The 144,179-nt window shown below is 36.4% G+C and overlaps 1 protein-coding gene and 1 long non-coding RNA gene across 2 annotated transcripts in view; one reads left to right on the top strand and one right to left on the bottom strand.

The window, feature by feature from the left end:
- The first annotated feature begins 36,762 nt into the window (after nt 1-36,762).
- Nucleotides 36,763-118,642, top strand: LOC119260277 (uncharacterized). The gene is made up of 4 exons (XR_008549381.1): nt 36,763-37,288; nt 107,179-107,239; nt 116,816-116,903; nt 118,209-118,642. It is a non-coding gene; the product is annotated as an uncharacterized LOC119260277 (long non-coding RNA).
- Nucleotides 118,643-130,722: 12,080 nt separating this feature from the next.
- LOC119261178 (solute carrier organic anion transporter family member 6A1-like) overlaps nt 130,723-144,179 on the bottom strand; it is a 232,384-nt gene continuing 218,927 nt past the window's right edge. The window contains exons 9-12 of the mRNA XM_037530398.2: nt 140,911-141,098; nt 137,503-137,567; nt 135,306-135,443; nt 130,723-130,891 (exon numbers count right to left, since the gene is read on the bottom strand). Of these exons, the coding sequence (XP_037386295.2) occupies nt 130,872-130,891; nt 135,306-135,443; nt 137,503-137,567; nt 140,911-141,098 (411 nt within the window). The 3' untranslated portion in view covers nt 130,723-130,871. The remainder of the gene's footprint in view (nt 130,892-135,305; nt 135,444-137,502; nt 137,568-140,910; nt 141,099-144,179) is intronic.

The raw sequence follows: 144,179 nt of genomic DNA, 5'->3' as shown, positions 1-144,179 counted from the left end.
ATCTTATTTTGATCATCTGCAAAGACTCTTTGTAAATAAGGTCACATTCACAGGTACTAAAAGTTAAACTTGACCATCTTTTGGAGGACACAGTTCAACCCCTATCAACATGATTTATAATAATAAACACATTGATATTCACAACCATCTCTGGCCTGAGATCAAACTTGTGCTGCAGAGGCTGCAGATAACTTCATAGTGCTGTGCTTAACCCCTTGTGCCACCAGGGAGGCCCTGTTTTTCCATTTTTAATGCTTAAATCAAAAACTTCTTGGAGGTAGACATTTAAATTTTTTTAAGCTATTTTGGAAAAAATCTTTACCTAAAATAGTTGCTAGTTTAATGTAGTATTTTAAGTATATTACCTACATATATATTATATACTTAAATATATTAAGCATGGTAAGGTGGTTTTGAGTCACACAATTATCAGTGATATCACATTCTCATTTAAAGTATTCTAAAGAGGGCCTCCCCGGTGGCGTGGCGGTTGAGCGCTGGGTTGCGAAGCTGCCCGCAGCCTCTGCAGCGCCAGTTCGATCCCCGGCTGCTCCCCGGACACCGGAGGAGGGTCCCACATGACGCACAGACCTCTCCTGCCGCCTGCTGCTCCCCTCAGCAGTGTACTTCGGTCCCTCTGCCTGTTCTGCTCCCGGCTCTGGTGAATTCTCTCACCTTCCCATTCTTCTGACTGTACCCAGTGCTTGTATAAATAAATAAATAAATAAATCTTTAAAAAAAAAATAAAGTATTCTAAAGAATTTTGATAACATTAAATGTGTTAAATAATTATAGCAACACTTATCCTAGTTTTAGATACAAAATTATAAAAATTAATTTGTAAACTGAGTAGATTAGAGTTAGGGTAAATTAACATTTAGAATAAAAACATTAGCATTCAGCAATGTATGAAATATGTTAATGTATTGTTTTATATTTGACTGAAAATTTCTGGTTTAACAAATTAAATGCATATTTATTTTTCTTAAAAGATTTTATTGAATGTATTTATATACCCACTGATCTCTTCATTGGGGGAATTTTAAATCAAATTCATTTCTTTGTACTTTTGAGTTTATAATATACTTGAAGTGGTTTATTTATTCTTGATCAGTTACCGCTGAAGGCTATAACTTTCTATTTTTGAAATCTAATTTAAATGATCACATAAACATGAATTACTGTTACTGGCTAATTCTGCTAGATTCCAGATCAGCATAATGCAGCACTGATTATGATGATTGGGCCTCATTTCAGTGCAGGCCAGAAAGGGCCCCAGGCTGGACGGAGATGTGATCTGGCAGGTGGGAACCTGCTTTCCTGGAATAAATGGACAGATGTAGATTCTTTCTGATTTAGTGCATTTTCAACTAAGTAAAGGAAGGAATTATTAAATATAGGGTTGAAAAAAAATACTTAGAGCATTTTGTAAGAAGTGATTATATGCGGGAGATTTTTCTTTCCTACTTTAATACCAGAGATTACTATTATTAATTTAGTGAATTCTTTCTAATCAATAATACTATTTCTAAAAGATTTATTTTATTTATTTATGCATATGAGAACTGGGGTGGAGACCAGAGATGCGGGAGGTGAGAGGATTCACCAGGGACAGAGTGGGGAGCAGAACAGGAGGAGCTACTGAAAAACACTGAGGGGAGAAGACAGGAGAGGTCTGCTGCGCTATGTGGGTCGGCTCCCTGGCCAAGGATCGAACTTGTGCTGCAGTGGCTGGTGATAGCTTTATAGTGCTAAGACTTTATCCCCTGCCCTACTGGGAAGTCCTAATTAGTATTATTTTTGATGTAGATTTTTATAAAAGTTTAAATTTTTCTTCGCCTTCAGGAAACTCAAAATATATTGGTTAAAGAAGAAATTTGGTGACATCTATAATTATTGCTGGTTATGTTATTTCCCATCAAAAATTATTGGTGTACACATTAAATAAAGAGTATCAGCTTTAGGGCCTCCCCTGGTGGCGCAGGCGGTTGAGCATCTCGCTGTGAAGCTGTCCTCAGCTTCTGCAGCGCTGGTTTGATCCCGGCTGGCTGGTGAGGGTCCCACACGGCAAAGCAGACCTCTCCTGTCTCACCCGCTGCTCCCCTCAGCAGTGTATTTCATCAGTCTGCCTGTTCTGTTCCCCGCTCTGTCTTTGGTGAATCCTCTCACCCTCCCGTGTATCTGGCCTGTACCCCGATTCTTGTATAAATAAATAAATAAATCTATAAAAAAAGAGTATCAGCTTTAAAAACTACATCTCTATGTGACATAATCTGGAGCCATCTTTATGAGATTCACAAGTTCTATTTCTTTTGTGTTATTTACTTAGGTTTTCTCAAAATTAAACAAGTGCTACCTGGTTCCTCTAATAAACGGTGACAGAAAAAAAGAAGTCAGAGGAACATAACTGCAAAGGGAGAAGAACTACTCTGACACTTTTTTGTTTTCCTCTTCTTGCTGCTATCTTCCTTTGTATAGTCTTAGATAAAACTCATAAGTAATTATTGAGATTTTCGTGGGAACCAAGTGAAACAAGAAGAAAAGTTGTAAACTGCTGTTTTATCCTTAATACTAGTGATGTTCAATTTCTGAGTTCCACTAACAGTTTAAAATTGCTTATCAGAGCAACTATTTACTGCCTTAAGTGTGTGTACAGATTGCTGTTCATGTTGTTACCATCAGACTTGCTAGCTGATTTCCTTTTTTATTAGCTAAGTGATTTTCTTAATGGTTACCCTTTTGACAAATGAAGAAAGCTTAGCTACTGAGAGAGAAAACTGAATTGTAAAAATCACAGTGAAAGGATAAGGAACATCTGTATTCATGCTGATGCTGTGTGGTTGGTGTGAGAGAAAATCTGGTGACTGACCTTGATTCTTGACTGAATATGCACACAAAAATATGCACACTTTGGCCTTTATTCATGTAATAAATAGCATCAGTATCCAATTAAAACAGGGTTTCAACTTCCTTTGTTTTGGGTGTGGAAAAGAGAATCTTTTCTAACTTTATTATTAGAGGATTTAGTGAATTTTTCCAGAAGTATCTTAGAATCTCCATTTTGACAGAGGCATTTTGTTTGAATTCACATTTTATAAGCCAAAAGTTATTTTGTGTTATTTACACCTAAATATTTAGAACTTGAAATATTTTGTTTAAAGGATAAATGCCTTTTTACTAAATAATAAAGCAAAATCCAAACACTGAAAGGCATCAACAAAAACTGTAATCTGACGATAGACTTTGGATGAAGGTACATGGAAGGGACACAGGGCATTTACATTGGGCAAATAGTTTTAGATTTCTTTTTTTTTTTTTTTAAGATTTATTTTATTTTTGTATCCAAGAACTAGGGCCAGAAGTGCAGGAGGTGAGAGGATTCACCAGAGACAGAGTGGGGAGCAGAACAGGCAGATCTGTTGAAATACACTGCTGCGGGGAGCAGCGGGTGAGACAAGAGAGTCTGCTGTGGCATGTGGGTTAGCTCCCTGGCCGGGGATCGAACTTGTGCTGCAGTGGCTGCGGATAGCTTCATTGTGCTAAGACAATCCTTTACGCCAACAGGGAGGCCCAATTTTAGATTTATTACAAACAAGTGCAATGAGGGCTGCACTAGCAGAGTTAGAACCCTCTCCAGCCAACAATCTGTGAACCCCAATGAATCTTCATGAAGTTAGTCTTCAAGAATTGCCCTTGATTGATATTAGGAACCAGGTTTATTGGTGAACAGTCTAGGACTCTTAAAGACCCTCCTTTGAAAATATTGTATGATCCTCTCCGACCCCACAGAAAAAAAGGGGATAAGAGGCATGAGGAGTACAAATTACTCACAAATGGTACAGATAATAATTTGCGTTATCTATGTGCATGTATGTGTGTGTGTGTAGCATGAGAGTGAAAACATCTCAAACTGTTAAAAACGGTGAAACTGAATAAAAGGTATGCAGGGGTAAAAAAAAAGAAAGACCCTCTGCTGAATCTGAATCTGACATGGTATCAAAATGTGTATTTGTCTACCACATGTCATTTTCAGAACTTGGACAGTGAGATTGGTTTTTCAGTTCCTTACAGCTTTCATCTTTGAAGCAAGGCAAAAAAATGCTATCTAATTTCATATGTGGAATCAAACCATAAAACACCTAAATCATAGAGATTAGACTTGTGATAACCAAAGGGAATGCAGGGGACAATTGGAGAAAGGCGGACAGTAATAAGAGCAATGAATACTAGGAATCTAATGTAAGTGTGACGACTCTAGTGAACACTTCTTTGTGATACAGGGAAGTATCAGAGAGTTAATCCTTAATATTATCACAAGGAGAACATTTTTTCCTTTTATTTTCATTATATCTATCTGAAAAGATGAGAATTAATTTGAACTTATGGTAATTTCACAATGTACGTAAATCAAACCATCATGCTATGCCTTAAGTGTATACAATGGTGGACATCAATTATTTCTCAGTAAAACTGAAAAAAATATTCTGGAAACTTACCAGATTTGACATCATTTAAAGTTTGGTTAAAGTTTGGTTCTTCCATACAATGGAACTCTTTTAAATACTGTAGTTATGTGTATGTGCACAGATGATGTGTATTGAGTAAAGTAGTGTAAACTGTTAAAAACTATGCCTAATAAAAATCCTCTCCAGTAAAGATAAATACCAATCTTATAAAAATCCATTGAATTAAAAAAGATTAATGAACCAAAATAAATCAACCCTAGTTCAAAGTTGATATCTATGGCAAAGCACTGCTTTTTAAGGGGTGTTTGTGTTTATATATAATTTTTTGTGTGTTTATGAGTATAGCAATTTATCATTCATAAATTAATTTTTAAAATCTAACAAAGTGTTGAGTTTAGTACCAGGTTGTACAAAATACCATGTGACTAGTTATCTAATAATTGTTAATAAAATCTATTAATAGAATAATGATAGAGAACCAGGCACTTCACTGCCAAGGTTTAGAATTCTTTATGTGCAATAGCACAGGAGCTGCTGTTTTGCTGCTTCTGTATGAATAGACTTGTAGAAATATCTTAAAGATACAGCAGACTATTGGTTCAGTCCCTCGCAGACTATTGAATGGTAAGAAAAAAAATGTGCTAAGTATTCCAGGAATCATATAGAATATGCTACTTTTATTGGAGTTAAAAGCCATACAGTGTTGAGCTGATTGGTTTTCTTATGTGATCATTTCTCTCATAATAGATATGCTGCTTGCTTTATCCAACTTGAATGTTCTGAATTATGTGGCTATTACTAAGTCTCACTTTTCAATTAATTTCTGGCATGGTGAATGTATTTCTCTTTGAGGTATTACATTTTAAAACATTTAGAATATAACCTCACTCATTTTACATTGAGAAAAGTATATGCAAAATAATTTTGAAGGACATTTTATTTTTTACTATGTTTTTTCTGCAGGTGGCTAATGGCTTTTGACCTGCTGTAGCAGCGTATAGAATTGAATGTCAGACAGATTTTTTTTAAAAAAACTGCATTTTCATCTTGCATTATGAAGCACAGTGACTTCTTGAAATTGCCTTACATATTTTTCCAAGTTGTAATTGATAGAGATTTAGGAGAGAGAAAATTGTAATGTCACAGCATTTAATATTATTTAAATAAATCAGACATGTAAAATAAGTATTTCAATAAATAGTATCAGTTTTAATGTTTATATATTTACAACAATCATTTAAAATACAGTTATCAGCCTTCTACCTTTCCCATATTTGGGGGCCTTTTTAGTGAAAAGTCACATATTTTAATCCATTCACTTTGTTTAGTAATTTCCATTTTCTCTTGAAATTTATACAATATACCTAATGGTCTATTTTGTACAAACTTTAAGAATTATACATACTAAGTAATAATTTATTATGAGATTTTTGTATGAGAATAAACAATTTTCATATGAGAATAAACTATGACATATACTACATAAATGCTTAGGAGCTCTAAGATTAGCAATTGTAGGTCACTGTTAATGTTAGTTTCAAATTAAGTACTGGCATAAGTTTTTATGCACCTGGAGTCTTTGCAATTATGTGCCACATAGTTCATACATTAAATAGCATTCTTATTTAAATTTAGTTGAATTTTTACAGATGTGTGGGTAACTTGATCAATGCCCACACTACCTTATGGAGTAGGTGATTGGAAGAAAATTATAATATAAGAAATTCTATTTCCAGTATTGAACATATCAGAGTTGGCATTTGCCACTAAATTGTATGGTAATTGTATGGTTGTGTATTTTGTATTTAAGACTTAATTCCTGAGGCTGAGTTCTAATTTTGTTTGTTTCCTTAGGTAATACCTGGTTTTAAAGATGCAAAATAAATTTATTATTGGATTTCTTTAGTGGTTGAACTTACATTGTAGATGTCTTTTCTTTAAATGTAGGTCCTAAACATTCTTCCACATCAAAGTAGCCTGTGATTCTCATTTGTGGCTTCAGAGTTAATCATCTTTCAATAATGCTTTGAAGTTAGCTTTTTTTCTTAACCCAGCATGGGATCATGAATAAAGCGAAGCACTTTCATAGGAATTATTGCTCTTGCCTATGGCTCTCGCTAATAAAACTCAAATTCTGATTAGTGTGCTAGAATCACATCAGTGTAGTATATAGCATACTTTCTTCCTGTTAAGAAGCCTTCTCACAAAAAATAAGTGGATAAGAAAGCATTGGGGTGAAAGGAAAAAGACGTGGTATTACAGGGTTAAATATATTTTACGTTTCGTGTCTATGTTATGGTTACTCTGAGTCTATACAAGAGTTTTTGTATTTCTAACTGCCCTGGAATGAATATTCCTATTCCTTAGGATTAAATCCTAAAAATTCCTCTTCTTTAGTCAAAGTATGTTAGTCTGCTATTGTGTGGATGAGGCAAAAATAACAGCCATGGCAGTTACTTAATTTGATAAAGAGTATGTGTATTTTTAAACTTCTTTTTTTAAAGATTTTTTTTTAATTTTAGTTTTATACAAGAGCTGGGGTACAGGCCAGAGGCACGGGAGGCAGAGAGGATTCATCAGAAACAGAGTGGGGAACAGAACAGGGAGACTGACGGAAATACACTGCTCAGGGGAGCAGCGGGCGAGACAGGAAAGGTCTGCTGCGTCATGTGGGTCTCTCCCTGGCTGGCCGGATCGAACAGGTGCTGCAGAGGCTGCTGACAGCTTCACAGCACAGTGCTCAACTCGCTGCACCACCGGGGAGGCCCGTATGTGTATTTTTAAATGCCACGAAGTGATAAGTTATCAACCGAATAATAGGGTAGATGGCAAATAGGTAGGTAATTGCTAAAATAACTTGGAATTCTGACAGTTGCTAAAATTAAGTCGACTTGCTCACAAGGTTGCCTAATCACTAAATCAAATAGGATTTGGCATTTTAACAAGTAGGATGTTTTCTACTAACATCAACATGGAAAAGAATTCTGCCTGAATGCTTTCTTCAGAATGTGACGTGTGAATTTGGAAACCAGAGAACATGCCAGAACTACAGTAATGATTGCATGAAACATTCCATACTGGAGCCAGATGTGCTATGCTCAGCTGAAAGACCCTTGAAGTGAAGTTAGGGAAATACAAATAAGGAGCTTATTTAGCAAATTTACATGTGTATATCAAAGTGCTTGGGAACATGGTCTCAGGAATAATAGACACTCAGATTTGATTCTCAGTTTTAACTACTTGAAGACTGGTCACTTTGAGCAAGTACATTATTCTTTCTGAGCCTCAAATTTCTTATCGACAAAATGTGGGTAGTAATGGTATCTGTTTTATAGAATGATTAAGAGAAATAAGTATCAAAATTAATGAAAAATAACACTATTAGTGACTAAAACCTGCCAATTCCAGAGCCTTGGAAATCATTATGATTTATATATTTTGCATGTAATTAAACACATAATTTCAGGTTCATATTTCACGTCAGAATCCTACTTAACACAGAATTCCAGAAAGCTCCTGCTGTTTTGTTCTTCCTGAGCTCATCCAACCCCACTCCTCTTCTTCTGTTTTACTCCAGAATACAACTATCAATTAAGTTACTTGGAGAAGTGGGAATGAGAGACTGGTTATCCATGGTCATAATGAGCAGGCATTATATGCTGACTGTTTTACAGAGATTTTTGTTAAGTAGGTGTCTCCCAAATTTCTATTTCCAACTGTGTCCTCCACCCCAAGCATCATTATGCTTTCATTTCTACTTGATTTCTTCAAGTTATTATCTCATAGGTGTCTAAACCTACTGCTCACTGCTCATTGTTCTCTTGCCATCCCAGCCTTCGTGTTCCTTGAACATCCTAAACTTTCCTTTTGTTTTACACACCTTGTTTTATCTTTATTCAATTGTCTTTACTTCTCAGTTTGGGATTTTTCTCTGACAACAGTATTAAGTTATCGTATCATCCGGCAATACATTTCTTCAGGTCCCTTTTCCATATATATCAAGTTATGTTGTATATTTGTTTTGTATGTTATATTCCAACCTAGAATGCAAGCTTTTTGAGGGCAGTGGACTTATGTGTCTTTTTCAACACAACATATATGTCAAATGTATATATATGTATATATCAACGTATATCCCCAATACTTGAAACAGTGCCTGACTCAGATCTGTATTCAACCATTTTTTACCGATGTGAGGATTCTTTCCTTAATTTTATCTGTTATAAAATTGAGGACAGAGAGAACTTTAGTAACTTGCCTGAAACCACAGATTGAAGTAACTGAGCTGGAATTTATACCCAAAGCTGTGCTCTAAAGCACTCTGCAACAATGTTTCCCTTTCCACAACTAAAGGTCAGGGGCATTAGTGAGAGGGAGGGGTGTGTGTTGAGTACTGGAACTTCCTTTGCGTCCTGGGCCTGCAGTTCTAGTTGCTATAGCATCGTCAGACATGAGCCTATCCTGCTCATTTTATAGGCTCATGTCCTTGGCTTATCTTCTCTTCCCCTTTCCTTTCAACTCAGTGCCCCAAGACACGCATGATTAATATTTTACAAGAAAGTATTCAATCCCTTACTGCTTGAGAAAAACAACAAAACACCGGATTTTCAAGAAGCTCCCAAAGGGCTGGAATCCCTGGTTTTGAACCCAGATGGAATTTTCCATCTGGTGTGGGTCCTTTTATATCCATGCCGTTTTACCCAGCATTTATTATTTGACAATGATTACAGCTATAGCTTTCCTTTTGTGAGTTTGTGTTAATAACACAGATGATGCATTGGTTGTACTTGACCCCGGACTAGAATAGTTCCACCTCCGTGTCTTTTTTCCCTTTTCCCCACACCCCCATGCAAAATGTGCTGTTGAAGCTGGGCTATTTATATTGTTTTAACCAGATACACTGTGGAATAAAGCAGGAAGTTTGTAATGTATATCATTAAACTATGGAAATGTGTTTCAGCTTCTGGGGAAGAGAGAAAGAAGAAAAAAAACGAATTGATTAAAATGGGATACTCTACTGCACAATAAGTCACACCTAGTAGTTTATTGAGGGAGTTATTGGTTCTGTTCAGTCTGGGGCATTTGGTGTATGTTGTTGCATTTGACCTTTCAGAAGCCATTGGCATCATTGGGTAACTGTTGGTAAACCTGCCTTAATCAGCTAAACAAAAGAATCATGGCATTGTGGAACTGACTGAGTGGCTAATTTAAATCAAAACACACACATGCAGAGTCCTGTCTGGATGCCCTTTGCGAGACCCTTGCACAAAAAGGATTTCACTCAGAAGCTTTATAACCGACATCCTGCTGTCATACCTTTTCAACTTTTCTTGGTCTTCTTAGGCTGCAGGCATCACCTTTAACTGCTCTTCCTTTTATTTCATGAAAACAATATTTGTGCTTAGATTCAGACAGATGCTCTACATTTCCCTTGAATTTCTTTATTGTATCCTAGGGGAAAGATATTTTTAAAGTTCTAATAATTGAGAGCCTAAAATGGAAATATCTTAAACTGACTTCTTCAGAAAAAGTATATTGGAACTTAATCCAGCTCCTCCTCTAGGAATTGTAGCCAAAATTACAATCATGAAATATTACAATACATTTTTGGTATTAGAGTAAGCTGTCATCTATAATTCTTTTGACTTGTAGGGTAAAAATATTAAAGACATGATAATTCATGTTTAGTTTTGTGAAAACATATTAATTGACTCTCTGATCAGTTTAGAAGCAGTATGGGGATCTAGTCTTGGATCTTTTGGTGAAGACAAAATTTAAAGTCTTCATTGATAGAATTTAGAATAATTTCAGTCTGTCACATGGATTGAGGAAAGCATGCCAGCTATGCTGCTGGGCTTAGTTGCAGAAGAGGACAGAAATTTGTGTGGGAGAAATGAAAGAATTACTATTATAGAACCCTTTCATAACATGTAGGATATTCAAGTGAAAAAGACCATCACCTTTATTGTAAACTAAAAAAAAAAAAAAAAAAAAAACAAACCCAAAAAACCTAACTCCCCCCACTTAATTATTCAAGCTCTTTAGAGGCCCTTATTTAGTAAATTTCTACTTCCTCATCACCTGGTTATAACACTATTCTGGAATACACATGAAACTTTTGAAAGAAGATGATATAATCCAATTAGCTCTGGTTTTGCTCTTTATTATCAATTACAATAGCTACTATTTATTGAGTGCTTATGCTATACCAACACTTTATGCATTATCTTTGACTGTATAGAGGTAGTACTATTGTTTTTCTCTTTTTTGAAAATGGCAAACTGATGTTTAGAAAAGTCAGGGACTTTCCCAGAGTTTGTGAACCAGTTGCTCTGAGGAGGTAGATGGAGCAGAGGAAACAGCCTTTTTCAGATAGTGGGAAGATACTGGAAAGAGAAATAGGGAACAAGAGATGTTTCTCTCAAGCCTCATGAGTTGAGAATATTAATGTTGAGTGACTACACCATGACTCATTGGCACAGAAGAAAAATTAAAGCCATTTTGGCCTTAATTATTCAGAAGCAGTGTGAATATACTGTGAGGAAATCTGAGCACACCTCCTTTCTGGCTGCTACTAGGAGTTTGGATGTCAAGGTGGTTAGTATATTGGAGAATCGGGGAACCTATGTGACAAAAGAATTCAGAGTATTGTTTTCAGCCTCTTTCTTTTCTTTTCTTTTTTTTTTTAAATAATAAATTTTATTTTTATATTCCCCATACAATTGCAACCCCCCCATTCTGACCCCAATCCCTCCCCTCCCGCCCCCCACCCCACAAAAAGTGTCTCTGGTTCATAGTTTTTGTCGATTTTGATTTTCACTTTCTTATAGTTATTCATTTTCCTGGTCCCTTATTTAAGTTTTCTAGATTCCTGCTATGAGTGAGACCATCCGGTATTTTTCTTTTTCTTTCTGGCTTATTTCGCTGAGCATGATCCCTTCCAGCGCCATCCATGTTGCTGCAAATTGCATGTGTTTATCTTTTTTGAATGCTGAGTAATATTCCATGGTATATATGTACCACATCTTCTTGATCCAGTCATCTATTTTTGGGCATTTGGGCTGTTTCCAAAGCTTAGCTGTTGTAAACAGTGCTGCTATAAACATAGGGGTGCAGGTGTTCTTTGGAATTGATGTTTCTGTGTCCTTTGGGTAAATACCTAGGAGTGGAATTGCTGGATCATATGGAAGCTCTATGTTTAGTAGATCCAGAAATCTCCACACAGCTCATAGTGGTTGGACCAGTTTGCACTCCCACCAAGAGTGCAGAAGAGTTCCTTTTTCTCCACAACCTCGCCAACATTTGTTGTTGCTAGTTTTTTTAATATGTGCCAATCTCACTGGTGTGAGATGGTATCTCATGGTAGTTTTGATTTGCATTTCCCTGATTACAAGTGATGTTGAACATTTTTTCATATGCCTGTTGGCCATTTGCATTTCCTCTTCAGAGAAGTTTCTTTTTAGCTCTTCTGCCCATTTTTGGACTGGATTATTTTCTTTGTTGTTATTGAGTCTCATCAGCTCTTTGCAGATTTTTGTGATCAGTCCTTTATCATTAGTGTTGTGTGCAAAAATATTCTCCCAGTTGGTGGGGTTTCTCTTTGTTTTTGTTATTGTCTCTTTTGCTGTGCAGAAGCTCTTTAATTTGATGTAGTCCCAGCTGTTTATCTTTGCCTTCACTATCACTGCTTTGGGTGATGTGTCTGTAAAGATGTCTTTGATGTGAATATCACGTAGTGTTTCGCCTATATTTCTTTCTATGTATTTTATGGTTTCAGGTCTTATGTCTAGTTCTTTAATCCATTTTGAGTTGATTTTTGTGTATGGTGTGAGGTAGTGGTCAAGCTTCATTCTTTTGCATGTAGCGACCCAGTTTTCCCAGCACCGTTTATTGAACAAACTTTCTTTTCAGCCTCTTTATTTTCATTTATAAAAGTGGAATTACAGTTTCTACATTCCCTGGTTTCCCTTTGAAACACTTAGTTGTTTCAAAGATTAGGAAATTTAATGTTAAATACTTTGGAAAATGGAAAAAAAAATAGGACATTATACATTTTTGTTCATTTATTTAATAAGCATTTATTAAGTGAATGCCAAACACAAAGGCATGGTGCATATAATAAATAAAAGGTTAATACAGACTTTGTCTTTAACTTTCAGAACTTTAAAGGGAATGAGATATGTGAAAATAACTAGACAATAGAATGCTTTACGTGCAGTTACTGAGACAGAGAACACTGAAAGTTTGAAGAGGAAATAATCCCTGATGGAAAGGATGGATTTTGAAGACTGATAGGGTTTGGACTGGCAGGGAGATGAAAAAGGAGGGGGTGGGGGGCAGGGGGGGAGGGAGGTGTGGAATTCCAGGAGCATATAAGATCAAAGACATTGAGGAAGGAAAATACAGAATATATCAATAATACTGTATCAGATTGTTGAATTGCTGTCTTGCAAGATGCCCAGAGGTAAGGCTGGCTATAATGGGCTACATTACAGCTATGAACTCTGAACTTGATTCAGTGGCCCACGGGGGAACCGTTAAGGATTTGGGAGTTTTGTGTAACCTGGTTAAGGCAATGTTTTGTGAAGACTCATGAAGGTCAAAGTGATGCATAGAATGATTTAAGTGACAAGATAGTGAAATCTGGGAGACCAGGGCATTATGTGATAGAGAAGATCTAAGTCCAAAGGGTAGTTTTGTGGGACTGAAACGGAGAGGAGATTGATGGGTGAAATTTGGCTGCTCACTGTATTTAAAGTTGATGAGGAGTTAGTTAGAACCCTTTTGCCATTAGAAGTCCTTGTGATATTTCTTCATTAGATATCAATATGAACTTGTTTTAATTAACAAGCTTGAACCCAAATGCTAATAATAAAATTCCTTCTACCATTGTCATTTCTCAGGACTTATAATATGCTTAATTGGAATTGGGAGAACTGTATCAAGACCAGGCAAGCTAATAAAACTACTCATCTGGGCAAGAAGGAAGTTCAACACAAATTATAAGACAAAACTTTAGGACTAAGGATGTTTTGCTTTATAAACATCTTTATAAATACCTAAAAAAGTGATTTGGGATTGGATGCAAGCTGAACACTAGCTGACTGTTGAAGGCTTTAGAAATTCTTGCCAAATATTTTGTCAGAAGAGGCTTTTAACCATCATTTGTTTTTGAATTGACACTTGCCAATGTGAATTTACTTTAAGTTAAACTCAGTGCTTTGTTGAAACCTAAATTTCAATGTAAGGATTAAGGTTGATGCCTGGGAACTAGATAAGAGGTAAATTTTTAAATATGCGTCTTTTTTGGTAACCTTGTGAAAGGGTATTTCACCTTCTAACTTATGTTTTCTTTCAGTTTGAGAAATTATAACATTATGTGAAGCCGTGGGATGTGCTGGGAAATCCAAAGTGAATTTTTTGAAGATTGGGACAGATAGCAGAAGGGAGGTAGACAGCGATGTAGCAAGAAAATGCCAGAGCTTGGCCTGGAGCTGGTCCTGTTATTGGGTAGATTCTGTTCCTGTCCCAGCTCTGTTGTTAGTGGCCTCATGTGGATGTATACTCCACTGCCCACTCTGTGCTATCCTTGGGAATCAAAGGAATGGAGTGATATTTCTATGAAGGTATTAATTTAAGAAGACAGTGAGGTGATAGTGGTCAAAAATGTGGTAGCCTGACAAAGTAAAAAGAATATTAATGAGAATATGACACATGAGTTGTTTGTAAATTAAGAGGAGAATAAAAACTGAATGAGACCTGGAGTTAGGGAACACAGGTTGGGGAATTTAGACTCTTGTCTTTAAAATACGCATCTTTATTTAGCAGGGCACATGGTCTGGCTTCCTGAGACCATTGTCTCACTGACACGGTTTCTGTTTCTGCTGGTGGTCTTTTAAATTCCCTTCAGCCTTTTATCGAATCAGAGACCTCTTGTTTTGTCTTATTTTTGGATGTGTTCTTTTCAAAACTGTATTTTAAAACATTTTTCTTTAATCTATTAAACTATCTTTACTATTCCATTATGGCTGTCACATCTCTGGGAAAGTCGATATTCCTCCAACCTCCTCTCTGTGTGTGTTGTCCAGATAACTTTTATTTGGTTTTCCATCCTAATTCTATTTAGACACGGGGATCATTTCCCTTAGAGAGCTTTTTGAAACAACCTTGAAATAATCTGGCTAGTTTGTTACGGTCTAGTCTGTTGAAGTTGTCATAGGCCTTCTCTGAGAGCATGTAAAACAGGATCCTAAATTCAGAGCACATTTAGATTAACTTTTGTTTTCGGAATTATAATACTAACTCATGTCCATGGTTGAAAAATATTTTTCTAAGTTTAAAAACATATAATTTAAAAATTGGAATACTCTATAACTCTGTAATTTAAACTTCCAGAAGTAACCACTCAAGCAATTGATTATGTAACTTATAGACCTTTTCCAGTGTATATTCAGGTAAACAGATTTATTTTAACATTTGTCCCATACACACTTATTTTCTACTTTTTATCATGGTAAACTGAATATTTTTGGTTCTCAAACTCAGAATCTTAGGAAGAACAAGTGAAAGGACAGGAGTGATTCCATTTTATTGGAAAGCTTTTTAATTTACCTAAGTTAAGGAAAACTTAACTTATTTATTTATTTATTTATTTATTTATTTATTTATTTATTTGGTAAGGGTTGACTTAATTATTCCTCTTTCAGAATTCCCCTAACATTGGCAGTAGTGAAAAGCCCAACTTGTTAATTAGTTTAAGATTCTCTACATTCCTCTAGATTGTAAATTTGTTTTGTTGTCTTCCATTTTACTATTTTTGTAGACAGCATCATTGATGTACATTTATACGCTATTTACACACAAGGGAGACATTAAAAGGCAGCCTTAACTTCATCTAAATTGAAATAGAGATAATAACAGTATCTTTGAAATAGCATAGCTATGAGTATACAATACAGAATGACAACCTTCAGTTTTTATTGTTGTGAATATCTTAAAGGGGATCTGCCAAGTTACTTGTTCATCTTTACAAATTACAGTATTTGCACTGGAAAAATTAGACCATGGTATTGTTTAAAAACATGTCAATCCAATATTCACAGAGAAGTAAACAATACTTTTCGTAGTACAGAAGATAAATTGTATCCTTATTAAAGTGTTGCATCTGATCAAATAAGCATGATATATCATTATAGACTCAGTTTGATATTGAAACGTTGTTATTTTAAGCAATTACTTTTAAGCTGGTATTTTTAAAAGGGGTTGCATTTCTGTGAACAGGAGTGACAGATACAGAGAAGGACAAATAGTTCAAAGGGAAAATTTAAATTATGTGTTATTTTGGGGTTGTTGGAGGAATTCTACCTGCGATAGAAGAGACTTAATCATGAAGACAGTGTGGCAGAACCCGACTGGCAGATTTCTTCTGATTTTATCTGAGTGTCATAATTAGGCATTTCGCTAGAGGTGTTTTTTTGGATAAGTGATGTATTGGAAAGGTTTTTCTGGAGCTCTGAGATAAATGGAATGGGCAGCTGCTGCCTCATGGAAAAGTAAATATGAGAATCAGTTTTCGTTGTTATCAGTAAGCTGACCTCCAAGGCACAGCTGTGAGCTTTCTTTTGAAAGGGAATCAAGTATTCACCTCCAGGAAAAGGATGTTTGTAATGCAATAATATTAATGCTTGTTAAATGAGAAAACCATCTATGAATACTTATACTATTGCTACCTGGGAGCATTATTTATTGACCTGTGACTTCAGAGCTTCAGCTATGAGGGAAATATTGCTAATGTAATCATGTAATGACATTTGTCATTAAAAAGTCACATCACGATGAACAGATTCAGAATTCATTGAGTCCCCTTGCTCTATGTCACACTCACCGCTTCTGTGACAACCTTCATTTCCTACTTAGCAAATCCAAGCCTGGTAGCTCAAGCCCCAGGAAGTTGTTAAAGCAATTAAAGGCTTCTGTCTCCCAGCACATTGCTTGGTTACCATAGTATCCTCTGCCTCCAAGTCTCTTCTGATGATGTCAGTATGCATACAGGGGTTGTTCAGAGCATCTACGTGGGGATGATTCACCCCACAATAAAGCCCCTCTCCCGTTGCTGGGTTTCCAGTGTGATTTCAGATGGCCCTGGCAATGGAAGGTAAGTGCCCTGTTTTGCATATCAGAGAATTACTAAATGCATCTATTATTCTGCTTCAGGTGAATGAATGGTCTGGGTTTTTTTTTTTTTTTTTTTTGCTTTCTAGATATACTACACACATACTGTTGACTGAAATCACAGTGTAGGATGCATTTCAGACAATTACCTGTAAAGGATTTACGGTTTGTACTTGAGCTATGTGTTTGTGTGTGCATGTGTTTGTGCGAGCGAGTGCATGCACACTTATAAAAATAACTGAATGCACAGTGCAATGCCTGCTACTCTCCCTGGGAAGCAGCAGTAGCAACCACAGTAGAGGTTTTATTTCAAATTATTTCAAATATATAGAGGTCTTAAAATATTTTGACAAGTGTCACATGGCAGATAGGTTATTTTTAAGTGTGTGAATTATGTATTTTATTGATACTTTATATATTATCCAGTTTAAACAATATTAACACTTGAAATGCTTAAGATGATATGAGGAAGACATATCAGAAAGCCGGGCCAAGTTAGGTTGAGAATTTACATGCTAAAGAAATTAAAACTTACATTTTAGGACAACGATTTAGTTACAGGGAGACATAAGAAGTTTCAAGTACCTTAGTGACCCTTTGTTTCATGCCTTCAATGATTTTTAAAGTATCTCACAATTTGGTAGTAAAAATAACACTCTTAATATTGTGACCGGTGTAATTAGTGCTTCATAAAAGTTTTCCTTTGCTCTATCTCGTACTTCTTAGAATAAGCCAGCTCTGTTCAGCCTTATGAAAATAACATTTTAGAACCATTTTCAACGTTCAAACAGAGGAGCCTTGAATGAATATTTCCCTTGAAAAGATACTTTTCTATTTCACTTCTCTTACAGTATGCCTCGTCAGTAAATAGTAAAGGCAAGCCTTCTCACCAGCCTCCTTCTGAATCTCTGTATTCTGAGAATTTTGTCCATATGACAGTGTTAGACACACATTTATTTCCTCTTCTTGATTCCCAAGGGATGATTTCGGAATAGTTTGTGAAGAATGTAGTATTATATTTAAATGGAGGTGGCAGGTAAAGGTAGTTTCTAATTAATTAATGGACACCTTTGTAAGAGAGAAAAGAACAGGAATGAGTGGATGTGGTGGGGAACTCTCCCATTTCTTTACATAGCTGGATCTTTTTTTCTGTGCAGGAGATCGGCAGATGGTCTACCTTTAACATGTCACTAAATGGCTTACATTGTCCATTTTTAGAAAGAGGTCGATTAAAACTGGCATTTTGTTTCTTGTGTTTTGTAGGTAAATTCTTCTGGAATTTACCTGCTGTCTATCATTGCTTTGCATTGGAATGATATTATGTTATTTGGATGGATAATATTCTTCAGTCAACAATCTATAAAGAATCAGTGAGAAATTGAGTTGTGAGAGTATATAAAAAAGTTAAAAATTTACTATTTAGTTACTTGCATGTGGAGGATATCTGTTATATCTTAAATATCACAAGTGCTTATTTATTCATTCCTTTCTACCTTGAAAATAAGCTAAAGTGCTTTAACTTTTAATTTATTTATTTTGAATTCTTATCCTGTTTATGTGTTTGAACATTTGCTGGTTAATTAATATCAATAAAAGGCTCCTGAATGGTAGAAAGAAATTTTGATATTATTTAATTTTTATTATGGTAGGTTTAATATGGTAGGTTGAATACTGGTTTCATACAGTTTGAAACACTCTTGTTGAAACATTTTATTGAAACATTTTCATAATGCTTTGTGGAAAGAAGACTATTTATATCCTAGGCTATATTATTTCAGGGTTTTGCTCTTTGTTGTGTTAATGTTTTGGGTGACATAATTTAATCTGTTGAGTAACTCTTTGTAATAAAAAATACATCTGCATTTTTGAACCCTTAAAAATATCCACGAAAAAATTCACCTGCCGACTTTAACAAGAAGCAGTTTAGGGAGAGTGTACTATAAAGATTATAGATTTTTCATGCTTGAGTCAGGAAGTGGTTCCATGCAAACGGCAGGGTGATTTTAAAAATTGGTTTAAGAGAGTTTTCATTTTATTTTTATGTCGTAATAAAAATGTTTCAAGTTTTACAGATACTTAAACTTGTTCTTACTGAAATATGGAAATACCAGGTCTATAGACTTCACAGTATAAAATGATCAAATATGGTAGAAAAAGGATCTCTTTGATTCTCTAGAAAGTCAAATTAAATCAAGCCACTATCCGAGAGTTAGAAGAAGATGTATGAAGATTATGCACTTGGAAATAAACTCTTTGCCTAGTGACAGGAGACAAACTCGAGTTGTAAGGGATGGTAAGAACTTTGCCAGTTTTTTTTACATTCATTTATGGAAGACCTAGAGCTGGAAACTGGATATCCGCACAGGCTGGTTTTATTTTCATGGCACCACACTCTCTAGATGAAGTGGAATGTTTTTTCCTGTCAACCTTTAAACATTCTCCCTCATAAAGGGTGATTGTAACAATATAATAATTAGGAAGATGTATTAGTTTTCTTCTGTTGCTATAACTGTCTACTGCAAATTTGGTGACTTAAAGGATACCAATTTATTATCTTATGGCTCTGCTGATCAGAAGTTTGACACAGTTCTCCATGGACTAAAACAACAAGATGGCTGCAGGGCTACATTCCTTTCTGGAGACTCCAGGGGAGAATTCACTTCCTTGTCTCTTCTAACTTCTAGGGGCTGTATGCATTTTTGGCTCACGGCCACCCTACATTTTCACAGCTAGCAAGTACAGACTTAATCCTACACAGATACCTCTCTGGTTTCCAAAGCTAGGAATGTTTTTCCACTTTAAATGACTCATGTGATTACTTTATGTCCACCTTGACAATCCAGGATAATCTTCCGACTTTCATGTCCTTAACCTTAACCATATCTGCAGAGTCCTTTCTGTATGTAACGTATTCACAGGTTCTGGTGATTAGGACACCAGCATCTTGAGGTGCAATTATTTTGACCCAAAGACATATATATTTATGTGAAAATAATAAATATAAAGTGTATGGCTAATTTTATCAATATTAAATTCATAAATCAGGTATTTTTACTGACAACTGTAAGTGAAATTGGTGATTGCCAACAGAGACTATGAGATTTTGACCTAATTTAGTAGATGCAGTCATCCCTAAGGATATTCAAATGACTCAGGATAATTAATGAGGGAAAAATCAGATTAGAAAGAAATGTTTTGCCAACTCAATCATTCAAAACTCAGAGGTACAGATGTGAGCCTTATAAAGTGACACTATTCTCACTTTAATATTTTTAGTGAGAGGCTCACGTCAGATGAAGTTAATTAAACAAAGCTGACTTGGGACTGGGAAAAATTCCATTAGTTTACTCCTATGTGAATGAGCCTGGGTTTCTTTCGAAGCTGAAGGGTAATGGTTGGGGCACTGGAGACCCAGATGTGAAATCTTTTAACCCTGACTTTTGATAACACTGTCATTCATTGATCTGGCATTTAGCCATCTGAATGCCAACCAGATGAGTGTGGTAGCTATGCCCTACACAGTTTCCTAGCAAAGACACAGGTATACAATGATCAGTTGTAGATTTGAGCATTGCAAAAGTTTTTATGGCTGCAAAATTTTCTTTCATTGTTCACATCCTGTGTTTATCATGAATTTGAGCCAATTCATGGCGTATGAGTCTGTCCCTACTAAATATAATGTATCTCCTTGTAATCATAGTATTAGTAGTTTTAAACTTCTTTTTAAACACAAGTGGTGAAAGAAGCAGAGGAGAAACTAGCATGTTAATTTTGGATAGAGGCCTTAAAATTAAATTTTGCTGTGGTTCTCTCAAGTAGGGGAGGTGGAAAAAAAAACAACATTTTTTTCCTGAACATCTTCCTTTTAATTTTTGGAATCATTTTCTGGAGGACAACTGAATAGTACCTTAGGACTTAGATAAGAAGGGCTTGTGGAAGGTACATTTTTTTGTAAGAAGTAATTATTTTGACATTGATTCTTTTTGGTACTAGAGGACTACAACAATCTTTGCATCCTATATAAAAGCAAGATCTGATTTTATGCTCATGGGATTTATTTGTCAAGCAATATCATCATTAAAGGAGTGATACTATTTGACAATGAAGTTGAAAATTAAAATCAACCAGTTACATAATATTATAAGGAAAAAAACTAGTTGAGTATATAAAATATCTATAAATAAAAATATTTAGTTGAGTTTCCTTATGCACATATTAAACTCACTTCAATGTTTATGTATCATTGGTATGTACTATTTCAATTACAGATAGAAAAAAAAACCCAAACACCTTTAAATATTTTTAAAAAATGTGTACTATAGAATATTCACTTAAATACTGAATTTCCCCAACTGTGGTACATTAGAGTGAGTAGAGATTAAATCTATTTCCTTAAAAAAAAAATGCTTCTTTGAGCAGTTGCCTTTTCTGTGTTATAAGAGGCTAGTTAATCTTTAAATCATTTTGAACTGGCTCAGTTCCTTTACTGATCCTTTAACTTTGTTAAAAATTATCTTAGAAGTTTATCTTTGAAAGAAATCAGAGATAAAGGAACAAATGGAGATGAGAGTTTTTTGAGGTTCTGAGTCCTATTCTGTCAGTGAGTGGTGAATAAGATGGAAGGAGACTTAAAACCAAAAAACTTCAAAGATTGTTGTGATTTCTCATTGATGGACTGTTTTTGCAAAGTCGCTCAGAGTTTTATGTCTAGGGAGATTTTCCCAGGCATAGCAGGCAATCAGCTAGTAGTTGATGGAATTAGGAAGCTATCCTGTCTTTCTTGCGCCAAAGACTTTGAAGATCAGAGAACCATCACAAACTCTACTCATTTTCCTCACTAATCATGTGTTCGGGTGTTTTTTTTTTTCAATTTATCGTGGCTTTTGATTTAACGTCCATCTTTAAAATGGGTAAAACTTGTCGAAAGTAAAGCAGTTATTGAAATAATTTATGGAAAAATCTAGTTATTTAAATTTGTGTTGTGTCCTGTTACTGCTGTGGAAGTGAGGTTCTATAATTGGAACTTTTTTTTCCTTCATCAGCCCCATGATTGTTAGCTTTGGGGTGAGGATTAGTGGAAATAAATGTTACTCTTTCAGCAAGCAAAATCTGTGAACTGCTCAAAGAAGAAAGATCAAATAGCAGTACCTTAAAGGGCACGATAGCATGGGAACAAGTGCTTGCCATCTTTTGCAGGAGACTTACTGTGACCACTGCAGTGTCGGACTAGTCAGAGGTGGGAAAGCTTAGAGAGAACTGTGCCCCAAACCTGCTGCTTACGTCTGTCACAAATGACCACAACAGGGTGGCCTGTGTTGGTTACAAGAGGTGGGTTCCTGGTTTTAGCCAGAGACTTGCTGGAAAGTGAGCTGTTCCCACCTCCACTTCTCCATGCCAAGGTGCAGGGAGGGTGTCCAGGGCTGTGGCAGGCTATTGCGTAGCTTGAAATGCATATAGTTAACAGGCAGCCAGTAAAAGATGCACATGAGACACTAGGGCCAATCAGAGAAAGCCACACAGTCCAAGCATGCGGAACAGGCAAAGCGCAGGCGCAGCATAAGGTACTTAAAGGTAGGCAGAGAGGAAATAAAGTTCCTTTTTTGCAGCTTCTCATCAAGTATGTCAGCCTCTCATCTCATCCCCAGCCCCTCTTCCATGCCTATTGAATCCCGCGGGTCGGGAGAGGAGGGGAGGTGATTGGGGACTTACCAACAAGCCTTCAGTATTTATTGGTAAGCTAATGAGCTCACCAACCCAAATATTTTCTAAATTCAAACTTTCCAATAACAAATTCATACCATACTCTCAGCTTTAAAGTTGTCCAGAGTCTCAGGAAAGAAAAGTGATGGAGGAATCGACTTCCCAGTTGGGACATAAGAGTTCATCAAGAGTCAAGCAGCATTGCTTTCCATATTGACAAAGGTCAGTCCTGTCCTCTTCAATCAAAATGTAATTGCAGTCATTATTTTTGAATACCTTCATGTGCATGAAAATGCACAGAGAACAATGCAAAATCAAAGGACATGACCTTGGATTTCAAGGAGTTTAGTGTAGGGCTATGTATGAAGAATAAGTTACCATTTAATAGCTATAATTGTTTTATTTTCATGGTGATTTTTGTAAAGTGCAAATGTCAGTTGGGATTCGATAAACTTGTATTATTTGCATAGACTAAAGAGTAAAATTTTCCTAAAATTCTCAGTGAATTGATGTATTTATTTGATGGCAGATCTACTGCAACCATTTGTCTAACTTTAAAATGCTTGTATTTATTCTACCTTGGAATATCTTTTCTCTCATATGCAGTGTGCACACACTCACATACAGTCACTTTACAATGTATGGTTGCTACCCTAGCCTTTCTTTCTTTCTTTCTTTTTTTTTTTTTTTGTTTCCATCTTCATTTAGGCTCCCTGTAAGATTTATTTTAAGCAATCCAGCTCCCATTCATGGAACCCATTCTGACTGTAGATCATCATTCTACTCATTTTCTTCCACTACAGACCCTTGATTGAATAGTAATCTGTATTTCCTTCTGATGGGTAGAAGGCAGGTAAAATAAAGGAAATAGTGAGCAGAGAGAAGAGATATGGTTGGTTATAGAGAAAAGAAATTGAAGTCAGAATTTGTAAACTAGGAAAAAGGGAAGTGAAATGGAGCACCTAGATTGTCTTGGGTAATTGAATGTTGTTAATAAGATGAAGTAAAGAAGTAGCACAGCGGAATTATTTTGAGTGTTTTATCAGGCATTTTATGATGCACAAAATAGATTGCCATATTTGCACTTCACAATGTCTATATAGGTAACTTACCAGTTTATCTTTTTCAACTAGCTATACTCCTAGTTAAAAACTCCCAAACCTTACATTTCCTTGACATAACTGCAACTATTCTGCCTGCTCATTCTCTGGCCATCATCTCTCAGTATCAACTGCTAAACTTCTAAAATGATGCCCCTTTATTCAGAAACAACTTATATTTTCTAAGTGGAACTTAAAGGGGGAAGACTTTTTATGCCAAGTGTCAACATATCTTAGACTTGATAGTTATCTTGAAATAGCTCCTAACATGTTAACTCTATGAGGCTTTTCCAATTAGGTTGAACCATTGTTAAAAGATTGATTATGCAGAGACAATAGCTTGAAATTTCTCCAGACTTTGTAAAATGCTGAAGTTTGAAGAATAATTGATTTTTTTGTCATTCTGTTCTTCATTGTGACAATCTCCTTTATTGATTTGTTTTACAATTCACGGTCTTTCATGTCACAGCATCAGATATCTCACTGGTTATCTGCCTGAAGTATCAATATCTGTGATTTTTTTATTTTTGCGGTTATGCCAGAAATGTTTAGTGGTTTGTTAAACTTGGGGTTTGGCAAAAAGAAAAGGATCATTCTTGTTGAGGAGCTTCACTGAGTTATCCAGAAATTGATAAGTAGAATTCTGTAATTTGTCAGATTGCAGTTAGTTTTCAAGGTATATACTGAGTGGAGGTTTGCACCTTTTGATAATTGAAGTCATGAATTAACTCTCATTTTAATCCAGTTGTTGGTCTGCCACCCTGTGTAAAATTATTATAGTACTACTAGACACACGTTTAAAATTTTTTACCAAGAAAGCAATATTGGGCTTAAAGAATTTAAATATTCTCTGCCTCAAGGAAATGACATTATCATAGGAGAAATAATAAGGAGAATACAAGGGATATGAGGTCCTGAAATGACACTGATACAGTAGTCTCTATTTCTTGTTCCCCTTTTGTTAGCAAAACTGCTCAGATATGGTCTATGCATGTTTTCTGCAGTTCATTTCTTTTTGTATCTCTTGACCCACTTCTTTCAGAACCTGCTCTTTCAGAACCCACCTCTCCATTGAAACTGCTCCTGTCAGGATCATGAATGACTTTCAGGTCAATAACGTGCTTATTTCTCAGTCCTCCAGCTTGATTGCAGTAACATTCAAAACACGCAGTCATCTCTGTTCACAAGCACCACATTCCTCTGGTTTCCATTAACTTGCAGAACTTCCCAGGCTTGTGTGCTGGTTCTTCATCATCTTCCTGATTTTAAAAATTGGACTGTCTTAGGATGTAGCCATTGATCGTGAGTCTTTCTCTATTTGACACTTACTCTTAGTGTCTCATGCAGTCTCTTAACTTTAAATTTTATTTGTGTGCTGACAGTGTCTAAATTTGTACTGATCTGAACCTCTCTTGATTTTTTTTTTAAGATTTTTTTATTTATTTATACAAGCACTGGGTACAGTCAGAAGCGTGGAAGGGCGAGAGAATTCACCAGAGTCAGAGTGGAGAGTAGAGCAGGCAGAAGGACCGAAGTACACTGCTGAGGGGAGCAGTGGGTGGCAGGAGAGGTCTACGTGCCATGTGGGACCCTCACCTGGTGGCCAGGGATCGAACCGGTGCTGCAGCGGCTGCAGGCAGCTTCGCAACCCAGCACTCAACCACTGCGCCCCTAGGGAGGCCCCTCTCTTGATCTTTAGACAACATGTTTTGCTTAGTGTGTCTCATCTGCATCCTGAGCATGATAATTTCCCAAACTCCTAATTATCCCCATAGTGCCAAACCTACCCTTCCTATAGTCTACTTTCTGAGTTATTCCAGAAGTAATTACAGTTAACATTTTGGTATATATCTCTCCAGGTTCGTGTAGATAGGTTTGTTTATTTCTCATTTCCACTCATTAGAGCATTTTGTATATACTGTTATCGTTCTCTAATCACCGCCCCCCCTCCGCCACACACACACACACACACACACACACACACACACACACACACACAACCTCCCACTTCCAAATCACTATGAACTTGCATTGTATACTCCTAATTTGAAGACCTAGCTTTTATTGCTTGGTTGTAACATAGTTTGTTAACTATCTTTATTGGTGAATGTTGAATTGCCTCCCATGACTTGCTATTATACTTTTAATTTGACAAAAAGAAAGAAGCTGAAACAGTTCCTCATCCTAGTTCTTTACTATCCTACCACCCTAGCCATTAAGTATATTAGCTGTTGAACAGCTAAATACAGCTGGACCACATTAGATGTGCCGTATATATAAAATACACCCCAGGTTTCAAAAAGTTTGTTAAAAATATTAAATATTTTATTAAATTTTTTTGTATTAATTACTTGTTGAAACCATATTTTGGTTTTGGGCTTAAATAAGTTATATTTTATCTTTCATTTTTTAAAATGTGACTATCTGAAAATTAAAAATTATAGGTATGGTGGACAGCACTGTTTCGTTTGCTCAGGTCAAAAATCTTGGAGTCATCTTTTCTTCTTCTTTTCCTCTCATATTTCATATCATGTTAGTACTGCTTTCAAAGGGTAGCCAGAATTTGACTACTTTTCACCATGTTACCACTGTCACTCAGGTCCAAGCCATCTGTGTTCTTGCTTAGGTTTTTTTTTTTTTTTTAGATACTACTCTTTTTTTTTTTTTTAAGATTTATTTATTTATTTATACAAGCAGGGTACAGGCCAGATGCGCAGGAGGGTGAGAGGATTCACCAGAGACAGAGCAGGGAACAGAACAGGCAGACTGATGAAATACACTGCTGAGGGGAGCAGCGTGCGTGACAGGAGAGGTCTGCTGCGCCATGTGGGACCCTCACTGGCCGGCTGGGATTGAATCGGCACTGCAAAGGCTTTGGACAGCTTTAAAGTGCTGCGCTCAAACGCCTGCACCAACAGGGGAGGCCCTCTTGCTTAGTTTCTTGAAATAGCCCTTTGATTGTCTGGTGTATCTCAATTTAGTAGCCTTAGTGGTTCTTTAAAAACAAATGTCAGGGCTCCCTGGTGGTGCAGCGGTTGAGCGCTGGGTAGCGAAGCTGTCCACAGCCTCTGCAGTGCCAGTTCGATCCCCAGATGCTCCCCGGCCACCGGAGGAGGGTCCCACATGGTGCGCAGACCTCTCCTGCCGCCCGCTGCTCCCCTCAGCAGTGTACTTCGGTCCTTCTGCCTGCTCTGCTCCCCGCTCTGGCTCTGGTGAATTCTCTCACCCTCCTGCGCTTCTGACTGTACCCAGTGTGTGTATAAATAAATAAATAAATAAATAAATAAATCTTTAAAAACAAACAAATAAAACATATGTCATACCATGCCTTTCCTCAAAACCCACCAATGGCTTCTCATCTCATGTAGAGTAAAAGTCAAGTACTGGTTCCTTTTATCCCATGGGCCTTATTTGTGCATGATCCCTATCACATGTCTGACATGTTTCCCACTATGGGTCTTTACATTTGTTTTTGCCTCACCTGGAATGCTTTTTCTCACAGATATCTGTTGGGCCCAGACCTTCTTCTACAATTTAAATTATGAACTCACCTTGCCCAACTGCACTCTTACTCCCTTTCTCTTTTTTTCCCTTCTTAGGTCTATCAATATGAAGCATGACATATATTTTTCATATTGGCCTTTCCCTGTCTTTCCCTCCCAGAACATAAACTCCCAGAGGGCAGGAATCTTTGTCTTATTCACTGCTATGTATCAGCTATAGAAAAATGTTTAGCACATATTAGGTGATAGCTGTTTGTTCAGTGGACAAGTGAATAAGTTTACTAGTACCACAGCTGTTCTAGGGATTTGAAGAGAAAGACTTCAGATCTTTTGGGAAATAAGAGGGCTGCTGCCTCCACTGCTGAAATTAACTAGAATGAGATAAAACTGGGTGGCCGTGGTGGGGCATATTTAGAGAGAGGCCTAAAACCTAGGCTGAGGAATCTATATGTAATTCAGTGGAAAAATTGGAGCTATTGAAATTCTTTAAGCAGAAACACAACCAGTGGAGGTTTACTTTAGTCATGTAACTGAGAGAATAGCTAGATAGACAGATAATTGATAATAGTGCATCAATGAATAATTGATGTAGTCATGGAGCAACTGAGACTAGAAGACTAGCTGAATACCTAATGCAGTCATGCAGTTGAGATTAAGGACTTGCTAACTGTGAAAGTGAAAGAAAATGTTGCTTGAAACCATCCATTACTAGAACCTATAGAATTTGGCAACTGATTGCAAATTGGTCAAGTACAGATGATTTTACATCAATGACTTTGCTTTATTCCTCAAACGACATTTGTTGGGAGATAAGAAGAAATGAGGAAGCTTTGAGGGAACTTGATGATTTCAGTCTTGGCAAATCTTTAGCTTGAAGAGAGATATCCCCTAAATTCCTGAAGTGTTTTCATGTACTTTTTAAGTCTCTTCAGTATTGCACATTTCACCAAATTTGGGAGCTTGCTGCCTCTGATGGTTTGTCCTAGAAAAAAATAATAGAAGGGGAAAACACTGCTTTTTGCTAGTATTTTCCAGTGAAATCCAATGAACTCCACTTCATATTTGCATGCTACAGAAACATGAATTATCCACAAGTATGGACCTAACAATAACTTGGAGCATTGGTGTAAGATATAAGGTGTAATACAGAGTATTTGCTTCTAAATAGAAATGTTGGGACTGGCATGTCAGTGGCACTTAAACGTAATTATTTTAGTCATTTTTACGAAGAAACTTAGATGATGCATTACAAATAATTTTGGTTGTGAAATTTTATTTTTTGAATTAATATAGTCTTTAAAAACTGTGTGTTCTGAAGTGTTTGAGTAACAGCAAGGAGGTGCTGTTTTGGGGCTTGGATGAATGAAGACAAGAATAGCCGGAGATGTGGTCAGACAGATGCAGGGGGCCAGGTTTTGCAGGGCTCACTAGGTCCTGGTAAGAGCAGATACCACTGGGAGGCTTGAGCAGGTGTGTGTGTGTGTGTATGTATGTATGTATGTATGTGTGTCTGTGTGTGTGTACAGTAACACGGTCTGATTTGTCTTATCTAAGTCTCAGTCTGACTTCTCATTAGTGACTCGATTACAAGGAACCAAGAATGGAAATGGGGATATCTGGTTGGGAGGAACTTTGATAATCTTGGAGAAAGTAATAGACAACAGCAGAGCAGTGGAGATAAGAGATTTGATTCTGAACATACTTCTAAGTTAGATTGGAGAAGATTTGCTGAAATGATTGGGATATGTAACAAAGAGAGGACAAAGAACACCTGGCAGGACAGACTATCTGTACAATAGATTAAACAACCTTGTGTGCTGTTCCTGATTGTTTTCAATGAATATTGGGTAGGTTTTAGTTAATAACAGTTACAAATGTCAAAGAATTTATTTTGACTCACTTGTCATTCCCTAAAATTCTTCTTTTTTTACTCTTGATTTTAAAATGTCCCTCTCCATCTCTATAAAAAAATCTATTATTTCTTGAAACATTTCTCCTTTGCTGTAGTGGATTACAGCTGCCTCCTCACGATTTTATTTAACTGTTCTATTGGTTGGAATTGTAACTCTCTCCAGCCATGTGCTCTTACTGGGGGGAAGCAGGGAACCCTATAAACTGGTGATATAACAAAGAGTATATTTTGTTCTATTCCAAATTTAGTAATTTGTTCTAATAAATAGCTTGTCATGTGAAAAACACATTCTCATTAAAAATAATCATAATTTGTCAGAGCAAGGGAAAGACTTTGGTTGATTCTAGTTTGGTAAAACCTTCAAAAAAGCAGAAGGATTAATACTAGGGATTGAGAAGTATCATTGTCAGTAATAGGTCAGTTACCTAGTTGTACTTTGCAGTTTTATGTGATAATGTTGAATTGAGGATCAAAGTTCTAATAATTATAAATTAGTAGTGACTTTAGTGTTTGGTGACCTATTTCTAAAGCTTTGTGTTTTCAAAACATTTTACAAGTATTTCTCTTAGGCACATGATTCAGAAATACCAATGCTTATTGGAGTTTGGTATTAAATTGACATCTAAATGCGATAGTAAATCTGAAAGTCGATGCGAGGCAATGAGTCAGTCTAGGTAAAAGAAATTGTGAGCTGGTGGGATGGGTTCCCCCAAGTCCTATTGAACAGGTGGACTAAATCATTGACTAGAAAGCCCTGTCCAAACAATTTGACCCACCACACTGACCAAAAGACCCCATGCTAGACCAGAAAGGTCCTGACTAATGGTTATCTTACAGTTTCCTTGAGAGGGAAGGTTGAAAGCGCCTATGTGCACAGCTGGAACCCTTCTGTGCATATCCACATATACCCCAACCCAGAATAAGCTAGGAAGCAATGCTGCTCCCTGCCTTGTGGACCTACTCTTTATTTATTTTTTATTTTTTGATTTATTTTATTTTATATATTTTACATCATTTTTCGTTTTTGCACAATGTATGCATTTTCATCTTGGGTATATTCCCCTACAATTCCCACTCCCCTTATTTTGACTCTAATCCCTCCTTCCCTCCCCCGCCCCCCCCAGTATGTGTCTGGTTTATAGTTGCTTGTTGATTTTGATTTTTACTTTATTATAATTAGTCTTTTTTCTGGTCCCTTATTTAGGTCTTCTAAATTCCTGCTATGAGTGAGACCATTCGGTATTTTTCTTTTTCTTTCTGACTTATTTCGCTGAGCATGATCCCTTCCAGTTCCATCCATGTTGCTGCAAATGGCATGAGTTTATCTTTTTTGATTGCTGAGTAATATTCCATGGTGTATATGTACCACATCTTCTTGATCCAGTCATCTATTTTTGGGCATTTGGGTTGTTTCCATAGCTTAGTTATTATAAATAGTGCTGTTATAAACATAGGGGTGCAGGTGCCCTTTTGAATTAATGTTTCTATGTCCTTTGGGTAAATACCTAGGAGTGGAATTGCTGGATCATATGGAAGCTCCATTTTCAGCAGGTTGAGGAATCTCCACACAGCTTTCCACAGTGGTTGGACCAGTTTGCACTCCCACCAGCAGTGCAGGAGAGTTCCTTTTTCTCCACATCCTCGCCAACATTTGTTGTAGCTAGTTTTTTTAATATGTGCCATTCTCACTGGTGTAAGATGGTATCTCATTGTAGAACTAGACAGAAGACCTGAAACCATAAAATATATAGAAGGAAATATAGCGAAACACTACGTGACATACACCTCAGCAACATCTTTAAAGACTCATCACCCAAAGCAGTGATAGCGAAGTCAAAGATAAACAGCTAGGACTATACCAAATTAAAGAGCTTCTGTACAGCAAAAGAGACAGTGACCAAAACAAAGAGACACCCCACCGACTGGGAGAAAATATTTGCACACAACAAAAAATCTATAAAGAGCTGATGAGACTCAACAAAAACAAAGTAAATAATCCAGTCAAAAAATGGCAGAAGGGTCTCTTCCGTGGTGCAGCGGTTGAACACCGCGCTGCGAAGCTGTCCACAGCCTCTGCATTGCTGGTTCGATTCCCTGCCAACCAGGGAGAACCCCACATGGAGCGGCAGACATCTCCTGCCTCGCCCGCTGCTCCCCTCAGCAGTGTCTTTGGTCCGTCTGCCTGTTCTGCTCCCTGCTGTGGCTCTGGTGTATTCTCTCACCCTTCCACGCTTCTGACCTGTACCCCAGTTCTTGTATAAAATGAATAAATAAATCTTTTAAAAAATGAGCAGAAGAGCTAAAAAGGAACTTCTCCAAAGAGGAAATGCAAATGGTCAACAGGCATATGAAAAAATACTCAGCATCACTTGTAATCAGGGAAATGGACCTACTCTTTAAATATCTCCTCCTAACTCCTTTGAGGAAGCCAGGCTAATTCTTTCTGGTGCCAGTTGGCTCATGCATGAGTCTCTATTGAAGCCTATCATCCTCCAACTACACCTACTGCTCTTTGGTGAATTCTTTCTTTCTTTCTATCTCTTTTTAAAGATTTATTCATTTTTATACAAGAGCTGGGGTGCAGGCCAGGGGTGCGGGAGGGTGAGAGAATTCACCAGAGACAGAGCGGGGAGCAGAACAGGCAGATGAGTGAAATAAACTGCTGAGGATTGTAGCGGGCGAGACAGGAGAGGTCTGCTACACAATGTGGTAATCTCCCTGGCCGGCCAGGAATTGAACCTGTGCTGTAGAGGCTGAGGACACCTTCACAGCACTGCTCTTAACCCGCTGTGCCATGGGGGAGGGCCTGGTGAATTCTTTCTTTAGGAGACAAAGGACCAACTCTTTTGCATCAGAGTCTAGAACAGCAAGCTCCAGTCTTTATCAGTGCTGTGAAAAGGCAGTGAACAGTAACTGTCTTGGGCCTCCCTGGTGATGAAAGGGGTTAAGCACCACACTGTGAAGCAATCCACAGCCTCTGCAGCACAAGTTCCATCCCTGGCCGACCAGGGAGCAACCCACATGGCACAGCAGACCTCTCCTGACTGGCCTACTGCTCCCGTCTGCAGTGTATTTCAGTCTGCCTGTTCTGTTCCCCACTCTGTCTCTGGTGAGTGAATCTTCTCACTGCCCCCCATCCCACATCTCTGGCCTGTACCCCAGCTCTAGTACACATAAATAAATGAATCTTTAAAAAAAAAACCCCAGTAACTGTCTTGACACTTAGGAGAATGAGAAATAATATGAAAACGTAGGTATCATTAAGGTTGGGGAATAATTTGAATAAGTAAAAATGAACTGGATTATTTCAGAAGAAAGTATTTTCCATATAATTGTATAAAATTGTCTGATTATTTGATATAAAAATAAACACAATACTTTAATAATTAAAATAGTTTAATGAATAATTTTGAAGAGCATAATTCTTCAGTTAATTATAAAAATGAATCATATTTCCGCAGTGTCAGTAGGAGCAGCCATTTCCATTACATTTCAGCCTGTTTAAATCTTAAGCCTTCTTTCCACCTCTTTGAAATACTCACCCATCTCTCCTTCTTTCTTTCCTTCTTATGTATGTTTCACCGCTTGAAACATACATAAAACTGTTCTGTGAAATGTCATCAGCAGCTCTCACATGAGTAAATGTGGTATGTTCATTTCAGACCTAGTCCTGAACAACCTTTGGCCACATTTGATCTTGTAGGCCACCATCCTCAAAAAAGAATTAAATAGAAGGAAGCAGCATACTGCTGTCTTTCTGGTATGTTATTCCCCTTGGAAGTTTCCTCAATCCTCACAAGAGTACTTCTTCCTCTCTGTCTTGCACCAGCAATGCACTTTGTTGCAACATCTTATTATATGTAAGACCTTGTTTTGCTTTCAGTTATTAATGGGGTTGACCACTTAGTAGAGTCAGATGTATTAGGAAAGGAATCTTCTTTATACTGCAACTTTCAACATATAAGAAGCCCTAGCTGAAAGGTTATGTTGTAACGATGTTTATTTTGTTATGATGTATGGAGTTTAGAAATCTTTTCATTAGATATTTGTGCATGTTTTCACCTCTTCTTAAACTTCAAATCATAGCTGAAACTGAGATCTGTGTGAATTTCTAAATTTATTCTCTAATCCTTGCTGTTCAATTACTGGTGTTAGTGAGAGGGTGAAGGAAAAGACTCAGTTGGGACAATAGAATACAAAGTGAAAAGACAAAGGGAACGTTTTTACTTTAATCTTTCCCTGTATTCAGGGAAAGCACCTGAAATACTCTAGGGTAGAGGTGCCAACTTTAAGTAGATGTGTACTCACATTTTCTGTCCACAAAGTGATGAAACAAGGTGAGTGCCAGATAAATTTCATGTCACTTGCTAGAAAAGTTTTGAAAGTCCTATTTCTTTTAATGAAATCAATAGTTATATTAATGATAATTATTAGCAAATTATATGCAATGTGTAATTCAAAAAATGTGATATAGTAAGATAAATTTGTGTATTGACACACTTGTAAGGTTTTCTCTCATTTTAGTGAGTATTCATTGGATTACTCTTAGGTGTCCAAAATATTTGGGATAATATTTTACTTTTCAAATCTCACTTCTACTGTTTTACACATAGACTTCTTTTATGTATGGTGGGATTTCCTTAAATAAGGAATGCAACAGTGCTGCACTAAAATAGAAGTATTTTTGAGAGGCTATTCATACTGTCAGTGGATTTTGTTCTTAATTGGCAGTGCTCTTTTTTTGGCCAGCACTGTATAAGACAGTTTCGACTTTCATTTATGAAAGAAAGTACGTGCTTCGTCTCCTGTGCTCTGTGAAAATGTGCAGTTCTGGCAGTTACACTGGATGGCTTCGCTGTAGTAATTAAAACACAGATGGATCTCATTTCTTTCCCAAGTGTTTGACTGGCAGATACTCCGTGATCAACACTTCTTTCAGTTGAACACCTCGGCACCATCTGCCTGCAGTCATCTAGGAGAAGGTGGTCACAGTGGAATTTTCTGATCATCACATGAACCAATGTAAATAAGTAAATTCCTCTTGTGGACGCCATCACCTGATTTAGAGAAAATTACGTAGGACATATATGAGTTTTTATGACAATTGGTTTGGAATGTAATGAAATATTCATTAATAAGTATGTTTTTGTAATCTGCCACTCCCTTTTTATGATTAAAACATTTAGACCATAACATGAAATCACCGCATCTTAAAAAGTTTAAGTTTCTCAGCAAATTGAGCTGATGGAGCATTTTTGTTTTTAATGAGGTTGTTAGAGATGATTTCAAATCTGAGTCCTGTGTTTTGAACCATTAGTGCAAACATTAGTTACAAATAAAATTCTTGAGTTAAGCTGTTTCCTAAACTCCACACTAAAATATTTCCAAATAATATGCTAATTTAAAAAAATGTGCATACAAGGATGGTTTAACATCCGAAAATCAATCAACGTTATCCAACACATCAACAAAAAGAAATATAAAAACCATATGATAATATCAATAGATGCTGAGAAAGCTTTCGACAAAGTGCAACACCCATTCATGATAAAAGCCCTTGAAATTCTTGGGATACAAGGAACATACCTCAACATCATAAAGGCCATCTATGAGAAGCCAACAGCCAGTATCATTCTCAATGGTGAAAAGCTGAAAGCAATTCCATTAAGATCTGGAACAAGACAAGGATGTCCACTCTCACCACTGCTTTTCAATATAATACTGGAAGTCCTAGCCAGAGCAATAAGACAAGAGAAAGACATCCAAGGAATCCAAATAGGAAAAGAAGAAGTCAAACTATCACTATTTGCAGATGATATGATAATATACATAGAGAACCCCAAAATCTCCACAGAAAAACTAATTCAACTCATCAATCAATTCAGTAAAGTGGCAGGATACAAAATCAACACGCAAAAGTCAGTAGCCTTCCTATACACAAACAATAAATCTGAAGAAGAAGAAATCAAAAAAACCACCCCTTTTATTATCGAAACAAAAAAAATCAAATATTTGGGAATAAATCTAACAAAAGAGGTAAAGGACCTATACAAAGAAAACTATAAAACACTGTTAAAAGAAATAGAAGAAGACACAAAGAAATGGAAAGACATCCCCTGCTCATGGATTGGAAGAATAAACATTATTAAAATGGCCATCCTACCAAAAGCAATATACAGATTCAATGCTATTCCAATCAAAATCTCAATGGCATTCTTCAAAGAAATAGAACAATTATTGATGAAATTCATATGGAATCACCAAAAACCCCGAATAGCCAAAGCTCTAGTGAAAAAAAAAGAAGGAAATGGAGGCATCACACTCCCAGACTTCAAACTATACTACAAAGCCATAATCATCAAAACTGCATGGTATTGGAACAAGAACAGACATACAGACCAATGGAATCGAATAGAAAATCCAGAAATAAACCCACAGATTTATGGTCAACTAATCTTTGACAAAGGAGCAAAGAATATGCATTGGAGCAAAGAAAGTTTGTTCAATAAATGGTGCTGGGAAAACTGGGTCGCTACATGCAAAAGAATGAAGCTTGACCACTACCTCACACCATACACAAAAATCAACTCAAAATGGATTAAAGAACTAGACATAAGACCTGAAACCATAAAATACATAGAAGGAAATATAGGCGAAACACTACGGGATTTGCACATCAAAGACATCTTTACAGACACATCACCCAAAGCAGTGATAGTGAAGGCAAAGATAAACAGCTGGGACTACATCAAATTAAAGAGCTTCTGCACAGCAAAAGAGACAATAACAAAAACAAAGAGAAACCCCACCAACTGGGAGAACATTTTTGCACCCAACACTAATGATAAAGGACTGATCACAAAAATCTGCAAAGAGCTGATGAGACTCAGCAACAACAAAGAAAATAATCCAGTCAAAAAATGGGCAGAAGAGCTAAAAAGAAACTTCTCTGAAGAGGAAATGCAAATGGCCAACAGACATATGAAAAAATGTTCAACATCACTTGTAATCAGGGAAATGCAAATCAAAACTACCATGAGATACCGTCTCACACCAGTGAGAATGGCACATATTAAAAAAACTAGCAACAACAAATGTTGGCGAGGATGTGGAGAAAAAGGAACTCTTGTGCACTGTTGGTGGGAGTGCAAACTGGTCCAACCACTATGGAGAGCTGTGTGGAGATTTCTGGACCTACTAAACATAGAGCTTCCATATGATCCAGCAATTCCACTCCTAGGTATTTACCCAAAGGACACAGAAACATCAATTCCAAAGAGCACCTGCACTCCTATGTTTATAGCAGCACTGTTTACAATAGCTAAGCTTTGGAAACAACCCAAATGCCCAAAAATAGATGACTGGATCAAGAAGATGTGGTACATATATACCATGGAATATTACTCAGCATTCAAAAAAGATAAACACATGCAATTTGCAGCAACATGGAATGGCACTGGAAGGGATCATGCTCAGCGAAATAAGCCAAAAAGAAAAAGAAAAATACCGGATGGTCTCACTCATAGCAGGAATCTAGAAAACTTAAATAAGGGACCAGGAAAATGAATATAAGAAAGTGAAAATCAAAATCAACAAAAAACTATGAACCAGAGACACTTTTTGGGGGGTGGGGGGCGGGAGGGGAAGGATTGGGGTCAGAATGGGGCGTTTGCAATTGTATGGGGGAATATAAAAATAACATTTAATATTAAAAAAAAAAAAACAAACAAAATAAAATAAAATAAAATTAAAAAAAAATAAAAAAAAATAAAAAAATGTGCATATTTATAACTATTAGGAGATTATGATAAATAGTACTTTCAATTTTGATGCAGGTGATATTTTTAATAAGAAGAAAAAGACAATTATTTCATTGTCCTGGAAATATATTTAGAAATGTATGACTTTTACAAATGGATAGTCTAGATGTTCATAACATAAATTTTATGTGTAATTAAATATTGGAAAATTGGCTTGAGCTTCCCCTTCCCTGTTCGAATGGATAAATAATTATGATTGACAAGATAAAAAATAAATGCTTTGTAATACTTATGGGGGAAACTGAATGAATTAGGCTGTTACTTACAGAATGTTAGAACAATGAATAAAGGAATTTGATTGAATAACATTCTGAAGAATCTTGGAATACACTCATTACTTATGGTTCCTGTGGAAACTCATTTATGGTTAAAAGGCAATCTTTGGAACTTTGGCAAGAATTGTGAGATTAGTTTCTTAAGGTTAGTTACTGCCAAGTTGTAGGGAAAAATATGACAAGTTTTGGAAGTGAAGCAATAGAAAAGACAGAAAATAATTATGAGTGTATAGAAATGCTTCATCTTCTATTACCAGAAATCTTTAAAGATAAACTTTGAATTAGCCTCTTATTTTGTCTGAATATATAACCACCTCTATTCAAGCTTGGAATTTTTCAAGGTAAGGAGTAGGGTGGGAAGGAAGAAAAAAGATTTTTAACTTTAGTCATTTAAAATGCATTTTAGTTTATGTAGCAGACATGTTTCCTGAGGAGCCTACATTCTCCTAAGTGTCAGGATGTAAATATTTTCTCTTTTTATTTTTTACATCATTGTTCATTTTTAAGCAATACTTGCTTCCCCCCACTCCCTCAGGTCTAGTCCCCATAGAGTTTCCTTCACCAATGCACCTGTGCACCATCACCTCAGTCCCCTGTGCTCCTCCCTCCCTCCCTCCCTCTGATCCCTCTCCCTCCTCCTCCCCTGCAGGATGTCTCTGATTTATAATTGTCCATTTTTGCTTTGTTGTGTTTTGTACTGTTATTATTTTTTTACACTGATGTCTTATTTGGTTCCCTTATATTCCTGCTATACAACCGGCTAAGATAAGTACCATAAACAAAGTGCTATGGAGGTTCAAAGAAGGGAGTCTCTAACCTAAGAAGAGCCCAGGACACCTGGACACACACTCATTCACTTTAATTTTACTCTCACTTCAACTATCTCTTTCCCAACCTGTTTCTCCTTTGTCAGTCAACAATTTCTGAGTCAACAATTTCTATATAGTTTAGGTTGTAAACAGCCATTGTACTGTGATTATATATCAATATATAATGTGAATATTCAGGGAACCTTCTTCTTTTATTTTCACAACAACCCTACAAGGAAACTACTTTTATTATAACTTTATATTGAGAATGAGGAAATGACCTCAACTATCCACTAGAGGGGGTGGAATGACTCCTGGCTACTGGCTGCAGATGACTGTAGCCTAGTGCCATTGACACCTACACAGCTTCTAGAACTGTTCTAAGATTAAACCTAAGGAAAGGGCAGCAGAGGAGACTGAGAAGGCCTCATGACGATAAGTAAATCTTTCAAAAAGAGGGAAAGTTGTCGAGAAGGGCAACTACAGTCAGGAGAGACTGGGTGCAGGGCAGATTGCTGAGGACACACTCCCTAGCAGGCAGTCACCTTTGCCAGCATGTGGGTTCCCTGTCTCGCCTGCCCACCAGGCTTCTCCACCACTATGTCTCTCCACCACTGTCCAGTTGAACGGGATTTCTGAACCCTTGGACTAGGTATTGGATAGGGTGTGGAAAAGTGCATCTTTTACCTTTAAACATGAGAAGAAATGTGCAGGCCTGAGGGGGTAGGCGTTCCCTGACTTAGTCCCAGGCATTCCACTGGCTTTCTTTGGTTTTTCATTTCTTTGTGGGTTGAAAGTTCTGTAGTCCCTACCAGCTCTGAAAAAAATTTGTGATGATAAGGCTTTAAAGTCTAGCTGAAAAGACATGAGAAATGGATATTAAAATGTTTATCATGTGGAAATTTATATATGGTGAAAGAAGTAAGAATGGAGGTTAACCAGTGTGGTGTGTGGGGGTTGATTGCAGTGGAACTTGACTATATGTTGGTTTACAGGAGTGTGATTTATGAGAATTCATTGAATTGTGTATTTAAGATGTGCATGTCACACACACAACAAAAAAAGAAAGAAATTAAGTAATGTATTTAAATATGTCAAGTCAGTAAGGACTGAAGATTCTAGATTGTGCTGCATTAGGAAGCTGGAGGGTGAAAGTGCTATAAAGAGGTCTCAGGTAGCCCAATGACACACCCTGTTTTTTGTATATGATGAACTATTCTTTTATTTCCCTTATTTTTTTCTTGAAATATTTTTTGAGGCTATTTGAATTTTTTCCTTTTCTTTTTAAATATTCTATCACATTTTTCTTTATCCTTTAAATACTGTCTGTGCTATATCTTCAAATTATCCTCCTTTGTTTCTTTTTTAAATCTGGCGGTTACTGTGTGAGACTCCACATCTATCTAGTGCCTGGTACTTAGTTAACACTACATAAATACCAGCTACACAGAACTGCTGGGTTCATATCATTATGTGTTTGTGCCTCAGCAGGCTGTGTGGTTTCTGTTTAAACAATTAAACAGTCACCTACTTTTTCACCTTTGTTCTATAATGATATGATGTATTAGCACACTTTGTATAGTTCCATTAAATATTTCTTTTGTTCTTTCTTGTTTAAAATTCTTAGTTGTGGTTAACTTTTAAACGCTTATTTTATTGCCTCCTTTCACCTTGGTGGTCAATAACTTATTTATTTCCAAATAGCAAATGAAGAGTAACATTAAAATGGATTCTTTTGTTCTGTTTAGTGTAATAGTTAAAAAAAAGTTTGGCAGTGCATGATCTGCTGTGTTAGATGACAACGGTATTAGAAGATAACAGAACTAAAAATGCATAAAATTAAAATAACGTGCATGGAACAAGACAGAGATTGAAGGAGAGAGTGTTGGTAAAAGAAGTTGGAAAAATGCTTAGTTTAAATGATAAAGTACTAATGTGCAACGTAGCGTAGGATGGGAGGACAGCAGTGTGTGGCCTGCTTGTGGTCCTTACATAATGAACTAGCCCAGTGCCTTTGGTAAACTTAGTCTGCCTGGGTTTCTGCTGCTTTGAATTCATTCTAGGCAGTGCCAACTTAGTGCTGGTCATTTTTGGTCCTTTATTGTTTTAAAAAGCTCAGCCACTAAGCTTTTAAAGTCCATGCTCAAAGTTACTAGATTCCAAAATCCAAAAGCTAACAAAGAGAGGGTATGTCTAGAAAGAATAAGGATGGCATAAGCATCAGTGATTAGGGTGTGACAAAAAAAAAGTGAATTGGTCAAGAGACACAGAGTCCAAGAATGTGACTAAGGTCTAGTCCAGTAAGGCTGCCCCTAATTTCCCATCCCCAGCACGTGAGGGGATGCTGGACACAGGCAGGCAGTTGGGGAAGCGGGAGCATTGGGGCTTAGTAAACTACATGTTTAATGCCCTGGCTTCCAGGAGAATGTAATGCCAAACTATCCAAGAAGTTTAATTTGAACTAGTTTTCATATCAAAAAATGGCAATTTAAGTGGTTTGGATAGAGTGGGAATAGACTATGGACAGTGACTCTGTCTAAAGTCATGGGGATCAAAAGGCTGGGCTTAGAAAACTTTGTGAAGAAAATTAACATGTTTCTAAGGTGCTTCATAAAAATCTCAAATTATCAGTTGTTTTGACATGCCAGATTAATTCAATGCACCAAGATCAATGTATCCCCATTAGGGTGCTCACACCAAGGTCTCTCTGAAATGAGAAGCCCCAGCATCACTTCCATTTTTTTAAGGCTCCTGGATTATCAAAAACTCAATGCCAAAATCCTATTTAAAAATTGCAGCATATCACAAATGTTTACATTTAATTTATTAAATTCCTCTTAACACAGTCACACTATAGGCTCCTGGATTATCAAAAACTCAATGCCAAAATCTGATTTAAAAATTGCAACATATTACAAATGTTTACATTAAATTTATTAAATTCCTTTTTTTTAATATTTATTTATTTATTTATTTATTTATTTATTTATTTATTTATTTATTTATTTATTTATACAAGCACTGGGTACAGTCAGAAGTGCGGGAGGGTGAGAGAATTCACCAGAGACAGAGCGGGGAGCAGAGCAGGCAGAAGGACCGAAGAACACTGCTGAGGGGAGCAGCGGGCAGCAGGAGAGGTCTTGTGTGCCATGTGGGACCCACCTCCAGTGGCCGGGGAGCAGCCACTGCAGAGGCTGGGCGCAGTTTCTCAAGCCAGCGCTCAACAGCTGCGCCACCGGGGAGGCCCTAAATTCCTTTTAACACAGTGACAGTATACCATGGCTGGATGTCTAATCTCATTCGAGGATGACATTAGAAGTCCAAATGTAAAGTTCTTCCGCTAGCCAAATTGCCCTATTTTCTCACTATCATTCATCCATCAAATTTTTGAGCAATGAGTTTGACTTTGTGATAATCTAGTTACAGAAAGGGAACTAACAGCATCTCACACTCCAGCTTTGAAAAGAATAGCACTTCTGCCCCATATTTATTTAGAAGAAAAATGCTTAAACTTCATTAATCTTTTCTTTATGTGTTTCTAGTTTACTAAGCATTAATTTAACTTAACACATTTATTTTATTGTGGTTAGGAGCACTGGGAATGGAAACATTTAGGGTGACATTTGGTTTATTGAAAACCCACAAAACTAGCAGATGGTTTAGGGAAACAGCATAAAGGATGCTACTTGATCCTTAATTCAAGACCATACTTGAAGCTGCATCTGGAAGAGCTATGCCAAGAAAAACATTGAGGTAAAGACTGCTATTCATAAAAACCTAGGAAAATAGGAGATGAATGTTCATGAGCATAGTATATGAAACCAAAAAGACATGCCATAGGTGAAAGGCTCTGCAGGCATTTCTTAATTTGTGGTATTTATTCATAAAACATTTAAATATATAAAAGAGAATTTCATAGTAAGTCCAGCAAAACTTTGTAGCTACATTACTTGATTTTACTTATTCTCTATACAAATGGAAAGTGTCATTTTTAATAGTCACTAGGATAAATAGCCATTGTGTATTTTCATTCCCTCACTACAAATACAGCACCTCCAACTTTTTGTCCTTAAATATTTTCCCAACACCTGCAATATATTTAATGGTGATTAAAAAGCTGAGTATAATTAATTGTTACTATGTATAACTGTGATAACAGGCATCCAGTTATTTTTTGTTATTAAGTTTATTGTTTTGCCATATCTACTCTATTTGTGAAAATTTTTATACTTCCCATGTAATAAATAAGTACTAAATGGCTTTTTTTACCTAATAAAGAAACAAATCAAAGTTATGTTAAATGCAGGTGGCAGCATGTCCTAATTAGTTTTATGGGAGGAGAAGTAAATAACTCAAAATATTCAGACTCTTTGACCATATTTTATAAAGAAATGTAAACTGCGATAGTCCATGCAGTTAGTGTATTATTGCTACATCTCAAAATCCATGTCTAGATGCCAAATTAGACTTCAGGAGACCCTGCAAGATGATAACCTGGTCTGACTACTGAAATTGCCCATTACTGATAAAAGTCCTGATTTGAATATAGATTTATGTGACCTCCTGAGATCCAACAGACCCACCAGCTGAGAGGAAGAGCCTCTACTGTCTGAGCACTGGTGTTGTATGGTAGCCCTGTAGGCATTGACCTGTAACATACATGGCATCCCCTGGTGTAAGTTAACAAAAAGAGAAAGAATTGAAGCTATCATTAAATATATGAATTAAATAGGTAGTAGTTTCATTGTTAAAATCAACCATTTTCTTATAGTGCTTAACAAAAAACTGGATTATGGATCTCCCTAGATACAAGTGATTTGAGATTTTATAGTACTGTTATCTGTCCTTCAACATTGCAAGTTTTAAGCTTTGGGTGGGAAACTAAATATTACCAAAGTCAATATCTTAATTCAGAACAGACTCACGAGATAGTCTGTTAATTTTACCTGTTGTTGAGAGAGTCTGACCATTTACTGTTTGCCTGTGTATGAGATCAAATATCTATTGTCAGATTTTCAAGTTAATACACTGTGATGGAGAGATCATTTAATGTGGAATCTTAAGACACTAGCTTACAGTTCAGGCTTTGGGAGTACAGGTTATGCAAGCTTGGTCAAATCATGGAACCCCTTTGAGTCTTGATTTCACCATAGCTAATATGAATATTTATGAGAATAATAATACTTTCTTTAGTTAGAGTATCATGAAAAAGCAATGAAAGGTGACTTGTGCATGGTAAAGCCTGGATTTGAATTCTAACTCTGCTGCTTTCTGAGGTTATAATTTTGGATAAATTACATAACTCAATAAAATCTTGTTTTCCATAACTTAAAAATGACAATAAAACTATAGGGCTTACCAATTAATTGTTTTAGAGTAAGAGCTCAAAAAATATTTACTGTTACTACTTATTTTTTAACTAAATTTCTATAAATATACTTAGTTTACATTGTATATGTGTAATATAATCACACAATTAGTGTAATCTGCAAATTTTAAATAATATAGCAAGCTTTTATTTTGTTTAATGTTATTTAAAATCTATTCTAATAGGTTTTTTTTTTTTTGAAAACTTGTTACTCCACACACTTTCTTTTAAATTAAGAATAACTCTTGGTATTTATGTAGAAGGATATGTTTTCTTCCTAAACATATAATTTTCACTCTATATGTAGTTTGAGAGCTCTCTGTAAAGGGATTTGAGGGAAGAAGGGATACTCAGAATTCTTTCATTGTTAGGTCTCTATGACTAATAAAGTGTTGGTGTATTTGGTATAAAGTAAGAGGAGCTTGTATGGCTTGTATGATTGTATAGATTGAGGGTTGTTTTTTTTAATTTTGAGAGAGAAAAAAAAAACATTTGAAGGCACTATGAGCTGTTGTCCTCTCCCTAGAACATATTTCAAATGTACCAGCTATTTCCTGCCTCTAAAGTCCATTCAGAAAGTCAACCTTTCCTCAGGTAATGGGATTGGCATCCTGTTGGGACTGCAATCCTTAAGGATAAAAATTTGCTTCAAAAACTTTCTAACTAGCAATCTTGTACTAGCTAGTAATCTTATGCTCCTTGACAGATTTTTACAATGTAACTGAAACTCTTAGAATGGAAAACACAGACCTCAGATCTCTTTCTGTCTGCTGGACTAGGAAATTCAAAGACTTTAACAGGAATATTCTGTTTTAAGAAAATTAAAATTAGTTGCTTTGTTCTTCAATGATGTGTCATTGAAGGAATGTGATAAATAACCTGATTTTCAATTACGGTGATATGTAGATGTAGTCTGTTAGCCATACGTGAAAAATTTTCCTTTTATGTCCTTAATTTTTACTACTTTGAAAATAAAGTATGATAAGAAATATTTTTAGTTTAAGCATATCATTTGATAATTAAAAACATTCTAAGTAAGTTAGCCTGATTGGAAGGCAATATGAAATAAATAAAATGAAAGAATTGTTTGGTTTTTCTCTCAGTTCTCTTTCCTGTCCTCTTTCAACAAGCTATCTGTTACTTCCTGTAAGGACAGTATATATATTTGAGACATTGTGACCCTTGAATTATAAAACAGTATAAAATTTTGGTAGACTTGGTTTATGACACATTCCTGATCATATTCTCATTTTTTATTCCCTTTTATATCCTAACATGAATGAATGTACATTATGAGTAAACTTTAGTACTTTTAGAAAATGTCTATATAGGGCCTCCCTGGTAGCACAAGGGGTTAAGACACAGCACTATGAAGCTATGCTCAGCCACTGCAACACCAGTTTGATCCCTGGCCAGGGAGGTGACCCACATGGTGCAGCAGACCTCTCCTGTCTCGCCTGCTGCTCCCCTCAGCAGTGTATTTCAGTCAATCCACCTGTTCTGTTCCCCATTCTGTGTCCAGTGAATCCTCTCACCCCTCACACCTCTGGCCTGTACCCCAGTTCTTATATGCATAAATAAATAAATCTTAAAAAAAAAAAAGAAAATGTCTCTATATTAGAAATATCCCAAGCCTGATTCATGAATTATATTTTTTTATACCTAAGTTCCAATAGAATGTAAAATATATATTAACAATATAATTTGATGATCACTCAGTTTACTATAAAAACTACTTGTACTACACAGTATAATTTAGATAGCAAATAATTATTACTTAGTAAAACTTACAGTGCACATTTTTCTTTTTAAATTGTTTCAATTTTTTCTAATGTCCTATTAATTTCCCTTTCTTCTAGAATACACCTTATTGAATATGCATTTACCTTGTCTTGATGATTTCTGGTCATAACTTTGAGTATCATTTGTGTCTGTGCTATAGAAACCACAGGGTAGATCTTTGTTAATGTTGACTAAAGCTAGTCTCTCTGAGGTTCAGTTTTCTCATCTGTAAAATGCAGATAGTAAAACACTTCTAGGGCAGTGGTGAAGGTTATTGAGACCATATTGCACCTAACTCATTCTCTAGTTCATTATACATGGAAATGGAAAGTTTGCATTTGGAGATGAATGTATGCTGAATACAGCTGTGGCCTTACTAATGTAGGTCATAGTTTGCTCTTTATTTAAGGCAGGGGGTGGGGTCAGAAGGAATGAAGTTGTATAATCACCAAGGTAGTGTGTTACTGCTCTTAACCTAGGCTGAAAATATATATGACTTAATCAAATATGTTTGCAGATAAGAAGTTCCTACCTCATCGGGTTATTTTGAAGACTCAGATATAGCAATGCATAGAGCTTTTCACATGCTAAGCTCTTGGTAAAAGTAAGCTGTTACTAATATAAAAATGTGATTTTTGTGATAGAGATAGCCTACTCTGAATTTTGAGTAAAAGTCTTAATATACAAAACATTTTTGAGGCATTCTAGTGTAGGCTAATTTTTATTTCACTTCATCTGTTTTTAGACTAAGGTATAATTAGCAAAGTTGCTAACTTGAAAATATATTCAATTAAACAACTTCCTCTTTTGAACATTTAATATGTAATGTAAATAAAATAACCAAAAATTACCAGATAGGTGCTTTGTGTTTTTAGAAAATTGCCCTTGGGCCTCCCTGGTGGCCTAGGGGCTAAGCCTCAGCACTATCCCCACTATGGCCTTCATTCGAGCCTGATCCAGGGAGCTACCCACATGGCACAACAGACCTCTCCTGTCTTGCCCGTTGCTCCCCTCAGCAGTGTATTTTAGTAGAGCTGCCTGTTCTGCTCCCCACTCTGTCTCTGGTGAATCCTCTCATTGACCCTGTACCTCTGGCCTACACTCCACTTCTTCTGCACAAAAATTAACATCAATCAATCTATCAATTAATTAAATTTAATTTAAGAAATGAAGAAAATGGCACTTGAAAAAGATAATTCTGAGCATTATCTTTTATCCATATTTATGCAGATTCTCAGAATCTAGAATGAATTTATTTGGTTCCTCTTTCTGGGCTCTGATGTTATACCAGGTAGATGGGGCACTCTCTAATAATCTAACAACACACATAAATTTCTTTCAATCTTCCTGCTAAATATTTCTGTCTATGCCCAGATGGCATAAACTACTCCAGCTGCACTGATCATGTAACTAGCATTCATTCTGATTTACAGTCCCTGTCTAGTATTACTTGTTAAATATTTTTTAATATTACCCCTGTCTAAAACTATTTATATCTATATCTGCATTTCTGTTTTCTCTTGTGATTGTAGCATAATCATTTTTTGTGTCTTTTCCTCATCTTGCAACCCAGGCATACTGAGGTCATGAGAGTGATTTGGTTTCTACCTTTGGCTAGGTCTTTCTGTCTTTACAATACTGGTGTTGTATCTTTCTGTCTGTATAATACTGGTGTTGTATCTCATGCAGGATGTGGCACATCACTACTGAAATGTATTGTTAGGTCCCTTTCATTATTGTTTATTGAACTTCTCAGGGATTTTTTTAGGTACAAACTCACAAGCTCCTTGTCTATTCTTCTCTGTGACTTTATGATTACCACACTTTTAACTCCTGGAATCCCTCTATGATATACTAAAATGTCCTGATAATTAAGCTCAAGTGGTAGAAATAATTGTAGGAGATTTGATGTCACTAGAAATCAAATTCACCTTCATAAAGGAGCACTTAAATAATCTTAGTTGATTAACAGTCTACCTTTTTTTGATACCATCCAATGCCCAAGTTTCTAAAAACATAACCCATGCTTGTTTTCCCATTACATTGTTTATATTGCTGAATAGTACTCATCTTTTATTAATTAAGAATACTATCCATGGAAAACTAACCATTTTGCTGCAAAAAAAAAAAAAAAATAGAGGGCCTAGAGGAGTGTCACAAATTTTATGGGAAATCTGCTTTTATCAGATGATAGACCTCTCAAGTGTCTTGGTTATCTGAGTCTTGGGGTTGTAAGGTAACTCATAAGCCAACTGTCTCAATTTATCATTCAGAATATGAATATCAGAGTAGTTAATTAGTTAATTACTTAGTTTAGGGATGAACAGATTTTAGCTTCATTGTCACTTTTGTCAGTTGGGATTTTGGCTGTTTGGAGACCATAGATTTAATATTACTTGATTAGATCAAGGTTACATAGCTATTTTATTGCGGCAGTCAGGAGTAGAACCCAGTCTTTTTGACTTCTCATCTCATTTTCATTCGCCCTAGTCATTTTATTATAAAATACACAGAGACCTTCATTTTGAGTACATTTTTATAACCTGTAATCTGTTGTGTAGGCATGAAAAGTTAAAATTCTGACATTTTTATTGTATGCAAAGAAAGTAAAAATTATCTTGTTAAAAAAAATCATGCTTATTATTCAACTTTGAAAATGCAGAAAAGATGTGTGAATGAGAAATGTGACTTCTTATGCATATCTTTTAAGTACAATTCTTTGTTACTAAGTTCTTTTTTACATCATATGCCATCAGGTCTTTTAATGATACATTTCAACTTGGATTAAATCTTTGGGAAATTAGCTTGAATTATTTATAGGTAATTGCCAAAACATACATAATATCTGTGTATGTGGAAGAGAAATATATTTATCAATAGCTAAGAGTAATTGTTTGTGTCGTGATGTTATGAATAATACAACTATATTTTAAGCAGTTTTTAGGCTCAGTGGGTGCAGTTTGTGTGTATCCCTAGGTAACATTGTTGGCACACAGTAAATATCTGTAATAATGATGACTCTTTCCCCATACAGCATTCATTTTAACTAGAAAACGCTATGCTATGTGCCACTATGCTAATGTGGCACAATTCTGAAAGTATAATAGGATGTAAAATGAATTTCATGGCATTCTGTTATACAGTATTATCATTTTTTACAGAAACTAGCCCCCCTTCTCCCTTGTAAACACACACTGCACCTTCCTTTATTCATTAGCTCTTCTCTGGCTTATTCTATGTTTTCATTTTACCTCCTTGGCAACTAGTGATAACAAAGTTCTACATTCTCGTGAAACTCATGCTTTAAATATGGTCCCAGAGTCAGTCCCTTTCTTTCTTTTGTCCAGTGATTCTTTACAACCTGAAACGTTCAAAAATATCCAAATTTAACCATAATCACAACTTTCCAAACTTTTGTATGTCTTGGTTTTCCAGTCTTATTTTGAAGTCCAGCTTGTGTTGATTATTTAATGATGCACAGTAATGCCTCTTAACAAGGAGAATACTGAAATATTATTTGAGCTAGTGTTCTCTTACAGCAAACCTGACATTGAACCATACACATAGCGACCGTACGCCTAACATAGTCCATTGTCATTTTAAGGGTTTGCATATATGCTTCCTCTTAAATAATACTATTTTAAATATATATATATATATCCTGTCCTTTATTCTGTAATTATATATGTAATTTCCTTACAATAGCTGGTTAGAGGAATAAATCACAGGGAACCCAGTCATATGAAAATATATAAACCACACAACAACCAATCAAAGATGGTGTCCCTCATGTCTCCATTGACAATTTGGTTAAATAAAAGGTAAGGTTGCACATCTAGCTCTCCCTGGTGGTGTAGGGGTTAAGCACTTAGGTGAAAGTGCTAGGACGCTTTCACCCTCTGCAGCATGAGTTTGATCCCTGCCCAGGGAGCTGAACCACATGGTTCAACAGCTCTCCTGTCTCACCCAGTGCTCCCCTCAGCAGTGTATTTCAATAAATCTTCCTGTTCTATTCCTCACCCTGTCTCTGGTGAATCCTCTCACCAGAAAATAAATAAATATTTTTGAAAAATGAAAGGTAAGTTTGGCAGGTAACCAGCTCTCAATAAAATGGAAGGCAAAATAGCTGAGAGACCAGGAGCATAGGCTTTGTGACAGATAGTCCTGACTTTCTTTGAGATGTTCTATCACTTTGAACAAGCTCAAGTTATATAATTCCCACAGCCACTGTTTCTTCATCTGGAAAATGAAATGATAATTTAGAAAATTACCATCTGAAAAATGAAAAATAAAATTTATGAACAATTGAGCCCATGAAAATTTGAACCACTTGCTTATTATTATTCAATGTCTACAAAGTCAATTAATATAACAACAAAAAATAGCAAAATATTGGACAACTAAAGAGGAGAGAAATGGTTAAATGAGAAGTTGAAGACTCTGAAGACAACTTTTGTGGGGATCACATATTTGCAGGGAGTTCTTTCTGTTTACCTGCTATTTTTCCTTCTTTTTGGAACATTTTCCTTGAACCTGAGTTCAAAGGCTTGTTATAATATCATTGATAGTTAGCTCATGTAACTATATGATACAAAAAGTTTTGTATATGTTAATTTAATAGATATTTAAAGTTGCTTGTCTGTTAATTTTACTTATGTCCTGCTACCTGTCAGGCGGAGCTAGGTATTGGGGGTACACTAGTGAATGAAGTATAAACAAATGCCTGCACTCATAGGGTTACTGTTAGAAATTAAAGTAACATGTATAGTAAGTGGGATTGTAAAGACTAAATATTTTGGAGTGGTAAAGAAAGATGGAGATGCCAGGACAAGGGGAGGGTTGCAGTTTTAAATATCAAGGTTAATGAACACCTCAACAAGAATGTGACCATTAAGCAAAGACCTGAAGGTGAGATAAGAGAAAACCACATGTATACATGGGGTGAGAATATTCTAGGCAGTAGAAACAGCAAATGCAAAGACCCTAAATTGGGAGCATGTGTAAAGAACAGGGAGAGATCAGTGTGCAGGGGTGAGTGTGGATAGAGGAGTGGTCCGTGAGGGAGAACAGAGGGCGGACAGTTGGTTTTGTAATGCCCTGAATGTCATTTTTAAGGACTCACCTTTATTCTGACTAAGCTTACAAGTCACAGAGGGGCGTTTATTAGAGTGATATGAATTGTTTTACCTTTTGGAGGTTGACTATGATTTCTGTGTATTGAACACAACTTACAAAGTTGCAAAAATGAAAGCAGAGCTCAGGAGGCAGTTACAGTCACCTGGGCATAAGAAGATGGTGTCTATCTATTTACTGTGTGTGTAAAGCTGCACACATTGTATACAGAGACTGAGGCAGAGAGATCAGTTCCGTATATCCTTCAGTCTGCATTTCCCCCCCTTGTGGCTCAAATCTTACATGGAAGGGAAAGAAATACTGATGTTTCACATTTTTTTAGTCATTATTGTTACTAATATTAATCTTGCATATATATGGCATTTCATAGTTTTCAGGGGAGATATATATATTGATATATAATTGCACATCTAGCTCTCCTGATAGCATAATAACTGAATGATGTTTCTGAGACATGCCCAGAGTGTCACAATTGGGTCTTTTCAAGATTGGCATATTCAGTGGCTATGTACAAACTAAGCACTAAGTGATAACCAGCTTCTGGCAGAAGATTGGATTTGGGTACAGTAAAAAACTTTATTCAGCTTCTAACTCAGTAAAGAGTCTACCTGTCATTGGTGGTGGGCTGACTTGTCAATATGTAAAATCTTTGTTGTTGTACTGTAGGAAATTTTCAGAGAATTTTTTTCATAAACAGGAACATTGTAATTTTCTCCTTTTAATTTTACCTTTACTTTTGCAGCATTGATGTATCTCAACATGAAATAGAAAAAAGTGTATAAAACTATAAAAACATCTTTAATGTAGGGGGAATAATAATACCGAAAATTTTAAATTTTGCTGAGCAGTAATACTAACTACAATGTCGATGTCTTGTACATGTCAAAATATTTCAGGCAAAGATGGTTTTCGTATATGAAATTTAAATAATGAGGCTCATGACATTTTACTTTTAACCTATAAAATAAATTGGATACAATTAAAATATTCAAGTTATGCCAAAGAAAATAACATAAATAACCTTTGTGTGTGACCTAATTTAAATTCAAAATATATTTCAGTGTTTCAGTGAAAGGATCAGGGATTGTTGAAATTGCAAGCAAAGTATTTATTTCATATTCAGAAATATAGCATATAACAGCTGTTGCAAAATTTGAATGAAAAAAATCTGAATGGGGAGATATACCTTTATAGTCAAAGGGAATAATATATCACTTGAATTGTGTTTTTGAATGGCCATTTGTCTAGGAGAATGAATTTTTGAACATAACAGCAGTAAAATGTAAAAAAGGCAGGTTAATGTTTTGATGTTTATGAAAAAGTATTAAGTGCTCAGGATAAGAACTTGAACTTATGGCTCATGCAATAGTATTCCATTTCTTTCTTATAATATAATTATTGAAAAGATTAATATTTTATGTTGAAAAACCTACTTATTTGAATAAGCTTTCAATTTTAATATTGCCCATTAAAGGTGTTACTTTTTTTCCACTTTTCACCTGGAATAGGTATATGTGTAAAAGCAGTCGATGTTCTGGCTTTTAATCTGACAAGCTATTGTAGTATGTAGAATACATGGTAGGCATAATCCTTTCAAAACATTCTTTTTGAACTTTTTGGAAGGGGTGGCTTCTGGGCCAGGTGAAGGATTGGGGCCATGGTGAGACATGGTTTGCTGTTCTTTATTTCTGTCCTTTTTTATGTGAAGCTGTCTTTATGTCCTCCTGCACCTTTGCTATTTTTTTCTCTTTTCATGTTGGTTGCATCTCCTACCTAAGCTATCATGCCAGGCATAGTTCTAGGGCCTGAAAATACAGCTCCTTGCTCTCTTGAAACTTACCATCTTTGTGAAATAGGTGAAGAATAAACAGACAAATGAATTTTTTCCCTATGGACAGAATGAGGTGGAGATTAGTGAGAGCAAGCAGTAGAATATTATACTGGAGATGAGGGGAGGGCCATTCACCACTAAGGGAAGTGGAAGAATGATAAGGGGGGTGAATTATTCCTTTTTGTGTCTTTCCCCCCTTTACTGTAGGCCACAGCTTTGTAATCTCCTGGTTACACACAGGTTTCCATGTACCCAGAATTGAAGGCAATGGCAAGCTATATCTCTTCCCTCCCTTGGGGATACTCCATAGACACATATGGACTGTTACTCTCTAACATAACTTCACTTTCTTACTTTCTGCTAAGAATTAGCTATAAGGGAGGGGCTTTCCTAACCTCTCCATCAATATCTTGCTTCATCCTTAAGAGGTATTGATGTCCACACATCATACTGTATTTGCTTCTTATATAGACCTCCCCACATTACTTTGTCTTCCATTCCTTTCAAAATGCTACCCACCCCTTACCCCAGTGAAAGTGAGGTAAGCACCATTTCTATTTATCTTTGTTTTCCCAGAGGCTAAAACAGTGTCTGAAGCAAATTTTTAGGAAGTGTTGTTATATATATGTATATTTTTAATATATTTAAGCAAATTAAGGCATCGTTTGATCTTACAATGCTTGCTCTTAGATCATTTCAATCCCAAAATCTCCTTTGTAATACTCGAGTGATTAAGTAAAAGCATAAAATGTAATGTAAAGGATTAATTTAAGTAATTTAATGCATTTCATGCCAATTAAATAAACTGTAGAATGTACATTAATAAGTAAGCGAGAAGGATTCTAAACCACATCTAGACTTAATAAGAAGAAATATAGCAGACATCTAGAAAAGCAACATAATTATTTAGGCACTTTTAGGTTACAAAGTAAAATTAGATCAGTCATTTGAATATCCGTATGATTCATTATCATGCATTCCATTATGTCGCTCTCCTTAAATTATAATGCAGCACTGAGAAAAATGCCATGGCCCTAAAGAAATGCTTTATGTGGATGAAATGCATTGACTGAAATCAGTATAGGTATTTGTAATTTTTCATGGAAAAAAATTTTTAAAGAAAATCACAGTTTGAATATTAAGAACACATACTTTGTTTACCCATTTCTAAGGTGGAGAGATTCGATCAAAGGGAATTTATTATTATAGTTTTAAAACTCTTTGTCAACATTTTTATTTGTTAATTTTTTATTTTATATCTTTTATATCTAATTACAGATTAGCAGTGTTGCCTTTAAACATCAGGCATTTTCCAACAGTTTCCGGTAAAGTCTTTTTAAGTCTACACACAATTTGACCATTTTTAATCATACCAGTGTACAAAATGACCACTGGGTTCTTTGGACATGCTTTACTCCCCCAAAAGGGAAAGACTATAAAGAGCACTAATGCTAATTTTTTTGGTATAAAAATCATTTTTATATTGTCCCTTGTAAATTATCCATTAATAGGAGCATAGAAAGATAAATTCAGCTGATTATAATGGAGAGAAAGAAAGAAATGATATATGATTTCATAGTACCTTTTTTTTCTTCATGTGTAGCAGAGAAACTTATTTAAACTCCTAAGGTTTTAGTTGATTGACAATTTTTATTATTGTAAAGCGAAATACAGCATCATTATAATGGTACTCTCAAGGTAGATGGCTGCTTTTGTTCCGTTTTTAATTTATTGTGAATTCATGAAAGGGAATAATTATTTCACAATGAGTTTCTGTTCATGATCAGTAAATAAAAACAAAAAGAAAATAGTGAGAGGACAGAAGCTTTTGCTTTACATTCTAATCTATTAGTGATAACACATATATCATGATGTCCCTAACTTTTGATTAAGATAGAAGAGTTTCTGGTTTTTCACCTTTAAATATTCTTTAATACAAAGAGTTGGCAGTGATGGATTGACTAATATGTAACATATACAGAATAGAGGTCTGGAATAATCCTTGAAATATTACCTGCTTTTTCCTGACTCTCAGAAGTACCCCTAAGTATTTGAATAGCTAAAAATCTTTAAAGAAGATATTACTTTTATATTGTGATATATATATATATCATACATATAGTCTCATGCATAGAATTTAGGCAGTTTAAAGAATAGTTCTGAACTTATATAGAACCAGACCCCAGGCTAAAAAATGGAATATTACTAGTATTTCCAAAGTCCTCTCCCTGTGAAATTTCACTTACTTTCTGTTAAAGCTGGTTTCATTTGTTTCCAAGTTTATATTCCACTAAAGATTACATATGTGGACCCATTATCTCTTTCCCCCCAAAATGCCAGGGATTTATTATTGGAAAGAGTTAAACTCAATAGAAACCTTTCCTAAGCAAAAAGTATTTCCATCCCTGGTACTTTTGAAATACTTTTAGTGATGTTTGAAAGTAAAAGTGTCATTTAGGCTAGTTGATGCATCTAGTGAATAAGGCATGGAGAGCATCCTTGTTCTGGCTTAAAAATGCAGAGACTTAAGATAAAAATAGAGGTTTGGGTGGAGAAGAGATTCTTGGATTGATATTGATTCAATCTGTCTTTCATGATTATATATAAATTTAGTAAAACTACAATCTGTTGTGGAAATAACAGGATAGAAGGCAGCTACAGTAAAACACAATTTCAATTAGTAAGACATCAGACAAATGATTTAGCAGTAATATAATCAGTTTTTTTTTTCAGAAGAAAAAATATCTACTGCCACTCTTGACTAGACACTACATCTTTAAATATAGCTTCAGTGTTCTGCTCGTAAACCATGTTGCTTTTCTTCATTTAGACAGACACTACATTATGTCCAAACTTAATTCCTATGTAGGTTTCTTACATTGGAGCCATTTGTTTGGTTTTCTTTTACTGTATTTTGAATTATTAATCACTGATCAGACACTTTATTACTGTAAAGGGAATTATACATATCATTGAAATGGTGCTGGTGATAAAGGAGCAGATGGGTGCTGGTTTCTGCAGTTGTGGGTTTTTTTTTTATTATATTTCCCTTGGGAATGATGCTGGCAAAGTATAACAGCATGCAATCAGATTATTGGAACAGAATGTGAAAAATGAAGGAATAAAGTAAATTAGCCATACATGACTCCACATACATTTACTTAAAAAGAGAAAACATTGCCTTTAAATATAGTATTTATGATACTTAAAGAGTGTCATCAATACTCTCCCATCAGAATAATATTATATCTCTCCTATTTCATTTTCCTTGCCTTTCCTTAATAATCATGACAGCAGGGCAAAGCCACTATCAGCCAGAGATGTGACAATCCACAAAGAGAGATGTTTTGGCATTCCAAGACACAGAAGTTATTAAATATTTTGTGGACCAGAACAGGACTTCTTTATTTTGAATTATAGAACATAGACACTATTGTAAAAAATATCTCTATTCAAAATTTCTTTAGCCAGTAGCTTTGGATGATATCAATCTCCAAAGTTTGAACTGAATTTCATTACTGTTTTTTTGCCTTCTTTTCTTTTACATTTTTAAAAGAAAACTATAGAGATTCATTATACTCTGTATCAATTTTGCGGTAACTTATCTGGCTTCAGAAACATCTCTGATTGTAGTGCTCTGTTTTCTTGTTAGAGTATATTCTTTAACACGTTAAAGGGTCATGGATTTTGTTATCACTAGCTTGAATGTGGAACAAGAACTGATCACTATTCTTTCCTGGATCTCTCCTTCAGTATCTTAACAACCCCATCTATTTATTTCTTGATACTACTTTACTTTTCCTGGTTGAGATCTCTTTTAGTTAAAGTTGTCACATCTCATACATTCATTAAGATATCCTGTTGTTTCTGTATTCAGAATATATCAACAATCTGGCCACTTGTTATCTCAACTGTTAACACCCTGAACCACACCACCTGCATTATAGTGGAAAACAATAATAATTTTCTTGCTTATTCCTTTATCAGAGACTTGATTTTTACCCTTCCCCACCAAAAATAATAAACAAAAAAAATTTAAAAAAAAACACAAGGTAGATTATATTTCTGGGGTTTTGGGGGAATAGGTTCTCAATGGTTCAGCATAAAGAGCTTTTGATAGTTGCATTGCTGAAGACAGCGCAGGCTTCCTCGTGATGTGGTCCCTCTGTCCCCTTAGGATAACAATGGTCCTTAAACTACTAACCCGACCATCTCAGAGAGTCTACAATTAGAATTCCTGCTGCCTCACACCACTGCCAAAAGCCATAATGGTAGCATGATCACTATCACAATCACATTACATTTATTTGTGTTTTAGAGTAATGATTTATTAAGAGTATAATGTCATGTTGTGTATGGTGTTTTCAATACACGATCAAAAAATTGTTTACTACCCAAAACCATTTGAGATGTTTTGAGGTAGATGATATTTTTATTTATTTATGCACGCAAGAACTGGAATGTAGGTCAGAGGTACAGGTAGTGATTCACCAGAGACAGAGTGGGAAGCAGATCCACTGAAATACACTGCAGAGGGGAGCAACAGGTGAGAAAGGAAAGGTCTGCTGTGCCATGTGGGTTAGGTCCCTGGCTGGGGAATGAACTCATGCCATCGTGGCTGGTGATAGCTTGATAGCACTGAGACTTTAACCTCTGTGCCACCAGGGAGGCCCTTGAACTAGATGATATTATATCCAGTTTATAAATGAGAGAGGAGATTCAGAGTATTTGTGAGATACTCTGCCTGGAATAAAATGCCTCGAATAAAATGCCTGGTAAATGATGGAACTGGGAGTTTAAGCAAGAACTTTAAATTCATTGCTTGCTCACTATATATAAATTATCAGTAAAACTGTCAAAATGGACATAGTCTTGGGAAAATATTTCAACAGAACTAACTCAAGAAGAAATAAAATATCAAAATGGTCTGTAATCATCAAAATGATTCAATCAGTTGTTAAAAAGCTTATTTACTGAAAGCTCCAAAAGGCCAAAACATTTTTACTGGAAAGCTCTGTGAATAACTCCAGTCATACAGTGACTAGAAAATGTTTGCTTCCCAAGTCATTGTATATGGCCTGATAATCTTGATATCAAAATAAGAGGAGGGAGCATAATAATAGAAATTTAAAGATAACCACACTTGTAATAAAATCATAAAAAATGAATCCAGTCACGTATTTAAACATATTTCATGACCAAAGCACCTTTATGCAATGAGTTAATGTCTTGACTTAGAAAAATATATTAAGGTAATTTCCCATATAAATAATTTAAAGAAGAAAAAAACATTTTTTAAATTATTTCACAAACTGTTGTTGATAAAACCTGGTATCCTGTCATAATAAAATGTCTTAATAAATATAAATAGAAAGTAGCTTTCATCTCTGGATAGAGTGTCTGCCAGAACCCACAGCAAATATCATTCTTGATGTGAAACAGAAGTATTTCTTTACAATCAGAATGAAACACTTGTCTCCTCTCATTGCTTCAGTTGACCATTGTGCTAAAGTTCCTAACCAGTGCAGTAAATGAGAAAAATAAAAACAAAAATACCATGTACATATATAATTGATATTAGTATATTTACATTATATCTAATTAGAAATAAATATTACAATTAATATACTATCTATTCATTGAAGCATTGTTCCAAACTATGAGCAACACCAATGTTACTGTTTTAAAAAAGAGAAATATTTGGGGCCTCCCTGATGGTGCAAGGGGTTGAGATGCAACCTATGAAGCTATCTGCAGCCAGCGCAGCATGAGTTCACTCCCCAGCCAGGGAGCAACACACATGGTGTAGCAGACCTCTCCAGACTTGCCTGCTGCTCCCCTCAGCAGTGTACTTCAGTAGATCTGCCTGTTCTGTTCCCCACTCTGTCTCTGGTGAATCCTCTCACCCCCACATACCTCTGGCTTGTATGCATAAATAAATAAATCTTTTTTTTTTTAAAAGGAAAATTTGATCGTCTTTATTTGTTGCTCATGACTTTTACAAACATGTTCTTTATTTCTGTTCAAAAGAAAAAGATGGGAAGAGTGTTTCTATCATATTGGTTGCAGAACTCTGGACAAAACAAAATCTAAAAAAAATCACGATTATTTTTTTCTTGGAAACTTCTAACATAGAATTCTTCCATAAAAGGACATAGTGAATTTTTTTTAAAGATTTATTTATGCATACAAGAGCTGGGGTAGAGGCCAGAGGTGTGGGGGGTGAGAGGATTCACCAGAGACAGAGTGGGGAACAGAACAGGCAGATTGAGCAGTGGGCAAGACAGTAGAGGTCCACTGCACCATGTGGGTTGCTTCCTGGCCGGCCAGGGATCGAACTTGTGCTGCAGAGGCTGCATATTGCTTCATAGTGCTGTGCTTAACCCCTTGGGCCACTAGGGAGGCCCGACATAGTGAATTTTTTTATCATGATAATTTAGAAAGAAATTCTGTATAAAAATAATTTAATACAGGGCCTCCTTGGTGGCACAGGGATTAAAGACAGCACTATCAAGCTATTCCCAGCTTCTGCAACATGAATTCAAAACCTCAGCTGTCCAGAGAGCAACCCACATGGCACATTGGACCTCTCCTGCCTCACCCTGCTGGTCCCCTCAGCAGTGTATTTCAGTCAATCTTCCTGTTCTGTACCCCACTCTCTCTGGTGAATCCTCTCACCCCCTGCACCTCTGACCCACACCCCAGTTCTTGTATGTGTAAATAAATAAATCTTTAAAAAAAGAATTAAATACGTTGGGCCCTGTTAACTTTGATCATACTGGGCAGTTGCATATAATTTGCCTGGATCAGCTACCTATTGCAAAATGAAAATATCTTGAATAAGATAGAAGTTATTTTCTGTCACAAATGAAAGCATTTTGGAGATCAGATATTATGACTTTTGCATACTTTTATCCAGACCCAGGCTCCTTCCAGCTCACCACTCTTATGTCTGTACACTCTCAGTCATCACATGCCCTCTTTAGCCAGCAGGATAGTTGGGGCAAAAAACAGGACAAATAAAACGTCACCACATGACTTTACCTGCCTATAGTTGGACTGGAGAGTGTTGTTAGATTAAGCAGCAGTGTTATCAGCTAAAACTTAGGGTTCTTGTGGTGAAGGTAGAAGGGGAAAGAGATGTATTGTTAAGCTAATGGTCTCCATTACAGCTGCATATTTTCACTTCAAAATTAAAGTGGTTGGGAGATAAGAAAAAATAAACTCCACTTGATTTTACCTTCTCCCTTTCAGTACAGGAATAGCATGTCATTGAGGAGTTTTTTAAAGACATAGTTGTCTTTGTGAATAGTAAACAAACTCATAGAAATAAGAAATAATATACATAATAAGCTTCATTAAAATTTAGTTATTTAGAGTGAAATTGCCTAATTCTTTAGGGCAGCTCATGCTAACAAATTGCTTTTACATAATTGCTGGGTTAATACTATCTCTTTTTCCAGATTAAATATTTTTTATTTGCATTTATTACAGCAGTTGTCCTCTGCACTAAGAATAATGACACACTGTTTATATTTTGTAGGACCCACAATTAAGCCTTGTTTTATGCACATTACTCACCTGCTCACTCATGAACTCCTATATATACTCTCTCTCTCTCTCTCCCTCTCTCTCTCTCTCTCTCTCTCTCTCTCTCTCTCTCTCACACACACACACATGCACACACACACAGTCGTTTCTCTACTTTGTAGCATAACTATCATTTTTTCCTTCATATTTATGGGAAAAAATAAAAACTAAGTAGTTTTCAAAACATGCACAGCTTGGCTATTCTGTCTTTTGAAGATGATAGCAGATTTGTTGTATATACATGAAGATTTAAAGAACCCTAAAGGTTAAAAGAGAGGTATGATTTTTAAAAATTTTATTTTATATATTTTTATATCATTTTTCATTTTGCTCAATGTATGCATTTTCATCTTGATTATATTCCCCATACAATTCCCACCCCCTTATTTTGACCCTACTCCCTCCCCCCACCCCTGTAGTGTGTCTCTGGTTTATAGTTACTTGTTGATTTTGATTTTTACTTTATTATAATTAGTCTTTTTCCTGGTCAATTATTTAGGTTTTCTCAATTCCTGCGAGGTATGATTTTTAATGTTGCAAGGAGGTTTAGAGAGCATTCTCAACCATTGTTCTCAATTTGCATTTCATAACTTTATAAAGGACCCAATTTTATGTACTTATATCCCCACACATGTAGACATAAAAATGAGACTGAAGATACACTCAAAATTGTTCATAGGAGTTACTTTATTTAAGGAAATGGAATTAACAAGGGTTGTTTGTGAGATGGTCTTTCACAATACTCCAAGTACCTCTATGTTGTTGTAAGTTTTAAACAACATGATCAATTAATGCATTATTTATTAAATTAAAACAGTTATGAATGTGAGAAAAAGCCAGCCACTAATGTACAGGCTGTATTTATGAGCCAGACTTGGAGTCAGTCATAGCTTGTGCATTGGACATACACAGTGGTATTAAGATGTGGGTAGTTATAGGATCTGGAAACCTTATTCCACCATCAGGGCTATTACGAGGGAAGAGGATGAGGAAAACCTTGCAGCAGCAAGGTCCTAAGGAGCAAGTTAGCACAGTGAAAAGAAAGCATCATGCAGCTTGATTGAGTTGTCTTGTTGTGTAGTGTTCTACCCTCATTCTTGGTGTTTTAAGAGAAAACACTGCAGTCTGTGGGGGTTTTAGCCCATGAGAAAATGCAGCACGGAATGTGACATAGTGTATGATAAAATGTTTCTAGAACTGTGGTTTCTACATTTGAAAAGTATATTTAGTGTAATGACTCATATTTTTTTTCACTCCTTGCAAAGGAGTGATTAATGCTATTAATGATGAATAATGCTTAAATACTATTAAGTTAAAGGTGCATCTCAAAGCAGATGTCTCAAGCCAATGACACTCAAAGACAAAAAATAAAGGGGGAAGCCTTCAACCTAAATCTCACAGCTCATACAAAACTAACTTTAAATAGATCTCAGAATGAAAGGTGAAACATAAAACTACAAATCTTTTAGAAAAAACATCTTAAAAAATTTTTTACAAGGTAGGACCAGGCTAAATATTCTTAGACTTAACACCAAAAGTACAATCCATAAAAGAAAAAAAAATGATAAGTTGGACCTCTTCAAAACTAAAAACTTCTACTCCACAAGAGATCATGTGAAGAGGAGCTAAGGCAAGCTATAGATGGGAAGAAAATATTTCAGACCACATGTCTGACAGAATCCTTGTATCCAAACTACATAACAAGATCTGAAAATTCATGGGTAAAAAACTAGCAATCCGATCTTAAGTTATAGTAAAACTCTCCTCAACTGCATTTTCCAAAACCATCTGATAGTGTTACTCGAACATCACACGATAACTTGCAGATCTTGATAAAACACAAATTTTAATTCAGTCAAACTTAGATGGAGCTGGAGACTATTGACTTATTTTTAATATGTCTTTAAACTTTATTAATTTTTGCTAAAACATTGGTTTACATCATTATGTATTGGAAATGTAGGATCTCCCTCCTCAGGTGGTGTTACCACGTTATACCCACCACCAAGATATCCATAGTCCACCCCCATAGTCCATCCCATCTTGTTTTTGTCTCTCTCCTCCTGCCCCTCTGGTAAACTATTTCTAGCAATCGCTCTGGTGATCCTAAAACTGATCCATAGATAACTCAATGAGCAGCAGGGATAAAAGGAATTTTTATCATAACTATTTGTAATTAACTTGACTTAAAAGATAAGTTCAACAAACAGCATTTCAAATGTAGTTAGGCTGCTGCATTCCAGTGGCACATGGAATGTGATAGGAAGGAGAGCATGTTGGGGTGTAATTTAAGTGGGGAGGTACATCCATAAGTGAAGACAGTTGATGAGCATTTTGCATGTAGAAAGAGAAAAAATCAAAGCATAACGCGAAAGCATGCTTTGTTGTCACTTGCGAAAATAGCTGTTTGTTATAAATGCAAAATTCTCTACTTTCTTGTGTAGGAGAAATTACTGATAAGGTAGAAAGTTCATTGTGTCCGCAGCCCACATTCATCAAACCTGACAATTCCATTTCCATCCATTTAAGTATTTGGGGATGTGGTTTGTCTTGTTATCTGAACTAACAGAACTTCCAAAGCTTCCATTGATTCAGGGGCACACATGTTTTCCTTTTTTATTACTAAGTAGGACAGAGGCATTGTGCCAAAGAGTTTGAGATGTTCTTTTTCAAAGTCAGTTTTTAGTAATGCTTTTATCAGACTTTATAAAAGGTGCCATGTTTTCTTCAGTAACTAACTTGATGTGACTTTATGTTAAAATTAGTAAATTAATAAATGAGTATGACTACTGGAGAAATGAACTGTGAAATTATGTGATATTTTAAAGTGTGAGCTTCTTTTGTGATCTGTATTTTATTATGCAGTAGATCATATTTGGTGGTGCTTTTGCTTATGGGTCAACAACTGCTTAAGCTATGGTAGTTTCTTTAAAACATCAGGTGGGAAGGGTGGAACACTTGTACAGCTATACCCAGCCACTCTGCAAGATTCTTCTTAAACTCAAGTTTATGCTTTTTTCATTTATTTCCTCCCTTCAAAATTTCCAATAGTGGAAATAATACTAACAAATAGGGTTATCCTTGAGGAGCTCACTTTTTCATTGTTCTCTTGCTTCCAACCTTGCCCCAAGCTCCTCCATTTCAGTCTCCATGTCATGGCCAGAATGGTTGCTTATGACACCTGTGATCCCATCACTTAACACTTGACTAAATACCTTGGCATATAACTCGAGATCCTTTGTGCATTGACTCCTGTCATTTTTTCCAACCTCAATTCTCACCCCTTCACCCTTCCAGTGTTTCTTGTGCTCTGATTATCCTTAATCACTGTACTTCTCAGAACTCAGCTTGCTCTCTCTTACTTCCAGGTTGACTTGTGATGTTGGTTGTTTCCTTGGTTTGGGATACTTTTGCTCCACTGGTCACCTGGTGAATTCCTGATGTTTAGCTCATATATTACCTTCTCTGTGAAGCAGCCTGTCTAAGTCAAACCTATTTGTTTTTGTTTCAAGAAGTAGAAGCCACTCAAATCATCACAAATGAAAATGCTTATGTAAGTGAAAAGAAGGCCAAATCATGGATATTCCAAATTGGGTTCAGTAATGCGCTGAGAGAGAGAACTTTAGAGAGAGAACCCAGCCTGCATCCAAGGTTGTTCACATGATATTGCCTGGTTTCTATCACTTTTCTCTATCTGCTTTGTTCTTCTCTTTTGAATTGCAAAGTGATGTTAATTTTTTTTTTTTTTTTTTTTTTTTTTGTCCTTTTAGCTGGTTCAGAGCTTTCCTTTGGCTTCCCCAATCTAAATTTGATCCTGGGGCCTCTCCTGGTGGTGCAGCGATTGAGTACTGGGCTGCGAAGCTGCCTGCAGCCTCTGCAGTGCAGGTTCATCCCCGTCTGCAGCCTCTGAAGCGCCAGTTTGATCCCTGATCCCTGGCCACTGGCAAGGGTCCCAATGGTGTGCAGACCTGTCCTGCTGTGCCCGCTGCTCACCTCAGCAGTGTATGGTGCACACACCTCTCCTGCTGCGCCCGCTGCTCCCCTCAGCAGTGTATTTCCGTCAGTCTCTGTTCTGTTCCCAGCTCTGGCTCTGGTGATTCTCTCACCCTCCCGCACTTCTGACTGTACCCGGTGCTTGTATAAATAAATAAACAAACAAACAAACAAATAAATAAATAAATCTTTAAAAATAAATAAATAAATAAATTTGATCCTGAATCTTCTTTTTTTTTGGATAGTTTGAATATTTTAATAATAAATCTTCTAATATATGGCCACATAGTGTCTATTTATTTATGTCTTCTGTCAACAACATTCTGTAAGGTTCAGTGTATAGCTGCTTTTTTTTTTTTAAAACACATTGGTATTGCTTATTTGTAGGTATCAGTGCCACTTAGGTTGTTTCCATGTCCCAGTTATTGTAAATAATGGTACAGAAAACATTGTAGAGTAAATTATTTTTTTTATTTTTATTTATTTTTTATTTTTTAAATAAATTTTATTTTTATATTCCCCATACAATTGCAACCCCCTTATTTTGACCCCAATCCCTCCCCTCCCCACCCCCCACCCCCCTGATCCTGATTCTGCATGAGATTTCAACTCAACTAACATCTCATTTTCCAATTTCAAATTTCCAGAAAGATGTTTGGATTAACCCATTCAGGTTGTCAATTATCTGTGGCTGAGGAGTGGGTCATATCCTACAAGGGACCTTCCAGGATGAATGAGGTGTTTGGTGCTGCTGCTTAAATTCTACTGTTACGATGCTTCTTCCTCTTTATCCCATGCCCCACTTTACAGAATTCATAAACATTTTCACTTACTCTTCACTCAAAGGGCATTTAGTTTTCAGATCTTAGGATGCAGCGTCTCACTTGATATTAGAAACTCTTCTCTAAAATCTGCAGTGGTTTTCCTGGCCAAGTAAGAAGAGCAAGTTCCCTTTTTGGAATAGACATGCTGACACTGGAATACTTATAATTATTTTTTTGATTGGTGATGGAGATTCAACTTTGTTTATTTGGGAGAAATTGCAATAAAATTTAGAAGTAAATTAGATTTTATTTTATTCCTTGTGCTGTGAAAATTATCTTCTTAAGGGAGCTAAAGATAGTAAAATTACATATAGGTTAATATCATTCAGCTCTCTAAACTACTTCCTAATACTATTCCAGTGAGAGTGTTTTTGATGATAAGGGGCAAATTTTTTCTAGGAAAACTTATTTAAGCAGAAATATCTTAAAGAAATTCAATTAAAGCTGAAATTGTTCAGAGAATTATAGAGTTTTCTCTTTAAATACATACCACATCCTATAAATTCTTCCATGATGCCCTATTTAGCAAATTCATCTTACAGAAGAGCTGTTCTTTAATAGGGAGAACAAAAACATGGTGAAGATTTTATTGATTATTGCCAGTGAAAATTAATGGTTTCTGAGGGGTCAATTCCAAATCAACTACACTATCCTGTTATCAAAACTCTTGTTTCATGCTGGGATTTGCAGAATATATACAATGATTTCTCTTTTTTTTTAAGATTTATTTATTTATACATATAGGAATTGGGGTACAACTCCACAGAAAAACTAATTCAACTCATCAATCAGTTCAGTAAAGTGGCAAGATACAAAATCAACACACAAAAGTCAATAGCCTTCCTATACACAAGCAATAAATCTGAAAAAGAAGAAATAAAAAAAAATCCCTTTTATTATCAAAACAAAAAAAAATCAAATACTTGGGAATAAATCTAACAGAAGAGATAAAGGACCTATACAAAGAAACCTATAAAACACTGTTAAAAGAAATAGAAGAAGACACAAAGAAATGGAAAGACATCCCCTGCTCATGGATTGGAAGAATAAACATTATTAAAATGGCCATCCTACCAAAAGCAATATACAGATTCAATGCTATTCCAATCAAAATTTTAATGTCATTCTTCAAAGAAATAGAACAATTATTGATGAAATTCATATGGAATCACCAAAAACCCTGAATAGCCAAAGCTCTCCTGAAAAAAAAAAAGAAGGGAATGGAGGCATCACACTCCCAGACTTCAAACTATACTACAAAGCCATAATCATCAAAACTGCATAGTATCGGAGCAAGAACAGACACACAGACCAATGGAATCGAATAGAAAATCCAAAATAAACCCACAGATTTATGGTCAACTAATCTTTGACAAAGGAGCAAAGACTATGCATTGGAGCAAACAAAGTTTGTTCAATAAATGGTGCGGGGAAACTGGGTCGCTACATGCAAAAGAATGAAGCTTGACCACTATCTCACACCATACAAAAAAACCAACTCAAAATGGATTAAAGAACTAGACATAAGACCTGAAACCATAAAATACATAGAAGGAAATATAGGCGAAACACTACGTGATATTCACATCAAAGACCTCTTTACAGACACATCACCCAAAGCAGTGATAGTGAAGGCAATGATAAACAGCTGGGACTACATCAAATTAAAGCGCTTCTGCACAACAAAAGTGACAATAACAAAAACAAAGAGAAACCCCACCAACTGGGATAACATTTTTGCACACAACACTAATGATAAAGGATTGATCACAAAAATCTGCAAAGAGCTGATGAGACTCAACAACAACAAAGAAAATAATCCAGTCAAAAAATGGGCAGAAGAGCTAAAAAGAAACTTCTCTGAAGAGGAAATGCAAATGGCCAACAGGCATATGAAAAAATGTTCAACATCACTTGTAATCAGGGAAATGCAAATCAAAACTACCATGAGATACCATCTCACACCAGTGAGAATGGCACATATTGAGAACACTAGCAACAACAAATGTTGGTGAGGATGTGGAGAAAAAGGAACTCTCCTGCACTGTTGGTGGGAGTGCAAACTGGTCCAACCACAATGGAGAGCTGTGTGGAGATTTCTGGACCTACTAAACATAGAGCTTCCATATGATCCAGCAATTCCACTCCTAGGTATTTACCCAAAGGACACAGAAACATCAATTCCAAAGAGCACCCGCACCCCTATGTTTATAGCAGCACTGTTTACAATAGCTAAGCTTTGGAAACAGCCCAAATGCCCAAAAATAGATGACTGGATCAAGAAGATGTGGGACTTATACACCCTGGAATATTACTCAGCATTCAAAAAAGATAAACACATGCAATTTGCAGCAACATGGATGGCGCTGGAAGGGATCATGCTCAGCGAAATAAGCCAGAAAGAAAAAGAAAATACCAGATGGTTTCACTCATAGCAGGAATCTAGAAAACTTAAATAAGGGACCAGGAAAATGAATAACTATAAGAAAGTGAAAATCAAAATCAACAAAAAACTATGAACCAGAGACACTCTATGGGGTGTAGGGGGTGGGAAGGGGAGGGATTGGGGTCAAAATAAGGGGATTGTAATTGTATGGGGAATATAAAAATAAAATTTATTTAAAAAAATAAATAAATAAAATACAAAAAAAAGAATTGGGGTACAGGTCAGAGTTGTGGGGGGTGAGAGTGTTCACCAGATACAGAGCGGGGAACAGAACAGGTGGATTGACTGAAATACACTGCTAAGGGGAGTAACTGGTGAGTCAGGAGAGGTCTGCTGTGCCATGTGGATAGCTCCCTGGCTGGGGATTGAACTCATGCTGCAGTCACTGTGGATAGCTTCGTAGGTTGGTCTTAACCCCCTGTGCCACCAGGGAGGCCCAGAACATATACAGTGATTTCTGACTGTGTCAGAGGAGGTATACCTGAAGAGAAGAACTTTGTAATTTTTTGCAATATCACATATGTTTTCTTTCTCTCTTCATGACTTGCTTTTTTTAACCCTCTTTTTCCCTTTCTAGGACACATAGAATTTGATTGTGTCTTACTTCTCTCATCTTTAAGAAGATATCAAAATCTGTTATACTTGCTTCTTAAGATTATTTGCAGGATTCATGTAAATATACCTCATAAACTGCTGCATTATTTCTTGAAAATTATGTATTCAGATTCCTTGTGTATTCAATAATATCTTAGGTGATAATGCTGGTACATGACTTTGACCCCAGAACTGATCTGGTTGCAATTGGTTGTAGTCCTGAGACTGATTTAGATACCATGATTGTTTCCTTGTGCTGGAAACACATTCTGGTCCTAGTTTTCTCTGTTGGACATTCCACCTCTCTTATTGTTCTCTCTGTTTGAATAGTTACTCGAGCTGGAACAAACAGGGCCACAGAGTATGGATAACCAATTCCAGCACTTCCACCACTGCCAATATCTCTCTGTGACATATGACCCCTCCTGTGTATCCACTGTGATGACCAGGAGCTCTCCCTTTGACATTTCCACCACATGTATTGAACACATTTCATTCTCTGTGGCCATGACCTCTGGTTCTTGGCACTTGAAAAAAAAAATTATTATGGTAACATTGGTTTATATCATTGCTGTTTTTTTTTAAATAATAAATTTTATTTTTATATTCCCCATACAATTGCTATCTTTGTTTTTTTTTATTTTAAATATTTATTTATTTATGCATACAAGAACTGGGGTACAGGCCAGCGGTGCAGGGAGTGAGAGGATTCACCAGAGACAGAGTGGGGAACAGAACAGGCAGATTGACTGAAGTACACTGCTGAGGGGAGCAGTGGGCAAGACAAAAGAGGTCTGCTGCCACATGTGGGTATCTCCCCGGCCAGGGATCGAACTCGTACTGTAGAGGCAGCGGATAGCTTCACAGAGCTGTGCTTAACCCCTTGTGCCACCAGGGAGGCCCTACATCATTGTTTTTATTTTAAAGATTTATTTATTTATTTGTTTGTTTGTTTGTTTGTTTAAGCACTGGGTACAGTCAGAAGCGTGAGAGGGTGAGAGAATTCACCAGAGCCAGAGCGGGGAACAGAACAGGCAGACCGGTGAAATACACTGCTGAGGGGAGCAGCGGGCAGCAGGAGAGGTCTGTCACGCCATGTGGGACCCTAGCCTGGCGGCCGGGAATCGAACATGTGCTGCAGAGGCTGCGGGCTCAACCACTGAGCCACCGGGGAGGCCCATTGTTTTTATTTTAAAAGTATAGGATCCCCCCTCCCTCTGATGTTACCATAACACTCCAACCCTCAAAGCACCCACAGTGCCACACTTATTTTAATTGCCCTTCTCTCAGAAGGTGTTCTATTTCTTTTCTGGTGAAAATCACCCTTTTGGTCTCTTCCAAATTTTGCTCCTGAAGTTTTTGGGCTTTCTTCTTCTGAAGTTTAACATAGTTTATTTCATCGAAGCACTCAGCCACCTCTGAGATTAAAGTTCCCTTTTACTTAGAGGACTGCATTTTCTGGTAGGTTTTTTATCCTCTACTTTTGCTTTCTTCTGTTTTCTTTGCTTGTAGTCGTCATCTTTTGGGAAAACTATAACAGCTTTGCATTGGAAGCCTGCAAACAGGCACATTTTTATCCTCTGGGCATAAGTAGACACATTTTTCTGATCTAGAATGAAATTTTGCTCCTTTGGAACAGTAATCTCAATAAACTTTCCAAGACACTGTGGAGTTCCCCATAATGGTATGTTCATTTTCCAGTATCTGCCCTTTGTTGACTAAAACCTGCCCTTTGTTCACTAAAACCTGCCATCATCATTTTTTTCATAATGGTATTTGTCTAAGAATGTTGTCTTTCTCGGGACTTTCTGCTCCCTGTTTAGTAACCCAGGTAGTTTTTCTAGCTCCTGACAAACGAATAATCATAAAAGCTTCATGATTTTTCTTTTCACCAGGCCCCTTTGATCTTCTGACACTTAGAAAAAGTAGTCTTCAGATTGGGAAACATGACATTTCCTTCTGAACAAAATTAAATTAAGCTTCGCAGTTGCGGCAGAGAACATGCGGGAAGAGTGCCTATCTTGCCAGAACTTCCTTTCTCAATGATTTTTGAAGACATTGCCAAGATATTATCCATTATTAATCTAGAATTCTCCTTATTTGCTTTCAAAGTTAGCAAAACATATAACATCATTTTTTATCAAACTTTTCTCCATAAACTGCAAGTTTCACAGTTGGTAGGTTTTTTTTTTTTCCTTTTAGAGACTCCCCTCCCAAATAAGAAAATTCTTCACCAAGCAACATTATCCTTGGACTAGCCAATCCAGGCTTCATGTATGTCAGTATCTTTTGTATGTAAATGCTTCACTGACATATCTGTTACCTTCATCTTTTTTTTTAAAGTTGTATTTATTTATGCGAACAAGAACAGGGTTATAGGCCAAAGGTGCAGGGGTGATTCACCAGAGACAGAGTGGGGAGCAGAACAGGCAGACTGACTGAAATACACTGCTGTGGGGAGCAGCAGGCAAGACAGGAGAGGTCTGCTGCATCATGTGTGTAGCTCCCTGGCCAGCCGGAGATGGAACTTGTGCTGCAGAGGATGCGGACAGCTTCATACTGCTTAACCCCTTGCGCCACCTGGGAGGCCCCACGTTACCTTCATCTTTGAACAAAGATGTTATGTCTCCAAAGAAATAAATGATTGCCTTTTAGAAAGATTATACACTACTAGACTCTAGTATGTGCGGTGAAGTGAAAGATATAGTTAACACATGACTCCTACCTTTGTTTAAATAAAACAAAGAAGGAATTGACACAACCCTAAGGGACATAGAAATAAAGTGTCTTGGTAATTCAGAGCAGTGAGAGTAAGAGTTTTCTTTCATTTGAGAAGGAGAGGAGAAGAGTATCTTGTACTGGCTTATCCTGAGAAGAAATGTGTACAGGGGTTTAATGGGCAGTCTTTGGCATCTTATAGAACTTGGTCACCCAAAATCTGGTTGCTAGTCTTGGACTTAACATACAATACTTCAGTAACTGGGAATATGTCACTTAAACTATGTGTCAGTTTCTCATTTATATGTTAAGGATAATCAGCCTAACTCAGGATTCTTGTGAGGCAGTGAAGCTCTCATTCATTCATTCAGTCAGTCAGTCAATTAGTGGTTAGTCAACAAATATTTTTGAGCACCTGCTATCTGTCATGTATTGTGTTTTGGATCCTGGGCAGATAGCAATGAGTGAGGCAGCAGCATACCACCATAGTCAGTGTTCAAGAAGTGAGAGCCATTACTATGGCATAATAAAGGCTGCTGTTTCTGTTGTCTGAGTTATATGTTATCACCATGACAGAGATTTAAGTTATTAGAACTTTAACTGTTTTTGTGGAGCCACAAAATCAAAATCATAAACCTTAGCTGGAAGGGGACTCAAAGCTCCTTTGGGATGTTGTATACAACTTGGTAGTTACTGATGCACGGAGGTGTTTATTTTTCTAGAGATGATGATTGATTGGTTAATGTCTGATCCAGGCATATGCTTCTGTTAAATCCTCTTATTAATCAGGGCTTTTGTTTTGAAGCACTGGATGATGGTTAAACTTGTAGTCATTGACTATGGGACAGATATAACAAATTTAACAGGTCCACATTATGTGAGATGTGTGTTCTGCAGGCAGGTCAATGACAAGGAAGGTGAAGGAGGCAGGAAGAGTGAGGATAAACCACCTTAACTTCTTATCATCTGGCAGCTATTTGAATTAGTCAGCCATTGTGGTCAACAAGTCCATTATATCAAGATTAACATTTAGGGGCCTCCCTGGTGGTGCAGGGGGTTAAGCACAGCACTGTGAAGCTATCCTCAGCCACTGAAGCACACGTTCGATTCCTGGCTGGCCAGGGAGCTACCCACATGGCACAACAGACCTCTCCTGTCTCGACCGCCACTCCCCTCAGCAGACTGACAGAACAATCTGTCTGCCTGTTCTGTTCCCTGCTCTGTCTCCGATGAATCTACTCACCCCCAGCACCTCTGGACTGTGTACCCCAGTTCTTGTATGCATAAATAAATAATTTTTTTAAAAAAGATTAACATTTAGTAAATTATCATACTGGCAGTGTTGTTCCTAGTGTATTTCTTTTGCCATGTCTTTGTGCACATGGTAGTGGTAATTCGTCAAAACCAGGTGTAAAGATTTTGGTGAAGTATGAAACAGCCAGTTACCCTTGTTGAAGTGTTGTGATAACAGAAAAAGTCAAGACAACCAGGTTGAGTAATAGCTAGCAGCAGCAACTTTAAGACAGTAGAAAGAGAGCCCTTATTACAGTTTAGAGGTTTTGTGCATGAGCACAGATGTGTGATATCTTCACAAATTCCCAAAGGTGAGGATTAGCACTGTAAACTTTTGTGAAAATTGGTTCTGTTTCTGGAGTTTATTGATAGTACAGATGCTATGCTAAAGACATTTACACTTTTATCAGTGAGAATTTTCTTTTTATTTTCAGAGATTTAGCATATGAAACACTAGATCTTACCTTAAAGTAGTTTTAATAGAAATTTGATATATTTTTCTAAAATAAAAAATCATTAATGTAAACAATTTTCCAGGAAAAAAGTTATTGCCTTCAGAGTGGACATATGTAAATTAGCTTCAACTAACAAGTCCTTGGTTAATTTATTGTCCCTTTGCATTTTTCATCTATCCTGACTTAAATTTGGATTTATGTTGATTTGTTTTTAACATTTTAGGTGCATAGACAAACATCCACAGGTACCTTATTGTCATTCAACTAATAGAATAGTTTCAGGCCTCTGGGAACAAAAATATTTTATGAGAATGAGTAAAATGTGTGTAAAACAAATATTGACTCTTCTGTCATTTGCCAGGGTGGTTCACTCCCTGTCACCATACATTGCTCTTACCCCATAGGAAGCCTCTGTTCTTGCCAAGGACCAAGAGAAGACTGCAAAGACTCCACACATCCTTGAATATTCTGTGGTCTGGACTAAATGCAGTCAGGGAAAACTGAAGTGGATTCACTGTATGCCTTCCCTTGTCATCTGGTCTGTTTCAGTGTCGGCCACTGACCTTGAGTGATTTTAGCATCTCGTTGTTGGAAGGGGAAGGGAGTGAGGGCAAAGAGCATGACCTAGAAACTATCCAACTATGTCTGGTTTCCCTCATACATCAAAACCCTATCTATGCTTTCTTGCTAGCTTCCTGAACTTTTGTTCTCATCCAAATGCCATTTTTAGAAACATGATATAACCCCCTGGAATGGGGCAAGTGGAATGGTTCTGTGTTGCAGATCAGTCTAGAGGTGGTTGACCCAAGAAAATGAAGACCCAAGGAAAGAAGGTTCAGGAGGCAGAGGTTCATAGGAACAATTTGCAGCCTCTGGTTGCAAATGACCCCTAGAATATCCAGTTCATTTGGGGATCTTACTATTAGGATTTATATGCATCAAATTACAGTTGATGGCCAGACTTCGGCAAATTCTTCGAATTCCCTGCTTATTGGAGAATGATCAAAATTCTCAGACCATGGTTTGCAAAACTGATCTACCACACCTGTGTCAGAAAATATATATTCCACGGGCCTCCCTAGTGGCTCAGAGGTTAAAGTCTCAGTACTATCAAGCTATCACCAGCCACTGCAGCATGAGTTCGATCCCTGGACAAGGAGCTAACCCACATGTGCAATAGACCTCTCCTGTCTTGCCCTCTGCTCCCCTCAGCAGTGTAGGTCAGTAGATCTGCCTATTCTGCTCCCCACTCTATCTCTGGTGAATTCTCTCACCCTGTCTCATCTCTGGCTTAGACCCCAGTTCTTGTATGCATAAATAAAATAAATCTTTTAAAAAATACATATCCCAAGGCAAACATTTTCCAAGACAAGCGCTATATGCTTCCACTTATATGAGGCATCTAAAGTAGTCAAAGAATGAGTAGAATGGTTGCTGCCAGGGATTGGAAGGACGGAGGATGGGGAGTTATTGTTTAATGAGTACAGACATTCAGTTTTGCAAGATTTTATCTGGTGATGACTGCACAGCAATATGAATATACTTATTATCACTGAATTGTACCCTTTAATATGGGTTAAGATGGCTACATTTCATGTTATGCATATTTTTCACAGTAAGCAAATCTTTTTTTAAAAAGGAAATCTTATATTCCAGGGACTTAACCAAACCTACTAAGCCTAAATCAGTAAATGTAGACTCTGGAATCTGCATTTAAGCTCCTTGGTTGATCTTAGAATTTGCACAACATTGTGTTATAGGGATGCAGGAATCAAATTCAGATTAAGGGAGACCCAATAGTTACCTGACTTTCTCCTGGAAATAGCTTCCTGATTTTGTCTCTGGTCCATCTACACCTGCACAGGTAGACTTTGGTGAGAACAACATTAATCTGAAGAACAGAGGTTCTCAATCTGGAGAACTTTTAAAGATGACATATGAACCCCACTTCCAGAGATTCTGTTTGAGTAGTTTTGGACTTAAGCATAGTTCTATATATTTTAAGTTTCATAGTTTCTATAGCCAGAGGCTTCTTGACCCAAGTGAGCATATGAATTTATTCATCTAGTCTAATTTTGCTTTGAAAATTCAAAAACTCCAAGATATTTCCATCTCTTAGTTTGCTTTTTGATCTTTCAAAGTTAATTGGAGCAGCTCAATAGGTGGACATAAACCAGATTTTGATATTGCAATACTGATATTGGAATGTATTGGAAATTTTAAAGCAGTTTTTCTCTTCCTGATTGATCTTCATGGGAGAAATTTTTTTAAAGTAAAATATGCTAAGATGTTTAGCCCTTTCATGGTTATCATTCTCAAAAGTCTTCCTAGAATAGCTTTGCAGTAATGAGGACAAAAATAGGGTTTTTTGTTCTCCTTTAACAATTGGTAATTAGAATGAGGGTTGGAAAATTTCATGATAGACTAAGATTGAACATTATATGTAGACTTGAATAGTTTGCTTCAAGAGCAAACTCAGGAATGCTTTTTGAAAATTACTGGAGCCCCTGTAATGGCGCACTTGGGTCTATTTCTATTACATAATCTAAAGAATTTGAATATTCTAGCTCTTTACCGCCTTTCAGTTAAGTTTAGATGCATCAGAATACAGTCTTAATTGTAATTTCAGCAGCTGAAACACCCACTGCAATCCAGAACAAGTAGTTAAAGTATACATATTTATATGTATATGGAATTAGATATGCAAAAAATTAGGAGGTCATTTGTAGAAATGTTTGTGCCACAGATTAAGTGATTTTTGTTTGTTTATGCCTCATTAATTGAAGGCATTTGTTTTATTTTGAAATATCCATTTACATCTTTATACTTTGGTCGACAAAAATTAAATAGAAACTAGTTTGTTTTCGCCATTGAAAAAGGCAGTGTGTATCCCAAGGTCATAGAGTAGTGGAAGTTTGGTGATATTTTAGCTGTAAGAGCTGCCTTGAAATACCAACAAAAACAAAAATAATTGGCACTGTGTTTACTGCTGTCTTACTATTTACCATTTAATTGTCATCTTAAGGAAGATATGCATTGAATATATTATTTTAAGCTTTTATTGATTATCAAGAAGTGTTTCTTCATGCTTTCTGACTTCTTTTAACACATGATATAGATAGAAGGTGCTAAAATCATGCATGTCTTTAGTGCCATTCAGTTGGATTTTTAAAATTCTATCCCAGATAGTTGTGTTATGGTTCTATAATGATAGTGTGAGTCCTTAAAAAGTGTCTTACTTACAAATGTTTAATTTTCTGTCATAAATTTTAGGATATTTAGTTTGAAAATGGTTATCATATAATGTCAATATAATTAAAAATTTAAAACTATCCATAGTTGATTCCATAATATTGATTCCATAATACAAACTAGGGGGAGGAAGAGTCAACATAACCTTATCGACTGGTATGGATGGATAGAGCCCAAGAGAGCAAGCAGTGATTGTGGCATTTCATGCATCCTGGGTACTTGTCAGGATGTTACAGGGTTACAGGAGTGGTTTCTGTATTTCATGAAAAGGGCCTTGGGGAAAGTCGATGAAGCACTGACTCTTCTCTGCTTACAGATGCTCTAGTAACACACTTCCTTTGTTGAATCTTTTTTTGGTGTTCCTGCTAGAAAATGTAATGCAAATATTATTTCCTCCATCGAACCTCTAGAAAATATCTTAGTCCTCAAAATCTTCCCTTTCTCAAAGTCTTACTGATTTTTCATGACACATGGCCTTTAGTGTTTGCTTCTCTGTTTATTAGTTTTTTTTATTTATATAATTAACAGGTGGTTCAGTGATATATTTTTTGTTCCTCATCCAGAAGGCTAACAAAATGCTTTTCTTAGAAAGACATTATGTTGGAAGTCAAGGAAACACTGGATGAATTGACAGGAGATGTTTTATCTGTTCTGCACTTGGAGAAAGCACTTGAGTAGAGCACTTAACCATCTTTGTTTCTTTCCTTGGCTATTAAGTGAGGTATCTAAAGTAGATAATCTCCAGATAATCTACTTTTAAATTGTATTTCTGGGACTTCAGTTTCAGCATAGCAAACGGTTTCTCCTTTGCCTCCTAAATCTCTCTAAAAAGAATGAAAAAGGAATTTAAAAAGTTAGAAGCCTGCAAATATAAAAAGAATGGGAGAAATTCCACAACAAATAAGAAATGAATGCATATTGGGAAGTGGCAAGTGGAGAAAGGGTTGATAACTGACTTAATATAGCAGGAGTTATTTCTGCTAAGTGTCCATCGAGAAGCAAGACCCATGAGAAGCAAGCTTTTCAGCCTCAAAGACCACACAAAACGTTCAGACCTTGGTGGTGCCAGTACCATGGAAAGTAAGGATCCTATGTGGGACTGATGCTGGGAGTCCAGGCTCTTCTCCATGCCCTGCCCCCAGAATGCTGGCATGGACAGATTCTTCTCTAGAGAACAGAAAAGCCCCCTAAGTGGACAGTGTCTTAAGAAGGTATCTGACTCGAAAGGAATAGTTCAGAGAAAAAGAAAGAACAGGAACTCAGATGGAATTAATGCAGTGAGGAACAGAGCATATAATAAGCTGAAGCTTGAAAATAGAAAAAGTTTAAGGGTGAAGTTGAAGCTATTTCTAAGAAAAAAGGAAGAAACAAAACAGAGTCAGTAGAAAGGAAATGGTAGGAAAACTTGAGGATTATTTCAGCAGGTCAAATACCCAAAAAGAGGCATTCTAAGAAAGATAACAGAGATAATTAGGGAAAAGAGATTATCAAAGAAATACATAAGTATTTATCAATAGAGTAATTCATGGATTTTTAGAATAAAACAACAAAGTAAATGAGAAATGCCCAGGAGAATGAATGAAGACAACCTATCTTAGGGCATATGAGTAAAAGTTTAGAACTGGAGGCTAAAGAGAAAAAATTAAAAGCTTCGTGAGAAGAGAGAAAATGAGGGATATTGAGAAATCGCAAATAATGAAAAATCAGTTTGGCATCTGACTTTTGAACAAAAGGATTATAAGAATGGAGATAAAGGATTTATACCCTTGAAAATCTTGGTGGAAATCATTGTCATCTTATTATTCTATATCAAGCCAAACACAATGAATGGTGAAGCCAAAATAAAGATACCCCAAACATGGTTCTAGAACCAAGTTCTTGTTCCTGAATTTATCAAAAAATAAAAAAGGCATACAAGAAAGGCAACAAGCAAAGATGTTTATGTGACTCAGTGGAGAAAAAATTTTGTATAGCTTTAATGACTTAATATTGATGTGACTAAAAATTGTGATACAGATCTATTGGAGAGATGGTGGAACAGGAAGGGATGTATAAGAGAATTAAATCCTCATTGTTCAAAGTAAGAAGTCAATAGAGAGTGAATAGAATTGTGAAACAGTAAATCAGAACATACACATATTTGGAAAAATGATTGCTAATTCCAGAAAAATCTGCTATAAGTGTGGCAGAGAATTGCATCTGAGGAGCAGGACTTGTATAAATAGGACTGCTATTGTCATAGGGTTTTAGTATTATTTGACTTGTAGATACATGTGTATAGTACTTTGATTTAAGAAATAATTTTCAAATTTATATTCTGTTTATGAAATGACATATATCCAAATCTTATATGCATAATTTTTCTCAAACTTTTCTGTAACACTCTGGAGAACTGTGTGATGTATTTCTTTGTATCCCGTGTTCCCATTCATTTGCTTAACATTTATTGAGTATGTCAATGTTGTAACAGGTAGGATGAAATTCCAGTCTCCCTGGATTTATATAAAGGAGGTTTTTTTTCTTTTTTTTTTACTGGATATGAGGCCTTAGCAAACATAGTGCATTAGGTGAGAGCAGGCATGGGAGTGTGTATGGAAATTCCTTTCTTCTCAGTAATTCATCTAAACAATTTCATAACTTCCCATATTCTAGGTAGTTGGGTGCCACAGACCAGCTCAGCGGTGGCGGGAGATCGAGACAGTCTCAGGGTTGAGTGAGAACGAGCAAAAGGTGGTCGAAGGAATTAGGGCGGGGGACAAGAAAGAATGACACACAGACACACTCAAGGGAGAGTGAAAATCTGAGTGTAATTTGCTCAAATCATTACGCATATTTATACATTTTCAAAAGGCATTAGGTCACACAAAATCTATTTTCCCAGCATAACAATGTTTCTTGTTACCTAGGCATAGAATACAATTTTCTAGCTAATAGTTTACAAGTTGCTAAGCATATGTGGTTACATTTCCTGAAACTGATTTTTACATATATAGAAAAAGTCAGGTAAGAAAATTAATTATGGACAAGTTGCTAAGTTACTACTTATTCAGAAACAATGATTAACTGGTTAATGGTTAAACTGCTTTGTAGGTAATTCCATCAGGCTTGTTTGTAGGCAATGCTCTTAGCAGCCTTGTTTTCAAGCAAAGAAGGGGTTTTTTACTGCAGGCTTATTGCCTAGATTGGGCTTATAGGCTTGTAGGCCTTGTTTGATCTGAACGCCAAAGTTTATTATGATGAAGCCCCTCGGGGACTGCGCCTGTCTTAGGTCGTCAGGAGTCACAGACATGAGGCTGGCCAGTGCCTTCTTTAGTCTGCCCCCAATCTTACCCGTCATTGACTGTCCAGTCCAGCGCACAGGGGAAGAGGGTCTTACGTACTCTATTTGTGAGCATCCACAGTACAGCCACTCTTTATTTCATCCAATTACTGGCGAGCAATGGTGGCAACAGTGGCATTGCCAACCATGGAGGCAGGAGCTGCCACAGTTGGGAAGTAATTAAATTTGCCCACTAGAGTTATGTGGTTCTACTTAACATTCTCTTTTCAGTTAATATTTGGGTATACTTAATTTCAGGATTTCCCTGGTGGTGCAGGGGTTAAAGTCACAATGCTATCAGCTCTCTCCAGCCACTGCAGCATGAGTTTGATCCCTCTCACCCGCTGCTCCCCTCAGCAGTGTATTTCAGTAGATCTGCCTGTTCTGCTCCCCACTCTCTCTCTGGTGAATCTTCTCACCTCCTGCACCTCTGGCCTATATCCTAGTTATTATATGCATAAAATAAAATAAATTAAATAAATCTTTAAAAAAAATTTAATTTTAGGCCTCCCTGGTGGCGCAGGTGGTTGAGCACAGCGCTGTGAAGCTGTCCGCAGCCTCTACAGTGATGGTTCGATAGCCACAGGCCTTGGAGCAGCCCACATGGTGAGCAGACTTCTCCTGTCTCACCTGCTGCTCCCCTCAGCAGTGTATTTCGGTCACTCTGCCTATTCTGTTCCCCACTCTGTCTCTGGTGAATCCTCTCACCCTCCTGAGAATCTGGCCTGTACCCCGGCTCTTGTATAAATTAAAAAAAAAATCAAAAAAAAATTTAAGTTCATATAAGGTGAGCACTTTTTTCTTTTACCCTCTTTCTGCATTATGGAGTATCTGGTTACAGGCTAGTGGGGCAGCCTCCCTCCGAGCATTTCTAGTCACTGAGTAGAAGGAGTGGGAGTATTTCTGAAGGCAATATTGAAAGAAAACAAAGAAAGGAAAATTGTGCAATGGCTTTTTTAAAAATAAAGCTTGATTTGACACAATCCACCACTGTTTCTCTTCCATTGGTTAAAGGAAGTCATGTGGTCACTTGGTGGACTTACTCGTGACTTCCCTACCCTTCTGGGTGGGTCAGGAGCTACTCAAATGTGGAGAAGTGAGCATGTCTCTTTTACAGCAGATACAGTGTCAGAAAAAAAATCAGACTTGGGAAATTTCAATTCGCAAAAGACAAATGTTAACCTAGAAGAAGAGCATCAGTAGCTGTGTACAAACATTGTCTCATATTTAAATAAATTAATTTATGGGCCAAATATAAGGAGACAAATATAAGGGAACTCAAATTAGCAGATTTCATTTTGAGAAAACAAAAAGCAGAATAGTGTAACGATTAGATTGATCTGGAACAGTAGGAACATGGTAGGAACGGGAGGAACATAAAAATCTGAACTAGAATGTGTGGAGACAACTCTGTCTCATGATCAGATGGACTCTCCGAGGTGTTTGCTACACTATTTTGGTGCATATAAGTGTGAATTACTGTGAGAATTTGTCTTTTCTCTATATTTTTATTTATGTTGACTTTTTCTTTGGAAAAAATTTCTGAAGATTTCAGAAGTGAGTGAAATGCTTAGGTTGTATGCACATGTATTTTGATTATGTATTAAAACATGTTGCATAATTAAAGTTAAATATTTTAATGATACCTCATTTGACATATCCTTGGAGAATAATTGTAACTGAATAAAGAATTTCTTCTCCACTGTGTTTTGTTTTTACATAACAAAGGCTGCCTTAATGAACCTTTATCTCATTACCAAGTGATTTAAATATCAAACGACAGAGGAAAATTTATCAGTTTTATTCTTTTAAGCACATTAATGCTGCTTAATCCATTTATTTTTCAGATTTTAAAATTAACATTTGGTTAAAGTAAAACTTACTGATATAAGTTACTGACCTCTTTGATAGCAAGCATATTTTTGATAGTTTTTGAAAAGATAAGCCCATTACAGAGTTTCAGGAATAAGAAATATAGTAGGCCATCATAAAATGTTAATTTGGCTAAATCAGAATGAAACAATAGTACTTTTTCAATATTTTAAAACTACTCTGTGGTGTTCAATCTCAAGGTAGCAAAAATTAGTGCCATATTATTGTTTGTGGAGGAAGAAATTTCACCTTCTTTCCTTAACAATTGACTTATTTTCTATGATATATTTACTCTACTGATTTAATGATATCATCCTTTCATCTCTTCAACTTTCTTTACTCATAGACGAAGTCATAAATATAACACAAATTCCACCGTGTCCAGAAAGCAGTAATCAGCACAGTATTTTCCCAGACATATACCAGAACAACAAGACTAGAGTTTGCTTTCCCATTCAGCATCCATCCCCAAATCAATAATGCAGTCATCTGCACTGGCCATAATTATGATAGTGGAAATGACCAGATGGTCAAGCGTGGGCCATTAATTTTTAATGCAATTGGTAGAAACACAAATTTCCTTGAAAATCTTATTGAAAGATAAAATGCTCAGCTTCTTTTAAGTATATTCTGATATACCTCAGGGCTGATTATTTTATAGTTTTATTTTGTCAATAGAAATTTTAAATGTTTGATGATGACCTTAATTTTTTTATGTAATAATAAATATGATGACTACTAAATCTATACCTTTATAAATAGTATCTACTTTTTTTGTTTATTTTTACCAACTCTTAAGGAATAGTTGACTCCAAAAAGGAGATTTTTGGTGGAATTACTGGACAGAGTTTATCAATAGAATTTTACATATTGTCATGAGCTAGTTGTACTGTGATCCAAGACTTTTTTACTGGCATGATTTCTGTTTGAGAGTTTTAACTGTATAAGAATGGTATGAGAATAGAAATTCAATATAATGGGAAGCAAATTCTTTTCAAATAATTTTTATCATGTATACTGATTTTTATTATTATTTTGTTAATAATAAATTTTATTTTTATATTCCCCATACAATTGCAACCCCCCCATTCTGACCCCAATCCCTCTCCTCCCGCCCCCCACCCCCCAAAAAGTGTCTCTGGTTCATAGTTGTTTGTTGATTTTGATTTTCACTTTCTTATAGTTATTCATTTTCCTGGTCCCTTATTTAAGTTTTCTAGATTCCTGCTATGAGTGAGACCATCCGGTATTTTTCTTTTTCTTTCTGGCTTATTTCGCTGAGCATGATCCCTTCCAGCGCCATCCATGTTGCTGCAAATTACATGTGTTTATCTTTTTTGAATGCTGAGTAATATTCCATGGTATATATGTACCACATCTTCTTGATCCAGTCATCTATTTTTGGGCATTTGGGCTGTTTCCAAAGCTTAGCTATTGTAAATAGAGCTGCTATAAACATAGGGGTGCAGATGTTCTTTGGAATTGATGTTTCTGTGTCCTTTGGGTAAATACCTAGGAGTGGAATTGCTGGATCATATGGAAGCTCTATGTTTAGTAGGTCCAGAAATCTCCACACAGCTCTCCATAGTGGTTGGACCAGTTTGCACTCCCACCAACAGTGCAGAAGAGTTCCTTTTTCTCCACACCCTCGCCAACATTTGTTGTTGCTAGTGTTTTTAATATGTGCCATTCTCACTGGTGTGAGATGGTATCTTATAGTAGTTTTGATTTGCATTTCCCTGATTACAAGTGATGTTGAACATTTTTTCATATGCCTGTTGGCCATTTGCATTTCCTCTTCAGAGAAGTTTCTTTTTAGCTCTTCTGCCCATTTTTTGACTGGATTATTTTCTTTGTTGTTGTTGAGTCTCATCAGCTCTTTGCAGATTTTTGTGATCAGTCCTTTATCATTAGTGCTGTGTGCAAAAATGTTCTCCCAGTTGGTGGGGTTTCTCTTTGTTTTTGTTATTGTCTCTTTTGCTGTGCAGAAGCGCTTTAATTTGATGTAGTCCCAGCTGTTTATCTTTGCCTTCACTATCACTGCTTTGGGTAATGTGTCTGTAAAGATGTCTTTGATGTGCATATTACGTAGTGTTTCGCCTATATTTCCTTCTATGTATTTTATGATTTCAGGTCTTAATGTCTAGTTCTTTAATCCATTTTGAGTTGATTTTTGTGTATGGTGTGAGGTAGTGGTCAAGCTTCATTCTTTTGCATGTAGCGACCCAGTTTCCCCGCACCATTTATTGAACAAACTTTGTTTGCTCCAATGCATAGTCTTTGCTCCTTTGTCAAAGATTAGTTGACCATAAATTTGTGGGTTTATTTCTGTATTTTCTATTCGATTCCATTGGTCTGAATGTCTGTTCTTGTTCCAATACCATGCAGTTTTGATGATTATGGCTTTGTAGCATAGTTTGAAGTCTGGGAGTGTGATGCCTCCATTCCCTTCTTTTTTTTTTCAGGAGAGCTTTGGCTATTCGGGATTTTTTTTGTGATTCCATATGAATTTCATCAATAATGTTCTATTTCTTTGAAGAATGACATTGAAATTTTGATTGGAATAGCATTGAATCTGTATATTGCTTTTGGTAGGATGGCCATTTTAATACTGTTTATTCTTCCAATCCATGAGCAGAGGATGTCTTTCCATTTCTTTGTGTCTTCTAATTCTCCTAGTAATGTCTCACCATTTTCATTGTACAATGAATGAATGAATTTCACCTCTGTTGTTAATTTCTCTCTTTTGTATTTTTTTTATCTGATTCTAAACGGAATATTTTTCTTGATTTCTTTCTTTTCAAGCTTATTGTTGTTTGTAGAAAAACAAATTTTTTTTAGTTCATTTTGTAACCTGACTACTATACTGGTTTATTGTTTCAATCAGATTTTAACATTTCTCTCCACCCACCTCTTTTTTTTTAATTTTTAAAATTTTTTTTTTAAGATTTATTTATTTATTTATACATGCACTAGGTACAGTCAGAACTGTGGGAAGAGAGAATTCACCAGAGCCAGAGAGGGCAACAGAACAGGCAGACTGATGAAATACACTGCTGAGGGGAGCAACGGGCATGGCAGGAGAGGTCTGTCTTGCCATGTGGGACCCTCGCCGGTGGCCGGGTATCCAACTGGTGCTTCAGAGGCTGGGGGCAGCTTTGCAGCCCAGTGCTCAACCACTGCACCACCTGGGCATCACTGGTGGTGATTCACCCACCTCTTGATCACTGAAGCTTAAATCTCCTCCATGTCCCTTTGGAACAGTCTGCCTGGTCTCCGATGTCCAAAAGGTATTTCAGTTTTGCCAGTCAGTGGGACTCTGTGGGTACAGTACTTCACTGGTTAACCTATATGACCCTTTGTGGAATGAAGAGAGAATATCCTCGATGTCATCTTAGATCCAGCCCTCACTTTCATATTTTAAATCTCTCCCCATGAAGGGTCTCTGAATCCAGTTATCTACATCTTAATCAGTTATGCACACTCTGGGCAAACAAATGTCACAGTCTGTATTTAAATGAATTTAGCTCTTACCTTTGTCGCAGATGAGATATTGTTTGCCTGGGACTTCGTATTGTGCTATAGATATAGAAGGTATTCAGTGAATATTCTTTGATTAATAGATCTTTCTTTATTCCTAGATTCCTAGGTTAATAGTTCCTATATTAATAGATCTTCCTTGAATCTATCCCTAGATATTTCTTCCCTCTTTGGTACATATTACATGTGATGTAATAAAGTAATTATGTAAATAAGGTTAAGGCTATGTTTCCAGTGTTCCAATGTCTTACAGAATGTCTAGTAAATATTTGTTGATAATAGACTTTTATGGGTTTTCTTCTTCAGTTAAGGCACAAGTATATTTGCTGATATAGACTGATAAAGCATATAAGCATCCCATCTCGTTAGTTCAACTTAGTTGAAGTGGTTGGGACCATATTAAGCCATTTTACCTCCTAACTGGCCAAATATCAAGGTGTCTACAATTCTTTTCACTTCTTCCTTTGAAATGTCTGTCATATTTGTCCTTTTTCTCCACCCCACTGACACTGGTTTCTTTCTTTCCTTTTACTTCCTATACTCTATCCAGAGTCTTTCACCTAAGTGTCTTTGTTGTGCTTATTCTTCCCTCATTTTTTACCCTCACTAATGTCTTCCCACTTTTAGATCTCAGCCTGAACATCACTCCTTCAAAGAAGTGATGTTGCTGACCCCATTCCGTTCCCCCACCCCTTCTCCTTACTCATGCTTTTATAGCTCTCACAAAAACCCCTGCCTCTTTTTCAGGGTACCCTTTGTAACTGCAATTTTGCATTTGTTCATGTTATTTCTCAAGTCAAACCTCTATTTCCTCATCTGACTGTATACTCTGTGAGGGCAGGGAACACATGTGTTTCTGCTCATCATTGTATACTCCCTGTTGAGTACAGTGTCTGGCAATAGTAGACTCAATATACATTTGTGGGTTAGTTACACATATGGGATACATAGCTAGATGAATAGACAGATTTCTGCTGCTATTCTCCAATTATAGACTTAACCCAGCTTGATAACAACACCTCCTGCTGTTTCCATACTCCATTGCCTTCTGCCTGCCATTGTGTCCTTATTGCTCATTCTCAGTTTCAATGTGTTCTTCCTGAAGGACTGCACTTATGATTTCCCAATCAGTGTGTCTGCATCTGTCATACTACTCCCATGTCTGGCTTTGCTCAATCTAATTTTTCAGATGAGGGGGCCTTCCTATTACCTTTGTAACCCAATTCTTTCCTTGCTGGGTGGAGATTCAGCTACTCTTTTCACAGCTTCTTAGAGTCTAAGAGTAGCCTAAGTCCCTTTTTTTTTTTTTTTTTGTCTTTTGAGAATTCCGTTTTATCATTTTTTGAAAAGTAATAAATGCCAAGCAGGCATAGCAAAGCAGTGGGGCCCTCCAGATGTATTTCCCTCTCTCTCCAGCTTACTGCTGGCTTTAGGATACTGACTTTTGTCGATTGCACTAATGGACTCCCTTGCTTTCTGGTTTCCAATTGGCTTTAGTAAGTGGGAGGAACTGGCAAAAGACTGGAAGGTAGAACATGAACGAGGTCAGGGAATTTGTTCCCCTGGCTCTTTCTACGTTGGCAGCAGGATGAAATGACTGAATTTCTTTCCCTAGGCCCTCTCTCCTGTGGCAACAGCAGTTTCTGGTTTTGATAACTCTTCCTCTCATATGCCTTTTAATCCTGACAACTTGGTACATTATAAATCCCTGGGGTGTTTCAAACCCCTTACATGTTGCTTTTAACCTAGCTCACAGTTTAGTCCTTGTTTCAGTGATAAAATTTCCTCCATTGCCCCTTGATTTTTGCCTTCTGTTCCTCAAAGGTACTGGGACTAATATCTTTTAAATATTAAACTTGACAAATTAATACCTTCCTTGTATATGGTGTCATTCACAATATAATTACAACTTTCATAAAATATGTTAAGTCTGTGCATTACGAGTGGTGGGATCTAGACTCAAGTTGAAAGTTTAAACTGTGGTTTTGCTTTTTTTTTTTTCAACCCTCTCATTCCCTGTATAATGTCATTAGGAGAAAAGGCCCTCTGAATGTTGGTCCAGTCAACTTCTAGTCCATCCCTCCCCTGCCCTCTGACAGGACCTCTCTAGAACCATGTCATCCTTCTGATTTTTCCCCTTCTCTGAACTCCTGTCACTCCTCTGGTCCTAATACTAAACTTTTAACTATACTATTTCTTAATCTAATAAAGGCTTTGTCTCCTTTTTATATTCTAAAATTTCTGAAGGAAGAGAATCTCTTTGTATCTATTTTTATGTCCTAAGAACAAAACATATGTTAAATTAATGTTCAGCATATTAGTTATTATATTAATTGGTTGATAGGTTGGTGCTAAAGATTCCTGGGAGAAACTGTATCTTTTTTATATTTTAAAGACTTCTAATATACACAACATTGAAAACTTGTATAATTAACCCCACAAACATTTCAATGAACTGCTGGCACTCAATCTCGTTTTGATTTTCTCTCTCTACTTTTTAACTCAACCAAATACACTGACTTATTATGAGACATCTTCTGAACATCCTTTCATTTAATTTCATAGTATTTTGGTATGTGATTTTTAAAAATAAGTACTTTTAAACATAAGCACAATCACCATCATTGCCATTATGTCATCATTTTTTTTAAGATTTATTTATTTATGCATACAAGAACTGGGGTACAAGACAGGTGTAGAGGGTGAGAGGATTCACCAGAGACAGAGTGGAGAGCAGAACAGGCAGACTGACTGAAATACACTGCTTGTGGGAGCAGCAGGCGAGGCAGGAGAGGTCTGCTGCACCATGTGGGTAGCTCCCTGGCTGGGGATCAAACTCGTGCTGCAGAGGCTGTGGATAACTTCATAGTGCTGTGCTTAACACCTTGCACCACCAGGGTATCATCAATTTTTTTTTGATTGTTGTATTTCTAAAATGTTGGTTTCTTTGCATCAGGTATTGAATGTAATATCTGCTGTTGGTAAAATCTCTTTCATGTTTCTTTTAAGAATCTTGAGATTGCTTTTCTATTTTCATTCTAATTTAAATGTGAAGAACACAAGTCATTTCTTCCAGAGAGTTTTCTGCATTCTAGTTTTTGTTGATTGCATCACTGGGGTATCATTTAACATTTCTCTTTGTCCTTTGTCGATCCTATACTGGAACATCTAAGGAGTTGGTAGGATTTAGGCTTGAGATTTTGGCAGGAATACTTGATAGGTGATGTTATGTGCTACTAATGGGAAGCATAATGTCTAATTCTCTCTTCTTATGGTGATAATTTTATGCATTAAGTTAGGAATTGTGAGATTGATTATCCATTATGAAGCTTCCTATCTACTTTTTACTTATTGGTTTTAGCAGTCATGGATAATTATCAGTGCCTAGCTTCATTAGAAGTTGCATATGATCAATGTTCTAATTCTGTTATTCCTTCTGAATTTGTGAGTGGAAATACTTCTCTATAAAGAAACTTTTTCCCCACTATTTGATTACTCTTAAATTCAGTTTATATTGTTTATACAGTTGATGTCCTAAAACTGTTGAATATAAAGGGTCAGCTTTTTAAATTAAACCTACTGAGGGCTGTTGACTATAGAAATCTAATAATAAAATGATAATTTAAGATTGTTTCATTTTATTGCACTTATGTTCTCTCTCCCTCCCTCTTTTTATGTTCGGTGTGCATGCTTGTGGTATGTGTGTATGTATAATTTCAGAAACAAAGGAAATAAAACTGATTTTAATGAATTTAAATTTACTTTTTCATTTAATATTTGGAATTTTCCAAGCTGCTTTAAAGAAGAATATCAGGCACTAAAGTGCAATATTTATGTTTGTAACATAAAATAAACTTATGACAAGTAAAAACATATCTGGAAAATGGACATTTGCAGTTTCTGCAGCTATTTGGTTCATTATAATAATAACTCCATTAACTATATGACAGGTATCCACCCCTGGGGGTTTAGATACAACGAGATGACAACCTTCATAGAACCATTCATTTTCTTGAATTATTAATATTGTCTTTCAATGGAAGTTGGAAAATTATAGTGGTATAAATTTGGTTTGATAGCCTTAAAAAAGCATAAATTAAATCTTTAAAGGAAGAAATGACTCAATGCTCTGGAGCTGTTTTTGTAGGAATAGGCCCTTTATGAAAGATTATCAGTCATGTAGCCTAACAAAAGTCAGCAAACTAATTCAACTGCTTACCCAGTTCCTGGGCCAGGTGGTCCTTGGGAATACAAACAAGAATAAATCAAGTGTTCAGTTCTTAAAACAAACCAATAACAGGAGACAGGCTAACAAACAAGGACCTTTTGTTATAAGCACCCAGCATTGAAACAGAAATGTTTTTGACATGAAAACATAAAGCAAAGAGTAGTCCCAAGAATATTTTTACATTTGATTTTAAAGTTCCTTTTAGAAGTTCAAGGCAAAAGATGCAAATCTGTTGTAATGTCTTCTTTAAAAGTTGAAAGTCTGAGGAAAATGACTAGGTCTTGGATTACTGTGAGAAAAGTAGAAGCAAAACAATTTTGCCCTTGATTATTATAATCAATATATGACTTCATCATTAAACATAACTACCCCATGCCTGTTGTACATCTTCTTTTGAAGAAAAAATACCATTTTTCAAAAGGCACAGTTGCCTTTACATAACTTAGGATTGAATAGGTTTTTCAACTTTTATTTCCCTCAATATTGTCAAGCTTTCGAAACTGGAATTGGCATTTTATTTACTCTTGGTCCCTAACTCTTAGTATATTTTGACATCAAGTTAATAGATGCATCAAAAATATCAAATTGAATGTATTTTTAATTTACATTGCTATTTTACTAGGCAAGAAGATGAAGATTCCAAAAATTCTGAACATTGCCGATCATTATATAGAAATGGACCCAATTATCCAAAGGTTATCTATAGCTATTGTTTTTGTTTTTAAAAATGTGCTCTCATGACCTATTGGTTGCCTATTCTACAGGGATCTTCCCTTGTTTTTTTTTCTTTTTTTAAATTTTATTTTTATATTCCCTATAAAATTGCAATCCCCTTATTTTGACCCCAATCCCTCCTTTCCCCACCCCTGACCCCCCATAGTGTGTTTCTGGTTCATAGCTGTTTGTTGATTTTGATTTTTTCTTTCTTACAGTTATTCTTTTTCTTGGTCCCTTACTTAGGTTTTCTAGATTCCTGCAATGAGTGAGACCATCCGGCATTTTTCTTTTTCTTTCTGGCTTATTTCGCTGAGCATGATCCCTTCCAGCTCCATCCATGTTGCTGCAAATTGCATGTGTTTATCTTTTTTGAATGCTGAGTAATATTCCATGGTGTATATGTACCACATTTTCTTGATCCTGTCATCTATTTTTGGGCATTTGGGTTGTTTCCAAAGCTTAGCTATTGTAAACAGTGCTGCCATAAACATAGGGGTGCAGGTGCTCTTTGGAATTGATGTTTCTGTGTCCTTTGGGTAAATACCTAGGAGTGGAATTGCTGGATCATATGGGAGCTCTATCTTTAGTAGGTTGAGGAATCTCCACACAGCTTTCCATAGTGATTGGACCAGTTTGCACTCCCACCAGCAGTGGGAGTTCCTTTTTCTCCACAACCTTGCCAACATTTGTTGTAGCTAGTTTTTTTTAATATGTACCATTCTCACTGATGTAAGATGGTATCTCATTGTATTTTTGATTTGCATTTCCCTGATTGCAAGTGATAGTGAATATTTTTTCATATGCCTGTAGGCCATTTGTATTTCCTCTTTGGAGAAGTTTCTTTTTAGCTCAACTGCCGATTTTTTGACTGGATTATTTTCTTTGTTTTTGTTGAATCTCATCAGCTCTTTGTAGATTTTTGTGATCAGTCCTTTATCATTAGTGTTGGGTGCAAAATTTTTCTCCCAGTCGGTGGGGTTTCTCTTTGTTTTGGTTATTGTCTCTTTTGCTGTGCAGAAGCGCTTTAATTTGATGTAGTCCCAGCTGTTTATCTTTGCCTTCACTATCACTGCTTTGGGTGATGTGTCAGTAAGATGTCTCGGAGGTGCATGTCATGTAGTATTTCGCCTATATTTCCGTCTATGTATTTTATGGTTTCAGGTCTTATGTCTAGTTCTTTAATCCATTTTGAGTTGGTTTTTGTGCATGGTGTGAGGTAGTGGTCAAGTTACATTCTTTTGCATGTAGCGACCCAGTTTTCCCAGCACCATTTATTGAACAAATTTTCTTTGCTCCAATGCATAGTCTTTGCTCCTTTGTCAAAGATTAGTTTACCATAAATCTGTGGGTTTATTTCTGGGTTTTCTGTTTGGTTCCATTGGTCCGTGTGTCTGTTCTGGTTCCAATACCATGCAGTTTTGATTATTATGGCTTTGTAATATAGTTTGAAATCTGGGAGAGTGATGCCTCCATTTCCTTCTTTTTTTTTTTTTTCACGAGGGTTTTGGCTATTTGGTGTTTTTTTGTGGCTCCATATGACTTTCATCAATATTTTTTCTATTTCTTTGAAGAATGACATTGAAATTTTAATTGGAATAGCATTGAATCTGTAGATTGCTTTTGGTAGGATGGCCATTTTGATAATGTTAATTCCTCCGATCCATGAGCAGGGGATGTCTTTCCATTTCTTTGTGTCTACTTCTATTTCATTTAACAGTGTTTTATAGTTTTCTTTGTATAGGTCCTTTACTTCTTTTGTTAGGTTTATTCCCAAGTATTTGATATTTTTTGTTTCAATAATAAAAGGAATGGTTTTCTTGATTTCTTCTTCTTCAGATTTATTGTTTGTGTATAGGAAGTCTACTGATTTTTGTGTGTTGATTTTGTATCCTGCCACTTTACTAAACTGATTGATTAGTTTAATTAGTTTTTCTGTGGAGTTTTTGGGGTTCTCTATATATATTATCATATCGTCCGCAAATAGTGATAGTTTGACTTCTTCCTTGCCTATTTGGATTCCTTGTATGTCTTTCTCTTAACTTATTTCTCTGGCTAGGACTTCCAGTATTATGTTGAAAAGCAGTGGTGAGAGTGGATATCCTTGTCTTGTTCCAGATCTTAATGGAATTGCTTTCAGCTTTTCACCATTGAGAATGATATTGGCGGTGGGCTTGTCATAGATGGCCTTTATGATGTTGAGGTATGTTCCTTGTATCCCGAGAATTTCAAGGGCCTTTATCATAAATGGGTGTTGTACTTTGTCAAATGCTTACTCAGCATCTATGGATATTATCTTATGGTTTTTATATTTCTTTTTGTTGATGTGTTGGATTACATTGATTGATTTTTGGATGTTGAACCCTCATTGTGTCCCTGGAATAAATCCTACTTGGTCGTGGTGAATTATCTTATGGATGCATTGTTGGATTTTGTTGGCAAGGATTTTTGCATCGGTGTTCATTAGGGAGATTGGCCTGTAATTTTTTTTTTTTTTGTGCCATCTTTGTTGGGTTTTGGTATTAGTGTAATGTTGGCTTCATAGAACGTATTTGGTGGTATTCCTTGTTTTTCAATTTTTTGAAAGAGTTTGTGTAGGATAGGCACTAATTCACTGCTGAACGTTTGGTAGAATTCATTTGTGAAGCCGTCTGGGCCTGGGCTTTTGTTTTTTGTTTTTGGGGAGTGCTTTTATTACTGCTTCAATTTCACTGCTTGTAATTGGTCTGTTTAGTTGTTCTATTTCTTCTTTGTCCAGCTTTGGATGATTATATCATTCTAGGAATTTGTCCATCTCTTCTAGGTTGTTAAATTTGTTTGTGTATAAGTGTTCATAGTAATCTCTTACTATTCTTTTGATTTCTACTGAGTCTGCTATAATTTTTACACTTTCATTTATAATCCTATTTATACGTGTTTTCTCCCGTTTTTCCTTTGTGAACTTTGCTAGAGGTTTGTCTATTTTGTTTATTTTTTTAAAGAACCAACTTTTGGTTTCATTGATCTTTTGGATTCTTTTTTTTTTTTTTTGATTCTGATTCATGTATTTCTGCTTTGATTTTTATTATTTCCTTTCTTCTGCTGGCTTTGGGGTTTTTTTGTTGGTCTTTTTCTAGTTCTTTGAGATGTGAGATTAGGTTGTTTCTTTGAGTTCTTTCTTGTTTGTTGATGTGAGCCTGTATTGCTATATATTTTCCTCTTATTACTGTTTTTGCTGCATCCCATACATTCTGGAAAGTGGTGTCCTCCTGTCATCCAACTCAAAGTATTTTTTAATTTCTTCTTTGATCTCCTCATTAGTCCAGTGGTCTTCCAGTAGTGTGGATTTCAATCTCCATGAAGTGGGAAGGTTCCTTGTTTTCTTTTCATGATTTATTTATAGCTTGATACCTTTATGATCAGAGAATATAGTTGGAATGATTTTGATTTTCATGTATCCTTTGATGTTTGTCTTGTGGCTCAGTATGTGATTGATTCTGGAGAATGATCCATGAGCACTTGAGAAAAATGTGTGCTCAGATTTTTTTGGGTGCAGTGTCCTATAGATGTCTGTTAAGTCCATAAATTCTGTGTCTTTATTTAGGGCTCTAGTGTCTTTGTTTATTTTTTGTCCTGTTGATCTGTCCATTGGTGAGAATGGGGTGTTGAAGTCTCCCACTATATATGTATTTTCTTTAATACCTGTTTTTAGAGCTGATAATAATTGTCTAATATATTTTGGTTCCCCTTCATTTGGTGAGTATATGTTGATGGTGTTATATCTTCCTGATGTATTGTCCCCTTAATCATAATGTAGTGTCCATCTATGTCTCTTTTTACCTTTTTTAAATTAAAGTCTGTTTCATCTGATATAAGTATGGCTGTTACTGCCTTCTTTTTTGGTCCATTTGCTTATAAGATTGTTTTCCAACCTTTTACTTTCAGTCTGTGTTTATCTTTTGTGGTTAAATATGTTTCCTGGAGACAGCAGAAGGTTGAATTTTGTTTTTTAATCCAGCCTGCTACTCTGTGTCTTTTTACTGATGAGTTTAATCCATTTACATTTAGAGTTAATATTGATATGTTGGCATCTGTGTTTGCTATTTTATTTGTCTTTTTTTGTGATTTTACTCATTGCTTTATTCTGTTCTTTTTCATTCCTCTGTTGGTTTTGGCTTTAGGACTTCTTGTAGAATTTTTTGGAGTGGGGGTTTAGTTGTAATGAATTTCTGGAGTTTCTGTTTGTCTGAGAAGGTCCATATTCTTTCTTCGTAGAGGAAGGAGAGCTTTGCAGGGTAAATTATTCTTGGTTGGCATTTGCTGTCTTGGAGTTTGCTAAATATTTTACTCCATTCTCTTCTTGCCCATAATGTTTCTTCGGAGAAGTCAGAAGTTAATCTGATTGGTTTTCCCTTATAAGTTATCTGTTTCTTCCCCCTTGCCAGTTTCAATATTTTTTCCTTGTCTTGGACTCTTGCAAGCTTTACTATTAGGTGTCTTGCCGTAGTTTTCTTTTCATTATGGTAATTGGGAGTTCTTCTCACTTCCTGTATGTCTATATTCATCCCCTTTATCATGCTTGGGAAATTTTCTTCAATTATCTCCTTGAATAATTTCTCAGTTCCTTTGTCTCTCTCCTCACCTTCTGGAATGCCTATAACTCATAAATTTCCTCTCTTCATGGAGTCTGATAATTGTGTAAGAGTCTCCTCATGCTGCTTCATTTGCACTTCTCTCTCATTTTCTCTTTTGGCCCTTTTTATTTCTGTATCTTCCATAGTACTGATCCATTCTTCCATTTCATCCATCCTGTTTTCATTGCTTTTCCCAGAGTTCTTTATCTCTTCTAGTAATCTTTTTATCTCCTGCGTTTCTTTTCTTTCCTTTCTTAAGGTCTCAATTTCATTCTTCTGTTTAGTGATTATTTGTCTTAACTCATTTTTTTTCCTTTTTGTTTTCTTTCTGCTTTTAGTCAGGATGATTATTAATTCTTTATGTGATAGGCCAAGAAGTTCTTCCATGTCATCGTTGAACTCTGGTGACTGTGTTTTTTTTTGTGGTGTGTCCTCCTGCTTGCTTGCTTGGTTATTTATATTTTTTCTTCTCCCTGTTGTTTGCTTTCTAATTAGTCCTATGCGTTGGGACGTTGTGCCACTGGTGTTGGCGGGCATCTCTTTGGAGTGTTCCTTTAGGGGTGTTGGAAACTGTTTACCAGACTGAGACCAGCACTGGTAGGCCAAAACTCTACCAGGGTCTTGATGCTGTGTTGCTGGGTTCTGTCTCTTACAGTTCCCTCCCTCTGTATTTACTCAGTTCCAACAGGGAATCAGCTAGTTGGAGATTTAGTTCTGGTCATGAGGTGGCACCAGAGACCAGTACTTGCTGACCTGTGCTTTTTCCCAGTGGTTCTCTGAGTAGTGGAGGTGGGGGCATAGGGGAGCCCCTCAACACAGGGGATCTTATTCAAACCAGGTGCTGTTTCTGACCTGAGTTCACCAGGTGTTGTGCCCGCAGCTGTATGGATACCACGCCCTGAAGTCTGCACTCTAGGTCTCAGTTCCAGGGCTATGAGATCCAAAACACTGGCTGTCACCCTGTGCAGTGCCTGCTGTTATGGCGTGTCCCACGCCCCGGATCCTGTGCCTAGCTATCAGTTCCAGGATGGGGTCTTGCTCCAGGACTTATTTCCCTCCTTAACTCCCCCCCCCCCCCCCGCGTTTGCATGGCCCACCCTCTCTCAGTGTCTGAGGGTGTTTTTGTGATCCCTGGTTTCCAACTATAGGGTGTTGGTGATTTTTTTCTGGACGCTAGGTGGCGCCAGAGATCTCTCCTAGTGTCCTTGAGGAGCTGTTTTTAAGCCTGTGGGTCCAGGGAACGGAGTGGGAGTGGCGTGGAGAGCCTCAACGGCGTGGGGGTGCTGTGTCTGCCTTGTGCCCCACCGTTGTGGGGATCCCACGGCCCAAATTTCGGGCCCTGGGTCTCAGTTCCCAAAGCCCTCAGGTCCAGGACGTGGGCTGTAGACCAGTTCAGTGTCCTCAGAAATGGTGCCTTTTTCACCCTGCTCCCTTGTCTGAGCGCCTGGTTTCTGATTACTCAGTGAGGGACATTCACTTCAATGAGGGCCCCCATGTGTCTCCCCGCAAGCCTAGGTCGCAGGCGTGGGGACCAGGGCAGCCCCTATCCCCATATGCTTTTCAAGTGTGCTGCATTTCTGCACAAGCTTACCAACTGGCCTGGGGCTGTGTGTGTAGGTCTCCTGGGAGTCTTTATTTTTCTCCAATGGCTCCTGGGGCCGTTCACTCACCTCTGTGGTTAATCCTGCATGGTTCTCCACAGTTCCTGTTCACAGGGTGCAGTGGCTGAAATAGTTCCTTTCCACTCACAGTCCCGCTTGATACGTAGTTTGTTTCTTGTTGGTTGTTTTAGTTTGTTTTATTTTTTCTTCTTTTCTGTTGGTCAGAGAGTGCTGACTTTGTGGGTGGGGGAGGGTTGCAGGGTTCTGAGCTTTCCTCCCTTCTAGTCCTCTTTTAGGGCAACTTTCTTCTTTGGGCAGTTTGCCAGAGTCACCCATTTATCTTCTGTGTCCCAGTTCTCGCAGGGAGCTGCTGCTTTTCCTCCTTATTAACTTTTTTTTTAATGGGAGGTCTTACTCGCAGCGTTTCCTCACCACCATGTTGATGACGTCTCCTTCCCTTGATTTTTTGCTAAACAATATCCTACTTTTGTTCCCTCATTGCCATTCTCTAGCTCAGAAAGTGAATCTTGGTTAGACTAAGTCAATCATGTCAGTTTTTATCCCTTGCTAATGATTGGCTTAGAGATGGTCATGTGTGACACTGTTCTGACCATTTAGATATTAAGAAAATTCTCCTAGAGGTGAATGCTTCTGGGAAAGTTGCACTCCTGAAAAGAGACTTAAGGGCGAGACCTTCCATGTATCAGCCTTTGGGAATTGTTTTGCGAGCACATAATAATGAAAACTGCAGCAACCATGTTGTAATAATGAAGAAAGAATCCTATATATAAGGAAAATTTACTGAATGACAAACCTGAAAGATAAAAAGAACCTAACCTTTGTTGACATTGTTGAGTTGCTAGATGGAATAACCATTCTTGCATTTGCCCTAATTGTGGGCTTCTCCTTATGTGAGAGATTATATCTGTGCGGACTGAAGCCATTTTGAGTGGTTGTCTGCAATTTACAACCAAATTGATTCTTAGTGATGATAAACATTTTCTTAGACCTCTTACGGATGATTGAGATAGTGGATATTATGATTTAGAATGGTCTTCGTTATATATCCTGATGTCCCTATACACAATCCACTGAAAAAGAAAAGTGTTGTTTCTGATAAACATCTTCATAGCTCTGATTTTGGAGTCCCATTTTGCTTTCTTAAACTCTTTGTAGCAATTTTAAGTGCCATTGGCAAATCAAAACATTAATCAGCTTTTAGATAAAAATTTCTGCTGACAGTTGCCATGAGTACAGAGATATATTTGAATGTCACAAAAATTATTTACACATTTTGCATCTTTCTTTCCACAGGAAGACTATCTGGCAATTAGATACTAGGATAATGCCAGTTACCCATGCATTATAAAAAGTAAAGGTGCACATAATACATTAATTCATTAATTTTCAGATTGTTCTTTACTTACATATGTTGCAGAGTCACAATGGACTATGATTGAAGGCTGTGGTCATCTTGGTGGTGGGTGTGGTGTGGTGACATGCATCTGAGGAAGTGTGACCTTGTGCCTCTGATCACATACAATGTTGTAAACCAGTGTTACCTCAATAAAATTTTTAAATATATTTTTATATCATTTTTCATTTTTGTCCTATGTATGCATTTTCATCTTGGTTATAGTCCCCGTAAGATTCCCACCACCCTTGTTTTGATCCTATTCCCTTCTCCCCGCCTGTAGTGTGTCTCTGGTTTATAGTTGCCTGTTGATTTTGATTTTTACTTTATGATAATTAGTCTTTTTCCTGATCCCTTATTTGTGTCTTCTAAATTCCCGCTATGAGTGAGACCATCCGGTGTTTTCCTTTTTCTTTCAGGCTTATTTCACTGAGCATGATCCCTTCCAGCTCCATCCATGTTGCTGCAAATGCCATGAGTTTATCTTTTTTCAGTAAAATTTTTAATTAATTAAATTTATAAAAAAAGAGAAAAAGTTCAGTGGTTTTCTATTGTTCTCAAGGAAATCAAAAGAAATTAAAACAACTAAAGTCATTAGCATGTACTACTTGTCCATATGCAACATCTATTTGTCCTGTCCAACTCAAACATGTTTACACTTTCTGTACATACTGGCTTTTGTTTGCTCAATTATATCAAGTTCTCTCAAAGTATAAGGCCTTTGAAAATACTATTTCCTGTGCCTAAAATATTGCCAGCCTCTCTTTTGCTATATCATTTCCTCTAAATGACTGGCTCTTGTAGCAGCCTGTACTTCTATCATGGATTATTTGAAACAGTAAAAATGTAGCATTTATATGTGTATTTGCTAACCTAGTAGACTACTATAAGCTCTATGAGGATAAAGATCATGCATAATTTTGCTCAAAAATTCTAGTTCCTAGGATTGTCCAATATATGTTCATTGACTAATGTACAGGTGGTTTGAAAAATGGATTTCTGCATAGATATCGAAAGTGATTTAAAGGTAGTGAGGTTAGTATGGGAAGATATAGGACATAGATATCTAAAGTGATTTAAAGGTAGTGAGGTTAGTATGGGAAGATATAGGAGGACAGCTTTTAAGAGATTGCAAATCAAGACCACTTTTTTTCCTGATTGTTTATTTTAAATTTTAAGACAATAGGTACAACTCAAGTAGTAAAGTATCTGACACACCCACTGAGTCCAGAGCTTCTCTTCCACAATGATGTGTATTATCCTAGATATAAATATCAGCACTTGTTATAGGAATATGGTGATATGGTGTTTGCATAGTGATGGTTGGTTGGTCCTTGTGTCTGTTCTGAAATGCCTCCAGAGCTTACAATCAGCTATGCTAAAAGAGAGAAAAGTGGGTGTCACTACTTACTGTTAGCGCAAGGTACAGAAAACTGACTACTTGCACATTAAGGGAAATGATGAAAAGCATAAACCATTGATTTAAATGTGACTTCTGTAGGTCAACAAAACATTACAGTTTTCTCTCAAGTAGCTCTCCCTATAACCAGGAGGCCAAGGAAGATGCCACCGCTGCCACTACCTGTTGCACTGTTAATCATAAACCATTATTAGTATGCTTCTTTTTAGTAGTTTCCTCTTAAATGAATGTATGTGAAAGCTCTACAACAGATGTTCCCTTACCAAAATACTTTTTTCCTTCATCATTTGCTTGTACAGATTTATAATTCCCAGAGAAGTTCCCTTGCCAGGAAAGTAGCTTCCATTTGAGTTACTTGGCATTAAGAATCTTGTCATCATCAGCCATAGTGTGATTATAGCTTAAAAATGCAAATGGGATTCTGGGATGAATCAACTGAAGGATAAAATTCATATGAATAAGTGATACTATATAAAAACCTAATTAGATGGCATCTGTAATATACGTTTCAGTTTAGTCTTTCTTAAAACAGTAAGTTTATTGCCACCAAAGGAGGAAGGTACATGCAAAATTCAAAAAATATTTATGGAGTGCCCAGTATGTGCCAGATAATATTCCAAAAATCTAGGATGCCAGCAGACCTTTTTACAACAAAATTACATTCTAGGTTTTTCCAAAAAGTTGGTGGGATTAGAGCTTGGTTTAATGCATAACAGTAAAGAGCAGAACATTTTTGGAGAATATGCTCCATTAGTCACATAGAGATGTTTTAACATAAAATCTTCCTATGATGATTTCTTCCAGAGCCTAATAAATGTAAATAAGTAACAATTTTTATTTACATGGTAAGAGAATGAAAACAGAAAAGGGAAAATTGTATGTTACATACAAAAGTAACAGTTTAAGGGATGTTTATGTCTGTTTTATAAGGGATGTCTAGAGTGCTAACTTCAATAAAGCAGGAAGGTTTCACTTAGCACTCACGCCAAATGCATGTAACCACAATGAATTTATGGGGGGAATGAATATCACAATAATATAAGCATGCAATTCAATTAGCAACTAAGGAAGAAAGGTAACAAATCTCTTGGCAAAGTTTGGGAGAGTGGTAAGCAGAATGGGCAGAATCTGACCTGGAGTGTTCCTGGAATCTGTTCATGTGCAGGGAGAGGAGTTGCCACTGCTCAGGGAGAGTTCACTATCACCAAACCTTTGAAAAGTCTTCAGGACTACACACCTGATGTCCATGAGCATCTCAGATTGTCCCAAATTTGGTGCCTGTATTTATACTACTTTTTTTTCTTTTTAAAGATTTATCTATTCATTTATACAAGCACTGGGTACAGTCAGAAGCGCGGGAGGGGAAGAGAATCCACCAGAGCCAGAGTGGGGAACAGAACAGGCAGACCCATGAAGCACACTGCTGAGGGGAGCAGTGGGTGCGGCTGGAGAGGCCCACCGTGTGGAACCCTCCCCTGCGGCCGGGGATCGAACCGGCGCTGCAGAGGCCGCGGGCAGCCCCGCAGCCCAGTGCTCAACCACTGTGGCACCAGGAGGGGAGACCCTATTTATACCACTTTTTATAGGCACATTATCAAGACCATTGATTAATTTTGATTTAGGAGTAGTCTTTTAGCAAGCCAGGATTTATTTGCCCTGGGCTTTCACATGTCTTTTTATCAGTGTCTTCATAAACAAGTGTTTACTTTTTTTTTTTTGTGGGACCCTCGCAGGTGGCTGGGGATCAAACTGGCGCTGCAGAGGTTGTGGGCAGCCTCGCAACCCAGCGCTCAACCGCTGTGCCAACAGGGGAGGCCCTACAAGTGTTTACTTTTTAATTGATAACATAAGTCACTCTATCTCAATTTCCCCACCTGTCCATCAGTGAGCGTCAGTACAATGTCAGTACCTATGACAATCTCCAATTAAATATCTTAGTTTCTACTTTCAGACAAGCAATTTTTTTAAATATATTGTTCACTCTAGAAATAACTGTGCTTTCCCTTTGCTATACTGCTTTTTATACTGGATGGAGTTGAAAGAAAAAAGACCTCTGAATCAGTCTAAGGTATTATGTGTGTTCAAAAATCACTTATGGAAATAAGAACTTGATTCCATTTTCTATCTGGATCAATGAAAACAAAAATTGGGGGGAAAATTCTTTCTTCTTATAATAATCAAAATTCTGTTTTTAAAAATTTATTTATTAAGATTTTATTAATTTATTTTTATATTTTTGCATAGAAGAACTGGGGTGTGGGCCAGAGTTGCGGGTGGTAAGATGATTCACCAGACACAGAGTGGGGAGCGGAACAGGTGGGTTTACTGAAATACACTGCTGAGGGGAGCAGCAGGCGAGAGAAGAGAGATCTACTATGCCATATATGGGTTAGCTCCCTGGCTAGGGATCAAACTAACACTGACACTTAATCAGGGTAACACTGACACTTAATCCTTAGGCCACCAGGGAGGTCCATAATCAAAATTCTTGTCAAAGAAGCTTAGTCAGCTTCTTTACCTTTCCCTCATTGGACTTGCATAGCAACTCTTAGTCCTTGAGATTTCCACTCATTCTTTGCAGAACTCAAGTTCTTTACACCCAATGTACATACTGTGTGAAAATATGAGGATTTATGCATCCTTCAAAATTTGTCTGGATTCTATTTAAAATGTGCATGCTTCTTCAAAGAAGACATACACATGGCCATAGGCACAGGAAAAAAAAAATGTTCTTTTTCACTTATCAGGGAGATACACATCAAAACTACAGTGGGATACCAAGTCACACCTATGAGAATGGCCGACATCAAAACCACTAGAAATAAGTATTGGCGAGATTATGTGGTGAAAAAGAAACCCTTTTACACTGTTGGTGGGAATGTAGATTGGTCCAGCCCTTATGTAAAACAATATGGATAGTTTGCAAATTATTAAAAATGGATCTACTACATGATCCAACAATTCCACCCCTAGCTAATTGCCCAAAGAATGCAAAAACACTAATTTGAAGGAAAATATGCACTACTATGTTCATTGCCACCTTACTTACAATAGCCAAGCTATAGAAACAGCATAAGCGCCCAAGGACAGAAGGATAACAGATGAGTGGATTAAGAAGATGTGTTTATTTGCAACAGGAAATCCTACTCAGCTATTAAAAAAATGATGAACTCTTGCCATTTGTGACAACATGGATGGAACTGGAGGGAGTTATGCTATGCAAAATAATTCAGGGGAAAGACAAATACCATACGGTGTCACTTATATGTGGACTATAGAGAAACGAATTTTTAAAAAGTCAGATAAAAACAAAGCAGACTGTAGTCTGAGACCACCAGAGCAAGAGGGTGAGGGATGAGAGGCAAGTGGGGAGTGAGAAAATTGGACTATTGTGGAAGATCATGAGTGGCTTGATGGTGGGTTGGTGTGGTAACAGCACTGAAGGGGTGATCCTATATCTCTAAATCATATACAGTGTTGTAAACCAATGTTACCTCAGTTAAAAACAAATATGTTCATGCTCTGGATGAGCTGAAAGGTTACTGCCAACTCTAAAGCACAGAGTCACACTTGGTACCACTACTGTTATTATTTAACAAAGGTAAATAAGATATATTAGCAGAGACCTCCCATTCCACAGTATAATGTTTCTGTGAGTTTTGACCTTTTTTTCAGAGAAAAACCAATTTTCAAATAGCCAAAGAAATAAGCAAAAAGATAAAATGGATCTTGTCTATTTGTACACCTATATGTGTCACCACATTGAATGATCTTCTGAAGAAAGATACTCTGCAGGGATTCTTTAAGTCTGAACAATAGAAGGGCAGTGAGGATATTATCCAATCAGGATCAAATCATAGTGCTCAATGCTGGGATCTAAATGGTACCTCTGCTTTCCCAAAACAAATTACTTGTTTTATGTGAACAATTTTCATGTGTAAAATATGCAGATGGTATTCTTGTTCTATATTAATTTAAATGAGTTGATTTTATTAACTACCTAGTCCATAGTAACCACTGCATCTCTGTTTCACAAATGGCTAAATCAAAATAAAACCTTTTTTTGGTTAAAAAATGTAAGCAAGGTATTACTGAACATTAATGACTACATAAGAACTTTGTTTAAAATGGGTAATTCTAGCACATCGTAGGACTTCTTTAGTAATAAGTGCCTTTTTTCCCCACTTTTAGCTTGCTCTCTTCTTTTGTCAGAAAAATATGCTTTTCTTGGATAGTTTCCAATAGCAGCAGTGAAGACACATCAGCAATATCATATCTCTCTTGATTCAGATTTGGCTGATGTGTCATAACAGATAGCACTGGGAGACATGGCTATGGAGATTCACAATATTTCTCCCTTTTTGTACATCTGAGCCTTATGTTAGCAGTTTGAATCTACTGTATTTTATAGACAGTCCCCTGGCACCAAGCTCAGATACAGTGTTCCTCCCACAGAGAGAAAAAGAGGCTTCATGATGATGATATATGGAAACTTGTGAAAGGTTTTACTGGTAGTTTGGGTTGAATTATAGGAGCCTCCTTTCTAAGGCTGTATGTTTGGGTGGAGAAACTATTGTAATGGGCAGTAAGGACTTTTTTTGTTCTTTACAATGTGTTAGAAACATTGATGTGAATTATGTATATGTTTTCAAATAGTTACTTTGCAGAAACAAGATGACAAAATATAAAAACTGTGGCTGTAGTCCAGTTTGTTAATAAGGTTTTATGAAATGTTTTCAGGTGCTATTTAAGATTTAGAAGACTTGGACTATAAAACTTCCTGTTAAATTTTATATCTTTGATTCATATTTTCCTCCTCTATTATTCAAATTAGCAACAAACTGTATTTAAGAACTGATATTTCCTTTTCAAATATCAGAGAAGCTTGAAAAATAATTTTTTAATGGCTCTTTCCAGGGTGGAACAAGAAAGGCTTTCATACCTGGGTGCAGTTGCATTTCAGTGTCTAGAAATTTTTTTAATCACAAAAAATTACTACTTTAACTTCAGTTTTTCCATCTTTAAAACAGTATTTGTGATACCTACCTGCTAACTTTATCAGGGGAAAAAGCTATGATGGAAAGCTTTTAGAATAAAGTAGGAAGCTCAGCAAATGATCTCCATTTTTACATGGAATTGTATAATAAAAACATACATTTTAAAGTAGTTGAATTTCTTTTTTCTATTGTTGAATGACAGAATTTATGGAGTTATAGTTACTAGTCAGGGTATTGTTAAGTAGAAGTTTTGGTGCTAATCCTGCAAAAAGAAAAGCACAACTGCTTATTTGATTATATCAGTGATGTATCACTTGTGAATTGTGTCATTTTCTTAATATTGTTACCTCAGTGGGCTTTCCTTTTTTTTTTTTTGGTAAAAAAAAAAAAGCTTTCCAGTTACAGGTTGCATAAACTATGTGATTACACATTACTGTGGTCTTAAATTCTTTAACTTACTACTGTTTACCACATGAAATTTGAATTTATAGTAATATATTTTCCTGGTGATGTGCTGGAGAAATTAACCTGTATTGATGCAACAGTAATTTGTAGTCACTTAAGTAATCTTTCTTTCTGTGCTATAATGACCTTATGATAGTGTGCAATGGCTATTATCCAATCCATTCGCAAAAAAAAAAAAAAAAAAAGATTACTTTTAATGGTCTTGGAGACATAAATTTGAAGACTTTAAACATTAATCTGACTTTTACTACTTGGTGGCCTATGATATGTCAATAACATTTTTGTGAATCAGTTTCCATTTCTCTGAAAAGTGCACAGTACCTTTGAGGTCCACTCTTATCATAACTGAAAAGAAAATGAGGTAACCCAGAAAAGAGTGTTTACTCATATTTGCCCAGCCTAATGGGGACTGAACTTTTTGTTGGATCATCTTTAAGCTTTGGCTTCTCCAAATGAATAGTGTCAGTTATTTTTAGGGACATACCTTCTTTACATAGATCTTGAACTTTCAACTTAATTCTAGAAATAAAACAATGGTACTAGAATGTTCCAGAATAAATCACTGATACCTTTTATAGTTGCAGAGAAAATAATAAATTACCTTTTGCTAGCTTCTGGTCTATTGAACTATGGTCTTCAAGAGCTTTCAGTTAAATGCTAATTATTGATTTGATAAACATTCTATTTTTTGAAGGTGGTCAGGGTTAGAGAAAAAAGCTTACCTTTTTTTCCAGCAGAATTATTCCTCATTCTGAAAAATTGGACATAAATCAAATCTTAAACCAGAGTATAATGGTGCATGGTAGGCCATTGATGCAATGTCTAATATAAACTTTGCTTTCCCAAAATAATTTTGCAAGATACAGAGGATCTTCTTCATCTCTCCTTCTTAAACAAACAAACAAACAAAAAACCTGAATAGAACAGGGAAGAAAACTGATGAAATCTGAGCACATTTTCATTTTATAGTAGTTATATGCCAAAAGTATTAATTAACAGAGAATATATTCCCAAGTTATTTTGTCATGTTGAATCATTGAGCTGATGGTATAAGCAAGAATTATGAATAGATCCGATCAAGTCTGAGTACAAAACTAGCTTCCTTTATTTATTCTTTATATGTAGCCACCTTGTGCTTAGCTGATATTTTTGTCAGAAGTACTAACCTGTTGAATTTGATAGATCTATTCAAGCCTGTAACTTGCCTGTTGCAAAAACAACTTGAGGTGACATGTAAAAAAAGGTGAAGCAAAACCAAAAACTAGGGCTTCCTTGGTGGCACCGTGGGTTGAGCACAGCGCTGTGAAGCTGTCCACAGCCTCTGCAGCACGATTCAATTCCTGGCCTGCCAGGGAGATTCCCACCTGGCGTGGCAGACCTCTCCTGTCTCACCCGCTGCTCCCTTCAGTGTATTGAGGTTCTTCTGCCTGTTCTGCTCCCTGCTCCATCTCTGGTGAATTCTCTCACCCTCCCGCGCCTCTGCCCTGTACCCAAGTGCTTGTACAAAATAAATAAATCTTAAAAAAAAAAAAAATCCGTCCAAATTTAAAAGAATTTGTTTGGTTCGCATTTCATTGCAACCTTTTGATCCTTTCTTGATATAAATGTATGTCTACCTACTTTAAATTTACTTTTGTTTTTATTTTATTTTTTATTAACTGTTCACATTGCTTTCATGTATTAGTCAGGCTGCCTATGTTCAACTACCAGTTCATGCATTTGCTAGTGTCAAAAATAAGCCAGTTAAAGTGGTGAGGACAGATTTGCTTCCAAAATAACTACTGCTGGAAAGATCATCCAGCATGAACTAACTCAGTTTTGCCAAAAGGAAAGCCCAAAAGTGCTTTGAAAGCCTGGAGGGGGAGGGGTTGTTAAAGGCAAATCACTGAGGAGTCAAAGGGACCTTGGTTTGTGTGACTGGATCATCTGGTTTTGTTAGTTAGGCCATAAACATGATAACAAATTTCTCCTATCTTTATGATAGGAGGCAGTGATGTGAATTAGAGCAAGGTATCAATTTGAGAACCAGAACAGACTATGAGAAGACAGTTCTGGGTGGTAGAAAATTACATCTCAAAGAGGCAGAGAAAAGATTTATAATTTCAAGCCTTCTGAAATAACTACAGTGAGAGGGTTTAGGAGTCATCTGTCAATTTTTATCAGGTTCTGGCCAGATTAATCCAATTAAAGTTACTCAACTATATTTTGCCTCAGTTTTCTTTTCTATAAAATGGGCATAATAATAGTACCTGTATCCTAGGAATGTATTTTTATAATGAAAGGAATTAATACATGGAGTGCTTAAAACAGGTTTGGCACATAATAAGCTCTCAATAAATGTTAATCTTATTATTTTGAAGATGGAGTTCCTATCCACTTTAGTGGATTGTTTTAGTTATTAAATGATACAAGCAAAACATTGAGAACTGTGCCTAACACTTAATGGTATTCAATAACTGTTGACTAGTAATAGTATTAGTAGCAGAAATAGCTATAGTAGTCACTAATTGGCTTCTAGTACTGAATTATGCCAAGTATTATTCAGGATGATTAAATAGAAAAGAATCTAGAGCTTATTGTTTTTTACATTAGAATGGAATAGATAGTTTTTGTAAATTGGTAATTCAGAAATTGGAAAAAGTGTTTATGACCAAGTCTTTCTACATGATTATAAAATTTTACGCATCACTTTGCCAACATACTTCTTAGATTTTGGACATACAGTTCACATGAATCTTAACATGTTTACTGTGTAACATTCAACTTTTCCAAAACATTTCCTGATTAGTAGAATGGGGTGAAAACTAAATAATTATAGTAATTAGAAATAATTAGAAAAGCCTATAAGAAATGATACAATTTGCTTAAATGGAAAAAAAAAGGTATGTAAAATAAAATAGTAATGAAGAATGAATATTTTATGTAATTTTTCATATTTAAGTTACTTATTTGATATGTATTTGGGTCCTCTTATCTCTCTACATAGAAGTAAAGAAGATATACAAATGTCATACTTTTTCAGTGCTTACCAATAGGTTTAGAGAAGCCCAAGTGATGTCTGTTCATGTTAGAGGAGTCTCTTGATTCCATGAAGTAATAATCCATGAAGTTTGAATTATTAAATGAGTTCAGCATCTATTTGTATTAGGTATAATATCAACCATAGCTCATACTTCACCGCATATGGATTTCCATTGAGGAAGTAGAACACAAACATCAACAGAAGCCCATTCTCTTCAAGTTACAATTTTATCCCTAAAACTTTGATGTTCATATATTTGATAGTGGAAAAATGTTCATTTAGGTAAGAGACCAATAAATGGAAATGGAAGAATAATTTACGTTAACGCTGATTTTTTCAATATATACTTAATTTTTTTCTCAATAAAGAGTATGGCTTATTTTTTTAGATTATTTTTTAATGTTCATTTATTTTTATCATGGTAACATTGGTTAACAGCACTGTATTTGATTTGGAAGTACAATCCAAATGTAATATTACATTTTAAGACCAACTTTTATTCATTATCCTTCTGTAATTAATATTTTGGGCAGTTATAAAGTGAGTCAGGAAATTAAATATTTAATTATGCATATAGAAAAGATGGTCAAAACCAACTCCTCTATCATTTTAAGATGCAATGCATTAAATAATTTCATTCTTTTTACTAAGCACCTAAAATATTGCTGTTAACTGTGACAGTCCTAGAAATATCACTCTTGGTGGTTGATTATATAAATAGAATTTGAAATAGCTTAGGAAAGAGTCTTAGAAAAACTTCTAGGAGTACATTAGTTCTAGACTTATCCCTTTCATCAGCCTGCCCCCAGCTTTTGGCAGGCAACTTCTCCTCACTGGACCAGTAGCTTGTTTTCAGTCACAGTCCAGACTTTTAATAGTTAGTATGTCTCCTTTGCTAGCAGCTGTTTAATTTGGTTTTTGTGTCTTTCTTTCTTTAGTAGTCTGATACATACTTCTGCATGTCAATGCGTTTGCCAGTGGATGAAGAAGACTTCGTGAGTAAGTATTGATTGGGTGGTGTAGGGGTGGGAAGTGGAAGGAAGGGCAGCAATTTGAAATCAGTGAAAGGTTCTTTTTGATGGTCATGAAGATATTAGTCTTTTACTGTCAGTTCCTAAAATGTATTTATCATGCCTAATGTGGGGAAAAAAAAAAAAAAAACTAGAGAGAGCTACAGAGAGACAAGATTACAAACTGTATCTGGAGAGATTGGTGAGTAATAGTAGTTAAGTTGTTGCATGCAGATGTCGATGGCCACCAATACCAGGTGGTCCCATTTGCATAGTATTGGCTTTCTTTCTGTGTCTGGTTGCTTAATTCTGCTCCATTCAACAGTCTGTTTATTTACCTGCCGGTTCATGCTATAAATCGACTGCACTTAGAATCAACATTGGAGAATGTAAGATTTTACCTGTCAGACAGGTAGCTAGATAGGAAAAAAGGAAGGAGAGATTGAGAGACGGAAAGAAGGGAGGGAGAGTGGAAGGCAGGAGAGAAGAAACTTTGAACCTATAGTTTATATTATAGAATGAAAGGATTCTCAAATGACAGTTCCTTCCCCCAACTGAGTCTTTAAATCAGATAGGAAAAGTGACAAACACCATCTGTTTTCATCTTAGTTGTTTTAATTTAAACATCCCTTATGACAGACTTTTAACTGTTTAGGGAAGGTGTGATGGGCAAATTATTCATGACTTTGTTCCTCACTTCACTCCGCTTCACTTCTCTGGTTTGAGATGTTGGTTTTCAGGAGAAAGTGATGATAATGAGAGTTGTACTTTGGTCCCTTGAAACTAATCTTCAAGTGGCTGTTGGAGGGGACTAGTATGTGAATTGTAAAATGTATACAGTAGCCTTCAGGCATCCAAGGATGAATTTTCATGAGGTGTACCCCATAGGAGTATACGTTCCCTACCTGCAAAGACAGAACAATGTGCATTTCTTTCCCTCACACACTTTGGTAGCAATCAAAACAGAAAATAACAGCCTATACCAACACTCTCTAAACAAAATTTTCTCCATGCTCAATTCTAATAATGAAAGTCAGAGTTTGGGATGTTAAGCATTTCCTGATTGTTTCTTTGTATGATATTTAAACAATAATAAGGAAAACGTGAGGAAGGTTAGCACGCCCAGATCCTGAACTTTAAAGACAGAAAAATGATTTAAGTTCCTAATTGTACACCAAATATGATTTAGGATGTAAATTCATCATGGAAATATTATTTTTTAAAGATTTATTTATTTATGCATACAAGAACTGGGGTACAGGCCAGAGGTATGGGGGGTGAGAGGATTCACCAGAGACAGAGTGGGGAACAGAACAGGCAGACTGACTGAAATACACTGCTGAGGGAAGCAGCGGGTGAGTCAGGAGAGGTCTGCGGCGCCATGTGGGTAGTTCCCTGGCCAGGGATCAAACTCTTGCTGCATGTCTGCGGACTGCTTCATAGTGCTGCCTGTTAACCCCTTGCACCACCAGGGAAGCCCTCATCATGGAAATATTAACAGTAAATCTTTCCTCAATTTCACCAGACAATGGGGTGAGGAAAAAAGACAAAACTTGCAAGCTGACCATAGATCTGAGGCATATGGCAGGGGAGGAGAAGTAGGAGGGGTCAAAATGGCAGGGGAGCGCACCAGGGACGCTGGTCATGGACCACAGGTGCTATGGTGGTGGGAGAACTACAGCGACCACACCTGAGGGGAGCAGCATAGAAAAAAAATATTTACTCATAAAAAAGGAATTTTATGTAAAGTTCTCTCTTTATTAATTTTAATATCTTTACTAACTTTTATATCTTTTTTTTTCAAGTTTAATCATAGACATGATTCCTTCTGTTTCACACTTGCTTTGAAGAGAAGGCTACTCTACACACCTGGATAAATAAGATAGTCACATTTCACAGCAGTGTTACAGGTCACACATTAATAGGCTACTAGCTGGGAGTAGTATATGATTTCAGAGCTGAAAATTCTTAAGGTCAATAAATATATATCCTGGAATGTGTTACTGCTCTTTTAATGTAAATGTGTTTACTTTCACGTAATTTAAAATTGAGGAGTACAAGTGAATGTACTCAGTCAAGAAAAATACTCAGAGGAAACACATAATGGGGCTAGATTCAAGCAAGGTGCTAAATATTTCTGCATTTTCTTAGGTAATTGTCTTCTAAGATTAAACTGTTCCCTGTTCTAAAGTCCTCAAAGGATCATAAAAGGTTAATAACTGTTTTCGGTATTTCTTCTTTTCCTTACTGCTGAGAGGATTTCATGAATACTGAAGTTTGTCACCTGTTCAAAATAGCCTTCTTTCATCTTCTGTGTGAGTTTTTAAATGTAGTACTTTTAATATACTACCCCAAGTGATTTGTGGGGAACTTTGTTTACATAATCCAACCACCACAAACATGTAGTGTAGACAAATTAGAACTAGAAATTTGAAAACCAAAGAGAAATTCCAATCATTTATGTAGCAGAATAAGTATGGGGAATTTTGTGTGTATTATCTTATTAAGTCTTAGGATAACTCTGTAGATCATCCCATTATAGACAAGAACATTCTCTTATCACCCCACCATTAGCCATTGCTTACTCAGGACCCGCCAGACACTAACATAGCAAAAGCTCAGCATATTTAAACCATTTTACAGAAAAGGAAATAGAGGGATAGGGAATGTGCCCATACTTTTTGATAGCTATGTGTTACCCTACTTGCATGCTGTTTAAGTCATTACAGATGTGTTTGTGGGGCAGTGATGCAGAGAAGAAATGAAAGAAATTCGTTTGAAAAGGAAGGAAAGGAAAAGGGCTTGGATGTGTGGTCCTACATCAGGAGGGTGGTCTCACATTGCTGTTCCATACTCCCGAAGAGGCAGTTTTGTTGGTGGTAACCAAGGTTTTCCAAGAATGAAATTTTATCCTTTTCGTGGCTTGTCCCAGTTTCTGGATCTTAGGATGATTTATCACAAGATTACATATGGTTGAAAATGATGACATGTAGGGTCCTCCCTGGTAGCGCAAGGGATTAAGACGCAGCACTATGAAGCTATCCACAGCCACTGCAGCACGAGTTCGATCCCCAGCTAGGGAGCTGACCCATATGGCGCTGCAGACCTCTCCTGTCTCGCCTGCTGCTCCCCTCAGCAGTGTGTTTTAGTAGATCTGCTTATTCTGCTCCTCACTCTGTCTCTGGGAATCTTCTCACCCCCACATCTCTGGCCTGCACCCCAGCTCTTGTATGCATAAATAAATAAATTATAAAAAAAGAAAGAAAATGATTACATGTGAAGACCTATAATAGTTTATTCTTTTTTTAAAGACACTCATCATTTTATACCTCTGCTTTTATTATCTGTACCTTTTAAACATTTGAATGCCAGCAAGGTTTGCGCTATAGCATGTGAAGGGGACTTAATAATTGCTTACTTAATATATGAGTGAACACTGCAAAAGTGTTCTGTTTATTCATCATTTTCTAAGGCAATATATCAAATATTAAATAATTTACCTTATGCCTTAAATTATATTATTGTCTGAATATAAGGGAACAGTTGTTTATATATATATATATATATATATTTTAAAGATTTATTTTTATTTATTTATTTATACAAGCACTGGGTACAGTCAGAAGCACGGGAGGGTGAGAGAAATCACCAGAGCCAGAGCAGGAAGCAGAGCAGGCAGAAGGACCGAAGTACACTGCTGAGGGGAGCAGCGGGCGGCAGGAGAGGTCTGCGCGCCATGTGGGACCCTCCTCTGGTGGCCAGGGAGTAGCTGGGGATCGAACAGGCGCAGCAGATGCTGTGGGCAGCTTCGCAACCCAGCGCTCAACTGCTGTGCCACCGGGGAGGCCCATGGGAACAGTTGTTTTTTAAGCAAAGGCATGTGTTCATAAATTCAGCAAACTTGTAAAGTTCTGCTGTGTAACAGTTATTGGACTAGGCTATGGGGATGTCAGATATGTCACAAAATCAAGAAAAATCACAGCCTGGCAGAATTCTAGAAGAACACAAATGTTAAAACATGCAAAAAGGACTTTCTCCTTTTGCTTTTCAGATTTCTCAAGAAAATCACAAAAGGCAGAATACAATTCAGGTTGTTTAATTAGGACAAAACAAGCTCTTACTGGCATTAAAACCCAAAATTGCACTTGAATAATTCATAATTTTGGCTTTATGCTGTGTGACTAATTACATCTCATTTTAGATAAAAATACTTTTTAATTCTGAGACAGTGCTATCACAATTGTCATGGAATTTCTATGTGCATATGCCTGTCATATTTACATATGAGCATAAACAACATCTTTGATATATTTCTATGGCTGTATTGAATTTTAAATGCAAATTAAAGTAGATATTTGGGGAAATACTGTAATGAAGATAAATGTAATTTTTATGTTTTGAATAAAAGCTATCCATAGAGCATTGCTTTTGCTTATTGTTTTAATAAAAAATCACAGACTTGGAATGGGTAAAGGTATGATAAAATCTGCATTGACCACTGAATTGTGATGCTGCCTAAAAGGTGTTTTATAGACACTCAGAGGAATTGACTCTGACAGCAGCCCACTCAGCCAAGAAATTTGACTGTCATCTTCATCCACTTGCTTTACCTCACATGGATGACCAGTAAATAAATGTGTATTTTCCTTAGTGAATGATGGCAGGTCCCTATCTATCAAATTGCACTGTACAAATGAGACAGAAGCCATTGAATTTAGAAATAGATGAAATTAATATAATGATTCATTGCTTTTCATTTTCTTGGGCTTCTCTCTTGAATGTAGAATAATTTCTACTGTGGAATTACATAGTCGCCTTAAATTTTCTCAATGTGACCTTTCTTAAATAAAGCCCATATTAAGGTGATGTTAGGATACTTCAAACACTGCCAGGCAATCTACTATTTTTTTTAAAGATTTATTTATGTATGCGTACAAGAACTGGGGTACAGGTCAGAGGTGCGGGGATGGGGCAGGTGGTGAGAGGATTCACCAGAGACAGAGTGGGGAACAGAACAGGCAGACTACTTTTGATCATATTTAGGGATCACTCAGTGGTGTGACTACAGAGACCAAGGAAGTCACAGTGTTCATATATCCATGCAATATCCACACAGTAACCAGAAAGAGGAGTGAGTGTAAGAGGGAGTTGTCTATATATCCTATTTCTCCTCTGTCACCTAGGGTTTTCTCCACATGAATAGTGTAGTCTCTGTCTCCCACATGACCACTGAATATCTTCTAGTAGGCACCCTAGGAAGCTGTTCCAGTTTCTGAGTGAAAGTTAGTTGAGGGCCTCCCTGATGGCGCAGCGGGTTGAGAGCAGTGCTGTAAAGCTGTCCGCATCCTCTGCAGTGCGGGTTCAATTCCCAGCTGGCCAGGGAGATACCCACATGGAGAAGCAGATTTCTATCTGGCCCACTGCTCCCCTCAGCAGTGTTGTCTGTCATCTTACTGTTCTGCTCCCCACTATGTCTCAGGGGAATTCTCTTACCCTCCCGAGCCACTACCCAGTTCTTATATAAATAAATAAATCTTTAATTAAAAAAAAGTTAGTTGAGAGAGCTAAGATAGCATAAATAAGACAACACAAAACCACACTAGAGGTCTTTGATAAGTGGATAAAACCTAATTTATTTCATGATAATCTGTGTGCCCTGTCTCAGTATTTCTTGAATGTTTTCTATCCTTTGGTCACCCAACATGTTTCCAACATGCCAACCCCGAAGATCAGGAGATTTACACTTGTATTTTCATGTTCTTTACTTTATAAGTTAATCATCAATAGGCTGTACTAGTCTTCTGTTGCCTATCTATAGCTAACAAGGATGTTCCTCCCATTTCTGTTAGTAAATTTGGGTTGGTTTTATGTACACAGATATTTCCTAAGTATTCATTCTACCACTGGACTGTTCCAAGTCCTTGGTCTGGCAGATCCATCAATATTTGACTTGCAGCCCTGGATAGCCACTTGGAAAGGAAACGGACAGAAAGCAAAGTGCTAAATGAAGTTCTCTCCTAGGTCACATTCTTAGGGAATTTTATGGCTCTGATTGTAGTCAGATGTAAGCTTAAAGAGGCCATAAATGCCTAACAGCTTCATGCAGTTAGGACAAATTTTTCTTAGAACTCCAGAAAGTAGACTTAGTTATCTCTCTGTTCAATATGTCACCCACACACGTACTTTAAAGTTTTTTATTTCAGATGACATTATCCTTTGAGACATCCTCCAATCTTTGCACTTTCTGTGTCATAGTTTTTCCTTTAATTAATGTGCATGAGTCACTATTTCTGGAGTCCTAGTCCTTCAAAAGTAGTTGGTTTCCAGAACTTACTCATACTTGCCTACAAAATTTTCTGATCTTATACATCAGACAATCTGAACTGTTAACACCCATTGAGACTGAAGTACCTTTTTCACTTAAGCAGCTGTCATCCTGTTATTGAGTTAGAATACTTGGTGACACTTTAATCTTAATGGATAGAATATTCCCTTGCTCCTCACGAGGCTCTGTTTTTGCCTACATGTCACCACCCCAAAGCTGCCTTTGTTTATTCTGCCTGTCAGACTCACACACTTACATGCAGTTTCCAATATTTTCATCTAGCTTTCTTTGCCTTCAATCCTTTATTTATTTGATGTATGTTTGGAGAAAAAAGAAAAGGAGGAATTTCTTTGATTTGTAATGTTAAAATATTTTTCTATATTCTGTTTTGTGTAGTGTTAAAATCTCCAGCCTAGTCATATATGTAGCTTATGCTCAAAGGACCTCATTCTTATTCACTAATGTGGGATCTTGTTATGCAAAGCAAGGAATAATAGGAATGGAGCAAACCCAGGAAATGAAACTGTCAGCCTCATCTTTTCTCAGTTGACTCCTCCCACCACTGGCAGCAGGCCCATCTATAAAATTGTCCAAGTACTGCTTTGTTTTTATGGCATTTATTATTTGTTTTAGGTTTACATTTTGATATAACATTCCTTTTCTGGTGGTATTTTTCGTTTCCACTGACAATGAATTGTACCTGGAGCAATAATTATATGAATACTTCGATCTTTTGGATATGAGAAAGATGGTTGCTTTCTTGTTTAAACCCTGTACCAGTAATTTACTTAGCAATTAAACTTGGTTGAGTTTCTGGAGAAATAAGAGTCCGTAAGAGCAAGTTGTTATAAGAGGGAACTCAGGAATTTTCTTCTACTATCACTTAAAAATATTGATGTGCTTCTAATTACAGAAACTAAAATTAAACACATATCTAGAAAGCGTTCAATGTGGAGCAAATAAATCATTCTTAATATAGCATGTGAAAATGAGAAAAATTTCAGAACATGCCTAGAGAAGTTGTACTTTGAATGATTTTTGCTTTTTACCTTAAAAAAATTAGAAGATCCTGTTGTATAAGCAGGGACCCAGGCAAAAAATTTGACTTTCCTTCCTGATGAACAGCCACGGAGATTGCATGTCCTTGTCTTCATGATATATTCTTCTCCCAAAAGGTTTTCCTTCCTATCCTTAGTGAAGCTTTTGTTCATTAATATTTCATTTTATAAATTTAATAACTCATTTTTTTTTTCAAAAAAGATTTTTGCCTCCTTTCACAATAACACATGCCCCACATTCATATGAAAAAGACACTACTGGGGACTCTTGCACAGATCCTGACCACTCAGGGCTTTCCCCAAAACTTTCCCAAGCCCTGTATGGTGCCTTATGGGAACTCAAGTTCACCTCTGGTGCTTTTGTCTGCCCTCATGGCTTCAGACATCAGGGTTTACTTTTTGAGTAATTTTCATATACATAATTTCCTCTCCTCTCTTATGAACAGGACTCACATCATTTAAATCTTCTGCTGGATATTTCCACCTAGAATTTTATTTGATACCTCAAACTAACATTATTTTCTACCCAAGCAGTTTAAAATTCTAGATAAAATGCACTTGGACATGTTGATTTATTACCAAAATACCAGAATGATCAAGGCTTAGAAAATCTGTTAATAGAATCTACTCATAATAAAGTTTTCTATAAGGGATGGGAACCATGTGATCATGTACATAAGTTCTGGAACAGCAGAGGAGACACCATTTTCTTTGACAAACCCCTGATGGAGTGACAGAGGGACATTTAAAGGGGAAAAAAAAAAGGTGGAAGATACCATTGGAACAAAAAGTTAGATACCATTAGACTGATTATAAGCCAATTGATAAAGATGAATATGAAGTAAAAAATTGTAACACATAGCAAGATAAATTTAAAGTGAAGAAAAAAAGAAATAAAGGCCATGTACTCCCACTTCATTTCTTTTCAATTTTTCCTTCTGCCAGGGATGATACCCTGAGAGGATTATGGAAGGAAGGGAGGAAATCTTACACTCAACTTGAGAGTGAGTCTGTAGATAGACCCTGTCCTTCCTTCTTTTTCCCTTGCTAACAAAGTTAGGCTTGGTTACGTTATGATTTTCTATGATTTATAAACTATTGTAATTTCCAACTGAGTCCTCCTTTCCAAAGTATATCTTCTTCAGTCTCCTAAACTCACTATATTCTTTGGTAATAGAAAACAAGCCTCAAATTAGAGCAATTCCATTTTCCTTCTGTCCTCTGTTAGTTTTATAAATAGTGGTATGAAAATCTCAAGATATGATTTTTAGGTTTTAAGTTCATAGTTTCAGTGCAATAAAGGAAAAGTGTTATCTCCACTGAAAGTCAAGTCAGGCTGGCTCGTAGTAGGTGGCCTGTGTTTTCTGACTATGCACACTCTGCAGGTCATGGTGTTATAGTTTAATGTAGAACATCTTTTATAAACACTTGTGTTTTAGAGACATGTTTTAGCAGAATGTGATATTTTATTAATTTTATCATACAAACAAAAAGATAAAAGATGCAATTTTACACACATGGCTAATTTTAGGCTAATTAGCATTTTTACTGGCAAGGGTGAGTTGTAACTGGCCCCTGTAGGACAGCATGGTGAATTTGGACAAAAGGGAATCAGTCAAACTCAAGCCAGGAAAGGGAAAGGGACCTCATATTCAATCTCTAATCTATAGATAATAGTTTAACTTGTTTTTAGCTTTTGATGTCTGAGCTGATTTTTGCTTAATGTCTTTAAAACACTTATTAGTAGAAAAAGAGAAATGACATGTGTTGGTTTTAGCATGCTTTTACTGAGTATGTGGTGGGATCCAGAGTAGTAATTTTTCTCTTCTATATTTTTGTGAAGATATATTTTCCACTTTTCTTTTCTAGAATTTGTCTCTATCACATTCCAGTGACTACTACTTTTAGAGCTTTCATTTTTTACCCACACACTGTTCTCATTACTGTATATGGTCTCTTCCATTAAAAAAATGTGTGTGTTGCTTATTAATTATTATTATTAGAGTTAACTATCCGAGGAAGTTAAATGATCAAATCATGGTCATCTTAAGGAAAAAGAAAATTCATACAACTTGGGCGCTCTATCATAAAAGCATCAAATTGTCAAACTACACATCTCTTGTGAGTTTGTGCACAGAAGTATAACCTGTGTTCATATTCATGTGTCATTTTCTCTTAACAGTTGACTTCAAGCCGAGGGCCAGCATGGATACTGTCCATCATATGCTGCTTTTTGGATGCAATATGCCTTCATCTACTGGAAGTTACTGGTAAGGAATCATGGTTCCGTAGTAGAAAAGCATATAGAAAATGTTTTTTTGAAATACAAAGGACATCTGTGGAAGCATTTTACAGCTGATTAGCAAATAGGCAGACTATTTGTATGATCATTGTTCTTTTGCATTGCATGGTTATCATGGTTTGATTATCACTGTTATTTAGTCCACACATCCATCAGTATGTGTTACTCACTTAATAACTATGTCTATTAGCATAGACAGTGTCAAGGTATAAATGGCTTGTAAATAAAGACTGAATGTTTAAGTAATGGATACTCTGATAATTATTTTTAAAGTTCATGATTCAACCCAAAGGGCACTGTTTGTCCCAGACACTGCGCTAGGTGATCTGTACACACCATATTATCCTGACATCCCTGCAAAGCAGGTATTAATAGCCCCATTTTCCAGACAAGGATCTGAACTCCCAGAGATTCAGTACTTGCTCCAGGTAACACAGTTGGTTCGATTCAAACCAAGTTGTCTGGTTCCATAGTCAAAGTTATCTTCATATTATCATGCTGTCTCCAACTTATTTAAGTTACTATTGGAGTATTCGAATATATTTCAAGCAACATTCTGAGTTTTAATATCATGTTATGAGCAATCAATAAACTTCTATTGGATGCCTATGATATGCCAGAACTGTAGTAGACACGATAGGAGTCTCTAGGATAAATAGCTATGTCTTCTCCCCTTAGAAAGTTATACCACAATTATGACTTGAAATCTTCTGATTCAATTAAGTTTTTGGTGTTCATGAAAATGAGCTTACACTGCAAATAGCTGTATTTTAAGATTCATATTTTGCACCAATAGCTAGCATCTTAATAATCCATCATGACTAGTGTGGCAGCTTTGTATTAGAGAGGGATATGTTTTGTGGTCTTGTCTCTGCATAATAATGTAGACTGGTAGACCTTTCCCTGTGCATCCTAATATTATTTAGGCTGTTGTGCAGAATGCACAACAAACAACTGCTTTCTAGTCATTTTTATAGTAAACAATTGTAATATGTATTTGGAACTTTTAAAAGCACAGGGCAATTAGTGGAAGTCTACATGGACCAAGTACCATCAAAGTATTTGTTAATAGGCTTAAGCTGTTTGATGAAAGGGGCACATCATATAGGAACTCATCTCATATAACTGGGTTTATAGAAAAATGAAGTCAGCTAATTGCACTTAATGCCCTTTGATAGCAACATTCCAGTTTTTGCTCTTCAGTAAATTTTTGTAAAGAAAATTCTGCGATTAAAAGATTATTCTGTGACAGCTTTTTCTGAATCTTATTCAGAATTCATATCCTATGGTTCTGCCGCGCCATGTGGGACCCTCGCCCACTGGCCAGGATGGAACCAGCACTGCAGAGGCTGAGGACAACTTCACAGCACTGTGCTCACTGCCTGCGCCACCAGGGGAGGCCTAGTATTCATTTTTCTTCTGAGTTTTCGTGTATGTCTTTGAACTGTTTTTCTGTGTTTTCTCCCTTTTCTTTGAACTTTTTTATCATGGCAATTTTGAATTCTGTATCTTCTAGGTCTTTGTATTTGGGTTCTGTAGATTTGTTCTCTTTCTATGGTTTAGTATTGCCCTGAGTACTCAAGTTGCCATTTGTTGTGGTTTTTTTGTCTCCCTATTATTTTCTTTTTGCATCGTGCTGTTGCTGGGACTGCTTCAGCTGGTTGTGGCTCCAATCTCACACTGGGGTGAGAGGTCTTACTGGGGCTGCAGGCTGTCCTTGCTGTCAGAGAGGCCTCCTTACTTCTACCTGGGCATGACTCCACACCCTATGCTGGATAGGGGGTCTAACTGATATGGTAGATGACTGCTGCTTCTGATGGTGGAACTTTAGGGCTTCCAAAATATTTTATGGTAAGTCCATGATTGATGACAAATCTTTCCTACCAACTTCAATAGTCATTGTTGCTTCTTAAGTATTATCCATGCCAAATTAAACACATTAATGTTATATGGAGTCATTTATTCAAACAATAGCATTGAAGAAGATGAATAACGTCACAGAGGAAATTAAAACAAAAACAAAGGCACTGGATAAGTGCATACTTGTTCTTAAGCTAATAAGTAAAATGCAGGGGGGGGCGTGTTATGGTTCTGAATTGAAATGAAAACTTTTCATTAAAAGTGAGAAGATAAATCTAGTTTAAAGTATTGTAAGATTCTTAAAATAAATCTAAGCAAGGAAAAAAGGGTAAAATGTATATTAGTTTTCTTGGTTATGTGTAACAAACCACAAACTGAGTGGCTGAAAACCACATAAATGTATTCTCTCATAGTTCTGGAGATTAGAAAGGGAAATCAAGGTATCAGCAGGGCCATGTTCCCACCATTTCTTTAAAGAATAACCCTTCCTTCCTTCCTCCTGGATATAATCCTTGGTGTTCCTTGGTTTATCCATTCACCACACCTATCTCTGCCTCATTCTTTTTTTTTTTTTTAAGATTTATTTATTTATTTATCTATCTATCTATCTATCTATTTATTTATTTATACATGCACTGGGTACAGTAAGACGCGCGGGAGGGTGAGAGAATTCACCAGATTCAGAGCGGGGAACAGAACAGGCAGAACGAGGAAACACACTGCTGAGGGGAGCAGCAGGCATGGCAGGAGAGGTCTGCGCGCCATGTGGGACCCTTGCCAGCGGCCGGGGATCAAACCGGCTCTGCAGAGGCTGCGGGCAGCTTTGCCGCCCAGCTCTCAACCACTGCGCCACCAGGGGAGGCCCTCTGCCTCATTCTTAACGTGGTATTCTATCCTGTGTGTTCTGTGTTAGAAATTTTCTTCGTAAAAGGATGCCAGAAATGAGGTTATAGGACACCTACTCCAGTAAAATCTCCTCTTAGTTTGATTCCATCTTCAAAGTTTCTATTTCCAAATAAAATCACATTTATAGATAGTAAGTGTTAGCAGTTGGACATCTTTTAATGGAGGATAAATTTTAAGCTAAAATTGAACAAATTTTGCTGAAATGGGAGACATGCAAATGAGGATGGCTGGAGCAAGTGGGAGGCAGCCTTGAAAGAAGTCTTTTGAACTTTTATTCAGCCCCACAGAAAATTAATACTTATAATTAGCAATCTACCATGTGAAAATCCACTGAATAAAACACAGATTTTGGTGCCAATGACAGTAAAGATAAAATAACTAAACATTCACTCATTCAACTAATTTTTTTATGCTTAATACTTAAACACAATAGGAACAGAGTGGTGAACAACACAATACTCCCTTTAATGTTTAATAATCTAGCAAGGAGCCAGGCAGGTAAACAATTACAACACCTTGCATAACAAGATCAAATTGACCTGTTGAAAAGACTCCTTTCACAACAGGTAGAAGAGTAGGTTGGAAGAAGAGAAAGACTAGTAAGTGATGATTTAGATGATTATATAACAGAACATCGGTTGCAAGAATTGGGTGATAAAGAAGTTATTTTGAGGACAGAGAGGAGATACATTCAAAAGATCTCCTGGCTTGAGAAATTCTCTCAAGTTACAGTCACCAAAATTAAAGATTTACCTGAAGTTTTACCCAATCTTTTCTTAGTCCTCTCTGTTGTGGGGGGCACAGGGAGGAATTTCTCTATTCCATTGAAGTTGTTCTTAGCTTGGTTAGTTGAGCACATTAATATCAGGCAAATTAGTAAGAGGAAAGGCCAAAATTTAATAACATACACAGGAAAAATCTACATGCTTGTAAATTCTAAAGAATAATGGAGTAGACCAGGGATATTTTATCTTCATTGATAGACCTGGGACACCAAGGAGGCCAGAGACAAACTGCAAATGTAAAATAAGAAGGAGTATTTTATCCTTACTCTGAGAATTAAGATGAATCTCTTAGAGGACATATTTACTGATAAACCTATAACTGGGTAAGACACCCCCCCAAAAAATAAACTGCATTCTTCTAGCTCAATAAGGGGGACTGGTGGTTGTTTTTCTGATTGGGAAAAAGGCCGGCCTGAGATTAAGGTATGATAATCTCCTCTATGATTAGGGCAGATGATGGATTTATGCAAGGACAGAAGTTTCCCCTCAACCTTGGGGGATTTCATTGCAATTAGCTCAGAATACTCTGCATACCAGAGCAGGGCATTTTTGGGAAACCAGTCCTGAGACTCTGGGGTATCTTATTTGGGTACCCGCAGTTGCAAAGTACTCATTTCTCTTTACTACAGTACCTTAAACTCCATCCTGTCCCCCTGCTGAGTAATCTAGCTCTATTAATTATGTTCTTGCTATTAGCCAACCTCTTCATACTTGTCCTCACCATTCTTTGAATATGCTCGAGCCAGCCACCCATTACAACACTATTAACACCCAACACACATCTACACCCTCAGGGAAATTCAGTGCTCTTGTCAAATACTGTTTTTATGCTCCATTCACAGCTGTATTTAGAGAAGTTTGCATTTCATGGGTCCAATTGTTCATCACCAATGCATTCCTTAATCTGTTATTTGGCTTCTTCTCCTATTAGCCCTTAATTGCTCTCATTGCAGTTTCTAACAAACTCTTATTTGCTAAATTCACTAAACACTTGAGTGACTTACTTCTGACCTGTCAGCAAAATGTGGCAATTTTTCCTACTCCAGCCATCTTCATGTACTCTCTTGTCTTTTACTGTATATTTTCATTACTTCTTTTCTTCTTTCTTTTCCTTCTCAGTCTCTTCCTCTAGTCATTTCTCATGTTATATTCTTCAAAATTCATCATATGTGTTAGTCCTTTTTCTTCCCTTCAGTAAATGTACCTTTGGCAAAATCAAGCAACAAGAATAACTAGGTTCATGAAGAAAATACTGAAAGGTAAACCACTCAAAAACCTATACAACTCTATAACCAGAGCCCTAACAAAAGCATTAATAGTCTCAAATCTTAGAACAGAAAAATCTGTATTACAAAGCAGGGTGAGGGGCACCCTTGCCTGCTTGAAATAGGTTCTGCCAACCACTGCATAAAAACAAACATACTCCACTGTGTAAGACCTTCAATAGTAAAGCAGTTTAATGCAATTAGTGTGTAATAGAGAGAAGAGAAAGAGAAGGGATATAGTTTCCAATTAAAGCACCCAAGGCTACCTATCCCCTCATGAACAAAGGCCCAGTTAAATTAGGTTGGCCCAAAACAGGACCACTGAGACCTGAAAACATGCCGCAAGTATAAGGTACCTTCTGGTGAGGTCCAGTAGGAAAGGGACAGAAATGACCAGGCAAGTGTGGAAGGAAATTAGCTAAATCAAAACCCAAGTCAAGATAAAGGCTGCCATTGTCAGCCTCTCCACAGGTCTATCACTCATGTCTGTGTCTCTTTCAATGTCTCCTTCCATCTTCCCCAAGTCCCAGGTACAAGTCCAAGGCTGAGAAGTGTCATGACTCCTTCACATGACTCTCTGCTCCATGTGCCTCTTCCAGGTATTCTTCTTATCTCTTCTCCTTCTTCCTTCCTTTCTCTTCTCTGCTGCTCCTCAGCCAGATCTTCTCTCTTTCTGAATCCTTCTCTCAATCTTTTCTAGCTTCACCTCCCTGTCTAGCTCCACCTTCCTTAGGCTGGGGCAGGGAACCTGGAACCCTCCCTTTCCCTAGAGATTACCCTGTAACATCTCCACTAACCATTTCACCCAGCAGCGTTCAGTCTTTCCATTTAGGTTTAAAATGAGGGTTCACCTCAGTCTTTCAAAATGTGTCTCCTTCAGGGGATGAATTCTCAAAAGACCTGTTCCATCAAAAATGAAAAATCTGAGATTTAGAAATAGCTTTGCTGCTTCTTCATTTGCCACTGCAATTCCAGTAGCTACATTAACATTTTAGCAAACATAATGATACTTAAAAACATTTACTCATTAAAAAATAAAAAAGAAGTACTTCTGTAGGATTTATAGCTACTTTTCCTTGACTATTGAATTCTAAGGTTTTCTTTTTATTAGAGAATATAAGGTTCTCTGTTTCAAAAGTTGCTAAATTGGTGTTAATCAATGGAATTTCTGGGTTATGCATCATCATTTCTCTGCTTGTTGAACTAAATTTTATTTATTTTTTAAACATCCTTGTTTATGTTTTCACAGTATAGAATTCCTCAGGTGCTGTTGCCATAGTTTTCCCACCATCAAAGTGCCCGCAGTCCACTGTGCTTTCCTCCCTACCTGTTCTCCATTCTCCCCTTCTCACTGTCTCCTCTCTCCCCCCTCCTGTCTTTAATATCCCAGACCTGTGCTTTCAAGGGTCAGTCTTACAGTTTGTCTTTGTCTGATCCTTTGTTGGGTTTCTCTAGATTCCACATATAAGTGAAACCATCTGGTATTTATCTTTCTCCTTCTGGCTCACTTCACTTAGAATAGCCCCTTCCAGTTCAATCCATGTTGCTGCAAATGGCATGAATTTATCTTTTTGGATTGCTAAGTAGTAGTCCATTCTTTATATATACCACATCTTTGTGATCTACTATGTGTCCTGGGCATTTGGTTGTTTCCATTTCTTGGGTATTGTGAATGATGCTGCTAAAAACACAGGAGTGAAGGTTTCCTTTCAAATTAATGTTTCTATGCTCTTTGGATAGAGACCTAGTAGTGGAATTGCTGGGTCCTATGGTAGATCTATTTTTATTATTTTGAGGAATCTTCACACTTCTTTCCATATGGACTGGATCAGTCTAAATTCCAGCCAGTAGTATAATAGGGTTTATTTTTCTCTACTCCTTCACCAGGACTTATTGTTTGCAGGGTTTTTTTCTGTTTTGATTTGTTTTGATAGGGGTTATTGTCAGAAGTGTGAGGTAATATCACACAGTGGTTTTTATTTACCAATTCTCTATGAACTAGTTTTTGACATAGAAATGGATTCTGTTGTAATGGAAAACTATATTCAAATTAAAAGCCCTAACACTTCTCCTAAATTATAATTTTTATTATACCCTCGTTGATTTGTTTTCTTAAAAAATATGTATGAAGAGAATATGCGTTACATAGACACATATATTAAAATCTACTCAAAGTAGATTTGAATATTTTTGTTCTACCTTATTTCTTTTTTTTCAAAAAAAATTATTTTTATATTCCCCATACAATTGCAGCCCCCCCATTCTGATCCCAATCCCTCCACTCCCGCCTCCCACCCCCCCAAAAGTGTCTCTGTTTCATAGTTTTTTGTTGATTCTGATTTTCACTTTCTTACAGTTATTCATTTTCCTGGTCCCTTATTTAAGTTTTCTAGATTCCTGCTATGAGTGAGACCATCCGGTATTTTTCTTTTTCTTTCTGGCTTATTTCGCTGAGCATGATCCCTTCCAGCACCATCCATGTTGCTGCAAATTGCATGTGTTTATCTTTTTTGAATGCTGAGTAATATTCCAGGGTGTATATGTACCACATCTTCTTGATCCAGTCATCTATTTTTGGGCATTTGGGTGGTTTCCAAAGCTTAACTATTGTAAATAGTGCTGCTATAAACATAGGGGTGCAGGTGCTCTTTGGAATTGATGTTTCTGTGTCCTTTGGGTAAATACCTAGGAGTGGAATTGCTGGATCATATGGAAGCTCTATGTTTAGTAGGTCCAGAAATCTCCACACAGCTCTCCATAGTGGTTGGACCAGTTTGCACTCCCACCAACAGTGCAGGAGAGTTCCTTTTTCTCCACATCCTCGCCAACATTTGTTGTTGCTAGTTTTTTTAATATGTGCCATTCTCACTGGTGTGAGATGGTATCTCATGGTAGTTTTGATTTGCATTTCCCTGATGACAAGCGATCTTGAACATTTTCTCATATGCCTGTTGGCCATTTGCATTTCCTCTTCAGAGAAGTTTCTTTTTAGCTCTTCTGCCCATTCTTGGACTGGATTATTTTCTTTGTTGTTGTTGAGTCTCATCAGCGCTTTGCAGATTTTTGTGATCAGTCCTTTATCATTACTGCTGTGTGCAAAAATGTTCTCCCAGTCGGTGTGGTTTCTCTTTGTTTTGGTTATTGTCTCTTTTGCTGTGCAGAAGCTCTTTAATTTGATGTAGTCCCAGCTGTTTATTATTGCCTTCACTATCACTGCTTTGGGTGATGTGTCTGTAAAGATGTCTTTGATGTGCAAATCACGTAGTGTTTCACCTATATTTCCTTCTATGTATTTTATGGTTTCTGGTCTTATGTCTAGTTCTTTAATCCATTTTGAGTTGATTATTGTGTATGGTGTGAGGTAGTGGTCAAGCTTCATTCTTTTGCATGTAGTGACCCAGTTTTCCCAGCACCATTTATTGAACAAACTTTCTTTGCTCCAATGCATAGTCTTTGCTTCTTTGTCAAAGATTAGTTGACAATAAATCTATGGGTTTATTTCTGGATTTTCTATTCGATTCCATTGTCTGTGTGTCTGTTCTTGTTCCAATACCATGCAGTTTAGATGATTATGGCTTTGTAGTATAGTTTGAAGTCTGGGAGTGTGATGCCTCCATTCCCTTCTTTTTTTTTTTTTCAGGAGAGATTTGGCTATTCAGGGTTTTTGGTGATTCCATATGAATTTCATCAATAATTGTCCTATTTCTTTGAAGAGTGACATTGAAATTTTGATTGGAATAGCATTGAATCTGTATATTGCTTTTGGTAGGATGGCCATTTTAATAATGTTTATTCTTCCAATCCAAGAGCAGGGGATGTCTTTCCATTTCTTTGTGTCTTCTATTTCTTTTAACAGTGTTTTATAGTTTTCTTTGTATAGGTCCTTTACCTTTTTTGTTAGATTTATGCCCAAGTATTTGATTTTTTTGTTTCAATAATAAGAGGGAAGGTTTTTTTAAATTTCTTCTTCTTCAGATTTATTGTTTGTGTATAGGAAGGCTACTGACTTTTGCGTTTTGATTTTGTATCCTGCCACTTTACTGAACTGATTGATTAGTTGAATTCGTTTTTCTGTGGAGTTTTTGGGGTTCTCTATGTATATTATCATATCATCTGCAAATAGTGATAGTTTGACTTCTTCTTTTCCTATTTGGATTCCTTGTATGTCTTTCTCTTGTCTTATTGCTCTGGCTAGGACATCCAGTATTATATTGAAAAGCAGTGGTGAGAGTGGACATCCTTGGCTTGTTCCAGATCTTAATGGAAATGCTTTCAACTTTTCAACATTAAGAATGATAGTGGCTGTTGGCTTGTCATATATGGCCTTTATGATGTTGAGGTATGTTCCTTGTATCCCAAGAATTTCAAGGGCTTTTTTCATGTATGGGTGTTGTACTTTGTCAAAAGCTTTCTCAGCATCTATTGATATTATCATATGGTTTTTATATTTTTTTTCGTTGATATGTCAGATAACGTTGATTGATTTTCAGATGTTGAACCATCCTGTGTCCTGGCATGAATCCTACTTGGTCGTGGTGAAATTATCTTATGGATACATTGTTGGATTCTGATAGCTAAAATTTTATTGAGGATTTTTGCATCAGTGTTCATTAGAGAGATTGGCCTGTAGTTTTACTTTTTTGTGTTGTCCTTGTTCAGTTTTGGTATTAGTGTAATGTTGGCTTCATAGAACGTGTTTGGTATTGTCCCTTCCTTCTCAATTTTTTGGAAGAGTTTGTGAAGGATAGGCACTAATTCGTCTCTGAATGTTTGGTAGAATTCATTTGTAAATCCATCAGGTCCTGGGCTTTTGTTTTTGGGGAGGTTTTTGATTACCATTTCAATTTCGCTAATTGTAATTGGTCTGTTTAGGTGTTCCATTTCTTCTTTATGTAGCTTTGGGTGATTGTAGAGTTGTAGGAATTTGTCCATCTCCTCTAGATTGTTGAACTTGTTTCCATATAACTGTTCATAGTAGTTATTGATTATTCTTTTGATTTCTGCTGTGTCCATTGTGATTTCTCCTCTTTCGTTTATGATTCTGTTTATTTGTGCTTTCTCCCTTTTTTCCTTTGTGAGCCTGGCTAGGGGTTTATCTATTTTATTTATTTTTTCGAAGAACCAGCTCTTGGTTTCATTGATCTTTTGGATTGTTTTTTTAGTTTCGATTTCATTTATTTCTGCTTTGGTTTTTATTATTTTCTTTCTTCTACTGGTTTGGGTTTTTTTGTTGTTCTTTTTCTAGATCATTGAGCTTCGAGATTAGGTTGTTTCTTTGAGTTCTTTCTTGTTTCTTGATGTGAGCCTCTATTGCTATATATTTTCCTCTTATTACTGCTTTTGCTGCATCCCATACATTTAGGAAATTGGTGTCCTCCTTGTCATTCAATTGAAAGAATTTTTTAATTTCTTCTTTCATCTCCTCATTAGTCCAGTGGTCTTCTAGTAGTGTAGTTTTCAATCTCCATGAGGTAGGAGAGTTCCTTACCTTCTTTTAATGGTTTATTTCTAGTTTGATGCCTTCATGGTCAGAAAAGATGGTTGGTATGATTTCAATCTTGGTGTATCTGTTGATGTTTGTCCCAATTGTGATCCCAATGATCTGTGTGAGAAAAATGTGTACTCCTGGGAGTGAATGATCTGTGTGCACTTGAGAAAAATGTTTACTGCTATTTTTTTTGGTTTTAGTGTACAGTCTACTGCTAGATGTCTGTTCGAACAGCCGCAGAGGCCGCGCGCAGCCTCGCAACCCAGTGCTCAACCGCTGCGCCACCGGGGAGGCCCTCTAGGTCCTTATTTAGAGCTTTAGTGTCTTTACATATTTTTTGTCTTGTTGATCTATCCATTGCTGTTAGTGGTGTGTTGAAGTCTCCCACTATGTATATGTTTTCTCTGATGTCTGTTTTCAGAGATGTCAATAGTTGTCTGATATATTTTGGTGCTCCTTCTTTTGGTGAATATATGTTAATGAGTGTTATTTCTTCTTGAAGTATTGTCCCCTTGAGCATAATGTAGTGACCATTGGGATCTCTTTTTACCTTTTTGAGTTTGAAATCTGTTTTATCTGATATAAGTATAGCTGTTCCTGCTTTCTTTTTTGGTCCATTTGCTTGTAGGATTGTTTTCCATCCTTTAACTTTCAGTCTATTTTTATCTTTTGTAGCTAAATGTGTTTCCTGGAGTCAGCAAAAGGTTGGGTTTTGTTTCTTAATCCAGCTTGCGACTCTGTGTGTTTTTATTGAAGAGTTTAGTCCATTTATATTTAGGGTTAATATTGATATGTTAGCATGTGTATTTGCCATTGTGTTTGTCTTTCCTTTGATTTTATTTATTTATTCTTTTAATAACTTTTTTTTTTGGCTTTCTTTTGTTGCTATTCGTCCCTCTGAGGTTCTGGCTTTAGGACTCCTTGTAGTATTTTTTGGAGTGGGGATTTAGTTGTAATGAAATTTCAGAGTTTCTGTTTGTCTGGGAAGGTCCTTATTCTTTCTTCATAGAGGAAGGAGAGCTTTGTGGGATAGAGTATTCTTGGTTGGCATCTGTTTTCTTGGAGTCTGTTGACTATGTCCCTCCACTCTCTCCTTGCCTGTAGTGCTTCTTTGGAGGAGTCTGATGTCAGCCTGATTGGTTTTCCTTTGTATGTTATCTGTTTCTTCCCTCTTGTCAGCTTCATTATTTTTTCCTTGTCCTGGATTCTTGGGAGCTTTACTATTATGTGTCTTGCTGTTTTTTTCCTTTCGTCGTGGAAGTTTGGTGTTCTTCTTGTTTCTTGTATATCAATTTTCATCTCCTTCTTCATGTTTGGGAAGTTCTCTTCAATTATCTCCTTGAATATTTTCTCTGTTCCTACATATCTCTCCTCTCCTTCTGTTATTCCTATAACTCTTGTATTTCCTTTCCTCATGGAGTCAGATAATTCCTGAAGTTGTTCTTCTGTCTTTTTCCTTCATACTTCTCTTTCCTTTTCTGTTTTGGTTCTTTTTATTTCTGTGTCTTCAAGAGTGCTTATTCATTCTTCCATTTCATCTATTCTGCTTTCATTGCTTTTCCCAGAGTTCTTAAGTGCCTCCATTAATTCTTTGATCACCTGCATTTCTTTTACTTCCCTCTTTATGGACTCAATTTCATTCTTCTAATCGTTGATTATTTTTCTGTTATCATTGTTTTCCTTTATGAGTTCTGTCATTTTTTTAATCATGGCAATTTGAAGTTCTCTTTCTGGAAGGCTCAGAAGTTCTTTCAAATTACTGTTGTTGCAATCTGGGGGTGGTTTTCTTTTTGAGGTGTGCTTTTTTCCTGAGGAGTTGCTAGGTTGCGTGTGGTTCTTCTTCCTACAGTCTGTTTTCTAATTTGCTGTATGCATTGGGACACTGTGTTGCTGGGACTGGCCGGCATCTTGGGTGAACTTCTCCGCTCCCCTCTAGCTCCTCCGGGAGCCATCTGTCGGTTTCAAGCAGTCTTTACTGAAGAAAGGTCCCTGTTCTAAAATGGCGATGAGGGGACACACTCCCCTGCATGCCTGGTCTGCCCCGGCGGTGGGTTCCCGCTCCCACTCTGGGCTCGGACTGCAGGCCAGAAGGGGCCTGGAGTGGGCGAAATTCCCTGTTCCCCTCTGGCCCCTCAGGGAGCCTTCTGCTAGTTTCAGGCAGTCTTTACTGGAGAAATGTCCCCAGTGAAAATGGCGATGCAGGACGCACTCCCCGCGTGCCCGGTCTCGGGCACACTCTTCTCTGCCCCCCGTCTGCCCCGTCTGCACCCCCGGTCTGCCCCGTTCCCCCTCTGGGGTTGTACTGCTGGTCAGATGGGGCCTGGCATGGGCGAACTTTCCAACTCACCACTGGCTCCTCCAGGAGCCTTCTGCCATTTTCAAGCAGTCTTTTCTGAAGAAAGGTCCCTGTTCTATGGGGTGTGGTGATTTTCTTTTCTGGTCGCTAGGTGGCACCAGTGATCTCTCCTAGTGTCCTTGGGGAGCTATTTTTTTCACCCCCTGTGACAGAGATCAGAGTGGGAGTGGTGGGAAAAGCCTCGACGGCTTTGGGGTGCTGTTTCTGCCTCGTGCCCCACCATTGTGGGGAACCCACGCCCCAAATTTCGTGCCCCAGGTCTCAGTTCCAAAGCCCTCAGGTCCAGGACGCGGGCTGTAGCCCAGTTCAGTGTCCGCAGAAATGGCTCCTTTTGCACCTTGCTCCCGTGCCTGGGCGCCTGGTTTCTCATTACTCAGGGAGTGACATTCACCTCAGTGAGGACCCCCGCGTGTCTCCCCACAAGCCTAGGTCACAGGCGCAGGGACCTGGGCAGCCGCGATCCGCATTTGCTTTTCAAGCGCGCCTCTTTCCCGCACAAGCTTACCGGCTGGCCTGGGGCTGTGTGCAGTTCTCCAGAGTCCTTGTTTTTCTCTAATGGCGCCCGGAGCCATTCGCTCACCTCCACAGCAAATCCTGCAGGGTTCTCCACAGCTCCAGTTCACGGGGTGTGGTGGCTGAAATAATTCCTTTCCATTCACAGTCCTGCTTGATGCGTAGTTTGTTCTTGTTGGTCGTTTTAGTTTTTTGTTTTTTTTCCTCCTCTCTGTTGGTCGGAGAGTGCCAACTTTGTGGATGGGGGAGGGTAGTAGGGTTCTGAGCTTTCCTCCCTTCTAGTCCTCTTTTATGGCAACTTTCTTCTTCGGGCAGTTTGCTGGAGTCACCCGTTTATCTTCCGTGTCCCAGTTCTCACTGGGACCTGCCGCTTTTCCTCCCTATTAACTTTTTTTAAATGGGAGATCTTACTCGCAGCGTTTCCTCACTGCCATGTTGATCCGCCTCCCCTACCTTATTTCTTAACCATGTAAATTTTCAAATATATTTGGATAGTAGAATATTTAAAAAAATAAGTAACTAAAATTATTAAACTTTAATTCTCCTAGTAAAACCTATATTGTACACTGATGTTTGAAATCTCAAATACATTAAAACATTTGAGAAGTATTTCACAAGAAGTTATTTTATTAGGAAAATACTGTAGATACATTTCTACTTCTTAGGTAAAATCATGGGTGATTTTTCTTATCTGAATGTTAGGTACAGCAAGAGGTCTTGTAGAATCTTAAAAGGGAAAACTCTTGTTTTTATATTCTGATCTTCAAATGTTCCTCAATCCTGCTGGTTCAAACAGAAAAGAGTCAAGCAGTCAAATAGAATTTCATACAGAGACTATTTTATATATTTTCATAAATTCATTTTAAAATTTACAAAGAAAAATATATAGTAAGTTATAAAAACTTCCAGCTTCACATTCCCTCCTGCCAGCTATGACCATGAACAGAGCAAGGTCTACCCTTATACCCACAGTCATGGACTAATGTGAATAACAAAGGAGAATTTTTGTCAGTTGTTCCTTCTCTTGAGAGAACATAGGAAATATTGTTGAGAAGTTTTTGTTTATTAATAATCTGATCTTTATTTTAATATTTGGAAAATTACTATATAATTTGAATGGAGGTACAATGATGTATGATATAATTTTAATAAAAACTTTTAATGGAAACACATTTGAGCTTAAGAAAAATTTCACAAAATCAAATTTTTTACATTCAAATTTGAATATTTTTCACAGGCAATAGCTATGATTGATCATAAATTGAAATAAAAACACAAAAATGGATATCAATTCATGTATCAGATAATCTATATCAATAAAACCACTCAAGATGGAAAATAAAACTGCATATGATCATATTGAATTTTATGTCTACTGAAATTAAAGGATCATGAAGATATGTATTGTTAGTGCTGGCCAGTTGTACAGAGTTTTCTGAGGAAACCTTTCCATGAACAAATGAAAGATAAATAAAATGCTAATTCTTAAAAAAGCTTAAAATGGCTTCCCTTTGGAGAATACATATGACTTTAATTTTTTTAATACATATTTTTAAAGATTTATTTTATTTTATGTGTACAAGAGCTGGGGTACAGGCCGGAGGTACAGGAGGAGGCGAGTAAGAGGATTCACCAGAGACAAAGTGGGGAACAGAACAGGCAGATTGACTGAAATACACTGCTGAGGGGAGCAGCAGGAGAGTCAGGAGAGGTCTGCTGCACCATGTGGGTAGCTTCCTGGCCGGGGATCAAACTCGTGCTGCTGTGGCTGCAGATAGTTTCATAGGTTGTGTCTTTAACCCTTTGCACCACCAGCGAGGCCCTGATTAAATTTTTATTATATGAACTAGATTGAAAAATCTAATGTTATTTTGAAAATATTTATTTTGAAAAATTAACATCCCCAATAACACAACAATGCAAATGAAAATAAAATAAACTGTTTAAAATCTAAATAATCCTACAAAATCAAAGGCCATTAACTAATACATGAAATATTATTATAAATGGTATTAACTTTTGTGTATTTTTTCACTTCAACTTCATCCCTTTCTTTAAAGTTATTTTTCTAGTAAAAGTAATAAATGTGCATCATGTAATGTCTCTTTGAAAATACAAAACATGGAGACTATATTATTATGTTTGTACTCAAAATACGCTAAAACATAGCATCATGTAAATTACATTCACTTATTAAACATATACCTGTATCACAATTATTTTAAATTTTATTAATACAATATTTCATTGATAGACTGATATATAATTCTTACACAATTATGTTCAAGTTATAACTTAAGTTATAACTCTCAAGTTCTTCTCTTCTTTTTCTTTACTTTTGGAATCCTCACAGGTATAGGCGTGATAGTCTTTTTTTCCCTTGGTAAATATTTGAATAGGCAAAATGCAGTAGCAGTGAAGATGATAGTGGCTGATTTGCACATTAAAGCTGAATTTAAAAAAGAAATCATCTGATACATCAGTTTATTCAAAGCACAAATGAACATGGAAAAAATGTCATTTTGTAATGGAAATATAATTAGATTTCAGCTCTAAAAGCATCAATTTTTCAACTGTAGCATGTGATTAACATCATAAAGTTCTACCAAGTTATTTAAAGGGATTTTTTTAATGTTTATAAAACCTTTCAGATTTCTTAGGTACATAGTTCAAGGAAAATGCAAGATGTGTTATTGTTTCACAGAATGTATTAATTTTGAAACATAAAAATATATTTCTACTTTGAAAACTTAACTATGAACAGGAACTGGAAACTGTTTAAGTGACTTCAGGTGACTATCCTTTTTTGAAATAGTCATCATTTCCCAAATACAACAAAAAATATTATAGAAAAATTGATTATGTAAAGCTTATAAATTCATTTCTATGTTCAGAAAAAAAAAATATTACAAGTAGAGGGCCTTCCCGGTGGCGCAGTGGGTTGAGCGCTGGGTTGCGAAGCTGCCCGCGGCCTCTGAGGCGCCGGTTCCATCCCTGGATGCTCCCTGGCCACCGGAGGAGGGTCCCACATGGCGCGCAGACCTCTCCTGCCGCCTGCTGCTCCCCTCAGCAGTGTACTTTGGTCCTTCTGCCTGCTCTGCTCCCCGCTCTGGCTCTGGTGAATTCTCTCACCCTCCCGCGCTTCTAACTGTACCCAGTGCATGTATAAATAAACAAACAAACAAATAAATAAAAACATGCCTCTTAAAAAAAAAAATTACAAGTAGTACTTGACCTTTGTGTGCACCTGACCCTGTCATTTAAAGTAAGAAAGATTGTAGTGCAGAATATAAATTAACTGATCTAGTGGTATCAAAATTGCAAATAGGAGACATTAATGAATCTATGCCATTTATAATTCAATAGTGTCTCATACATTTCTGATATATAAATACTGTAAATAACCCCAATGCATATTAACAAGAGAATGGATAAAATATAGTACATTCACAAAATGACATAGCATACTCAAACTTTTTTTTTTAAATAGCACAAACTACTGGTATAAAAATAGCATGGATGAATCTCCCAAAAGCATAACTTTGTCATCAGTCAGTTGAGTATGCATGCATGGATTTATTTCTTTCTCCATTTTGTTAAATTGGTCAATGTAGTGACTCTTAGATCAATAGCATAGTGTATTAGCTATATTATCTTGATAATATACTTGGTACCTGAGTGCATAAAACCTTCATTTTTTTTTTCCTTCAAGTTTTTGTTTAATAATTGATAATGGATCATTCTTGGCCCTTTTACTTTCCATATGCATTTTAATTTCCTTGTTAATTTCAAAAACCTGAGATTTTTGTGATCACATTGATGTTATGTATTTACTTAGAAATGGCATTTTAAATCCTTTCTACCTCCTATAATCATCATACCTTTTAGTTATTTTTAGGATTTAATTTCTTGCAAATAGATTTTGTAGCTATCAGTGTAAAGTAACTAGGCAACTCTCAGCAGATTTTTTTCTTTGTACTCGATTGTGTTATTGTATTTCTTATTTTTGTATTTGATTATGTTATATATATTCAATATAAACACACAACTGATTTTTGCATACTGATTGTATATTAAACAATCTTACTAAATCCACTTAATTCTAACATATTATGTTTCTTGATATGGATGCTAGTGACAGATGCAATCAATTCATAGAAATTATTTATAATATATACTCTTTACGGAATACATATTTCAATAAAAATTCTACCACTGATAAAGTGGTGAACATGGCAAGTTAAAAAAGGAATGTTTATAAAAGACCTACAAATATTTCTACAGCCAATAAGCTAGAACTGATGAACTCCTTCAGTTGAGGTAAATGGCATTTAATTAATAATACCAATGGGAACTTAAGTTTGAGAAAGATCAGAATTTCCTTGTTGTCAAAGGGAAATGATGTATTGATATGAAAATTGTTTTACCATTTTGACTGATAAAACATTTAAGAATCTGAGGAGTACCATTGTCTTCCTCCACAGAGAATAACAAACTGGGCATACAAATGTACAAACAAAGTATTAGGATTTCTAGAATATACTAAAATTCATTGTGGGTTCCTAGAGTTCATGGATCCTTATTGAATAAGCTTTTCTTGAGAGTAGTGGTTTGTATAGAACTTTTTGAAAATGGTGGTGTTTTTCACCTATACTTCTAATATTCAGATGTGACCATTAATTACATTAAATTTAACTAGTTTTATTGAGGAACTGAATGCTTTTTTTTTAAAAGATTTATTTATTTATGCATACAAGAGCTGGGGTGTAGGCCAGAGGTGTGGAGTGGGGAAGTGGTGAGACAATTCACCAGAGACAGAATGGGGAGAACAGGTGGATTGACTGAAATACACTGCTGAGGGGAGCAGTGGGCAAGACAGGAGAGGTCTGCTGTGCCATGTGGGTCAGCTCCCTGGCCAGGCATCGAAATTGTACTGTAGTGGCTGCGTATAGCTTCATCGTGCTGAGACTTAACCCCTTTTGCTACCAGGGAGGCCCAGAAACTGAATTCTTAAATGCATTAAATTCAAATATTTACATAAATTCTACAGTTCTTTCATTTTTGAAATATCTCCTGTACCATAAACTTCAAGGTATCCATTTGTCCATAGTTTATTATTACTGTAACTTACTATAAACAACCAAAAGTTTCAAAAACAATTTTACTTCTCTTCATTTCTTCAATTGTTATCACTTACATAGTCCTCCAAATAAGTACATCATTTTTGTCTTGTTATACAGCCAACAATTTCCAGTGACTCCACAGTTATCGATATCACGAAAAATACAGTAATCTTCTCTTGCTAGTTTAAAAAGTGCTGGTCCAGGTATACTCCCTATGAAAAATGCATTGACTGTAAATTTTCCATAAAGACACTATAGGTTGGGATCAGAATGATTCTTCTCTTAAAATTAAGGATATACATATACATTTAATCATCACTGTAAACCCATCATTTAAAAATAATCTGAGTTTATACATAAAATTTGTAATAACTGGAAAAAATGATTGTATTTAAGAAAATACTTATCCCTGTGGGTATAAAAAATTAGTAGGTTTGCATCTTTTTAGAATAGTGTGCCTGTTGTTATTTAGTTGGCATCTCAAAATTTTGTTAATTTTTGAATAAAAATTTTAAGAAAAAGTATTTAAACAGAAATAATCATTGATTTTGTGAACTCTGTATCACTAAAGATTTCAAATTTTTCAATCTTCAATAATTGAATTTTTTTTTGCTATATATGTGTTACTTACCAAGGTGAGATAGATTACTGAAAATGTAAATGCTTTGGAATTTTTGTAGTATCCCCACATTCAGACTGATCTTATATCCAGAGTTGGGTGCTACTTAAGGGAATTCTCCAAATTAAACAAACTAACTAATGAAGCTCATCCTTGAATACCATCCTTTCATTCAATGTCCACAATTTTTTTCTCTTCAGTGTTGTAAAGAACACTATTTAACAAAATGACATTATTCCAGTGCCTGCTATACTGAGACACATCTTCTCAGCAATAACATCATTTTCAGCTAAAAGTTAATGAACAGTCATTAAAAAGGGAAAAATCACCCCAAAAATATTAGAACTGGATTTTCATAACTACCATGTCTAATGATTTATCATTTCATTAAGAAATTATCTATGCCCTCCTGCTTTATGATTATTTATTCTTTCCAAAGGCCAATATACATCACCAAATTTCCAATCTCAGAGAGTTCTGGCATTCTGTTTATAGGAAAAACCTAGGTCTACTATTAATTTTTTGAAGTTCCTTCCTTTTTTTTTAATCCATGATAAATTTTGTAATTCCAAGACAAATAATGGAAATACTGACTGTCTCCCTGTGCACTATAATCTCCAAACCAAATTTAACATAGTTCTTATTTAGACTTAAGTACAAGCTTCTCTTTTTCCCCACATTTTCTTTTTTTAACCACATTTATCTTCTATAAGCATTTCTTCCTCTAATAGCAGATATTTTTTAATATAAATCAGATAATAACTATTCTATGTTAAAATTCCCTGATGGATAAACCAAGATCTAGAGATACTGTGTATCCAAAATATCTCTATTCCACCCTCTCTCATTTGAAAATACATCAGTCTCACTTGCTATTATTTCTCCTATGCTCATTCTTCCACTACAAATCTGACCTTTTTCTAGTGGGTCATTATGTAGCATAGAAATATGCTGTAATTTTAATCTAGACTTAGAATAGTATATAATCTAACTATAAAATACTTTCTCTGATCCTCACGTGAGTCACACTTTGGTTTTTTCACATTTTTATTCTATTTATAATTTGTCTTTCATCCTCAAAACAATTCAATCTTGTTTTCTTATCCCACCCACCAATAATTTGAAAGTACTTCCTAAATCAATGGTCCAAATATATTGAAGAGAAAAAATTTGTGGTAACAATGGTTATATGTAAAGCTAGTTTTTGCTATTCTAAATCTGTACTACACAGTCATCAGCAAAACTAATTTGTTCTTTGACTTACTCACAAACATAAGACTTGGTGTCTTATGTGATGAAAATTTTTATAGGTATTAATCTAGGTTAGTGATTTCCCAAACTTGCAAGCACTATAGCAGGTATCTGCTAAGCTCATAAAATGTTTAGTCTAGCTTATCAAACCAATTGTAAGAGCTTGGTTGATTTTCTTCTGAAACAAATGATTATCACTGCTAATTGAATATAATTTTAATGCATATTTAATATTCCAATTAGGATGTGTTTTATGTTAGATAGTCAAGCTGCACCCCCACTCACTTGTGTATGTCAGTTTACCACTGTTACTTACTCAAAATTCTAAATATACATGTAGATATGTATGCAGTATCAAAAAGGAACAATTCAATGTAATAAAAGATTGATAAAATCCATACCAAATAGTCTCACTACCACATAGCTCAAACCCAAGGCTATAGCACGATGCTTTTCTGATACAATCCTGTAAGCAAATGGCAATGATATCATCAGTACATCATCATTGTTAGCTATAAAGCATGTTTACAAATTTCAAAGTTAATTTTTTCCCCTGCACATCAAACTAAATATCTTTAGAATTCAATATGGCTGAATTAAAAAACTGCATCTCCTCATTTCTTCATATCCTGCCCCTTACCAGCCAATTCCAAAGCTTCTTGATCTTCACAAGAAGGAAGCATTTATGGTATAAACCCTATAGCCCAGCCTTCTTTTCCTTTGATAAAAATAACTTGGCACTAGTTTTCATTCTTTTCTTTTTTTCATTCGGGGCTCCCTCCCTGCAGAGTTACATCAGACTGACTAGGCCCCTAAACAAAAGAGTCCCCTTATAGGTCTCTTTACTTCTTACCCTCATTCCCCTGTGGAACCCAGATCGTAAAGACAGGAGGTACTACACTGTGTTTTGGGATTCCTAACAATCTTCGTACATGTTAAATCATTACTTTATTCAATTTTACTTGAATTTTCCTAATTGGATCTCTTTTAACATTTCTTATTGGATCTGTTAACGTCTGTATTCAAAAACTAAAATAAATGATAAATAATTTCCCACATATAAAGAATGAAAATATCTGTACTTCCCACTAATGAAATCAAGCATTTGTTTTAAAAAGAAAAATAATGCATAATATCACATATTAGTAATATAGAAAATAGATTGAAAATACAATTAAAATAACTTTTAAACATTCTAGGAAGTAAAAAAAATGAGAACTGCATGTAAAATAAACCATGAATAATTTTAAAAAGTTATAAACTTTTCTTGTTCTAGAACATAGCCTACTATGATCAATATTTTCATCCAGCATTATTCAATTTATTAAAATACAGAATACATACATTGCTTTTTTACTATTTTGCAAAAAATTAGATTAATTCCACCCATACCAACCTGGTAAAATTATATATTGCTTCCTCAAATGTTTACTACTAGGATAATCAAGACAAATTAACCAATTCTCAAATGATAATATTTGTACTTTCCCTTTTATGTAGTATTGTCCCTCAGCTTCATCCCCCACAGGTCTTCAAATTATTCTATTTATAATGCATATATGATTATTTTTATTTCTGAGGTTTACTGTTTTCAATGGCTTCCAGGTGTACACAGGATAACATCATTCATTTTAACATGACAAAGAAAACACAACATGATCAACACCCTTACTCAGTCGAATCTTGTTCTGTTTACCATAATGTTACTTTTAATATAGCCAAGATATTTAACAGATTTTTGCCTCTCCATCCACTTATTTTTCCTTTTAAGAACTTATTCCCACGGGCCTCCCTGGTAGGGGGTTAAGGCACTGCCCTATGAAGCAGTCCACAGCCTCCACAGCATAAGTTCGATCGACAGCCTGCCAGGGAGCAACCCACATGGCAAGGCAGACATCTCCTGTCTTCTCTGCTGCTCCCCTCAGCAGTGTATTTCAGTCGGTCTGCCTGTTTTCTTCCCACTCTGTCTCTGATGCAGCCTCTCACTCCCCCCTCCCCCGCCAACCCCTGCATCTCTGGCCTGCACCCCAGCTCTTGTATGCATAAATAAATAAATCTAAAAAAAAAAAAACTTATCCCCAGTTTGCACTTTTTCAAAAATTTTTAATCTGCATAACACAGTTCAAGTTTCATGCCTTCTATAAGTAATTCCAAGCAATCTTGCATAGAAATTACCTTTCCTGCCTTTTTGTTCCTGGATCAGTTATACAGTCTTTAAGTTTGCTCTAATTATTCACTGCAATTCTATTTGTGTGTTTTTCTCCCTCCCATGGAGTTCTAAGCAACTCAAGGCAAGTCCATATCTTAGTGGTCTTTGTACTTTATTCATACATATCCAGACACATATGTATGAAAAAACTATTTCACAGTAATTGATATGTCCAAGTTTTATATCCACTCTAAATTAAAAGTTCATTGATGGCAGAGACCCCATATTCTGATTTCATTTTTTTTTTTTAAGATTTATTTATTTATACAAGAAACCAGTGTCCAGGCCAGATGCGTGGGAGGGTAAGAGAATTCACCAGAGACAGAGTGGGCAGAACAGAACAGGCAGACAACCGAAGTACACTGCTGACAGGAGCAGCGGACGCGACAGGAGAGGTCTGCTGCACCATGTGGGACACTCACCAGCCTGCCGGGATCAAACCGGTGCTGCAGAGGCTGTGGACAGCTTCACAGTGCAGCGCTCAACCACCTGTGCCAGTAGGGGAGGCCCCTGATTTCATTTTTTTTTTAAAGATTTATTTATTTATTTATTTATACAAGCACTGGGTACAGTCACATGCACGGGAGGGTGAGAGAATTCACCAGAGCCAGAGCGGGGAACAGAACAGGCAGACTGACGAAATACACTGCTGAGGGGAGCAGCGGGCCTGGCAGAAGAGGTCTGTCGCGCCATGTGGGACCCTCGCCAGCGGGCTGGGGATCAAACCAACGCTGCAGAGGCTGTGGGCAGTTTTGCAGCCCAGCACTCAACCACTGCGCCACCAGGGGAGGCCCCAATTTCATTTTTTTTGCATGCACTTATTTATTCCTGTTTTATACTCAGCTTTCCTTGGGACAGAAAACTATTCCATATGGCTTAAACTTTTATGTTGACCTTTTGAAAAAATTTAATTATGACAAGTTATTCTGCTTCTGTGATAAAAAATATTTAAAGTATTTCATATTTTGTGGAAGAACAAGTGAATGTAGGTTTATTTTAGAATAATAAAAATTTACATAATGAAATTCTAAAAGTTAGAGTTATTATGTACCTTTGTGGGTGAAGCTAATGTTTTTTCATAGTCAAATTGTCTATGAAAATGTTTATTAAAATTGTACCCCTTAATATGAAATATAAAAATTAAAGTAAATAATCTATAAATTACTATAACTTATGAGTCAATATTATAACCATATCTGTGTTATAATTAAGAATTTTCCAGATATGTAACAAATAAACAAATTTACTTTTCAATAAAAGTTAAAGTAAATGTGATATCTATAAACTTCAATCATATAAATAAAAGAATCAAATCTATTCATGAATTTTTAAAATACAATAATTTTCCCATGTATGAAGTTTTCATGCATTAAGTTAAATTAATTACTTAGCTAATTAAAACTAAATGTGATATCTATAATTTATGCAAATAAATTCATTAAAACAGAGAATTAAGCGTGTGCATGGATTTTAACAATGTAATAATTTTTCCCACTAATAGTTGCTACTTTGAAACACAGTAAAATATTTGCTACAATTTTGCAAAATCTTCCTAAGATTGTCACTCACTCTTATGTATTAAAGAATAATATATACATACCTGAGGATGGTCAGGATGCTTGGTATACCAGTAAAACAAGAAAATACAATTGTAGATAACACAAAAGCAAGGAACAAAGGAAGTTTATAACATTTGGGATCACATGTCCCAGATCTAGCATCAATAGAATCACCTTGCTCATCTGGTGTTATTAATCCATGTTTAATGCAAGAGCAATTGTAGTATACCTATAAATATTAAATTAATCATTTAGTAATATAGTCATAAAGCAAAAACTCTTATTAATGTAATATAAAATTAAATCATTAACTTCAGGGAGACTGCCAGTTTTATTAGTAAATAACCTTACATTAAACTTGCCATATATTATTTAGAAATGAGACATTAGTAGTAATTAGAAGGTATTTTTGTTAATAAAGGATCATATATGTGCATTTAATGATTCTTAGGAAAAAGTCCACTAATTTAAGAAATAGTACAAAAATATTTATAATCAATTGATGAAATAATATTAGAAAGCTATATGAATTGACAATGAAGAAAGTACAATGAGTGAAATGAAATTATAGCTGGGATTTGGTAAACATGGACATTTAGCCAATTTTGGAGACTTTAGGAACATGTCAGAAAATATGTTTATTTATAGGTAATGATGAGAGTGCTGTTATCTATTAAAGAGAGAAAACACAGTGTAGAGAGTCCATAGTACTTTCAGGACCACAAAGAAAAGTTTAATTTTAATGTTTTAAACTCAAAGAAGAAAAGTGAATAAAATATAATGACTCCAGTCTGGGCCATATTTATCTTCCCACCTGTAGTGCCAGGAAGGGCACAGAGCAGGTTTTCTATGATTGGAGCAGACGGGTAAAGGAGAGTCCTGGAACCCTGGTGGTTTTTTCAGGCTTTTATTGAGCTTTTACAAGTAGTATGGCAACCAGGTACACAGCGTGGGGGGGGTGGGGAGGTGGGAGGCCAGTAGGCCTCCTGTCCCCCAGCAAGTCTTTGCTCTTTCAAGCTGCTTCCCGGCTCTCACTCTCTCCCTTTCTCCCCTGCAGCCAGGGCCTACAAGAGTAAACAACCCAACAGAAAATTACAATGTAACAAAAGGCAGGTGCCCACCATCAGGCATGCAATCCTAATGGCTGTAGGCAGAGAAGCCTGAAAATCATTCACCCTACAGTACCACTGCAGTTAGACAGTAGATTTTTTTTCAGTGAAGGTGGGGGCTTACAAAGACAAATGTCTATAATCAATGAAAGTCATGATATAACTCTGAGTAAGAATCATGAAAATAAGGGGTAGTTGTTATAAGATTGATAAATAGGACAATGAATATATAATTTTCTTTTTAAAAAAAAGCTAACAAAATTTGGAGATAGAGACCAGTTAATAATTTATTAATCTATTGAAAGGTTCTAAGCCAAAAAATACAAATTTTGAAAAATATGGAGTCAGTTTACCAATGAACAACTAATAGGAATAAAAGATGGTTTGAATCTGAATGACTTAGAAAAACGATGGTCCAAAATAGAGAAGTATACAGTTGTGTAATTAGAAATTTTTCATATTTCATCATGTTCAAGATTTAGTATAATATTACAAGGAAAGCAAAATGACAAGTTTGATCTTTTTTAATTAAGTGAAGAATAAACAAAACTAGACTGAAAAGTGGTTATTAGCACTTTAGCTATGGTTAATATTTTCCAGAAAATAGATAGAAAAATTGACAAAATATTTTACATTATGTGGGATTTCATCAGGAACTTGGATTCTACAAAAGCATAAATGTTAGAACTGAAAATGCAATGAATAAATTTACAATCTCAGTAAAATAGTATTAACAGCAAAGTAGATACTGAAAAGAGAATATATAAAAGAAAATCAATAAAAAATCTACATTTAAACAAATAGATTAAAGGAGATGGAAAATAAAAGAGCAAAAGAGTATGAAATACAGTGTAAAGTTCTATTTGTAGGATGTGTTAGAATTCTAACTAACTTAGAATATAAAGCCTGCAAATTTCAAACAACTATGAGATAATGGATTTTACTCCACTTTCCAACTCCATTATATGGCATATTGACTTTAAGAAAGAGAGGATAAACCTTTCCTAATTAGGTGAGCTTTGAAAGGTACTGCACTTTTACTGAAGTCAGAGATTCAAAGTTTGTGTTGTAGAGGAGATACTCTGTGGCTTATGCTTGAAAATGGAGGGTCATAAAGAACGGGGATGTCCCTAAAATTTTTGCCCCTGCATTTGGGCACTCAGCAGATTGCTAACAAGGAAAAGGCAACCTTGTTTGTTTGTGTGTTTGTTTGTTTACAACCCAAAGGAACTGAATTTTGTCAATAACCTGAATGGAATCAGAAGTTGATTTTCCCCCAGAGCTTCCAGAAAGGAACATAGCTGAACTACCACCATTAGTCTGTCTGTGAGACTGAGAGACTAAGCAGAGAACCTAGAGTCATTCCATGCTGTAGACTTCTGACCTTAGAACTGTGAACTAATAAGTGCATAGGCTAAGGTAACTTATTATGTAGCTGGAGTAAACTCATACATGGACTAAACACACACAAGAATGGAGAGAGGATAAGGAAACAAAAAGAGCTGACAATTTTCAAACCAAGACATGCAAATCCACAAACTAAAGATACTCTGAAGTTGAAGCAACATAAATTTAAATTTAGTGAAAACCACAACTAGGCATATCACAGTTTAAAACTGCTAAAAACCAAAATCAAAGAGAAAATCCTAAAACAGTCAGACACATAAGGGAAGAAAATGGCATCTTTTAAATGCCAGCATGGGGTGGGGTACCACTACCAATATAGAATTCTATACCCATTGAGAAGGTTGTTGCTTTCTTCTTCAAAAATGAAAGAGAAAAAATGAAAGTAAAAGAGTGCCAAGGAGAGGTGTAGGTCACTGTCTGTGGTTCTCACCCATGTCCTTGCAAATGCTGACCAGTAAGGCTCTGGGTACAACAATGGGATTTATTAATAAACAAGAGATTGGAGAAAATGAAAGAGTTTCTAAGGCCATAAGAGTCCCTAGTGTCTACAGTATCCAATAGACCAAGACAAAGGCTGCTTTTGCAAGATGGCACTGTCCCTTTGATGAGAGCCTGGAGCTTGTGCATACTGGTCTGCACTGCACCAGGTTCCAACTCATGGTGGCAGCTGGAGGTGCTCACAGGTGCTGAGGTGAACTACAGCAGACCACATCAACAGTCTGAAGACCAGTCTGGACAGCACAGAATGCCACACTGGATGGTGTTGGAGGCAATAGCACTGGGATGATATGCTG

This window comes from Talpa occidentalis, unplaced genomic scaffold (assembly GCF_014898055.3).
Source record: "Talpa occidentalis isolate TD23 unplaced genomic scaffold, MPIMG_talOcc4v2.1 talOcc4.6, whole genome shotgun sequence".
Taxonomy (NCBI): Eukaryota; Metazoa; Chordata; class Mammalia; order Eulipotyphla; family Talpidae; genus Talpa; species Talpa occidentalis.
Note: the sequence above shows the minus strand (reverse complement) of the source record. Positions and strands in the feature narration are given on the sequence as shown.